Source organism: Rhamphochromis longiceps, linkage group LG16, assembly GCF_057381845.1.
Source record: "Rhamphochromis longiceps isolate RC_006_pf linkage group LG16, R_longiceps_female_GT1.1, whole genome shotgun sequence".
NCBI classification, from domain to species: domain Eukaryota; kingdom Metazoa; phylum Chordata; class Actinopteri; order Cichliformes; family Cichlidae; genus Rhamphochromis; species Rhamphochromis longiceps.
This window is the reverse complement of record NC_140572.1, coordinates 17583316-17727494: the sequence shown is the minus strand read 5'-3', so window position 1 is coordinate 17727494 and position 144179 is coordinate 17583316. Positions and strand designations below refer to the sequence as shown.

Here is a 144179-nt window from a genome sequence, read left to right as displayed (position 1 = left end):
ATGATGCACTGTTTCCCACTTAATTAAAGGAGCTACACTTATTGATAGCTTGGGTTTTGGTAAATGATCATCAGAGTATGTTTTATTTTCATTGCTGCTGTTTGTGCATGAGGGGAAGGTTATGGTGATTAATATTACCTCTGCATGTGCCTGAATGATGGACCTTGGGAAGCAGAAAGACAAGGACAAGACATGAATGCTCCACTGCACGTCAGGCTCAGTTAACACTGCAGCCACACAGGTTGTGGCAGAGAGTGAATATAAATGGGCTAATAGGTCCCTCCAGTGTATTGTTGTCAAGGTTTTACCCTTTTCTGTCAGATAATATATGTTGTATCCATACTAGCTACTAAAAGAATAATTCTTATAGTTCACATATTACTACTTTAGGATTCACTATATCGAGATACAATACTTTAAAGCAATGCTTTAAGGCAATGCTTTAAGACCTGCTCTCTGACGCAGAGTAAGCAATATTTTTGATGCGCTTTTCTACGCAGAAGACAAATTCACTTTCCTGCGAGAAAAAATACTTGTTCGTGAATAAGCTTTGGCTTGTATATTTTCCATTTTTAAAATGAGATTTCTCTACCAGCTTAATACTGCAGTTTGCAGGGATCTGACTAAATGCACCAGTCGAGATACTTTTCTCACTGAGTTTAAGCCCTTCCTGTGGCACAAGTCATTGGCCAAGAAATCAAATTAATCTTTTTCCTTTAATGAAAACTTATTTGTTATAATTAATTGATAACTGTAACTGCTGCTTGCTCTAAGCATTGATACAAAATTCTTCTATATAATAACCCAATTCCAAAAAAAGTTGGAATACTGTGGAAAGTGTCAACAAAAACAAAATGTAAGGATCTGCAAATTTGAGTGAGGGTTACAAAATAGAGACATCTGGATTAGGTTAATTGGCAACAGATCAGTAACATGAAAAAAAGAGCATCTTAGAGAGACAGAGTTGCTCACATCTCAGTAAAGATGGGCACAAGTTCACCACCCTATAAAAAAAACTATGAGAACCATTTCAGAATGATGTTGCTCGTTGTAAAATTGTGCAGACTTTGAAAAGCTTGTTATCTACAGCACATAACATCCTCAAAGGGGAATCTGGAGAAATCTCTGTGCACAAGGGACAAGGCTGAAAATCAGGATTGGATGTGACTTTCGGCCTTTAGGTGGCACTGCATTAAAACGCATTGAACTTTCCAGAAATCATAATCTGTGAACACACGATCCACAAATGCAGGTTAAAGCTCCATCATGCAAAGAAGATGGCCTGTCTCAACATGGTCCAGAACTACTGCTGTCGTCTGTGGGCCAAAGCACATTTAAAAATGTTACAAAAAGTTTGGACTTACAGCTCAAATACTTCTGAATACTTGAATACTTCTTTCTTGAAACAAGAAAACATTCTGTGATGTGTTGTTCATACTCTTCATGACTGTAAAAACGATAACTGAATACTTGTTTGAACTAATATCATTTCGTGAGAATGTTTTTTCATGTTTCCAAATAATGATAGGAATATGATGAACCGCATCTACTCCTCCAACCTCTAAACGCTCAATCTATACTATAAAAGCAAAGAGAATAAACAAGACAGTACAGTTGTGGACCAGTCAGTGAAGCAATGAGTTGAAATGCTCTACAAAGTTTGAAAAAGCACACGGGGGTTGTTGATTTGATTTGTTTTCAGTTCTTTATGCGCTATTTTGAACTATTGATGCCTGCAACATGGAAGTAGACAGCAACAGATGAGAGACTGAAGTTCAAGTTGAAGCATCCTTTGGCTGTGTACAGAGGTCTGCTTACATGTGTCAGATTATCTTCCCCTGCACATGTACGCCTGCGTCGGCTCGCTCTTACATATCTTTCTTTCTCCAAATCCCTTCTTCTTAACACAGCCTCTTCTCCATTCTACATTCCTCCCTGTGTGTCTCTCCATCTTTCGTGGTGCAGTCGTTTGTTTCTAGCTGTCTTTGATCATGAGCTGAGGAGGACAGTAATCTACTGGAAGCCAAGTGTTTATATCTAGGACGGCTAAGAACTGGGTCACACGTGACTCCTTCTGCCCTCGGCCCACATGGGCGCTACCTCGAAGTTTCCTCATGGTTGTCTCACTACTGTGCCCGAGTTTGCCGGCAGTAACTCGGCAGAATGGATTGAAGTGTTCATCCAAGTGTCAAGGTGATACCATGACAAAGGACAGACGTCCTGTACAACATGCAGTGCTTTCCTGCCATTTAAATCAATAATGTGGCATCAGGCCAAGTTCAAAGAAGATTACAGTGATTTAAAGCTACAGCCTAGTACTACTGTCAGCATCTGGTTTATGTTACATTTTTAAAAATGAAATACATTACAATAAATTCATCCCTAGTACTGCTTATGAACTTTGGCATTCAGTATAAGTAAATGCTGGCCTGCTAAACTAAATGCTTTAGCATTAAACATTATACTTGCTCAGTACCCGCATGTTTGCACTGATATCGTGAGCACGTTAGCAGACTGACTTTAGCTTTTAGATCAAAGCACCACTATAACACAGTTTGCCTTTGTAGGTCACCTTTAGATGGAACTGGGGAAGGCTGTGTCATCTGGGGCTGATTGGCTTAACGTATAAAGATCAGACCTGGTCAGTTTCTCTCTGTTTTTCCTTTCCATATGGCTGACACCTAGTCTCCAAGCATACATGCCAACAAGCACTACTACTACTACTATATGAATCAGATTTTCATATTATTTTGAGTAGATAATCTAGTTAAATCATGGACTTTTGTAGACTTGTATGTGTTGTATAGAGTTTTTAGCCTCAAAAGAGCTTGACTCCTTTTTTCTTTCCTGCATGTCTCACATGTCGGGCACCAACAGCAGGGGCAATCCTTAAACAGCAGGACGGCTGCTGGCTGTGCAGACTGGTAAAATGGACCCAGGGAGTCTCTTTTATTTGTGTTGGCGCACCAGTTGGTTAAGGTGTGCTATATCCTGGCTGTGCTCGCTGCTGCATATCAGCCATTGTGTTATGTATCCATCACAGCTGATCAAAGCTGGAGACATATATCTGTGACCACTGCAGAGGCATCAGATGCTGATTCGAAAGCTCCCCACTGAAGATAAAACTGACTTATCAGTGGAGGGTTTGTTTTTTTTCTGTGACTCTAGATTATATAACCTCTCTGTTAAGACTCTTTTCGAAAACACAAACATCGCAGCGTAAACCAAACGGAAAAATGTCTCAGACATTAAACAAGAACATGATGTGATAGCACGATTTCTAAGCTGTTTTCATGGGGTTTTATTCCAAGACGATGACTGACTGGAAGTAAGCAGAGTGTAATGCCATTACAGACATCCTCGGTGATTGCATTACGCTCTGTTTAGGATATCAGGGATAAAGTTGTCAGTGATGATGCAAGTGATGAAAAGCTTTATCTGAATTTATCTTTGCAGTGTTTTGTTTATCCGATCAGAGAGACTATAATGATCCAATAATACTGCAGATCTTTGAATACAAACTCTGTATTCACTGTGTTTATCCAGCACAGGCTCTTATAGGACTGAAAACTCTGTTCCTTTAAAACTGTACATAAAACTGATGGGATGTTGCAAAAGGTGGGGGAAGCAAAACAGGAATTTTGGAAAGGTATTAGGCAAATAGGACAAATATGCAGCTGGAAGAAAAAAATATTTTCTGTTTTTAACACTGAACCTTTTTTAACCTACAAAATGAAGACTAAGGGGTGTGGTTGTACACTTTGCCTGCTTAGAGCTGCAAATATGAGGCTATATAGTTGCCTTTCTCGCTGACAGTTCCCTTCTTCAAAGTCACCAGAAAATACTCCAAAACATAAAAAAAAAACTATTGCAGAGTCTCATCAAAGACAACGCAAAAACGCAGATGTGCAGCCATTGCCCTCTCTGAGGTTTTGTCAAATTCGTATATTAAAATAATGGTTTGAAATTTGCCAGCAGACACAACACAGCAGGATGTCTAGTTGACTTTTTTTGGAAAGGTAATGCCATTGCGGATCAGTAATGGAGTGGCTAGGAAGGAATGAAATTTGAGACTTTAAGTAAAGGAAATTTACACATATAATGCTGTTTTTCTGCTGCTTTCCTTGCTTTCATTAGGCCACTGACAGAAAGCAGCACTCGGGGCCAGGAAGACTGCACGGTGATGTCAGAGAGGACGGAGGCACGTGTGCTCCCACAGATGTTCCGGTAATTACGGGGGAATGAATAGTGATGTTTTAAGAGGAGATCTGGGGCAATTACAGTGATTTAAAGCAATGGAGCTGGGCCCCGAACGCACACCTTCTAATTATCAGGCAAAATCTCGCAGTGAGCACGACAGATTTGGCATGTTTGCATAATCAAACAAAGGCTGCTGTATGATGTTTATCTTTCAATATTTAAAGGTCTCGATTCTGCTGGTGCTCGATAGTGCACTTGCGCCGTGATGTGTTTGTTTCTGCTGCCGCTGTTGTCGCTGTTAATGACTTTGAAGGAGCTTGGTGATATATTTAGCTGCTAATCAGACGAAATTAATCTAAAGTAATTTGGAAATTTTGTTGCATTGCAATAGCTTGCGGGAATGCATTAGATAGGAGTGTGTGTGAGGGGGTTGCCCACAAGAGGCTAAAACAGGGATATAATTTCATTTGATTGCCACACTCATCAAGTCCAAATGAAGATTAATGAACACATGATGGAGGATTGAAAATAATAATATTCCCGTTGTCTTTAGGGCTCTAATTTGTTTGAGAACATGCTGTCACGCTACAGAGGGCTTATTGGCATTTGCTAATGGACTGCTCATTGCAATGGAGACAAGGAGGGGGGCATCTGTATACACTAGTGAGACCACGAGCAATGAAGAGTGAAAAGGGAATGGGCAGTGGATGTGTTTTTAAGCACTATCTGAGGAGACTGTTATTAAGAACAAATTTGCATAAAAGTGTGTGAGAAGGATAGAGTTAGTGCACTGGGGGGAGGCGGGGCAATTCCCTAAATAACTTGTTCATTGATCGCAGCGAGTAGATGCAGTATTGAGTGTTGTTCACCCAAAGGTCCCAGATCCACTAATAATTAATTGCAATAGAATGAGGAGGGAGAGCGTCTATACTGCATTGCAGTTCTACACAGTACACTGGAGATCCAGTGTGTAACAGTCTACGTTCAACCCTGTCTCCTTACTGATTTGCACAGCAGTTACTTTTTGAAGGAATAGTGATGCTGATTTATTTATGCATTTATGCTAATAATAGGAAAAAAAATTTAGTGGCCAGCTCCTTTGTTTTTCTGCAATATTTGCTGTTGCATCTGAAGAATAAAAGATTTTTTTATTATTATATTTAGGCAGTGCATTTCTTTAAAGGCAGAATAAATACACTGTTTGTTTGAAATTCAGAGAATACAAAGTGACTTGGATCAGACGACAGGATAAGTTGGATTGCGGACTTTTAGCCAAGACCATTGTTTAAACTGAAATTTAATTTAAACTAATTACACTCTGAATGAACTCATACCTTATATTTACATTTCCAGCCTGCCTTCTTTAAGATCTGTTTCAGCTGTTTCAGAACTTCATTCTTTGAAAAATAAGTATGCAGCAACTATAAGCACAGCCTGAGTATTTTTTTTCCAGCCTTCTAACATGAAGTCATTTGATGGGAAAGTAAACAACAGTTGTTTTATTTGCAATAGCAATAGTTTGAAGTCTAATGACGCGATGCACCATCCTTCACTATAAGAAAAAAAGTGTCATGCTTGAAGTCAGAGCTTTGACAAGTTGGAAAACTCTGCAAAATGCATTATTTCTTATAAGGGCACAACTTATTCATGCATTCCTCAAGCCAGTACATAGTGCACTGTACAGTACACAGTACACAGCAGCAAGTATCATCAAAAACGTTCACAGTGCCAGTATTGTAAGTTTGTAACTAGCTGATGGTTTGAGAGATTAATGAATTGATTTTTTTTTCCCAGATGTTCATAAACTCGGCAGCTTTGCATGTGAGATAAAATGCTTCAGGCTGTCATACCTCTCTTAACAAAATTACTGTTAATAGTTCAGTGTGTTTCACTGCATCAATGTTAGATTGAGCTAAGTGTGTCACAAAAATGATTTGTTTAGGCCTCAGTCACACTGGCCTAGAGAACATTCAATAACCCTGATGTTGCCACAGTTGCTCGTCTCTTGTCTGCACACCTGCAAATTACCCTACAAGCAGAAACTGTGAAAGTGTGCAAAATGGATGAATTGAAACCTTAAACCAAGCCATTCACCTCCCAAGTGAACATTGTGCCTTATTGCTGTAACCAACACATTTAAACAACTTTTACTTTGAAGGCTAATCGTCTCCGTTTCTGTTTTGCATCACGTTTTTTTCAGTTTCCACTGTTTGCAGACCAGTTGGTGTCTTCCATGCAAACTACAGGCAACCGTAGCAATCTGCTTGTGACCAAAGCAATCAAAAGGTTGTTAGTGCAGCACTCTCTTGCCAACTGGTTGAGGAATATACATTTTTCCCTTGACACTGACAGCTTCCAGGTGGTCACTCTCCCTGGCTCATGGTAACTAAGGTCTAAATAAATAATTTGTGTGACTCTTAACTCACATCAACACCAAAGAAATTGCAAGGTTTCCTGTGTATGCCTCTTTACTACTAATTTCACACAAGTGACTCCAGAAACCACTCACCAATTGGTGCTGGAATGTACACTTCTCCATAGTAACAGGTGGTTGCCAGGGGCACAGAGACTGGTTTCTTGGCCTGTTAGACTGGGGCTTTATTATTCAGCATCACAACAATCTCCATCAACCACTTGCAATCAGTGACTGTGACCCACATGACTAGTGGTTACCAGATGGTCACCAACCAGTCTCTAGGCCTGTGTGACTAAGTGGATCTATCACACATACTAGCTTATTTTGCAAATGTTGTCAGCTTTCTTTACATATTTTAAGTTGAAGTAGGTTAATGCAAACTTAGTGACTTATATCTGAATAGCTTATATTGTGTTAATTACGTCAGTGTGTGTGCATTCTGCAAATCTAAGGAGATGCATAGCCATCAGAAGTTGTACAGTACACCACTGGGAAAAGCAAATTTTGGGACATAAGATGTTGACTATAGCCTTGTTTACAAAGTCTGTCATTATAAAGAGTGAAAGGGGGATGAACAATTATTACTTCATATGACATACTTTGGTCTTTAGTGCTTGAATAAAGGTTGAATGAGTTTAACCAGCCCTGCATTGCACCTTGTCATTACAATGCATTGTCATGTCATGTTAAAAAAACATTACCAATATGATTTAATTAATTAAATAACCTAGTTGTTATTTTAATCATGTTAATGTTACATGGAAACAGTATACAGGCTTTAATATGCACTCTGTCGATGTGGCTGATTGTTGCCATGTAGTGTTAACCTTTATTCTTCATCATGCTAAAAAGTGATTTTTGTTCTTTGTATTTTGCCATTTCAGATTTGTTGTTATCGCATGCTTCAGTTTTACAAATGCAAATTTAAATGGCTGCAGTAACATTCAGTGCAGTGAATGTATAAACAATTTTTTACGGTTATTGATTCAGCTGTAGAAAATCAGTACACCAGCAACTTCGGTGACCTATGTTAAGTTATATTTTCATGTTTACAAAAAAAGGATCCAGTTTTGATTGACTCAGGCTGCCAAATGTACTACCCACACAAAGTGATATGCTATCTACACAAGAGACAGAGAGCACGTAGTCACTCCAGTATTACAACTATATTTACACACTTGAAATAAATAATAACAATAGTAATGTAATAATAATAAGGTCAGTGCTACTACAACCATTTTTAGTTTGTATCGACACTGACAGCTATCCAAAACCCTCCTTACGTAAAGTAACGCCACACTGAGAGGACTAACCTGAGACCCAACCAGGATGATTCAGAAATCATTCAAGATCATTCAGAAATAATGATCTGTATAATGGGCCAGAGCCGTTGTTCAGTTCAGTTCAGTTCAGTTCAGTTCAGTTCATTTTTATTTCAAACATTTCAAACATGTGCCTTCACAATCATTACAAAATATCATTCCATTATTTGTTTGAAAAGGAGTAGGCTGAAGTATTTACTTATTTGTCCCTACCCCCTCAAGTTTTACCTCTCATTCATTAAATTTTTTTTTGTCTTAAATTAAACAAACAACATATGAAACATATGAAGTAAAACAAAACATAACATACATAAATCAAAACAAGAAATTAGCAAGCCCCACCACAGTATAGTTTCTTTCATATGAAAAATACAGAATGTGTATATTTGCAGATACACAAGTTATGGAAAAACAACAAACCAAAACAAAACAAAAAAAACAAAAAAGAACCGCAACACCATTTCCAGCAACATTACCGTCCTGGATTAACCCCGTTTTCTTCATTCTTATACTTATTTAAAATTAGGTTTTTATATTTTACTTTAAACTGTTTTATGTTTTGACTGTCTTTTATTTCTTCTGTTAGACTGTTCCATAATTTAACTCCTGCAATTGAGATAGACATAGTTCTTAAAGTTGTTCTAGCACTTTGTATTTTTAAATTCCATTTCCCTCTTAAGTTATACCCACCTTCTCTTTCTATGAACAATTTACAGATTTCTTTGGGAAGCAGTTTATTTCTTACTTTATACATTATCTGCGCTGTTTTAAGCTTCACCAAGTCTTGGAATTTGATAGCTTGCATTTTGACAAAGAGTGCATTTGTATGGTCCCTGTACCCTACATTATTTATTAATCTAATGGCCCTTTTCTGTATTATAGTTATTGTTTGTGTGTTACTTTTGTATGTGTTTCCCCAGACCTCTACACAGTAGCTCATATATGGCAGTAGTAAAGCACAGTATAAAATGTGCAGTGCTTTCTGATCCAACATATGCTTTGCTTTCCCCAGGACGGCAATGCCCCGTGCCAATTTCCCCCGAACATAAGTAATGTGTGGCTTCCAACAGAGCTTGTGGTCAATGATCACCCCAAGAAATTTTATTTCATTTACTCTTTCTAAATATACATTGTCAACACATATTTCTACTTCGATGTTTTTCTTTTGGTTTCCAAACAACATAAATTTGGTTTTATCTAGATTCAATGATAATTTATTTATATCAAACCACTTCTTTAATATCGTTAATTCCTGTGTGATCATTTCCAAAACCTGTGGCAACTCCACACCTGAACACAGTATATTTGTGTCATCTGCAAATATTACAAACTTTAAAATCTCCGATACTCTGCAGATATCATTTAAGTACATAATAAACATTTTTGGACCCAGTACTGAACCTTGAGGTACTCCACAAGCTATATCTATCAAATTAGATTTATATTCATTTATTTGTACATATTGTTGCCTATTCCCTACATAGCTTTTTAACCATTCCAAAACCACTCCCCTAAACCCGTACTTTTCCAGTTTTTTTAATAGAATTTCATGATTAACAGTATCAAACGCCTTCTTTAGATCTAAGAAAACTCCGAGCGCATACCTCTTATTATCCATACATTCCGTTATCTTTTCCATTAAATCTATCAGTGCCAAAGCTGTTGATCTGTTGTTTCTGAACCCATACTGACTATCTGTCATTAATTCATATTTTTCCACAAAACTGTCAAATCTTTTTATGAAGAGTTTTTCCAGTATCTTAGAGAACTGGGAGAGTATTGACACTGGTCTATAGTTTGTAAAATGATGTCTTTCACCGGTTTTGTAAATGGGAATAACTTTAGCAACTTTCATTTTTTGTGGAAAAACTCCTTTTTGAAACGACAAGTTGAATATATATTTTAATGGTTTTACGATACCATCAATAACTGTCTTTACCGTTACCATATCAATATTATTCCAGTCTGTACTGGTTTTGTTCTTAAGTCCTCTAACTATGTCATAAATCTCTTTCTCTTCCACTGCTCTTAAAAACATTGAGCTACTATTCCTTTCAATATTTTCACCAGTGTCCCTTTCTATTCCATCCATCCATCCATTCACTTCCGCTTATCCTTTTCAGGGTCGCGGGGGGCGCTGGAGCCTATCCCAGCTGTCATAGGGCGAGAGGCGGGGTACACCCTGGACAGGTCGCCAGTCTGTCGCAAGGCTAACACACAGGGACAAACAACCATTCACACTCACATTCATTTGCACATTCACACCTAGTGACAATTTGGGTTATCCAATTAACCTATCCCCACAAGCTGCATGTCTTTGAACGGTGGGAGGAAGCCGGAGTACCCGGAGGGAACCCACGCAGACACGGGGAGAACATGCAAACTCCACACAGAAAGACCCCAGCCTGATGTTGGAATTGAACTCAGGACCTTCTTGCTGTGCGGCAAGAAGGTCAATTCTATTCCATCAACCTTTATTTCTTCTGCCAGTTTTGGCCCTATGTTTACGAAGAATTCATTAAAGCCATTTACTATCTCTTCCATGTTATTAATACTTCTTGTCCCTTCTATAAAGTACCCAGGGTAATCATGGGTTGTCTCCCATATCCTTATCTGTTTAAAGGTTATAGAGATCTTGAACATCAATATAACAGCTGTCTGTAAAGACAAGAGAATATAGTCCTCAGGAGAAATTCAAGTCACTCTTTCTTCACATGCTAAATTAAGCTTCTCCATTCTGCATTTTAGTGGCCAGTCCAGTCTCTCCCTTTATTCTTAGATTCTATAAGAGCAACATCATTCTGCATCACCATGCACCCAACAGGATCCCCATGAAACAGGAAAATTTGGAAAATAAATGTATTCATATACCTAATGTATGTTATGTGTGTCTACTTTGCTTTAATACATTCGACATGAATCTGGTGACCAAAAAAAGAAAAGCCAACAAAGGAAGCACCACTGAAAGCTGATGGGCTTACTGTAACATTTAATGGCCATTCAGTGTATTTTACAATGTTGCTGTGGGATAATGGTTGTGCTTGGATTTATTTTCCTTTCCGATTGTAAGTGAAACACAAAGAAGGGGAGGACGTGTGGCTGACATGCTAGTCTGCTGTGGTCTGAGATGCTGGTGCACTAGCGAAGCTTGAAGTCATGTAGAATATAGTATAGCAACTTTAAAGCAAGTGTTTGTTAGCTCCACGGCTCAATAACACAGTGCGTTTGCATGTGAGTTATTAATAACTGCGTGCTCACGCTCTCAGCTCTCATCGGCTGACACTGCAGCTACCTGACGTCTTATTCCAAGCACCGTTGTCTAAATTGAAAGTACGGAGATGCCTGAGGTTTATGAGTTCTGTCGCAGTCAGGGCTGGGGGATCACGTGCAACATGCAGCTCAAATGAAATCTGTGATTCGAAAGGAGAGAGATGACATCCCTATTTCCTGAGTCATCAAGTATCCACTCTAATGCCTTCTGTCTTTCATCTCGTCTCTCCTTTCACTTCCCGCTATGTGTTAGAAAAATGCAAGCCTAAGTCGGCTGCAACTTTATTAACTTTTCAGTCTAAAATAAGTTGGAGAAACAGGGGAAGGCTTATCTGTTGGGAATTGAGTACGGTATGCAGTACAGTATCTGTGCTGTATTTTCATCCCATCCCAGCCAAAGGTTCATATAGGTGGGCTTACACTTAAGCGCATTCACATTTATGCACAAACAGCAAGATTTCTCCTACTACCTCATGCAGAGGAATAATGTGTAGGTGTGCCCCTAGGCACTTTCTGATCCTTTGCAAAAACTGAGACAGAAGGAGGAGGTGGAGGGGGGAGTGGTGGGGGGGCAAAAGAGAAAAGAAAGCTTTGTAATGAATATCATAAAAATGTCAGATACTGACATCTCGCATGACCTTTGGAAATACAGCTCTCTTGTTAAGTAGATTCACTGCCTATAAAAAAAATAAATTATGATTGAACTTATTAGTAAAATCTTTTTAAGCTGATTAATACGGAGCCCCGCAGGGGACATGGGAGAAAAAAAATTAAGACGGACTTTTGCGAGATCTCGCAAAACAAACTCGGGATCTCGCAAAAGTTTCATACATCTCCGAAAACTTTTGCAAATATGTGATGTCTTGTAAACCGAGCAGATATCTGACGTTTACACAACTACATTCATGCCTCAAAATATCTTTAAAGTGTATTTTGTGACCCAGAAAGAGTAATATTACAACTAAATAGCTGCCGCCATTGTTGGAATTAAATTTTTGTGAGATCTCACAAAACTTTTGCGAGATTCCGAGTTAGTTTTGCGAGATCCCGAGTTAGTTTTGCGAGATCCCGAGTTAGTTTTGCGAGATCTTGCAAAACAAACTCGAGATCTCGCAAAAGTTTTGCGAGATCTCGCAGTTTTTTTTCTCCCATGTCCCCTGCGGGGCTCCGTAGATTAATCAGAATCAGAATCAGAATCAGAATCAGAATACTTTATTGATCCCTGGGGGAAATTATTTTTTGTTACAGTGCTCCATTTTAAACCAACAACCAACATTTAAACATTTAAACCAACATTTAAACCAACATTAACTAGTTGTATAAAAGAATGTTTTTGCATTTGTATTTGTTATTTGGGTTCAAATTCTAATCTCATAGTAAAGATGCCTCCATCACAGACACTTTTTTATTTGATGTCTAAAATAAACTGTTCTTAACAAGACAGCAAAGATTGCCGGGACTATGCTTTCTGTTGCACTGAATGTTCCTTCTTGGCTCACCTTTTTTCACTTGTTAATCTGTGGCTCCCTTCCCCAAAGAGTTTCAGAGTGCATTAATTTTTAAATTAATGCACTCTGAAAGTTAAGCCACTAGTATGTTTAGCCTTCTAGTTCCCAACCAATTGTGAAATGCAAGTTGTGCATCCTTTTTATTATTCACAAATGCAAGCATTTGGAATAACAGATGTAGTTAAAGTAGTCACAGAGGACTTTTTGGGAGCGGCAGCCAATCAAATCAAATTCAGGTATGTTTTTTTCTTATTATGAGCCAAGGTATAGTTTGGTGTAATCTCAACTTGCGATGAGTTGACTTGTGCTAAGGTGCTGCATAAGTAAAATGAAACTGAATGAAATTATTGTAGGTTATTATAAAGAAGATAATTAAACCTATTTGACATTTTGAGGGTAAAATCCTGAGGAAACTCTAGTCAGACCTTAAAGAGAAATCAGAAAGCCCCAGTTCTGTCCTCATTCATGCCACTATTATTCATCATCTGTCTAACAGATTGTCTCTCATTATCTGAGTTTTTAGGTCTTTTTGTAGGTTAAGAATATAAAGCAATATGAGCTAAAGTAGGTGATGGTGATAATGGATCTTTGAAGAAGGCAGAACAGTTTGGAAAATAAAGTACTGGTGCTCAGTTTGAGATTTTTTTGGCAATAGAGCACAAGCTGCTATCTAATGTGCCCAAAGTCTCTCATCTGTACACATGCTGTTTCATATTCATTTTCATTTTATTTGAAACTTCAGCTATTACCATGTTGGCAGCATCATTTTATCTGTAGTCAATCTTTCGTTGTGTGATCATTATCATAATACCAAAAACAAAGGAGGACACAGAAACAGATGGGGATACAGATTGCAAGTTTTACTGAAGGTTTATTAAAGCCAAGGATTCTCTCAGAATGCAACAGATAAGTGAGAGACTGGAAGGGAGCGTGAACTCTGTTGACGAGGAAACACAAGTTAGTGATCTATGGAAATTAAACAATCAATTTCTTTCGCGTGTCCAGTGATGGATTAGAGTTCTTACTTGGATTCTTAGTAAGTGTAAGTGTATCTCCTTTCTTTCACAGATGTGAACTCGGGTAAATGTTTGCATGCAAAGAGTATGCATTATTTTCCTTTGCACGTGATGAATGGCTTGATAAGTACGCAGCTGTGGGTGTGGGAAGTCGTTCCTGCAAAGCAAATGACTTTCAGGTTTCCAGAAGTATCCAGTCATCGGGGTAAGTTTCACTGACTGAAGAAGTTTTGTATCAAACAGACCTGATTACCACTGCAAGGGCAAAAACAGTCTGGCACAAAGAAGATGTTCAAGAAGGTCCTTAAATACTGTGGATGATGAATGGCAACCCACTGGTGGAGCAAACACAGAGCCAGTCCAACTATCCACCTAAAGCAGGATTTAAGGTTCAGCAGGGAGAGCGCGCAGAGAGCTCTGCTGTCAGAGGGAGGCAGTGTACAAAGCTACAACCGGTCTTCAATCCATACTTGCTTGTGCTGTTGTTGGTCCACTACCACAAAGAGCTAAAATAAGAAAAGAATGTTAAAAATGACGAAAAGTGTCCACCGGACCAAGTGTCAGTGCTTTTCATGCTGGATTTTTTTTTATCTTTGGAAGATTTTTCTTAAATTTCCTATTGTTGCTTCCTTGCTTATTCCAGCCTACTTGTCAACCAATCGCCATTCAGCAGATGCATAGGTCATTCGCATCTTGTGACAGGCCGTTACAATACTGGAGGACTGCATGAGAGCACATCTGTGATGGTTGAAAAAACCCTCTCTGTTTGCTTTCTGAACATAAGCGTGTAAGCTGACGGATGCATTTGCAGGACCATAAATTACATTTGAGAAAGCGAGAGAGAAAGAGCTGGAGAGGTGAGAGAAATAGAGAAAAAGGAAAACAAAGCCAAGATATCCCCAGCACATGACAATTTTACTCATCAAATTAGATTTACATTGTATTTTTCTTATGCAGCCCTCATTTGCCTTTTAACTGTCTTTCAAATCAAATCAAATCACTTTTTATTGTCACATCACATGTGCAGGCACACTGGCACAGCACATGCGAGTGAAATTCTTGTGTGCGAGCCCCACAAGCAACAGAGATGTGCAAACACAACAACACAAACGAGCAAAATACAAGAATGGCCAACCTGAAACTAATAAATATATGTACAATATATAATAGTGTATGCATTTCTGGATGTGTATACTAAATATTTTCCTACGTGTGTGTGTGTGTGTGTGTGTGTGTGTGTGTGTGTGTGTGTGTGTGTGTGTGTGTGTGTGTGTGTGTGTGTACACATTGTTACAAATTAAATAGTAAAAAAATAAAATAAAATAATAATAATAATAATAATAATAATAAAATATATAAAATATACAGAGTTGAATATGTGCAAAACAAGTGGCATTTATATACAGTGTGGAGTGCATAATGTTGAAATGTTTCTGCATGCATACAGTATGTGTACTGAATTTGAGTATCTTCAATATCTTCAACACAAGTTATTCTCCTCTAAGAAATCGATGCTTGCCTTCGTTGATAGTTGAAAGGCATTTTGTCCATGAGGAACAAAACCAAACATGAGTCATAGAAAGTCAATGATGAAAGTCTGTGATGTCCCACTCCCAATGAACAACCAACATTCACACCCATAAACTAATACTTCACACCTTCACAACCAAAGTGACATGCACACATAGGCTACGTTCAAACTGCAGGTCTTAATGCTCAATTCCGATTTTTTGATCAAATCCGATTTTTTTGTCTGCTTGTTCACACTACAAATAAAATGTGACAGCAAACGCGCTCTAGTGTGAACGCTCAAAGCGGCCCGCATGCGCAAAAGAAGACGTCACACACAACGCGCTCTGTTTAGACCCAGACCAAACAGTATTGTTTGACTGATGGTCCTTAATATAAAGACTTGTTTCTGACTTTACGTTTCCCAATTTTGCTTTAAGTTATAAAGTTATTTTGTTATTTACATATGGCATAATAATTATCCTTATTGCTGTTTTAGAGGAGCAGTGCTTCAAAGGATAGTTGCAGATTTCTGTCAGAATCTGCAGATTATACAGTGCAAATAAAATGTTCACGTTTCTCCAACGTTGTCTTCCAAACAGCATTATTGACATCTACATGGGATGGCCAGGAAGCGTTCGCGATGTCTTCGCGGGCGCTTCTCCGGCGTCTGTGTTGTGTCAGTGGCGTAAAAGACAGATTTAATGCGACATGACCATTCAAACAGCAGTCGCTTTCTAAAACATCAGATATGTATCGGATTCAGTACCACATACAAAAGTGACCCAGATTGGATTTGAAAATATCGGATTTGTGCCGTTCACACTGTCACACCATGATCGGATATGGGTCGCATAGGGTCAAAAAAGTCGGATTTGATGCGTTTTCGCCTGCAGTGTGAACGTAGCCATAATGACTGGTGATGTGTGATCAACCTGAGGAGCAACAACATACATCAAACCTGCTAGCTTTGTCAATAGCAAGATATTGATTTGGACCCCTGCCCAGGAGGATGATGATGTGTCTGCTTTGTTAAGCCAACTGACAGCAGTGATTTTTTTTTTAATTTCTCTCTCTAGCACCCACTCTTCAGTCCCATACATGCCAGACATCCCGTCTGTCGCCTCTCATCCATCTCAAAGTGCCTTTTCCGGTGTGAAGGGAGACCCGGGAGAGAGCGGCAGGGGCATCTGAGACATGGCACGAAGATAAGGGTTATAGTGCTTAACAGACAGTGTCTGTCTCCAAACCCCTCGGCCAGATGGCCACTGTCTGCCAGGGAGATGGCCAGTCCCCCAGATTCACACGTGCAAATTCACACACACATGAACACATATTAAAAAAATTAAATATGCTACTGTAAATTGACTTTACAAGTGTATTATTCCAAGAGGAACGCAATAAAAAAAATATATAAAGTGGTGTGCAGAATCTTTTTAACTGCTAATTGGAGCTGCCATATCAGCTGAGCCAAAATTGAAGTCAAAGGTAATGAAGCCCTACACAAGTAAAAGGCATCATGACGTTTAAGCCATATGTGTTTTCGGCAGCCATATGCGGTTTTGTTGTCCATCCCGTCGTTGGCAAGCAATGGCTGTGACATGGCTGCCGTGGAGCGCAAAGCGAGCCTGTGTTTGATGATATCTGCCCAAGACTCCCCACTCTTCCAGGGGGAGATGTAACAGTATGTGAGCCCCTTGGATCCACAGACAGATGGAGACACTCATCTTTTCTCCTCCCCCTCCTCTCTATTCTCCCAGGCGGAGCCGTTCATCCTGCCCCGGGGAACATATGTGCTGCTTCAAGGAGGAAGTGCACAATCGCATACAGAGGCCAGTTTTAGAGATCTGGCTAAGGGCCTTTTTATTGTTTAGTCAGACCTTCTTTTTCAGCGGACAGGGTTGGATTTATTGTCGATGTAGCACACAGCAGGCTGTGACTACCTCTTGATGGCCTGTGACCACCTTGAAGTTAAAGTATATGCAGGCATAAGTCCTGCACTCCAACGTGAAGGATTAGTACAACACAAAGAGGTTATTAACAGTTAAGGTACGGCCTGTCAGGGGATGAGGTAACATTTTTTCAACCCTTTCAGAACACAGTGCAGGTTGTTGGCTCTTTCAGGTAGCTGTTGAAAACCAATTACGCCATCCAATATTCCTTTCACTTTGACAATGGCAGAGGATAATTAAATGTGATTTTCATCCAGGTAGTAGGCTATTAAATGTCTCCACCTCTGCCACTCAGCATTCAACCCTTCATTTAATTTTTCTTAAAAATAAAAGGAAAGAACTGTAAATGCAAAATTATTGTGAGGTATGTGCAAAGAGAGTTAACCTAGGAGTCACTATTACAGTGCAGTTTATAATTACAATTTCTTTTTTCTTATTGAAAGTGTCTGATAATTATTGGTCTTGCACCTTTTTTTTGTCTTCACTCAAATAACATTCACCTTAGACTTAATTTGCAGTACGCACACTAACTGAGTAAGCGCTGATTATGTTATTAGAATGACATGTTCTCTTATTACATTACATTTTATTATGTTGGCAAGGGGCTCATAAAATAAATTTAATGCAAATTACTCTGTTGAGATTAAACTTTTCAGATTAAACTTAGTACTGAAGACTTTGATTATGACTTAAAATATGTACATTTCATTTTTTTCTTCATTTAATTCGGTTTTTGCTGTTTAATCATTTGGTTTTTTGTTTGTTTTTGGATTATGAGGTTGAATAAAAAGCCTCTAAACTCTACAGCAAGGTTTCCTTTGGGGGACATTTAAGTGGTTCCGGTCCACTTGCTTCCTTAAGGGGAAGGGTCAGTGCAAAGTTTTTCTGAGTGACCTTCACTATCATATCAGACTATGCCTCCATCCAAAGGGCATGAACGGTCAGTGAATTAATCATATCATAAAACCTCCACAGTCACATGACCTCAACCCACCTGTGGTAGATTTCAGACTGGCGTGTTACACAGAGCACTCTCGTCACTGCCGACGTCAAGACACCAAGCGGGGGGAACGTATCACAATTTGTGCAAAATGTTTATGTTGCAGGACGCCCTGGAAAAAAGTTCAGTGTTTTTAATGAGCTCCTTCAGGTTAATAACAGGTATGCATTTGCAGCTGTTCAGGAAAGTGAGTGAACATTGCTTTCAAAGGTCAGAGGTAAGACTTTGTTCAGGTAAGATTTCTCTGTTTCTCCAAATGCTTGAGTTCAAGTAAGTGCTCTCTAATTTCCTCAGGTTTGAACCTGGGTAAGAATTCTCCTGTGGGGCTAGAGTGGGACTGGCAGGTTTTTCTAGAAACTAGGCAGGAGGGTACATCAGGGCAGAGTCTGCGATGAAGGAGGACAAGTCAGGTAAGCATACAGCAAAGGTTAGCAGGCAAGTGACATCAGATGACTAAGAGGCTCAAGTAATACTACCACGCTATGTGGCTTAACGATCCAGTGAGGAGGTGAGAGGAGGACTGTGGTGTAGATGGGAAACAAGTGCCAGTGGTATCTGGGGTGGCCACATTCACTTCTGGAAGGAGGTAGGCTGAGTTAATTCACTCACACCCAGACACACATGAGAAAAGGATAGAGGTAGAGCAGACAGGGAAGACAGGTCAGCACCTGAGAGGACGGGGGGAACATTTCCTCTCAGGTGCATTTTGCAACTACGTTGTTCAACACAGCTCTGTGAAGTTGGAGGATGTAAAGTAAGTAAGCTGAAGTCCTCCTACTGGCATGTGCTGTTCCTACACACTTCATGTTGGTTTTTTCCATTAATTTGAAATGTTTTTGTGGCACCCGTGTGAGTTGTTAATAAGAAATTTCTGATATTTTTTTTTTAAAGTGAAAATGTTTTTTTTTTTAATAAAAGCATCAAATCAAATCAAATCACTTTTATTGTCACATCACATGTGCAGGCACACTGGCACAGCACATGCGAGTGAAATTCTTGTGTGCGAGCCCCACAAGCAACAGAGATGTGCAAACACAACAACACAAGCGAGCAAAATACAAGAATGGCCAACCTGAAACTAATAAATATATGTACAATATATAATAGTGTATGCATTTCTGGATGTGTATACTAAATATTTTCCTACGTGTGTGTGTGTGTGTGTGTGTGTGTGTGTGTGTGTGTGTGTGTGTGTGTGTGTGTGTATACACATTTTTACAAATTAAATAGTAAAAAAAAATAAAATAAATAATAATAATAATAATAATAATAATAATAAAATATATAAAATATACAGAGTTGAATATGTGCAAAACAAGTGGCATTTATATACAGTGTGGAGTGCATAATGTTGAAGTTCCAGTAGTGAAGCTGAGGTGTCTATGACGTGTTCAGCAGTCTGATGGCCTGATGGAAGAAGCTGTCTCTCAGTCTGCTGGTACGGGACCGGATGCTGCAGAACCTCCTTCCTGATGGAAGCAGTCTGAACAGTTTATGGCTGGGGTGACTGGAGTCCTTGATGATCCTCCCCACTTTCCTCAGGCACCGCTTCCTGTAGATGTCTTGGAGGGAGGGAAGCTCACCTCCAATTATCCGTTCAGAGCACCGCACTACTCGCTGGAGAGCTTTGCAGTTGTAGGCGGTGCTGTTGCCATACCAGGTGGTGATGCATCCAGTGAGGATGCTCTCAATGGCACAGTGATAGAAGGTCCTGAGGATGCGGGGGCTCATGCCGAATCTTTTCAGTCTCCTGAGAAAGAAGAGGCGCTGCTGCGCCTTCTTCACTGTTTTGTTTGTGTGTACTGACCACGTAAGATCCTCAGCCAGATGTACTCCAAGGAACCGGAAGCTGCTCACTCTCTCCACAGCAGCGCCGTTGATGGTGATGGGGGTGTGTACTTCTCTGCACCTCCGGAAGTCCACTATCAACTCCTTTGTCTTTGCGACGTTGAGGGTGAGATGGTTGTCTTGACACCAGTGGGTCAGGGCGCTGACCTCCTCCCTGTAAGCCGTCTCATCACCGTTGGTGATAAAACCCACCACTGTAGTGTCGTCCGCAAACTTCACAATGATGTTGGAGCTGTTAGTGGCTGTGCAGTCGTAGGTGTAGAGTGAGTACAGGAGAGGGCTCAGTACACACCCCTGTGGAGCACCAGTGTTCAGTGTGATGGGGGATGAGGTGATGCTGCCCAGTCTGACCACCTGGCGTCTGTCAGACAGGAAGCTAAGGATCCAGCTGCAGAGGGAGCTGCTCAGTCCTAGATCCTGCAGTTTCCTGTCCAGCTTCGAGGGAACGATGGTATTGAATGCTGAGCTGTAATCTACAAACAGCATCCTCACATACGTGTCTCTCACATACGCATTCCTAATCTGCTGAGAGTTATCCAGAATGTCTGCAAAATTGCAAAATGCCTTCTGTAAACAATAATCCGTTCCCTACAATACAATTAATCTAAATAAAGGCGCCCTGGGATATCTGAGATGTCTCTGAACAGCTCTAGCTAATCCTTTCCATTCTACATGTACTTCTCAATTATGGAATATTCCATGTGGTTCAGAAAAAGCATCCACTCGGCCAAATGTTAAATTTCAATTTTTGTTCTGTTTTATTGCTCATGATCAGTGTTGGTCAACTTACTTTAAAATAGTAATTAGATACTAATTACTGATTACTTCTTCAAGAAAGTAATCCCATTACTTTACTGATTATGCAGTTTCAAAAATAATTCGTTACTTATTACTTAGTTAATTTTTAAAAAACACGATACACAACCTGAATACGTTATAAAGCAATAGACCTTTCAGCCCAATTCTATTTTTTCTGCATAATCCACCATATAAAATTAAATCAAAGGAAAAAGTCTATTTTTAAAACTTGTGTTATTAGTTTTAATCTTTTAACTTTATGCATATTGCATCAAGTAAAAATTAAATTATATGCAAGATTCTCTGACCAGAAGATATTTGTTTAACATTTAACTATTTTCTGCATATTCCATTAATAAAATAAAATGCAGTTTCTGACTCGTGCTTCCAAGAAGCAGTTTGCATGCCATTTAAAAAACAAGACAGATGTTAATTATTCCATGTACAACAGACAACTACAATACAAAATGTCTCCAGTCCTGCTTATCGATTTCTCATTTTTGTTACTATTATATGTAAAACAACTATAAACTATAAACTACTCTTCGCATGCTGACCCAAGTGCATACACCAGTTTACAACAACAACCTACACTAGTATCAAATGACCTGATTACCTCCACGAGGGCAACAACAGTCGGGCTCACAGATGATGTTCAAGAAGGTTCTTAAATACTGTGGCTGATTATTAGCAACAGGTGTGACCGCTGGAGCCCAGCGACAACCGCAGAGTAGATTAACATAAGCAGGATGAATTTAATAGAGTGCAATATGTTAAATTACAAAGTTAAGTAATCAAGATAAAATATACTACGAGCTACAAATTAAAGATCATAAGGAAAACTTTTTCAATGTGGCTCAATACATTTAAGCAAAATATTGGCCCTAATACAAACTGAATCATTGATGCTGCAATCAGGACTCTGGTGGAGCCACGCCTTCTGTTAAAGAATGCCTCTTTGTTTAATCGCTGAAGCTAGTTTTCTGTCACTCTGTTGTGTTTCCGCTGAATAAATCTGAGACTGATCAGATGGTATTGTTGCTTGATGGTATTATGTGATACAAACACCTGAAGTGCTAACACTTCTGGACAGTACTGTCCATAATTATAAATGAAGTCAGTCAATTAGTGCTGCATGTTTATCTTTAGCATGCATTAAAATCAATGTATTTTTTGGTAATGAGGGGTTATTGCATAATTCAACAGTGACTTACAGAAAATAAGCATTACCATGATTCTATGTAAAGGAGTGGTTTGGAATATATGGCTGACATGCAAGCGAACACATACAGTAGCCCTTTGCTGTATTTATGATGTAGGGAAAGGATTGATCATTTGCCAGATTGGTAACAAGAAGAACACAGAGTCTCGACTGGGGGTGGGCCTGTGTTGAGCGCAGATCATACGAGCCATCATGGTTCATGACTGAGTGTGATGCTAAGAGAGGAGAACGGAAAATTACCACACACCAAATTAACTTGGCAGAGTGTGATTAAAAATATTTTTTGTGAAACTAATTTGCACTTACTGTACCATAAAATTAAGGGTGCGTTGGAACAGTTGGTTCAATTTTCGGAGGACCATCAGGACTTTTGAAAATTTAATGAGGATCCAAATTGCCTCTTTCTCTCCTATCCACATCATGTATTTGTGACATCCCAATGCCGTCTCTGTCTGTTAAAGACCAAAGAGCCATTGAGCAGAGATGCATTCAGCCCAAGTGGAGCTATTTGGCAGGATTCAGAAAATATTTAAGTTTAACTGTTGTTAGTGCATCTTTTGATTTATTTTAATTGGATTTTTTACTTTTTGGTTTGTTTGTTTTTTAACGTACAGAGAGATGCATTAGACAAAATTAGTACAAATATTCAGACTGAAAATCCAAGACTTTCCATCAGTCTTGAGATGACATAGCCATTACATGGATGACCTATTAACCCTTCAGCTACAACATAGAGTGCAGGGATCATTTGTAGCCCCACAGCAGCTTATTAAGCAACTTAAATGACTCCATATATGACTCCCATTTGCTTAATCTTCCTCAGGTTACGAAGGGAAACATACCAAAAGGAATATAATCTGAATAAATATGCACGTAATCAGCTATGATAAGAGAGCTATGCCATTAGAATTCCCGTCATTAAAATAAGTGTTTTGGGTTTTGTTGGTTGTTGTTGTTTTTTTACATATAAAACACTTCTAACCATGGTTTTAGGGATCCATAGCCGAGGTAAAGGCTTTGTGTATGTGCTGCATTGTTCCCTCTTGTGGTTGACACAAAGATCGGCCTACTTGAAGTGAAGGCAGTGGATCTCTATGAGCTTCTCATGATATGGCACGAAGACATTAGGGTGACGGGTGTTCTAACCTATTCTCCTCATGGTCATTGTGTGTTGAAGAGAAATGTTACAAGATGACAGCAGAGAGAGCAAGCAGAATATAATCATCCTTTACCTTTCCATGGCCTCAATCGAGTGTAGCGGTCCTTTGCGTGTCCACTGCAGACATCCGTGGTCTGTCTGAAATGACAGAATAAGAAGCCATGACTGACTTTGATTTGCTGGAAAAGACACAAGTTATGAGCCCTGGTGGTATTTTTATAGGCTAACCTTAACCCTTCTTACCAATGAACCGTTGCTCACATCACAAATTTTTCAGTCATTCTGTAAGAGGCCAGTATCTGTAGAAACAACCAGACCGGCCTCAGTATGGAATGAGCATTATCTTCCTAGAAAAGCTAGCTAGCTATCTAGCTACATTAATAATACATTTTTTTTAAGTGGATACAGAGAAATAGCAAGTTTTAAAATCTTAAACCATCATTTTTTTAAACCACAAAAAGGCTGTAAAAATGCAGTACTGGGTGATTGGTTAACTGTCTGACTAAAGTAGAAGTATGTCCTGGTAGTTTTTGTTACTGGCCAAACCAACACAATTCATTTTCAAGTACAAATCAATCACCAAATTGAAATATGATGTTAGAAATGAGTAAAACAAACTGCTACTGCAATAATGGTAGTATCGATCAACATTGATGAAAACACACAGTATGTCAATCCACGAAGATTAAAAGTCACAAGTGATGAAACGGCATTTTTCATTTAAATCAATGCAAAAATAAATGCAGATCTACTGTGATGGCATCAGCCACACATGGGTAAAACCTGTCCATTCATTCGTTTCATTGGTTTGGTTTGCAGTTATTTCAGTAATATAATTCATTATTATTCTTACTTAAACCTAACAATGATATTATGAAGTGCACGCATAGTAGCATTGTGTGATTTTTAAAGATGTTTTCTGTTATATTAATTATTTTTCTCCTTCTTTGAGTTACCTGGTCTGGGGAGGCCGTTTCCTGTCTGGACAAAAGGCGTGGCCAAGGCCTGACTTTGAAAACACAGGACCAACTAAGTGTTTGTCAGAAACGGGGGCTGTTTTAGGTTTAGTCATGTTATTTTTGCGCTTAGTTGGTATTGGTGTTTGTTTTTGTTTCCCCTATTGTGTGTAAATGGTTTGGTGAAACCACTATATAGGTTACCCTCCTGTGTCTTTGTGTTTAGGTCAGTTTGTGAGTTAAGTTGTGTCTATTTTGTTTGGTTAAGTTTCTGGAAGTTACTCTTTGAGTAGAGTTATATTTAGTTGACCTCTTTTGACTTCAGGAAGACCAGGAAACACTTGACCCCTGTTTCAATCCAGGGGGTCAGTGTTGACATTGTGGAGGACTATAAATACCTTGGAGTACACATTGACAATAAACTGGACTGGGCTAAAAACACCACAGCACTTTACAGGAAGGGCCAGAGTCGTCTCTATTTTTTGAGGCGACTGAGGTCCTTCAACATCTGCCAGAAAATGCTGAGGATTTTCTATGAGTCTGTGGTGGCCAGTGCGATCCTCTATGCTGTTGCATGCTGGGGGAGCAGGCTGAGGGTCGCAGATGCCAACAGACTTAATAAACTGATCCGTAAGGCCAGCAATGTTGTGGGGATGGAGCTGGACTCCCTCAAGGTGGTGTCGGAGAGGCGGATGCTGTCCAAGATAAAGACAATGTTGGATAACACCTCCCACCCACTCCATGACATGTTGGTCAGTCACAGGAGCACGTTCAGTGAGAGACTGAGATTACCGAAAAGCACCACTGAACGACACAGGAAATCATTCCTGCCTGTGGCCATCTCCCTGTACAACGCATCCACTTAACACACTGTTTGCTGCTACAGCTACACATGTTTCTTTTCCAACTATTTATTTATAAGTGACTTATGTATGTATGTATGTATATATATGTATATATTGTACTATTCTTAGTTAGCGTATTGTCTGTCTTGTCTTAATGTTGGTTTAAATTGGAGCACTGTAACAAAAAATAATTTCCCCCAGGGATCAATAAAGTATTCTGATTCTGATTCTGATTTAATGGGCTCAGTAATTATATTTTGAACTTTGTCTTTTTGGGGTTAAAATTTTAAAAAGCCCATTTTGAAGACATTTTTCCTGTTTCCTCTATGCCGTTGCTGCTTGGTCCCTCACACCTACACATTACACAATAGTCCAGGGGAACAGGTGAAAAAATTGTTCTGGTGACAAACATTAACAAACATCATCAGTTCTTTCTCTCTTGTACCAAGACGTCTTGCAGCAGGATCAGAAACACCTGATCTCAGATGCATGGTTGTAGGTAACCTTGTACCTACAGCGAATAAGCCACAGGAAGGGATGTTTCTGCCTCAGGCTGGACACATTTAGTTGAAAGGACTGTCTTAAAGTGACGGATCTGAAAGGCCTAAGCTTCTATGAGGATGTGTAAGAGCAAGTGTATCAAATGCAGTAGACTGCAAGGGGGGAAGGGGTCTTCTCCAGTGCATTTGTAGAATTTGGATTGTTCTGCTGATACCAGATTTGTTTTAGTCTAAGATGGTTCAGATCTAAAACTTCATTGTTCTCAGTAATTTCTCTGAAACGTTATTGCTTTGACAAAACTTTTGACAAAAAAGAACTTTGTAAACTCTTGTACTTTTGCACAGAATATAAAAAGTAACCTTGGTCCTTTTAATGTTAAGATGAGCATTAAAATGACTGCTGCCAGAATTTCTTCTTGTAAGTTGGTAAACTATGATACGTCATGAAATTGATGAAGGTAAAGCTGAATTTGTTTGATTTTCCTATATTTCAGGAGGCTCACATTTGATTCAAGCAGCAGAATCCAGTCTAGCTCATAGCTCCCTGCCACTATGAAGTAAACAAAAAATGGGGAGTGTTGAGTAAAAAAAAAAAAATACAGAAGTTAGCAGACATGCAAACAACACTAACATAACAGAGTGAGAAGTGTGAAAGTTGGCAGGGTGCATCACTATGTCATGCGAAGAGTGAGTCATGTTAGCATATGACACAGTGCAGTTGACTGCCTAAAGTACTCTGCATTACATAACATTATTATTTTTCCATGGTGATTTTAAGGTATTTTTTCATTTAAAATTGTGTCAAATGTCTTTCTTTATGAGAGGTTTGTGTATAATTTAGTAAAATGTCACTATGAATGGTGTTCCCCAGGGTTCAATTTATGGATCCTTTCTGTATCCATCATTAAATAGAGCCAGGTAATGAGCCATCATCCAGTTTAAATACACATTTGCAGTTGTGTATGCTGCCAAAGTGGGTTTATGGGTCTTGAGTGGGTTGGGCTGTTGCTCAGAAGCAGTGTTGCTAAGATTTTAGTTACACAGGCACAAGAGACTTGTTGGAAACTATCTAGCAACAACCAGTCTTGAGTAAAAATGTGTCTTCCCATCCAGTTGGTGAATGGTTGCTAGAAGTTGCTGGTGATTCCTTTGTTCAATAGCAAGTTGTCATGGTTGCCAGTGGTTAGCATGTCATGTCTGAAAATACAGAGTCACATTACAGTATTTGTATTGTATATATGTATTTGTACTGACATTAGATTACACACAGGTGCACTCCATTTAGTCATTAGCACTCATCAGGCAATGTCTATGGGCAACTGACTGCACTCAGACCAAAGGGGGCTGAATAATTACGCACTCCCCACTTTTCAGTTATTTATTTGTAAAAAAAAAATGTTTGGAATCATGTATGATTTTCTCACGTGTATACCACTTTGTATTGGTCTTTCGCGTTGAATTCCAATAAAATTGATTCATGTTTGTGGCTGTAATGTGACAAAATGTGGGAAAGTTCAAGGGGGCCGAATACTTTTGCAAGCCACTGTACTTGCGAACAAGCAGTTTTGAAACTGTAAAAAGTATAACACAAATGTTGTCTGTTTCTAGTTTGCATTGCACTTTTTCAAGTTTATCTTCAGCAGAGAAAACAAATGGCAAGTGTTTGTTCAGATTCTATTTCACCTGACTATAACCAGGACCCTCCAACAACCAGTGAAAGAATTCACATTTTTCCCTTGTGACTATGGTTGTCAGATGGTCACTGACCGGTCTCTGGATCTGTGTGACTGAGGTCTGGAGCATTAAATGTTCAATAACACTGAGTCTTGAAAAATGCAAAATAGAATTACCAATAAGCTTTCATCAAAATGCAAAGTCCAAACAACCAATTATAGAGCAGCTCACATACACACTACTTGGTTGCAAACTGTGAGCTACTCTCACACATTCACCCTAAAATGAACCAAAAACATTTGGAACAATTATTCTAACAAATGCTGGGTTGCATAAGTAACAAATTTCCATTTCTTGATTATTTTACAACATAAAGAATTGATTTTGCTTGTCTTGAAGTAAGTTTCTACACTTGGTAATTAAAAAGAGAGAGCAAACATGTACCCCATATTAACTATCTGTGTCTGCCAATTTGTGTGCAAAATGAATCAAAAATCACATGTTAAACAAATCAGTTCATTTGGTTTCAACCTTGACTCGTTGTCATTTAAGAAGTAAAACTGGCACTGCTAACCAAGTCTTCGTACATGCAAAACTGTTTCTGTTTAGTGTGTGTGTGTGTGTGTGTGTGTGTGTGTGTGTGTGTGTGTGTGCGTGTGTGTGTGTGTGTGTGTGTGTGTGAAATATGTCTTTTAAGATAAATTTTATTTTCAGTGGTTAGAGTCTCCAGAAATTCAATGTGACCCAGTATAAGCTGATGGTAATGCATGTAGAAGTTGTTTGTCGACCACCATTATACAACAAATATACAAGAAGAATGCCTTACAAGCTGCCAGACCTCAGACAATAAGGCATGGGAAGATTAACCATTACCACATGAACAGAAGATGCCAAGGTACAAGGGAATTCAGCAAGCCCTGAAACAAACAATCCAATAGTAAATATGTGACAATACATCATTTACATTCAAAATATCTTTGAAGTACAAACAGAAAATGCTCCTGAATCTCTAAAGGGGCCTCTGTAATAATTTATTGAGAAGCTGAATTGTAGTCATTGTAGGGATAAACCCAAACAGCATATATATATATACATATTGTATATTTTATTCAAAGTGCCCTACATTTTGACTCTCATGCACCAATTTGCACACTAATAGTGCAGCAAGCTTCAGTGCCATTCAAGTCATTAGCATAAACATCTGTAGGTTCTCAAGGACACTTTGACAAGACAGAAGAAGAATACTGCAATTAGCTGCTGACCTCTACCTGCTGGCTCACAAAAAGAAACACATAACAGTATTCCTATTCCCTGAACTCTAGTGGTAATATTTATCAGTCAGGTTTGGATAGCCACCACCTTTTCTTCTCTGCAAGGACAGCGCAAGGGCTTTTAATGAACAGTATAGTCATTCGATTTTTAACTAAGTCAAACACATGAACAAAAACATAACAACAAATTACTCCCAATGCATGACTGAAAAGTAAAATGTGCATTTTTATTTTTTTTTTTTGGAAAAAAGGGGAAGTCTTCATTAATTCAAAACTCTCAAGAAAAAGAAGAAAATTGCCAAATGATTGACTCCCTATCTTCTACATATTTTAAAAGTCCCCAAACCTTTGCAAATAACTTTTGTTTTTCTTTCTGGATATATGTTTGGAGTTTTTTAGTGGAAGATTTGATATTATTTGTCATATCCAGCATGTAATATTTGACCAGTGAGTTTGAATCTAGTGGAATACCATTATGCAATACTTTTTAATAGGGTTAATAATGAGTAATAAGTAATACAATACTTTTTTAAAGTAATCACACCAGCATTGTTGATGGCCTGGATTTTCAGTTGGTACTTTGCGGTACTTTACTACCCTCACTCACCACCACAAAATCCAAGACACAAACTACAACTTGTAATTAGTTTACTGTTAACATGAACCCTCATTTACACCCACAAATACAAAACAAGTGGAAACCACTTGTAGAATAAAAGAACAAGGCAACTATTATGCCTTAACACCATTAAAGTTTAGCTGCTCCGCTGATATCAGTCATTTATCTTCACTAATCATAGTAGGCTAAATTTACAGGTCCCTCTCTCCTCACAGAAGCAGTGGTGTGTCTGAAGACTCAAGCAGTGAGCGTTAACCCACAGCTGCTCTGACTTTGACGCACAGCGCGTGGTACTGCAGGTGGACAGCGCTCCACTAACACCCCCTGCAACTCTCGATCAAACAGCTTTTCTAGTGGAAATTCAGCATTTCTGCAATTGATTAATTTTCAAAATCACGTCTCATTGATTTTTCCACTTAATTCAATAATCTAATTTAGAATATTTGACATGAATAGTTGATAGCCCTACTCTCTATATCCATGTGTCTCATCTGGACAGACTAATCAAAACATGAAAACAAATGAATCAAAAGATGCACATGAATTTTTGAATAAATTATCTCTCGTGTACATATATTACATGCTCTGTGTTGTAATTTATGCACTCTGTGGCCACTGATAGACTCCCTAGTGTGAATGCCATTGGACCATGGAAGGAAGCAGGAGGACCTTGAGAAAAAGCAAAGTGCCATGCAAATCTTGCCCAGAGACACAGCACAACATGTCAGCTAAAATCTAAATCTTTATTGATTTCCAATCAATAAAATCAATAAAATCAAAATTACTTTATATATTTCTTTTGTTTTCAGATGAGGGAAATATTGTGAGATGGCAATAAGGGGTAGCACTGTATATGTGCCTTCTTTCCTTACACTAGCCCCATCTCTGTGGTCTCTAATAACACACTGTCAATACACTACAGTTATGAAGTGCCCCTTAGGGAATCACATCATCCGTCCTTCAAAATAGGTTGTTTGTTTATTGTGCCCATTGACATAAAAATGAAAATAAAGTCATAAAATTCCAGACAGACAGATGGACAGAGAAATATAAAGTTTGGATAGGCTCAAATCTGGGACTTCAAAGAGCTTTTTTCATCACCGGCTTTAATGAAGCCTTCTCAGAAGGGAGTGAGCAGTGAGACTTGCTTTATTAAAGCACAGTCACTAAGGGCCCCCTATGGACCCACATAACAAAGTGTGTCATTAAAAATTAACTTTGGGTGGAAGAGACTTAGTCACAGAGGAGAGAAGTAGCACCTAATCAGTCAGGTCTAAAGCTAAGAGGCCTGGAGAGTGACCGTGGCATGGCAGAGGTAAAGCTCTAGGTTTAGGCTACGTGAAAATCCCAGATATCACTGTACAGTGCAGAGATTAAAACAGATGAAAGGCTACTAGATTTCTGGAGAACAAAAGATATCTGGAGTAAGAAATAAAGAAGAAACTGGAAGGGCATCTGATAGTATGAAATCTGGAAAGGGGGCAAGATCAGATCATTTTCCTGTTGATTTGCATGAAAGTGTTAAAATAAAATAGTTAGTACTACTGTTATCACCATGGCAGCATTAGCTTTCTATGAACGGTGCTCTAAGTATATTACTTTCAAAGCATGGGAAACTTTCTATCAAACATGAGAAAATACAAGTTCTGATCTTAAAGGGATATGAAGAATTTTACCAAGAACAAGTCTAAATGTGTCAACCAGTAATAAAAATAATAAACACCAGAAGTGATTTTTTTTTCTTTCTTTCTGTTTTCACTATAAGGCAGGGTTTTCATAATGCTAGAAGAGTAAATATTATAAATAAAAGTCAGATAAAGCACAGATACAGATGGCTCTGTTTGTTCAATGTGCTGGAAAATTTCTGTTTGGAAAAAATTCAGAAAGTGTGTTCAGCTGATTCCAAGCACAGACACTTTTTTGGGACAAACAGGAATAATTCACACCCAATTTCTTTTTAAAGAGTCTCCACCATGGTTGCCATCTGTCTGCACTGCTGTTTACAACTTCACTAACAAATCTATGGAACAACGGTGGGACCGACTAAGCATAAGCTATCATTATATGCTGATGATGCCAGTTTTGTTTTGCCTTATTACAATGTATAAAATGAAGTCAGAAATTTACTTTCTAGTACAAATAAAAGAAGGAACCCACTTGCTTTACTGTTTAATGTCATATAACAATTCCTATACAAATTGTGCCAAACACAGAACAGGTTGTTTGTGGTAATTATGGACCTGTTTTCACTGACTGGCACGTGTTGTGAAAGTTTCAAAACTACCTTCACATGCGTATTTATATAAAACACTGCAAAAGCTGGCTGGTAAGTATATTATTAAAAATTTTGTGTGAAGAGTATTCAAAATAATCTGTCTCTTTGTTAATATAAAGTCCCTTTTGGGGTAACCAGATTTTAGCCCAAGATGAGCAGATGCTACATTTAATTTTGGGTCCTTTGGGATTTAAAAGAAAAAATTTAGAATTAAGGTACAAATACTGTATACTGTTAAGTCGAATTGTTGAATGTTGTCATTGTGTTTCTTAAATTTGTAAAGTCTTAGTTCAAGCAGTAGGATCAAAGACATTCCTTTGTCTCTGACCACCTCCCCTAGCCACTCTGTGCTGGGGAAGGTTTTATTGCAGATACATCCTATCTGACAGATCTGTTTCTTGTGACCCTTTTGGTCAGCAGGAGGTCACACAAACACACACACACACACACACACACACACACACACACACACACACACACACACACACACACACACACACACACACACACACTAAACAGAAACTACAGAAACAGTTTTGCATGTACGAAGTGCCAGTTTTACTTCTTAAATGACAACAAGTCAAGGTTGAAACCAAATGAACTGATTTGTTTAACATGTGATTTTTGATTCATTTTGCACACAAATTGGCAGACACAGATAGTTAATATGGGGTACATGTTTGCTCTCTCTTTTTAATTACCAAGTGTAGAAACTTACTTCAAGACAAGAAAAATCAATTCTTTATGTTGTAAAATAATCAAGAAATGGAAATTTGTTACTTATGCAACCCAGCATTTGTTAGAATAATTGTTCCAATTGTTTTTGGTTCATTTTAGGGTGAATGTGTGAGAGTAGCTCACAGTTTGCAACCAAGTAGTGTGTATGTAAGCTGCTCTATAATTGGTTGTTTGGACTTTGCATTTTGATGAAAGCTTATTGGTAATTCTATTTTGCATTTTTCAAGACTCAGTGTTATTGAACATTTAATGCTCCAGACCTCAGTCACACAGATCCAGAGACCGGTCAGTGACCATCTGACAACCATAGTCACGGGTTTTACGGTGGGAGGTGCTTTTGCTGTGATGTGTATTGAACTGTTTTTCCCAATAAAAGGCAGCGAGCGGAGGCCGGATTTGGGGTCATTTTGTGGTAGGATTCGAAGTGCGTTCCTGAGATACCGACGAGGCCTCCCTTGCGCAAGTAAATCGATGGATTGCTGACTGTCTTGTTTTCTTCATGATGAATAAGTCTCTAAACTAGCGGGGCTTGTGGAAACACAGACCCAACAATACTCTAAATTGTTTTTTTGTTTTTTTTTAATTTCCAAAACTGTCATGGCCCCGAGTGCCCTTCTCACCTTCTTCCTCTGCTCTGTGTTTTCTTGCTCCTCTGTCCTAATCTGTATGGGCAATACTTACCTGCCTATAACATCGCCCCGAGGTGAGTCCTACCTGTCCTACTCTGGCTGACACACCTGCCTTTCATCTTCTTCTTTGCCTTTGTGATATTTTTCCCTTTACTTACTGTGGTCTCTCATCTTCCTGCTTCAGGTTCCCGATCTGTCAGCCTGTCATCTGCCTCAAACGTCACTCCTCATCCTCAAGAGTTGTGTGTGTTAGATACCTGATGAAGATCAGGGATTTTGAGTTCTTCATTATCTTCACATTAGCATGTTGTTTGTGCAGATGCTATAGTGGACTTGTTTCATTCCAGAAGTGGGGGCACCAGCTACCATGCCTCCACTTCCATTTCAGCTACGCCTGAAACATGATTACCCCAACACCACTGGATCAAAGCACAGAGAAGACGAGTGGGGATATTATTTAGTGGAGGACAACACATATGTATAGATATATATCAATGAGTCAATAATTATGATCTAAGAATATCATGTGTATGATTCTGAAAATGGCCTTTTACATAATGAGCACATTGACTCTACATATTTTAAGTATATTTTGATGATAAAACTAAACTTTAAAATTTTTCTCACCTTCAGAAAACTATTATAAAACTCAAAGTTATGTTTAAAGTTAGTGCAGCACCATTTTCACATAATAAATATGCAATGGGACACAGAACCTGAACATTGTGCCTAATATTTTCTACTCCGGTTTTCTATGCTGGCTCTTATTTCAGATATTTTTTTTCAATCCTGGAAACACCTGAGTTCAAGTTGTTCAAGTACACAGAAAAAAATGTCTTTTTTTTTCTATCCATCTATCGGATAACTGAACCTCTCTAATGCAAGTATCAATGTACAGGGTGGGCCATTTATATGGATACACCGTAATAAAATGGGAATGGTTGGTGATATTGTGGGGATAGGTTAATTGGATAATCCAAATTGCCACTAGGTATGAATGAGTGCGATTCGAAAGTGAATGCGAATGGTTGTCTGTCCCTGTGTGTTAGCCCTGCGACAGACTGGTGACCTGTCCAGGGTGTACCCCGCCTCTTGCCCTAGAGCTGGGATAGGCTCCAGCGCCCCCCGCGACCCTGAAAAAGGATAAGCGGAAGTGAATGGATGGATGGATGGTTATATTAAAGTCCTGTTTGTGGCACATTAGTATATGTGAGGGGGCAAACTCCTCAAGATGGGTGGTGACCATGGTGGCCATTTAGAAGTCGGCCATCTTGGGTACAACTTTTGTTTTTTCAACTGGAAGAGGGCCATGTGACACATCAAACTTATTGGTAATGTCACAAGAAAAACAATGTTGTGCTTGGTTTCAACGTAACTTTATTCTTTCATAAGTTATTTACAAGTTTCTGACCGCTTATAAAATGTGTTCAATGTGCTGCCCATTGTGTTGGATTATCAATGCAACCCTCTTCTCCCACTCTTCACACACTGATAGCAACACCACAGGAGAAATGCCAGCACAGGCATCCAGTATCCATAGTTTCAGGTGCTGCACATCTCGTATCTTTACACCATAGACAATTGCCTTCAGATGACCCCAAAGCTAAAAGTCTAAGGGGGTCAGATCGGGAGACCTTGGGGGCCATTCAACTGGCCCACGACGACCAATCCACTTTCCAGGAAGCTGTTCATCTAGGAATGCTCGGACCTGGCACCCATAATGTGGTGGTGCACCATCTTGTTGGAAAAACTCAGGGAACGTGCCAGCTTCAGTGCATAAAGAGGGAAACACATCATCATGTAGCAATTTCAAATATCCAGTGGGCTTGAGGTTTCCATTGATGAAGAATGGACCCACTATCATTGTACCCCATATACCACACCAAACCATCACTTTTGTTGTTCCAACAGTCTTGGAGGGATCCATCCAATGTGGGTTAGTGTCAGACCAATAGCGGTGGTTTTGTTTGTTAACTTCACCATTCACATAAAAGTTTGCCTCATCACTGAACAAAATCTTCTGCGTGAACCGAGGGTCCTGTTCCAATTTTTGTTTTGCCCATTCTGCAAATTCTGTGCGCCGATCTGGGTCATCCTCGTTGAGATGCTGCAGTAGCTGGAGTTTGTAAGGGTGTCATTTGTGAGTAGCTAATATCTGCCGAAGGGATGTTCGACTAATGCCACTCTACAGTGAAATGCGGCGAGTGCTACGCTGTGGGCTCTTGCTGAATGAAGCTAGGACAGCAACTGATGTTTCTTCATTAGTGACAGTTTTTTTGCATCCACATTTTGGCAAATCCAACACTAAACCAGTTTCACGAAACATAGCAAGCAGTTTGCTAACTGTAGCATGGGAGATGGGTGGTCTCGTAGGGTGTCTTGCATTGAAATCTGCCGCAATGACCCGGTTACTGCATTCACCAGATATCAACACAATTTCGATCCGCTCCTCACGTGTTAACCTCTTCGACATGTCAATGGCTGTGAACAAAGAGAAACTTGTAAATAACTCATGAAAGAATAAAGTTACGTTGAAACCAAGCACACCATTGTTTTTCTTGTGACATTACCAATAAGTTTGATGTGTCGCATGGCCCTCTTCAACAAAAGTTGTATCCAAGATGGCCGACTTCTAAACGGCCACCATGGTCACCACCCATCTTGAGGAGTTTGCCCCCTCACATATACTAATGTGCCACAAACAGGACTTTAATATCACCAACCATTCCCATTTTATTACGGTATATCCATATAAATGGCCCACTCTGTACAATTATATTCTTCCTATTGTTATACAGGGAACAACGACTGAAGTTAGTAGAGTACTGTGTTACATTACAGAAAAATGTAACACTTACATTTTAATGTGTTACATTGTAACCCATTAACCATCAGTGCGATCACCAGTGTGGCTGTTTTTATAGTGCTGTCATAAAATCCTTGTTCCTTTTTTTTGGTACAATAGTTGGTTCATATTCCCTGTAGATTATAAAAACTTCATTTTAAGCTGGTTAGCTTACAATATTAGACACAGACTGCAATACTGGTTCTTAATGATGTAGAGAGAACTTTGAAATAAAGTGTAGCTGCTAGTAATTGCTCTCTATTGCTGTGTAGACTTGTACTTCTGTTCCTTGCCAAAATGAACACCTGGCTCTTGGCTTGATGCTGTAATAATGAAGGAGGAAAAAAAAAGACTGCAGCTGTGCTATAGTTGTATTTAGCACCTAAATTAATAAATATCTTCTACAGGTTATGCGGAAATTGATAAGACAGTTTATTGGATGTGTCTACTTTCTTTTCTCCCATTATGAAACATTGTCTTTTTCCTATTCCCTCATTTCTCCATTGAGAAATATAGGGAGTGTCATTACTTAGAGGCCACGCAACAGTGTCGTCTAAGTGACCACGGTACCTGGGAGCTAGCTAGAAAGATGGCAAAGACAGCACACTGGGGCAAAGTTAGCATATCTGCCTTCATTATAACAACCCCACTGACATAATATCAACTCTAATGCATGACAAACACAGGAATTATAATATTCAAGGAATCAAGGTCAAGAGGTCATTATAAGCAGCATTTTCATAGCTATGCTATTTTTTCCTATGGTTTAGCTACATGTTGAAGAGTATAGGAAGAAAAACAGATTGAAATCAGAAATAATATTAGCACAAGTTTCATTTGTTTTGGGTATTTTTTTTAATATATTTTTTTTTACTTTTGTGCCCACAGGAAGTGAAAATATCCACTAAAGCCACTGCTCTTCAGAGGGAATATCAAATATGGAACAGTCAGCAGAGGGAATGACAAATCTTCCTTTAAATATTTACACTGCACTATCATCTGCACTATAGCCTCATGTACTTTTTTGGTGCTGGACACAGACCTCTGATAGCAATTTCCTGTACACCTTGAGCCTCAGTTGAACAAGCAAGGCTAACTTTGGTCACTTAATTATAATTTTCAGGTAGCAGGTTTTCTGAATAAATTATTAATTCTGTTATTAATCTTATAGAAAATGTTGAACTCTTGCAAAAACATTTTAAACATCCTTTAAATGAAGCTTAAGAATTTGAATTCTTAATTCTACATCTTTTACAATCTTTTATCATAGCATATGATATCAGCTGGTAATTATTTTACCAGTGTCGATTTAAATAATGCTAACAATTATGCGCCTCATGCAGGTTGTGCGCTGCAGAGGCAACATTCTGTCTCCATTTGCTTCATGTGATTTTGCACTCCCTCCTCACAGGAGGAGAAGAGCTGATTACAGTGTTCTCCCTGTCTTTTTCAATAAGCTGTCGCCTCCGCTCACAGTCAAACACATGTGTGGAGTGACTGTCAACTCGCCAAGGCCCATTTACTCCAGCACACACCACATCCAAACTCCCAGTGCTCTCTCTACATCACATCTCCTCCCCAGCTCACTCTCAGCTCATAGTCATGTTCTGTAGCTTTGAACTTTTGAATTTAGCTCACCGCCAGCCTTTACCCCACAGCCCCTTTCCACTTCCTCTATTTCTACTCTCCTCCCAATCTTATAACCCCCCCCCCCCCACCCCCCACCCCCCCTCGAGCTGCACTCAGGGCTACATAATAACACACTTTGGAGTGAGCTGCTTTCCCCCAGAGCAGCCCAAACTGTGAGCATATTCACTCCATCATAACAGCACTGTAGCAAAACTGCTGTCACGCCAAGTTTGCCATGCTAATGTGGCTGTAGGCGACACTCGCCTGCCCTTAAAATGCAGTGATGGAGGTGTGGGGCGTGTTTTGTGGGTGTTGGAGGGGAGGTGCGGGGTGTTTGGGGAGCTACATGGCACAAATCAGGGTTTCTGAGGCAATGGAAAGAAATATAATACAGAGAATAAGATGTAGAACAACTCTAATGCACCCATCCAAGGAGTATTTTCTCTCCTAAACAAAAGATGTCTAGTTCACTACTAGATGCATGGCATAATGTGAAAACACTAATAGTAGTTCCGCGCATTCTTTTCCATCTACCCTTTGAGAGCGGTGATAGAAGAGGCTTCAAAGGGCTCGATTGAAACCTGGCAAAGCTTTGAACTATGTCCTTGGACTGTCATGTGGAAAGACAGACACTCCCTTCAGTCATCCACTTACAAACAGAATAGTATACAGACAAATGTACTCAGATCGTACCAACATGTCAACACTGCTTTACCCTTATACCTAAACGCACACTTGTTCAGCTGTGGCTGGAGCCAGGAACTGATTAGCGCAACAAGGATCTTACTATTCTCCAAATGAGCAATTACTTCCTACTGGTAACATGTTGCTGTTGTCTGCAAAATCACTGAGACTCCAATGAACCAATTACCATCACTGCAGTTTTCTGGGTTAAAGGTTCCAGTCTTTTATAAGGCACACGTGGGAAGCATGAAAGTGAGTCCTCCTTTGATGTTTGATAATACTTCTTGAGTTAATGCTTCTCTGAAATGGCTGGTAGCCTTTTTTTATATATGTGTAGAGTTAAGTGATGCAAATAATATTTGGACATTTTGAGAAAGAGACTTATTTGCTTTCTTGAGTGTTTGATAAGAAGATTAGTACCAATCTCATGTCTCCTGCAAATTTAAAGCCAGCAAACATCAGAATGACTTTTATAAGTCATTTTTCGAACGTCCACGTAAGGAAGCTGTTTTGTAACGTCAGGCAACGTCTTCTTTTCCAAGTCTACTGAATTCTATTGTTGACGTCTGTAGGACCTCTGAGCACGGGCTATCTTCAAGATGGCGCAGCTCTTGAGCTAAGTCAAAAGTGAGCAGCCGCTCGGTGGATTTGGAGCAGAAATGTCCGGAGCTTCTCACAGACAGTTTTCAAAATGTGCGTATTGACAAAGACTGTCGAACAGATAGTTCAGGTTATACATACACACTTACACACTCTTCTCAGTCCTTCTACCAATCACAATCACATATACTTCCTCGTACAAAGCTCTTCACAATAAAACAAGATACCAACCTCACTAAAATAAAAACAAACCAATTATAACTCAAACGGTCTTTTAAACATATTAAACGCATTGTACTCCTTTCTAAATACTTCAACCATTTTTATTTTACACTGTAACATGGATTTCAACATTTTTAATATTTCAGCACTTTTTCATAAATGACCGTTTTAACCTTATTATGAACATTTTCTTTTATTTATTGAAGTAGTTAAGGAAACACAGGAAAAGGTAAAATAACAAAAACCAACCCACATGTACTGAGTAAATCAATAAGACAACACATAATAAATTGTGTTTGTTTATAAATAATCCTTATCGTATCATTTTAATAACAACAATGCTGATGTTTATAAATAAAATATATTACATTTATTAATCAAATTTCCTGCACCTGTCATAGACATCCACATGACATCCCAAATAATTACCAAGTTCAAATGTTGAACTTCATATTCATGTCCAGGTTGGGTCACGATTGGACATCCAAATTTTGGACCAAACTCAGATGTGGTATAGATGTGCAGAATTGGCCATGGACCAACGGACCCAATATAGACATGATCTGCACGTCTATCCAACATCAATATTTAGTGGGTTAGCACAAAGACTAACACAAAAACCAAAACACAAAAACAGCTAGCTCGGTTGTGTCCAAAGCTGATAAAATATGACTGCCGGCACTTTTTAAAGGTGGCTAATAAAAAGAACTAACAGACTTAAAAACTCCTTTGTCCCACACGCCATCAGACTGTTTAACTCCTCCCTGGAGGGGAGAGGGAGGGGAAACAGGAGGACAAAGGAGGGGGGAACAACTAAGCTGTAGTGCCTCTTCACCTCACTGTGCAATACCTTTTGTGCAATACTTTTGTAAATAGTCAATGGTGCAATAGACTCAATACTTGAAATGTGCAATTCACTTGTATTTTTATTTTTTATTCCTATTTATTCTATTTATCCCCTTCGTATATTTTATTTATATTGTCTCTGTATTTATATATATATGTGTGTGTGTGTGTGTATATATATATATATATATATATATATATATATATATATATATATATATATATATATATATATATATATATATATATATATATATATATATATATATATATATATATATATATATATATATATATATATATATATATATATATATAATATTCTGTAACTCTGTAACTTCTGTCGGTGCTGTGCTTTTTTGGAAATCGAATTTCCCAGAGGAACCCACCCGAGGGATTAATAAAGTTCTATCTAATCTAATCTAATCTAATCTAATTAACATGTCATTTCTCATTTTATGATTTAACAGGTGATAGACTTGGCTTATTCCTGGTTATTTTTGGTAGGGAATTACAGAACTTCCTCTGATACACATAGCTATACCAACTATTTCAGTGTGAGACTCATCTTTCACCCTTCAAACCTAACTTGACTGGAGAAAAAAAGACTCTTTAGCTATTGTTCGAGGAGGCTTTTTGAATAACTTTAAATTACCAATCTAAACTACAGCCACCTTTTGCAGAACTTCTTACACAGGCACACCTCTTCTGTTTATTGCTCCTATCTCCCGCTGTGTGTATTTTCCATTCACTTTTCTTTCTAGGGCTACTTCTGATGTTTCCCCCCGCAGCTGTAATTTGCTCCATTTTCTTTGTTATTGTTAGTCTTGAAGTATTTAACCCTTTAAGACCTACCATAGAACCAAGTTCGCCAGAGCTTATATTATATTTTTACATGCTGTGGAGCCATTTTTGGGAGCATTTCAAGTTGCTATACATCAATACAACCATTATAGCCCAAACTTTAATAATATGTCTGCATTAGGTGCATAGTAATTACATAAATTGCAAAAAAGTGCAATAAACTACAAAAAAATTGAAAATCGTTTTTGTTTTTTTAACATATATTTCTAGTTAGAGAAATTTAAGAGGCTTATCCCTCAAAACTGTAAATACAAAAAAGTTACACAAACTAGTTTCCCACCACAGGAAATTTATTTTGAGTGTCTTCATAGTTTTATTTTTGAAATACACCAATTTTTATATACTGCAGGAAAAACGAAAATAAATATTATAGTGCAAATTTGCAAAATAACAGCATATGCATCAAAATAAACTATTTCCAGCAGTGCAATATGAGTCTTAAGCATCCCAGAAACGACACAGAAAGTCATAAAGTCAAACATAACTTTTTAAAACACATAACAAGTAAAACACAAGCTCATAAGGCCCCGATCGGAAAAAAACTACATTTCCGCAAAATGACGTCACTTCCGGTTTCGGGCAGGTCATGCGGTCATGTGATAGTTCGCGCTGATGGACGTAGGAAGTGTTACAAACAGCTGATGGATCGGCGAAGCGTGTTTCTGGAATATCATGTTTTTGTTGCTGCAAGTGATTTTTATGCAGTTTTTGCAAAGCTATATGTGGAAGGAAACTGTGACCTAGGACAAGCTGATGGCATAAGATGTAAGTACAACTCCTCCAGTTTCATATGCAAAAAAAATGATTGCGCTAGCTTACTTGGTTGCAGAGCTACCGGGATTTAAAAATAGTTACGCAAAACAGAGCGTGCCCGCTCCGATCGGCTGTAAAGGGTTAACCAGATGATTTCCTTCACTTATTGAAGGAATGCCCCAACCAATAACCAGTGTTGGGGAGTAACGGAATACATGTACCGCCGTTATGTATTTAAAATACAAAATATGAGTAACTACAACAACAACAACAAAAAAGGTGGTATTTAGAATACAGTTACTTTGTTGAAATAAATGGATTACATGGCAGTATTTTCCTGTTTCATATTGTGGCGGGTCAGGACTGTTTGGGTTTTGTTTGACAGCTACGGCAGCGTTATGGTTGCCATGGTTAGAGGGCGACACGCTCTCTCTGCGACTGTGTGTTTCCTGGGTGAGAGAGGCCTTTTTGTTGTTGTTGTTGTTGTTGTTGTTGTTGTGCTAAGCTATGCTGAGCAGTTTGGTTAGCAGCGGTGTGTTTCTGTTGGAAAATAAACGGCTGTGCTCCCTGGCAACTCAGGGTAGCAAGACCAAACGACACCTCTGTCTCCTCCTTGTCTGAGCTTGCCACAATGTGTTTGGCTTGTTTCCTCCGAAACAATAAGTTCCGTTGGAGCAGCCTTTCAACGCCTCTCTCACATCAAAGTTGACCCAGACAAGTAAAGCTATTTTTCGGCTACGAACCGGACTTATTAGCCAGAGGTCCCTTTACTACGGTTCGGAGCCGCAGACCTTCAGTAATAGTAATAAATCACACAGCAATAGTACATTCATGTAGTTGTAAAAAGCATGATAATATATTGAGTAATCCAAAGTATTCAGAATAATTGAGTAACGTAACGGAATACGTTACAAAATACATTTTGGGGCATGTATTCTGTAATCTGTAGTGGAATACATTTTAAAAGTAATCTTCCCAACACTGCCAATAACACAATTTGTGTGAATATAATGTACCCAAAAAAACTAATGAAATAAGGATTAAAAGCCTGATTCTGATCTGTTCTTAAAAAGAAGACAGGAGCATATATGAACACTGAACCAGGTCTTCTTGCTGTTCTTTCATTCTATATATACAGCCATTTTAAAACCCCTTCCTTTCAATGTAAGTGATGTGAGAGACATTGTGCTCAAACATGTGGTCAAATATAGAGCAAGAAAAACCTCTTTTTATGTCATTATGGGCAACCAATACAAGCAAGAAGCCACAATGTGAGCCTGTCCATTAAAAGAAAATCGAAGTGTTCACAACAGCATTCAGAATTCTTCACAATACAAAAAAAGCATTAGTGAAGTTTATGAATCATCATCTTTTGGCCTCCAACAGTGGACTCAGCTCTCTGCTGGTCCTGCTAGACCGCAGTGCAGCATTCAATGATAGTCACCACGACACATGCGTCCCTTAAGCAATATAATCAAGTAAGGGCTAACATTCATTGCTATACAGATGATACCCAGCTCTCTCTATCATGAAGCCAGATAACAAACACCAGTTAATTAAACTACAGGAATGTCTGAAAGGTATAAAGAACTGGATGACCTCTAATTGTCTAACCAGAAACTTACTCTGCATGGCATAATCTTGACCTCCAGTAACACTTTGAGGAATCTTGGAGTCATTTTTGACCAGGACATGTCCTTCAATGCGCATATTAAACATGCATTTATTACTTGTAGGGTCTACTGTTGTACTTCATTGTTACTGGGCTTTCCTAAAAACTCCTTGAAAAGTTTTCAGTGGATCCAAAATGCCACAGCAAGTACTGACAGGGACTAGAAAACCAGAGAATATTCACCCATATTGCTTCTTTTCATTGGCTCCCTGTTAAATCCAGAATCAATTTAAATCCTTCTCCGCTCATACAAGGTCTTGAATAATTAGGCCTCATCTTATCTTAAAGACCTCATAGTACCCTCTCACCCCAATAAAGCACTTTGCACTTGGTCTACACACTTACTTGTAGTTCTTAGAGTATTTAGAGTGAGAGGCAGAGCCTTCAGCTTTCATGCCCTTCTTCTGTTGAACCCAGTTTGGATTTGGGGGGCAAACACTTGCTATACTTTTAAGATTAGGCTTAAAACTTTGCTTTTTGATAAAGCTAATGCTGGATCAGGTGACCCTAAACTCTCACTTAGTTACACAGCAATAGAATTTGGCTCCTAGGGGCTTTCCGTACTGAGAATTTCTTTTGCACTCATCTCTTTTCACTTTCTGTGTGTTTCTGTGCATTACCGCTCCTCCACAGTGTGTCTTTTGTCCTGTCTCATTCCCCTCACCCCTTGTGGCAGATGGCTGCCCCTCCTTGAGCATGGTTCTGCCGGAGATTTCTTCCTGTAAAAAGGGAGTTTTTTGTTTCCACTGTCGCCAAGTGTGGTCATCTGATTGTTCGGGTTTTCTCTGTGATATTCTACGGTCTTAACCTTATAAAAATAAAGCACCCTGGGATTAATTACTGTTGTGATTTTGTGCAATATGAATATAGTTGAATTAAAAATCGAATGGAAACCATCATTTAATATTAGAAACCATTATTAATCATGCATGCCATAAGGAGTATGAATTCTAGACACTGGTGGTGCTAGGGTAAAAAACACTGAGTGTAGTTTGGAATGAACCTACTGGAAGGACCCTTTGGCATGCTGTTCCTGATTAAAACTGAAGGTGAATGAAAAGGAAGATAACTGGCTCACAGGGCTTATGGAAATATCTGACGTAAAGACTGAAGTAAAGATCTGAAGACTATAATGCCTTAAGTCAGCTAATTTATTTGGAAGCAAGAAGGAAAAAGAGAAAAAAATGTGAAGCACCAATATGAAAAACTTGGAACTTTTCCTTTGTGTATATATGAAACCTAAAGGATTTGTTCTTCTCTGTCACTGACAAGCATCAGCTTTTGAGCCAAGGTTGGCGTTTTTACCCATAAATGCATTTTATTCTCCCTTTTCTTCCCCCTTGCTGATTTGTATGAATAGCTAAACAAAGATTACGGTTTTGCTGCAGTATGGACTGTCATCTTGTCATTGTGCTGCCTGTTGAGATATCCTTTCACTCCACTCTGCTGACATGTTGAAGTTTACACAGTGCCGCCTGTATGTTTGTGTGATGCACAAGTGAAACCAGAAGCAGGTCAGGAGTGAAATCAAACCATCAGGTTGTTGGTGTGATGGAAAATGAATGATTGTTAATTCATGTCTGTGATGAATAAGTTATCAGCGCTACAGTTCGGGGCTAGACTTAAAGGCATGGGGCATATGGGAAATGAGGAGGGGCACAGATGCTCCTCGGGGCCAGAGGGCTGATGGGCAAACTGAAAAAGGGACACAGAGAAGGGTGAGGAGGCATTGTGGCAAATTAAAAACATAAAATATCATGCAAAAACAGCAAGAAACGACATGCTTACTCTGCCTCAAAGGCCAACTGTGTTCTCACTGTGCAAAACTAGCTCACTAACTCAGCCCCAAACCCAATATCTGAAGTTCCAGTTCACTGGAGGGGCCTGCAGAGAGGCTGCTTGAAAAGGTCTATCTTTAAAGTCCTGCGCAACTTTGACCTCCCACATCAGTAAACGGCTCAAAGAGAAAAGCCTCTCCACCTGTGTCAATAACAACACTGCCCTCATGGGAGCGAGACGCAAAAGCACATAGAAAACACAGGTGTCCGTATTAAAATGCTCCCAAATATACCAGCAATAATGGCAAACATACAGCTGATATTCCCACAGACACATATGTGGACACATACTGCGGAAGCATCGAGAGGATCACATACTGCGGAAGCATCGAGAGGATCTCAGCACCATCTGCTGGCGGCTTTATGAACAATCTGCTCCACAGAGGCAAAGGCAAATCAGTCCCCTAAAATCATTTTCTCCAGCATTTTTGCCAAGCTTCCCGCTTTCCATTTACACCTCTGTCAAGCTGAGAAACTAATCTGATCTGATTAGTTACAGTTTGACATGGCAGCAGCACACTGCATTTTTATCACTCATCAAGACCTTTTATTGTGAAGAATATGCAAGAAGGCAAGGGGGGGTTTCCCACAATTTGATGGGTACCTCATTTCTCATATTACAGCAATACAGTTTGTTTCATTAGAGGCTCTGAGCATGCGCGCCAACTGTGTTTAAGCTGTAAAATAATTAATCAAACAAGAAAAAGGTGGTATTTGACTTCATTGCATAGTTTGCTTATGCACTGATGCTAATTTAAAAGTTCACTAACAGAAATATATAACATTAACGTGAACCTCAAACAAGGCCAAGAAATGACCTACTATACTTATATTAGGGGTTTCTCTCTTTCAAACGATTCTAGGCACATGTAACAAAATAATGTTGTCCCCTTGAATAAAGGGAATGCTTGAAGGTGGTATTATTTTTGGCTACCTAAACTATGTAGATGTAGAGCTGTTTTGAGATGGATTCTGCTGGCAGTGTGCTTTTCATATTCATCTTATCGCCTACAGAAGAACAGCAGAATAATAAACTCTTTTGTGTAAAAATTCTCCTCCCAGCAAGAAGAGCTTGTGGGGCATTTAGTTACAGTGGAAACACACAGCTTAGCATTTCAATGTCGGGGTCTCGGACAAAATGCGCAGGCTATCTACACTTTCTCGACTATGTATCCGCCCATAGCAGTTATGGGTCTGTATATGTGTAAGTGTAAAAGTGCTCCTATCTTCCTACAATTACAGACTTATACATCAGTTTGTTATCAATGGAAACAGCTGTTCAGGAGCTGATTGTGAAATGGTAATACGCTTGCAGAGAACAGTGACAAGACAAATCTTTCTCGAAGGAACATCTTTTTTAGAAACCACAGCGTGATCCCTCACAGGAGCTATCTCCGGCTAGATCAGAAAATGAGTTGCTGCTATATGTATAAAGGACTCCCTCGTTCTACTCGCAGTCCTTCAGGACATAGTGTGAAGCAACACACAGGTCCTTCTTTATTCTATGTAACCACAGTGAACTAACGCAGGGAAATGTAATAAGCTTGTTCTTGGTGTTGTTTGCTTTCTCTGGTAAGTTACTGTAATCTGTTTACGTATAAGAATCAAGAGAACATGATGTACTGCTGGAGCAGAGATTTCCTTGATGATGTCGCACCCTGGCATCACAAAAATACACGCTCACACACTCACACATGCGCACACATTTACAGAGGGTGGTAATGAGGGACTAATAGCTTCTCGGAGAAGGAGATCCAACCTAATTTGCGCCATACGAATCCCCCCCGTGGTGACTACACCTAAAAGACGAACATATTATTGCTCAGTGTGTGTCTGCGATGCTGTGGGGAAAATAATACTATACATGTTGCTCTGAGGAACGGAAAGAGACTGCAGTATGTGTATAACGTAAGAGAGAGAGATAAAAACAAAACAAGGAGAAGAGGAGCGAGATGCTATTCAGCGGTGCTAATCTCTTTGATACCCACACTATGGTGTTCTGTACCACGATGAGAAACACCCAAATTATTCTTTTCGTCTTTTATTCATGACCTGCGGGGCATCCTCCCTTGCCCTCTTACTGCTGTGCTCATAGGCTACGTTCACACTGCAGGTCTTAGGCTACGTTCACACTGCAGGTCTTAATGCTCAATTCCGATTTTTTGATCAAATCCGATTTTTTTGTCTGCTCGTTCACACTACAAATAAAATGCGACAGCAAACGCGCTCTAGTGTGAACGCTCAAAGCGGCCCGCATGCGCAAAAGAAGATGTCACACACAACGCGCTCTGTTTAGACCCAGAGCAACAGTATTGTTTGACTGATGGCCCTTAATATAAAGACTTCGGTCTTCACGTTTCCCAATTTTTGCTTTAAGTTATTTTGTTATTTACATAATAATGTAAATAACCTAATAATGATCCTTATTGCCGTTTAAGAGAGGAGCGGTGCTTCAAAGGATAGCTGTAGATTTCTGTCAGAATCTGCAGATTATACAGTACAAATAAAATGTTTACGTTGTCTTCCCAACAGTTTCACTGACATCTACACTGGATGGCCAGGAAGCGTTCGCGATGTCTTCTCGGGCGCTTCTCTGGCGCTGATAATTGGCTTCAGTCTTGTGTCGGTGACGTAAAAGGCGGATTTAATGCGACTTGACCGTTCAAACAGCAGTCGCTTTCTAAAACATCGGATATGTATCGGATTCAGTACCACATACGAAAGTGACCCAGATCGGATTTGAAAATATCGGATTTGCGCCGTTCACACTGTCATAGCATGATCGGATATGGGTCGCATAGGGTCAAAAAATCGGATTTGATGCGCTTTCGCCTGCAGTGTGAACGTAGCCATAGTCTCACTCCTTTCTCGCTATCGCTCACGCACACTCTCGCGTTCTCCTCATTCTTTCATTTGCCATCTTATCAACCCCGTGTGATATCTCGCCAAGCTTATGCATTTATGAGCAATTACTTATTTACATAAAATATATAGTGCAGCATTAGGAGTTTGGGTAAAGCGTGAGCCGAGCATTAGCGAGTATGTTTTTCATGATTAAAATCAGCTCTAATTATGCATTAAAGGTAGTAACATCCATTTGAGAAATTTATGGCAGGTTCATTTAAGACTAGTAAAAGGGGCGATGTTATTATATTATATAAGATGAATTAATGCCCAGATTGATATATTAAAGGTATTATACAGTGTTAAAATTACTGATGAGGGACAGAAAACTTTTTGTGCACAAGAAAATTAGTCAGATTGTGATGTTTTAAATAAAAATCAAGTGGATTTAAAAATAATAATGATTAAAAAATCAGTAACTAAGCATTTTAAGCAGTTCTCTGTTCTGTAATCCCTGTTTGTTTGTATTGGACAGACACCTTGCTGTTTCCTGTTTTTGTTTGTTGCTGCTGTTGTTCGTTTAATATTTTATTTTGTTGTGGCTTATTAAATGGACAAATAGACGACTGTTCCTTTTAATTCAACTGAATTCAGCTCATTTGTACTTCCCAGTCACACACGCAGAGGTTCAATGAGCTTCTAAGGCATAAAAACATAAAAAATAAAAAAAAAGAACTTTACTGTAGAAGATGCTTGCTTGATTTGTTCCCCTGTCAGATGCATTGATAATGGAAGTTTAATGTTTCATTTCAAATCTCAGGTCTGTGTGGAGTTTACAGTTTGCATGTTCTCACTGTGCCTGCATGAGTTTCCTCTGTTTACTCCAGCTTGCTGACATGAATGTCAGGTAACTGTTCATAGCTGGGAATGTGAGAATGAATCATTGTGTATTAGTACACTGGGTGTACCACACTCTTAACAGGCATCGGCTCCAGTGTTTGCATGATGCTAGCAGGGCTGTTAACTTATTTGTTTAGGCTTTGATATTTTTGTAGATTACACCAGTTTAGGCTTTCTTTTTCCCCCTTTTTAATGTGACCTTTTATAAGTTAAACCTTGTTGGTGATGTTGGGAACATAAAAATACCACAAAAGCTAAAGTATCTTTTGCAGTAACATAATTTTAGGTACCAATCTTTTTTCCTTTAATATCCCATTAAATGTTATTAAAAAGTTATTCAAGCCCTTACTTTGGTTAAACGTCTTAACAGTTAAAAATGATATATTATTCCATATAACATTACTACAGTAGCTTCTTAATACTGATGCATCAGTGCTTGAGTAATATTTTGCTGCTGCTGCTTGAGATGAAGCATTAACTTCTTTACATACACTGTACAGTAGTTAGCTTTTGCACTCCAGTGGTTCAAATCTTGGTTTTGTGCCTCTTCCAAGGGATCAAGGCAGAATGTAGAGCCTCAGAAGGTGATTAATAGGAGAGAAAAGAAGAAGTAGAGGAGAAGAAACTTCTCCTGCATGCATTTGCATTCATGTTTCAACTTGATGACTTTGGACGCTGTGTAGACAAACTCTGCAGTAAGACTTTATTATGGCCACTTACACAGTACAAAAGAGAATCCATGTTTTATGATATTTATTATTGTCTTAAACCTTATAGTTCCCATCCTATATGTAGTGGAATAAAAAGGCAGCTAGGCACTATAAATGAAAATACCGTATAGAAAAACTGTACAGATACTAAACTAAATGTTTTTCTAGCAGTGCCCTGTTCTCACTGTATTTTAGATTGTCTAGATGCTTGTTTTTCTTAGCACCCATGTTAGCTGAAAGCTAAAGGTTTATTGTTGACCTTGGATAGCAGTTTTTAGTAGTTGTAAAAAGATTTATCAGACGGTGCTCAGTATGGAAATAAATAGTATAATAAACATTAAGTAACTAGTATTTAAACAAAGTAAATATTTAGGAGGGAACGTGATCACTCATTGATTACTCACTTTTTGGGTTTTTTTTTTAATGTGGAAGTGAAATGGGCTGGCACAGTCTGTCCCGTTTATCGTGCTACAAATCGTGGTTGAACAGACAAAATAAATTCAAAGTTCTGTAACAATGGAATGAATCAGAGTAGTGAAAATGTCAGCTCTCCATTGTTAAATAACAATCAATGGCGGCAGACATTTGGAGCATTTGGTCTTTTCAAGGCCTAAGTTTAATTCAATAACATTCACACTGAGTTCGTGAGCAATTGCTATTGATGACCACTGAGAGCCTGACAAGTTGTACAGACTGTTCTGCAGATTTGTTGCTTCTGATGTGCATCGAGCAACACGATTTTTATTTATGGTTGGGTTCACTTTGGGGTCTGTTTTTTTCAATAACATTAGCTACAACATTTGATCAGGTTCCATTAGTACACATTTTGCTCACTTCTCCACAGTTTTGCGATAGAGAAACTACACAAAGTGTTACACTTTACAAGGTAATGCTGAACTTCTATTGAAAGCAAATTAATTCAAAGCATTATTAAGACTGCACTCAGAAACGTCCAAATACTGATACAGAACAATGGACATGAAAGTCTAAATTGTGATAAATAAAACACCATCTGTGCACCTTTTTATTCAGCACTTCACACAGCAGTCTGCATCCTATAAGCCTCGTCGCACTTAGCTAAGAACACAAGTGTTTGTTTCTTCTAAATGCCCTGGCCTTCTTCTCCTCGGTCACATAACACCACACATGTTGCAAGGACCTATTTGACAGGTGCATTACGTAGCAGTCCCTTTTCACCTTCTTTTCTTCCTCCGTGTCCTTTTGGTGACGTACGTGTCGAGGCCAAAATATGCACGTGTCCCTAATCTCCCAGCTGTGTGGCTGGCTCTCAGCCCTTTAATGCCATCACTTCTGCAGCTAACAACAATCACTCTTGTCACTTATCCTAATTAGAGAGGGGACACGATGTCCTGTCATTCTTCCCACACAGTTGGTTCTGCTGTCTGCACCATCCCCGAGCACTCAGAGGTGTCACACATGAGAACTGATGTTTTGCTGCATCTGTTGGAGAAAAAAAAAAACCCTGGCATGAATGAGAAGACAAATCCAGCAGAACAAAGACTCATTTGATAACAATTGCAACAGACAGCTGAAAGTTTTGACAGCACATTTGTTTTATTCATTTACTTTCATCATCTGGAAATGCATTAACAGACCAAATTCAAAATAAGTATGACATAACACTCATTTCAACTCGCATAATACTTGACAATGTAGTGTAACAACTACAGCCTATGCTTATTCCGAGGGCTGTACTGATCATTGTGATACAAATCTAATTTGAAGATATAGATATATAAAGCTAAATATAGAGACATCTCTCGGCTGAAACTATTCATCTAACAGTGCAGAGAAAAAAACTGAAATAACATTTTAAACAGGCAGGGGACATTTGCAGAAATATAACAGTTGCGTGTTTAATGCTATTAGCAGCTATCACGCCTCAAGCTGAGTTTAGGAGTAGGCTTAAACTGGTTCTGTGAGCTCACTTCTTTCTAATTCTACACCCACATTTTTCCCAACTTTTGGTTTTCACCCCAACCAAGGTTTACTTAAGTGAGATCACTTGGAACCGTATGAATTTTAAATAGCTTGCTCTGGAACCGCAAATGACTTTATGACATTTTCAACATATTACAGGCACCAAACACCTTATTAGTTACAGCTTGCTACTACTGGGTTGGCTTCCATTGTTCCTTGCAAGCCATCTGGTGACTGTGGATGCCATTTGAGTACAATGATTTCATTGGCACATTTAAGAAATCATTTTGAGCTGGACTGGGTTAACATGTTGGAACAGCATAAAATGGGTAAACTGTAGTCAACAACAATACTCAGATGAGCTGTGATATTTAAATAATGCTCATTTGGTACTAAGAGGTCCAAAGTTGATCCATTCTGTTGTGTTGTTTATGCCAAATTCTGACCCTACAATACAAATATCATGCCAGAGACAAAGATGTTCATCAGATCGGGCAATGATTTTCCCTTTTTTAGTCTTCTGTTGTGCAATTTTGGTGAGCTTGTGTGAACTTTAGCTTAAATTCCCTGTTCTTAGATGAGAGGAGTCACACCTAGTGTTCTGCTGCTGTAGCCCATCTGCTTCGAGGTTCTCCATGTTGTGCAGTCAGAGATGCCCTTCTGCATACCTTGGTTGTAAAAAGTGGTTCAGTTACTGTTGCCTTTCAGTCAGCACAAAGCAGTCTGGCCATTCTGCTCTGACCTCTGGCTTCAGCAAGGCATTTTTTACCCAAAGAACTAACGCAGGATATTTTCCCTTTTTAGAATCATTTTCTCAACTCTAGTTATGGATGTGTGAGAAAATTACTCAAGATCAGCAGCTTATGAAACACCAAGACGACACAAAAAAAGCATCACATGTTCAAATCACTTAAATCACATTTTAATTCCAAATCTGATGGTTGATTTGAACTTGGGCAGATTTTCCCAACCCTGTCTACATGCATAAATGCATCAGGTTGCTGCCATGTAATTGGTGATTATATTCTTTTACATTAACAAGCAGATGAACGAGTACAACTAAATAAGTGGCCAATGAGTGTATTTGTAGTAGAACTACTCTAGACTTGTAAATGAATACTGATGTACAATCAGTGACATGGCCCTTAAATCTCTTTTAAAAGAGAAAAAAGTTTAAGTTTGAACTCATTATAACTTGACATGCAGGGCCTGGTGGCAGACAAACATGACTTTCTAAAATCCTACAGCCCTGTTTTGAAATGCCAGCAAATAAAAAAGTTGGATGTCATGTAATGCTGTAACTTCTAGTCCGTTGTCTTCCAGTACACTTTGCAGAGCATGCGGTCGGACATTTGGTGAGGTTGACAGTAACTGGGACCTTTTGGATAATGTCATCTGCACTGAGATACCTACTGTCTTACCTTTAACCCCCTGACACATCTACAGGAGGGCATTTGCTTGCTAATCCTATCCGTGGTCGCAGAGAGACATGTATAATGTGACCAAACACTTACAAACCCTGTCACATACCATCATTCTCTTGCATAGTATTCCACTAAAACTCTGCTTTGAAAATAAGATTTTTGACATTTTCAGATGTCTCTAACTGATATGTATCATTAATGCTTTTCAGATTTTACTGCTGCCTCAAACACACATAAAGTACAAAAAGGAAAATCAAAGCAAACAAACAAATAAAACAGATTAAAACGTACCAGTTGCTTAAAATGCAGCTCATCTCCATGCAGGTCAGGCTCAGCCAGATGCTCATGAATACAGTTGTAAGTCGCAGACCAGCACGGGTTGCGTGTTGTGAAGTTTTCGAAAGCTCAAGGTCACTTGCGGCTCTTCTGGTCACAAACTTGCTGTCAAGGCACTGACTGTTTTTTTGCCCCCCCTCTTCAAACTGTGGCATAACGACATGACAGTTACTGTATTTAATTTCATATTCGTTTAATTCATCCCCTTTTTTTCCCCTCACTTTGACAGCACTGTTGTACTTTTATAAATATACGATTCTCCTCAGATCTCCTGGCCACTGTTTGCACAAGGTTACTGCACAATTAAGCAACAAAGTTATTCAGTGAATGTCATCTCATCGTTCAACTGTTAGAACATCAAACTGAACTGCATATTCCTCAGTGGGCAAAACAAGGAAAGGGAAATCTAGAATGAGCACAAGTCTTAGGTAAAGAAGAGTGTGTTTATCACTGAAATCACGTGGCATGATGGCTTTTGTATAGTAATTAGCTGTTAACTTTTGAAAGACATAATTAGTCTGTGTCAATTCTTGTTTTGTCCTACCTCTCCTCTGCTGTGTTCAGAAGGGGGGGGGAAAAGAGAGGCAGCCAAAGAAAATACAACCAAAACCACATCCTCTTGTGATCATTAAAATGAAAAAAAAGGAGGAACAGCTGCTCAGAACAAAATAAACACATTAACACCAATGTTCCACAGTGTGCAATCACACAGGCCCGAAGAGACAGCTGCCCGCTTTTAATTACACTAGCCTGATGTTTGTCTTCTCTTCTGTTGTTTTTTTATTCTGACAACTTTTCAAACTTTTATTGTCTTTATTTTTGATCTTGTTGCATCCCAGTTCTTCCCTATGCTACAACGAAATTGTTCAAACACAGATTCTTTCCTCCAACAAGAGCTTGATCAGGTCTTGTTAGGAGGTCGTATGGCTGCTCCCTTGGCCAGAGAGAGAGATTTACGTAAGAGATTTTGAAATCTACAGGATGTCAGAGGTTATGTGGTTCAGGTGGTAGAGCAGGCCATCTACCAATTGAAAGGTTGGATTGACTCCCGGCTCCTCATCCTTGAGTAAGATACTATTCCCTAAGTGGCCAAGATGCAACCATCGGAGTGTGAATGTTGGATAAAAAGGCCTTAGGTATAGATAAAAGCACTGCATGAATGAAAGCGCTTTGAGCTTTGAGTGGTGAGACAGAGTAGAAAGGCATAAAGGTTAAAAAACTTCTAAGTTCAGAAAAATTAACTTTATGTGGACTTTTTATAAGTTTCCTTATTTCCTGCCATGTCTGTATATCTAAATACAGTATATTGAAGAATCAATGTTTTTGCAAGTAATGTCTATGAACCAAAACCAGCCAGGCTTCAGACTGACTTTATTCTATACAGTTTTTCTATTCTTGGCTCCATGTGCTGTCAAACAGGATTCATATCCTTAATATGTAGATCTCAGGGGTAACCAGACTTAAAGAGGAGCTAAATTGACTTGATTTACACCTCAGTCTTACATGGCTAGAGACCACTCCCCACAGCTACCTCTGGTTGCTAGGGGAAAATGTGTATTTTTTTTAACCACTTGCCAAGTGGTTACTGCCTGTCACTACGATCATAAAGAGGATGCTGCAGCAAATTGCAGATTGCTAGCAAATTGGCCATAGTTTGCATGGAGGACACCTACTTGTCTGCACGCACTATAATGTAAAAGTTTTGCCTGCACACTGAAACTAATACATTCTGAACGGTGCTGCTTTTATTTTGAAGGCAAATTATTTCTGTATGTGTTTTGCATCACACTTTTAACAGTTTCACTACGACTTAGCGAACAGTTGCAGACTTTTAGACAAGTTGGTATCTCGTATACAAGTTACAGGCGATCGCTGCTATAAACTCGCCACTAAAATCATTGCAAGATTTTCAGTGCAGCACCTTATAGCTCTTTAAAATAAATTTCACCTAGCAACTGCCAGCAATCTCCAGAAAACCACTCCCCAACCAGGCGGGGAAATACAAATGTTTCCTAGTGACCAGCCTCTTGGTGTGTTTGTCTAATTATTGACCAATTATGCTCATTTTAGATCCATTTTAAGGGAGATATTGGCTGTAGCTATTTTGCTTTTACCCAGAGATCTGCCGCTCACACATGGTTTTTTTTTTTTTTTAATTCTCAGTAAATCCCAAGTTATCTGTAGCTTCTGAGATACTAGGCCCATCTGGAAATATATAAATTTACTATAAATAAATAAGATAATGCTTTAAGTCCATAAGTTCAAATATAAAATTTCTGAAATCTGAGATACAAAAAAAGGCCTTAGCCGTGTTTTTCTGCCATTGCTCTTTTTCTCCTTCAAGTTTAAAGTGGAAATGTCCCTTTAATGTGTACCTGGAGATTAAGGGTGATATCAAACAGCACAACATTTTGCTTCTAAAGTTTAAAACAAAGTCTAGCTAAATTTGGATAAAATATACCTATCTATATTTTATTAAAAACATTTCAACTGTGTTTATTCAAACAACGTCCTCAGAGTCATTTCGAATGCATGAGCGCTCATGCATTCGAAATGACTCGTGCAAAAAAAAAAGAAAAAAGAAAGCTCCACTTTTAAGTTCTTCACCGTCGTGAATTTTCCCTTTTAAAATGCATCTCATCTCAGACAAGTTGGCTGATTAACACAGGATTTTTTTTAAAGTTATACAGGTTCCCCAATGGCCTAGAAAAGATTGGATTGTGTGTGTATGGGTTTTTTTTTTTTTACAGCATTGTTTCCCTTGAAAACGCAGCCAAACAGTGAACAGAAAGAATGACAAATGAGGACGAGCCCTGTGTTTTACAGGAATGATTCTTAATTACATACATAGCTGCCATTTAGAGCCTATTGTCCTGCCTGAAAGTTGGCAGACATTAGCACAATGTGTTCACTGCATCCTTCCTTTCTCTGTCTTTATTTGTTTTTCTCCCCCCATTTGAGGGTTACACAGCACAGCCATTCTAAACCCTCCATAATTTCCACAGTAATCAGTCTGTTCTTTTTTTTGCAGTAAAGCTTTAATCAAACATCTCATACCCTATACCAGGCAGAAATGTGTTATTCTGACAGAAAAACAAAAAAGCATGCAATTACTCCCAGAGGAGCCGTCCCTCCTCTCCACTACAGCTGCAGGAACGAGGGCACTATTCCAAGCGCATCCTCCTCCTTTTTCCTTTCACTTCTTCTCTGTGCTGAAACTCCTCCTCCTCCAAACAATAATGACAGAGGATGTAAAGACGTGTTTTGTAATGTACACAAAGTAAAAGAACAGTAAGATGGCGCTCTCGTCCTCAAGAGAAATGTCACTGTGTGATTAATAATGAGGGTTTATCCTGTAATTGCATTCGTCATTTGTAAAATTTATTTCGCAAACCTATTTGTCATCTTTATTGTTCTCCCATCCAACAAAACACCCGTCATCTCGAAATAGTAAAGTACTACCTACTGAAAGGATAACAGCCCTAAAAAGAAAAGCTGTTTTTGATGACTGAAGAGCAAAGGACAAATGTATGCCGAGTGAGGCACGAGTGTTTGCCCTCAGTGGAAGAAAGGATTTTGGAGCTTTTGTTAAGTGCTTAAGCAAATCTTTACTATTAATTGCATGATAAACAGATTATCATTATCACCCAGATAAGAAAGTCAGCATGTGGGAAATAAAAAATTATTTTTTTTTTGTTTTCACAGGAAAAGAGGAAGATCACAGAGAAGATGTCCGGATGCAGCAAAGGAGGACGAAGAGAGTGTTGGTTTGACAGAGGAGGATGCTCAAGGGGCAGATGACCCATTGCCCACACAGAAAAAACCATAAATCACCTAAATGATGGGTGTTGTGCATTGTTTTTAAGGCGCCTGCCAGGTAGGTTGCTCAAAGCATCTTGAAGAACTTCCCACTGTCCTGTGGCAAGGCTGTCTCAGCTGCTCATCGACACTATCTGTTGCTATAACCCCTTCTTGTAGCTGATAAGATGCTTTATGTTTTTGCATTGCTGCAAATTTAGAGTTGTTTTTATTTGTGCTGAAGAATAAATTTGAGGCCAGTCACATGTCTCCCTCATGATACTGTGTGATGTATCTAAAGTGCCAAAAAATGTTGCAGTGTTTAATCAGAAAATACTGCACTGATTTCTTCTTGCAGCTGTTTCTCAGATTTATAGTGTACATATAACTTATTAATGCAATTTGCACTACTTGCTTGCACAGTCTTACTTTTTACTCCTCCTTAACTTGATCTCATTTTTATTTCATATTTATATCTATCTTTTTTTGGCCAGTTATTATAGTATTACAGTGAATTATAGTAATTTTATTATTAAATCTCACTTGTTCATTAAAAAAGCAATAGCAACTTGCTTAATGCATTGACTGTCACTGCATCGGGTGGCTCCCAGACACATTTTTATGCGCTCTCTGATAGTTAGGGATCCTGAGGCCGAGGCCCCTTCACTGTCCATGTGTACACAAGTAGAGACCAGTTTTGTTTTGTTTTGTTTCCCTGGTTGTCGTATGTTACCCACCTTTATTTAAGAGTCCCAGATATTATTTAACAATGAGCCACTTAGTAATCTTGTGATGAGACAAAAACATTTAGCATAATTTGAAATACTGTAACATTTCAATGGGCGTTCCACCAAGTAAAAATAAATGTGCAAACAACTGTAACTTCGAAAAATGTATAATTATTGAATCTGTATGTGTAATCAATACACATGTATGCCTACAGTATAAAGTGTGTCAGCTAGTATTTTTGTTAGTATTGTATCAGTTTGTTACATTTAAAAATCCTACTGACTGTGAACGCAACCCTAGCTTGCTCTCTTAGCGGTATATTTGGATTGGACGGAGTATTAGCTAAAGAAAATGGGTGACGACTTGGGTGACGAGTGGTGGCAACACGAGTACAAATCAGGTATTTGGGTTAACCATGTACATTTGACTTCTCTTGTTGTATTGGAGGTCCTGGTGTAGTCTAAGGAAACACAACGGTAGCTTGGAGCTGTTGCAGAAATTGTCGGCTATAGTAAGCTAACGCTAGCTAGCAACAATCGCAGCAGTCTGAGTTACTGTTAACCCCTGGGTACATTCGTGCAATATTAACCTAAAGTACACATAGCGGCAAGTGAAAAGACAAAGCAGTGCTAACTGTGACTTACGTCTGGTTAGTTATTATCCGCATTGGTCGCAGTAGTTATTATGAGCAGGGGGTGTATTAACACGTGTTTTTTTTTCACCTGTTTTTTATGTGCGGGTCACTGCAGAAAACGAGGTTATAGGACAGGTAAAGTTGCTATAATGTCCTCTATCGTGCCCTTCGCTTTCTTTCAACTTAAAAATGAACTGTCTTACACGCATAGGTTTAAGCATCCAGTGGGCTGTACCCACGTTTCTTGCCACATATCAACACAGGAAGTTCCCTGCGGCTACTTCTGGAACAGCTTCATGCACTCTGCATACCAAAAGAGGGCAGTCGTGCTGTTTTAGGACGAATGACCTGATTGTGTAGCGATCATATTGGAATGTGAGCATGATGCTGTATTTTCGAGAGTCATTAGCAATTTTTAAGCTAAATATGTTCATTCACGTTTTCTGCATTTGTTGTCTCCGCACATGCACGCAGAAACGAAACATAATATGCCAGGTGTTAGTGCACATGTCAGTAAAATATATTGAATTGAGCCATACCAGCCTCAGTTCAATTTCTGATCCTTATTACGTTAGTTATATAATGCAATATACCGCTCTTTAATATTATACAGGTGTTAACGTTGCTTTACAATAATAAACATCTGTGTGTTTACAGATCAGCGCAGACTTTAATTGATTAGTTGATCTATTACTTATATAATACATATATTTTACTTATATATTAATTTATTAGAGTTTGCCTATTTGTTTACTACAGTTTCCTCTTGGGGCTGATTGACCACTTCTGTAAAATCTGCATTCTTTCATAAAAGTTGGGATTTGTTCATGATGAAAGTCATGACCAGGCAGTGAGAAGGGTTCTACAAGTTGCCTGTTCTCCATGTGTCCTGGGCAATGAGCTGTGATCACTTTGAAATGCTTCAGCAGAATGTATTATCTGCACAGGTGATACTCTCCAACCTTTCATGCTATTACTTATGTAAACCCATGTGTGTTTTTATGTCCAGAGATCTGTGCAGCGCTTTCTTTTTGTAGGTTTGCCCCTGGCATAACCGTCCTTCCGTGCGTTCATATCACAGAGCTGCTTGACAGAAATGGCTGCAAGGCTGACAGAAAATTGACAGGGCTGTAAAGCAGAATTGAAGTCTGTTAGACGGAGGATGGGATTGACTTTGAAGTCTTAAGAATAAGGCAGCAATTTGCAAGAAGCAGTGCAACTTTTTCCTGCTTTTTTCCTATATTTTTTTTTCTTCCTTTTTTGCGATGATGTGTCTCGTGGCCAAATTCTCAAACCAATAATAAAGGGTCTCACAAGAGCCCCTGTCAAGTTGCACATTAATATTTCTCTGCAACTGTTGTTAGATACACACTATTTGTAGGCTTGCTGCCAGCGTCTCTCCCCCCAGGACATGTAATGGTATCCCCCAGTGTTGTCAGCTAGTTTCCTATTTGGATGGCACAGCTCATCATGACTTGGTGACTAGATTTCATTTGCTGAAGTGTCTTAGGCTATTTATTTCTGCCACACTGTGTAACTGTTCATTTTGTCATGTTGCACTTAAAAATATCTAATAAGGGTTGTGTTCACTTAAAACAGCAAAGGCTGCTGTTATGGTTTCAGGGTTGATGCGAGCTTATTTAAAGGAATCGGCTGACCTAATTAAAAAGAATAAATTGATTGCTGTTGTTTAACTTGTGTGTTTTTCCAGCCTTATTGAGCTTTTGCAGAAGTTATCACTGTGCTTAATGTGTGAGGATTATCTGTGCTATTTCGGAAACTAAGGCAGTAAACTGTATTTTCTCCAAGATAAACAATAATTCCTTATTCCTGTGCATATTTTTCTTTCATAACAGATTTAATTTTCCATTACTTTTTTCAACAGTACACTTGTTTTTTTTCTTTTTAGTATTCTTCATCTGAATCTTAAATAGGTGTCTTGAAAGCAACAGAATTATTGTTTAGCTGAACTTTGAGAACCAAAACTACTTTTGTCTACATCATACATGCTGTAGAATCATAAAGTAAGCACATCAGTATGGTGACACAATGCCTCATTAATCTATAAATTGGGATATTTGTGTGGCAGGAGAAGGCACATGCTGAATACTTTGGGGGGTCTTGCTTGTTTTCACAGCACAGGAAAGCAGTGGAAATGTATCTATTAAACCTTTTTAAATGATTTAATTGGATCACTTGTCACTTTGAAATTAGTTAAATGCTAATAATAACAATTACAGTTCATAATATTTACTAAAAAGTAAATTAGTGGCCAATTCACAATTAAACCTGGACACCTCCTCCATCACCAAGTGTTCCAAGTTTCCTTGCATTAGGGGGGAAAAAAGGTTTTTGAGTCGAACCCAGCTCAGCAAACATATAAAGCTTTTTTTTCTTCCAGTAATTCATCAAACATCAAAGCACTGTTTTGCACTCACTTTTTCCCAAATCCAGCTGTTTTGCATTTAAACTGGCAAGCGACCCAGTTCCTCTGAGAAGTATTCAGTATGAATACATAGAAAACAAGATAACTTTTAATGAACAAGGGAAAAAAAGGAATGTTATTGAAACACTGACATCTCATTTATGTCTTAGACAGGCACTTGACATTCAATGAAGGGTTGTTAAAGTCAATAAATCTTGAGACAGTAATCAAATAAAGTAAGCTTTACAAAGGCTCTCATTAAACAAACATGACGAAACATTCAAATACATCAAAATACTTTTGCATTTGCAGAATTATTTTGGTTGTGTAGAGTTTAAAATGATGACTGAGGACATATTTTTTGCAAAATACATATTATATATTTGTATTTCACCTAAATACAAAGACTGCTTATTGTAACATTTAAGGATTATGATCCTGGCGAGCTAGCAGGGGATATAGTGATGCTACTTGTAATCTTTCCAACACCTTTTACATGACAGCCGTTAGTGAGTACTTGAGTTCTTTGTTCATGTCGAACATAGTATGGCCCAACGGGCTGTGGGAAATTGTGGGTCATACCATGTCGGGGCTGGAAATATGGGCTCCCCAGATGGATGTGGATCTTACTGTCCTCTGTTGTGATGATACTGGGACTTGAGTCAGGGGTACTGGACCTCGAATGGTACCAGCCGTTCTGCTGTTCAGGTGTCTTGCAGAAAATAGTCTGATCTGTAACCTCTGCTGGCTCCGGAGAGCAACTCCTGACAGTTACGATCTGAATAGGAGAGCTGTTGTGGTCGGGTGTGACAGAGCGTGAGCAATTTGGGCTCAACATTCGAGACATGTTCGCACCGTCAAGGGGGGAGATGGCACGGTCAGGGTTGGAAGTGGGGGTCTTAGGGTTCTGGATGATGGTAATTCTCTGCTTAGGTGAAGCTCCACTCGTCGGGATTAGGGCTGTGCTGGTGTATGATGACGCTGTCTCTCCAGTTGGGCTACTGATCTCGAGCATTGCTGTGTTGAGGACATGATGCGGTGTTACTTTGATGTGCAGTGGCTGACCTGGTGTGTGTGTTAACATCATAACTTCTCCATTAATTGTTGGGTGCATTTCTGTCCCTGAGTGGCTGCTGTCCTGGCTTAGGTTGTTATTTGTACTGTTTAAGCTGTTAAGGCTGTTGACAGGAGAGCTCCTTTTGTTGACGATCTCTACATTATGGTTTGGGTCTGTGTCACCATTTTGTTCATCTAGTTTCTTGCTGTGCCTCCGATAGTCAGGAAGCAGGCTCTGTGCAGGCTCAGTTTGTACCTCTCTGGTGGTCTGATCATGGACTGCAGTGTGTTTGCTGGCACTGGGTTTCACACTATTGATTTGTCTGTATCTGTCTAGCTCACTAGTAAGTTCCTTCATCTCTCTGGCCAGCTCTTTGTTCTTGGCTTCTTGCTGGTTCAGTTTTCTTTGCAGTGCGGATTGATCCACTTGCATCCTGCAGATGGATTCTTCTGTTCCCATCAGCTTCTGGAGTTTCTCTTTCAGGCTGTCTACTTCTCTGGTTAAGAGTCTAGATTTAACCTGCTCCTTCTGAAGGCGGCAAAGGAGAAGGTGCTCCTGGTTGACCTCCTGCTTCTCTGCCTGCTCGTACCTTGAAAGCTCTCTCTTTGTCACTTCCAGCTCCTCTGTTAGAGCTTGGGTCCTCGTCTTTTCCTCATGGAGCCTCTTTTCAAGACACTCAAAGTCCTCTTCCAGTTTCATCAGTTCTCCCTCCAGCACTTCCTTATCCTGGAGTCTCTTTTGCAGCATTTCTAACTCACGGGTCAGTTCTTTAACTTTGTTGTCCTCAGTTTGGCAGTAATAGGCAGTGTTATTTGGAATAGAGGTGTATGAGTATTTGTCCTCTTTTTCTTTCCTGTTCTCCAAGACCTGTAACTTCTTCTTCATTATAGTTACCTTATTCTGTAGTTCTCTGTTTCTTTCCTCCTCTTTGTTCAGACTGTCCAGGAGATCATCTTTTTCCTTTGCTATGCTCTTTATTGTTTCTTCCAAGTCCACTTGAGACCTCAGTGCCTGCAGCCTGTCCTCTCTCAGCTTTTCTGTCATTGTGGCCAAATTGCCATGCTCGTTTCTTTTGCCCTCCTTCCTATGTAGTTTTTCCTCAGCCTGTCGGAGTCTCTCAGCCATAGTTTTTCTGTCCTCCACCAAAGCTACAGTAAGTGACCTGAGCTTGCCAAGATCTTGTCTGACGACCATTTCACTCTTCTCCAGTTGGCTCTCAACGGCCTCTAGATCTCTTACCTTTAGCCTTAAAGTGTCAAGTTCATCAGAAAGCATTTTGCTGCCCTGTCTCTCTTGCTCCAAGCTGTTTTTTAGGATGCTGCAGTCCTGTTTGCTCTTGCCTAAAGCCTCCTCCATCCTGTCCAGTTCACTAATTCTGCTGTTGAGTTTATCCACTTCAGCTTTCAGGCTACGGCAGTTGCTGGTCTCCTTCGCTAGTCTGCTGTCCAGGTCTCGACATTGTTCCGCCATGCGTATCAGCTCTTCGTCTTTTCCCTCCATTTGCACCACCCTTCTCCTCAGTACCTCGACCTCTGACAGGAGGCTTAGGGCTGTCATGTTGTTCTGGCTTTTGTGGAAGAGGGAAACTTGATTGTGGCGCTCAACCTCGATATGCAGAGATTTTAGTTCCTCCCCCACCTTTGCTCTTCGTCTAGGAGCACTAAGCCTCTGCTTGATATGGTCAGTGATAGCCGTCAGTTCTTTGGTACAGCGTTTCGGCTCCTCCAGCAGCTTGCTCAGTCTCTCTTGCTCCTTTACAACTAGCAGTGCAAAAGCCTTCAGCTCGGTCAGCTCCTTTTTTAGAATGGATGCTTCTCTTTCATGTTTCTTCTCTTTAATTTCCTGGTACTCTCTTTCCTTTTTAAGCAACAGCTTGAGTCTGCAGAGGAAAAGAATTGAAATGTATTGTCAAACAGAATAATGCAGCCAAGTTTTATTGTGTAACTGACTCATTTCAGCCCCCAAAGGGCACTTTTTATGTTTACAGCTAACCTCTTGAACTCACAAAATGTCCTAAGTTGTGTATTTCCAGCATAAACATTTATTTTGTTTTTCAGAAGAATCTGAATAACAGTTTGTTGCCCACTCAGTTTCCCCCAGAAGCAAAGGAGGCTTTTTTTTTTTTTTGCACATCTGTGTATTCCTGTGAAATGTACAACATGAGGACATGTGTGTATATTTCTTTATGTTTGTGTGTTTCTTTCAAAGCAACAGCCATTCTGTGGGATGTTTTGACTCACATGGCAGATGGTCCCTTGGCAGGGAGTATTGGTTAATTAAGAGGTTTCTTTACCCTTGAGTACCCTCAATGCTGCATCCAATCACCCTCCTTCTGTGCACCTCAAATGTAAACCCCACTTTAAGCTAAGAGAGTCAGGAATTCCCCTCTGTTCTTAAAGTAATTACAGACTGGCTACTTTTACCAAGTGCTGTCACTCCTCACATTCCCCCAGATGCGCACGAGTTCTGTACAAGCATTAATTCATACTGTGTATTTTGTCATCTTAGTGCATGAGACATATGCTCCAATGTGATCGGTCACCGGTGTATTTTTACTATTCGGAATGGGAGAGTTTGGACTTTTTGTGTCATGCTATTTTGCACTCTAGAGGTATATCCACAGTTCACATAGCAGAATCTTTTAAAACAAGCACACATTAAAAACAGTGACAGTGTAGTCCAGACATTTAGCTCTACTTGTGTATAATTCCAGATCCTCTATATTGACTTGAAACTAATGAGTTTTTTTGTTTAATTTTTTAAAATATAAGGCTACTAATGTTAAATCTCAAATACGAGACTGAACATTGTGTTTGTGAAAAGAATAAAGCGCGCTGTTAATTAAGATGTTTCTCTTACAACTTTAATCTTGGAGTGTGTTTTGAGTGAGTTTAATTAGTGCAGTTTAAATAGTTGTAAGTGGAACAAATGGGTGGTTATGAACTCGCTGTTAAGTATTTCTGTTTTTAATAAGATCATTCACTGATGAGTTGTTATATTGTTTCTCTTGACTTTGAGTAATGTGTTGATTCCTTTTAAATGCAGAAAATTGCAAAAAGCAAAATCTTCAAAATAATTTTCTACATCTAAATCAACACCTTGGATACCTTTTGAACAGCTCTGTTGCAAAGCAATCTCTTTGTTTAATCTGTGTAGAATTAGCCAACAGTTACGTTATCCTTATCAGCTTATCTTGCAGTTGTAAATCGGGTTTTAAATTGGGAAACGTTTCTAAATGCATGTCTGCATCTTTTTGCTGTAGAACAAAAAATTTTTCGTTCCTACCTGTGCAGTTCAGCTGGCCCGTGTCCTTTTTTTTCTTTTTGGAAAAAAAATCCTCAAAAAATAAATTGCCTCCACTCTTTTACCTCTCCCTTTCCCAGAGATCCCAGTGATGTGGACGTTCCATCCGGAAAACCAAACATTATGAGAAGTGCTCCGCACAGAGACTCTCTCGCACTCAGTGGCGCCCATTACATCATCAGCAAGTCCTTATATGGGACTGTACAGGCTCTACTTCTGTGTGTGTGTGTGTGTGTGTGAACATGTGTGTTTGTGTGTGTGTCTTTTTTTTCTGGAGTTCAGCCCACTGCAGATGAGGTCATTGTGTAGCAATGCCAAAGAGGCTAATGGGAAGGAGTGTGTGTGTGCGCACGCAAAGAAAAGTCTTCAATCACCATTCAATCTGCAAGGATAACACCCTCAGTTTGCAGGATTAGTTTAACCGAACATTTAACCATAACCATGCTACATAAATTCTTAACCTGCCTTGGCGTGTCCCAGAAGCATGCAGACCAGTTTATATGTTGTGTGCTTGGAGTTTGAATATACTTCAAGAAGAAAAAACATGTTTTGTGAGTTGTAGCAGCTTTGCCTGGGGCCCGATAACCTGACTGGGAGATGACATCATCAGTTCATCGGCCCTCAATTGCATCCATATGTCCCTCTTTTTTTCCTCTCTTTCTCTCTCCTCAACACATTCTCTCTTTTGTGAGTTATTTTCTCTTTCTACATTTTTGCTTCTAGTTATGAAAATGCCAATCTTTTTTTCCCTCTCATGCCATCATCAACTTTCACTTTATCTATATCTTCTTTTTGATTACTCAAGTCGTGAACTGCGTGCTCAGTATAGCGTGATTATACTCCTTTATTCTCGCAGTTAGTCTCATCTGTCACAGGAATGAAAAAGATAATAAATAGGTGTTAATGTTTAAGCTTTTTAAATGATTGTGCTATACAAAATCAAAAAAATATAGATTTTGTTCCATTTATTTGCAATGTTTTTCACTGCTAAATAAACCTGTGGTGGTACTTTCTTTCGAGCAAACTCATGTAGGCCTCAAATAAAAGAGGCCTTTTCCCTCATGAGGCATGTCGCAGTCTCACAAGAATTTAGAAAACAGGCAAAAAGGTGCACTTAAACTTCGCTTTTTAGATATTTATGTTCACAAGCTTTTTTTTTTTTTATATGAAGCATGCCAAATTAAACCCCACTGAAACTACTTAGACACAGGTCAGGTATAGAAACAAGAAATCGCACATGCAATGTGTGTGCAATGCACAAGAATATTTAAGCTGTTTCTGTCAGCAGAGAATCCATCTCGAATCATTTGTGTCATAGTTTAACATGTGAACGTCTTCCATTTAGAGACACAACCTCCTCTTCATAACAGACTCTACAAGTTGCATAACTTGGTGATGTAAGGCTGTATTCTGTGCCTGGTTGGTATTTGCTTTAATCCCTTAATTGCTTCATGGCAACTGTGGCTGCCTGTTCTAAAGGCATAGATAGCTGTGGTTGATAACATTTCATTTCTAATTGTTTTTGGTTTGTAATGGTGATTACTTATTGTTGAAGAAGATTATCATGTTTTATTAAAACACAGAGTGGCATTTCTAATATTTAGTTTGCCCTTAATTGCATAAATTGTAACTTTTTTCTTCTTTTTTTACTGCAGGATTAATAGACCTCTTGTCTTAGGCTCTGTTTTAATGAAATGTAGCTGATAAAATGGCAGCAGTTAAGCACGAGTCATCAGACGTTTTTGGTCTGCAGTGGTCATTATAAAATGTACTGTGCCACTGGGTAATTAACGTGACACAAGCAGAATTTTAATTTAAAAAAATTCCATGAAGCAGCCACCTAAGACACACACAGCCTTGTTGTTTTTTGCTTTATTTCTGGGTCTGAGATTTACAGTTATTTTCCTTTAACCCAAATGAAATGAAAATAATCTGATAACCAAAATGCAGAAAGTTAAAGTTGAAAGTCAATTTTCCAAGTTTTAAAACTTCACACCTTACTTGAAGCCCCTTAGTGGGAAACAGATCTTGCCCAACTGGGAGGATACCCAAAGTGGAGTCACAGGATTTGGTTGATTACAAGTCTAGGCACGTATGATGATTTATTATTGGCTAATTAAGGTACCTTTGCCATCTTAGAATATGTTCACTATCAAAAGTGGCCTTTTATGCTTTGATATGCTTTGGAAATTACAACACTTAAAAGAACCTTTAACTTTTGATCAAAGTAATATTGAAATGATCAAAAGCCAGGCCAAGTTGCATTGCTTGTGTTTTGCATTTTTATCAGTAAAACCATTTCAACTACTTCTACCTCCATGGAAGACAGTGACACTATCTTAATTATATACTTATACTGTATTATATACTAAATACTATAAGATTCAAACTTTCTTTTTGCCATGACCTTTATAATTATTTTGCCAGGAAAGAGAGATTTGAGATATTTCTCTTGTGTGAGAAAGATCCTCCTCATTCCTTTGAATATCTATGCACATACCAACTCCCATATCAGAGTTCATGAGGTCCTCTTTTACATAGAGGAGGAGTTGGCATTTCATCCAGTTCTTGAAAACTCATATTTGGGGGTTAAAAGAGCGCACACACACACACACACACACACACACACACACACACACAAGAAATGCCGATATGTAATATGTCTCTTATCCGAGTGTAGCACTCTCCTCTGTTTTCTTAGCTCCTATTTTCATGCAGAGGTATAATTTTCTTTTTCTTCTTTTTTAAGGCTGTCACATTTGACAAATCCTTCTTTTTTCTAAGAGCGCTCATATAAATGGCACATTGAAAGTACAGAAAGAAAAGCAGCTGCTTAGTCAGTCGGTGTTGGCTTTCTTCCCTTCATTTATCTAAATGTTTAATAAAATTGAAAGTATGAATAACTGACCTCATCTGCTCACTATAGCTAATAAATGGGCCCAACAGCTTGTGATCGGGGCAGTGCTTCTTCTCTGAGTTGATTCACTGCCAGATCCTGATAATTTATGAACATCTTCTGACACTTCATTGGCTGAGCAGGCAGATGGCGAATGCGTTTGAGTGAGGGACGAACAGAACATCTGCGGGTTTCTGCTTTGGCACAGCCGTGTTTATTGTGTTGCTTTTCTCTTGGTTCTCTAGTAATTCAGGTAATACAGGAATAACATTTTCAGTTCTTCGTACAACTATAAAACGTTATACAAGGATTGCCGCGGGTCTCATTTGCAACAGCACATCTGTTGCATGTATGTGATATGAAGTTCTGAAAATTTTTTGTTTATTAACCATGTAATACAATACCTCATTAGTTAAAGAGTTTTCATTATGACCTGAAAAACTTGGCTTGAAAGCAAATGTGAAGTACAAATATTCCTCTTCTCCTCTTTGTGAAAACTTCAAGTCTTTTTGTTGAGTTGGCAGCCAGTGCAATTACATTTTAGCCAGTGTGAAATTAATAAAATTAAAAACAGAAGAGGCTATTCAGTTTCTTTCCAGTTGTGTATAATAGTAATTTATCAAACAACTCCTTTTGTCTACAGACATTTTACACATGAGGCTGATGCTGGATTAACCAGTTAAGATGCATTGTTTTGACTGGGCATCAAGGCTCTGCTCTGATGCTAGCGCTAATGGGATCACAGTTTCACCGTCTGGAGTCAAGCTGTTTAAGAAAAGGGACTGGACAGTGTGTGCCAATTACATGGATATCACCCTTCCCGCCTGCCTTTTATTTTCTCTGCCAGAGTCCTGAAAAAGGGGTTGAGACTGATAGTTGAGCCTCAGTTTTAGGCTGAATGCTGGTTTCATCTAGGCTGTAGTGCAGCAGACCAATGTTTTACCCTCCTGCGGTTTTTGTTGCACTGAGGAGCCTTGAGTTTACTAAATAAGTCTACATGTGGTATGTAGACTAACAATGCAGATTCCCCAAGGGTTTCTGCAGGGCTTTCCACAGAGAAAACCAGGGTTTGCCTCTCCTTGCTATACATTGCCTCAACCCTTGAACTGAAAGACGTGTTTACTTTCTTGGCAATAATTTGGACCTGTTTATTGTGTGTGTTGAACTTTGGCCTAGGCTTGATCTTGCCTCTATTACTTTTTGTATATTTTGTAGCCAGATTTGAAGGCATAGAAGCTGCGAGGAAGGAAGGCATCGAGCAGGTGATAAAGCGCCACCATCCCAGGAGGACTCCCAGTACTCACTTAAACAGTTTGCAGCTGAGTGTGCTGCAGCTGCAAAACACATCAGCGTCTTTAAACCCGAGGCCACAGTTTTCACTTGGTAACGGATGTTATTATGATGCTAAAATGGACTAAATGATTAGAAAAACAAAGAATGAAGGAAGAAAACCAAAATTGTACCAGATACTCAGGTTGACGTAATTCCTGTTGATATGCTAATTTGATAGAGTTACGCTGTTCAGCTCTCCCGTCTGGTTAGTCTCCTCCTCCTTTGGCATTTCAACACAGGAAAAGAAATAGCGGAGGGGGGGGGGGGGGGGGGGCTGTAGTGCTAATTGGCAAACAATATAAGCTAACACCCTAATCTAAGGTGATAAACATGGAACAGTTATATGTATGCATTGTCCCTTTGAGCATATGACATGAACATGTTAGGATGAAAGTATTTTAGCTAACTTGAGAATTTAACCCAAAGGACTAAAGTGTACAGCCTCATAGGGCTGTTTTAAATAATCCTTTTTAGATCATGTGCATTCCTTTCCTGCATCTGTAGTGCTCACTGATGATGTATTGATGAGAAAGCCACATCAGTTGTAAAGTGAAAACATGATAGCTCTAAGAGTGGTTTTGGGTAAAGTCTATGAAGAGTTTGTGATTCTGAACTGAAATGGACAGATGAGAGCATTGATGTCCCTTGTATGTTGAACATGTGTGTGCGGTTAATGCTGAGATGCTGTCATCCCAGTAATAAACCATAGAAAATACGCACAGTCTTAAAGCATGTTCTGATAGCTGAGGTTGGAACAGCCAGATTGCTGCAATGGCATAGTGACGTGAAGATGTAATCGTCCTTTGACACATACTGTTGCGCAAAGTGGTGATACGATGTGTGTTGAATCTTCTGTATTAAATTATGGCTAAAACAAGTCATCTGTTGAGCATATGGCACCTGGTGGAGCTACTTTTCCAGGGAAACGAGGGGGGAAAAAAAGTGAGGGGTGCCGATTTTTAGCCAGGCCGTGTGGTTTTCTTGGCCTGGAGCATATACTTTGAGAAGAAACAGAGTGAGATTGAAAGATAGTTGAAGAGGATTTGAAGTAAGAGTGGAAATTCTCGTTTAAATATTTAGGCATCTGCAAAGCAAGAAGCAAAGAAAAAAAAGACTGGACTGGGAAAGAGATGAAAGGGACAAGCGTATCACCATGTGTCTTATGTTGTTTACCCAGGGGATAAATGCAAGATTTAACTCAGCTCAAACCTATTTAAGCCAAACTCAAAGAAGCTGAAGTGCAGTCAGGAATGCAAAGAAGGGCAATAGAAACCTGTGCATTTTAGACAAACTATATCTTTGGAATACATAATTCAGCAGTTGGACAGATACCCAGCACGTTAAACATCCCTAGTTTGAGACCAGCCAGAGACAGAAAACCCATCCTCAGGGAGTCTGAAACTGGTGTTCTCCTAGTGCCTGGATAAATGGCAGGGTTGCGTCAAGAACCAGCATAAAATCTGTGTTAAATCAAATATCTGGCTCTATCCGATGTGATTCACCACTGGGATTTAAGAGTAGAGCAAATTTTGATGCTGTAAAATGCTACAAAATCAGAAGATTTTACAAGGTAGATTTTAGCATTTAGCCTAAAAGCAGACGGAAACACCTAACCGATTATCAAAATGGTTAAGTATTCTTTTAACTGACAAATAGAGCCTAAAAGCAAGGGTAGGAAGTAGAGCTGGGCGATATGAGATTTTTTCATATCACGATATGTTTTTTTCATTTCAGGCGATAACGATATCTATCACGATATAAGCCAAATAACTATATTTGTAAGATTTAAATGTGCCGTTGCTCACAAGTAAAATGTGAAATAATCAGCAGCTTGTTTTTATTTAAATATTTATTTCTCATAATAAGTTCAACAGGGTAGATGTACTTAAGGAACATGAGACTTTTTCAGATAAATAAAGGCAAATATTGCAAACTACACAAAAGGCAGCCGCTAAAGCGTTTAAGTTTCAAAATAGAACAAACAAAACAGACTAAATTGTCAATTCCACTTAGAAACAAAATATTAATTCTAAAAATAAATCTTAGTTTGTTTTACAGAAGAACAGACAAAACTGACTAACTTTTGTCAATATCAAATAAACTGAGAACTAAAAGGAAATTCTCAATCTCTCCTTGTTGTATAGCTGAGCTTTTCAAACAGTTTTAACAGTTACTTTAGTCTGACAAAAGCCGAATGACGAATTAGCGCTTCCAGTCAGAGACTGAGGCTACGTCCACACGTACACGGGTATTTTTGAAAACGGAGATTTTCCGTTTTCGTTTTAAAAAAATAATCCCGTCCACACATAAAGGCAGAAATGAAGGAAAACGCTGCTATGAACATGCCAAAGCAGCAGGTGGCGCTAGATTCCTAACCGTGCAGAAATGTTGGCCAATCAGAAGTCTAGAAGCCTCGGTGGGAAAAAGTAAACAAAGCTGGGGCATAGAAGCAGAACCGAGTCGTATGTGTGGAGGGACAGTAACTGTGTGTATATTTAAGCATTTAAACACTGCAGAGAGTAGAATTAACAGTAACAGTATTGTAGAAATTCATTTCACCGAAACAATAACGTGGCGCACAGTGTCACGCATGCACCAGTTTATTGTATTTCCAGACTTGCTTTCGGCACAATTTACAGTGCACGCTACTCTGTTTTTTGTCAGACTTGAAATAGCCGAAATACCTTCACACTACGGAACTTCTATGGCTCTTCCGTTTGACAATCTCTCCGGCATTGGAACCATCATCTGTTTTCTCTTCGGTCACGCTCGGTTGATTTTTCTAGTCGGCACACTCATTTCCTCCATTACCCGCTGGCTGCTTCCCAAACAAACACACGTGCGGCTTGGCACTTGTGCTGTACGTAACAAGTCACGCGACGTGACGCTGCGGCTGTGATTGGTTCGGCTCTGCGCTACTTAATTTGGATTGGCTGACCTTTTTTTTTTTTTTTTTTTTTTGAGGACAAGAGCGGCGAGGTCTATCGCGATAGCTTAATTTCTCTATCGAGTAAAAGTTATATCGCGATACATATCGTTATCGTTCTATCGCCCAGCTCTAGTAGGAAGTGAACCAGACAATAACCAGTGTTTCCCACACAGACTTTAGTTGGACAGTGTATCCAGGTATTTTAATTCCTGGCCAAGAACATTTGGTGATTCAGACTCATAATTTCCATCACGTCATTCCCTGCCAACTGGCTTGCTGACCCGTCTCACTGTTGTCGTGGCCCTCCACCATCATTCGCCTACTTCTCCAGAGTCTGATCCTGCAGATGAATGAGCTCAAGCTCCACCGTCTCACAGAGGCTGCAGATCAGAACAAGGACTACAAGCACTAGCTGCTCCCCATGACAGTGGAATTTGGAGACTTGACCAGGGCGCGAGGGACTCACTGGAGAGGCAGCTAGCTATTTTGCTCCTTTTTATGGTCTCCTTCTTTTAAGATCATTCTTTTAAGACAGCGTAGGTGTGTGTTCAGTTGGATTATGCTTTAGATTATTTAATAAAGAATGATGTTTTAGATATTTAGAAAGGAGAGCGGGCAAAGAGATGAAAGAACCTGTATGTTATGAACACTCAGGAATAAATGCGTCACACGGGGCTACAGACACACCACAGACATGCCATGTACTCATGTATTAATCATCATTAGGCCAAGATGAACCACATACTCTTTAAGTGAATATGTTTTTAGCTTTCCACATTGTGTTTGAAGAGAGAGAATTCTAGTGAACTTAATCGCTCTACTGGTATGACTATTTTTGGTCTTTAATTGCATATATGCCTGTGGTGGATCAGTAAAAGCCTTTTTTCAGTTTGGCATGCAGAAGCAGACAACTAGTCTCCTTCCAAGGCTGCAAGCCCAGTGCGGGTCCAGTCTCTACATAGCTAGATTACAGAGTGGACGCTGGAGGTACATGAACCAAGACAACCGGGAACTTCGACAAAACGACCTTTAAATTGCATGGGAGAACCAGTCACCACCTTTATGTTAGACCTAGCTTCACCCGTAGGCCACATCTAAATACGGTCTCTATTTGGTAAGGGAACATTTCTACCCACCAACAAACCCTCAGCACATTTCCTTACTTTAGAAGAAACCTTTAGCCTATACTGTGTTGTGCTGTTGAATGGGACATGAGAGCGCCAATTTAGCCTCTACATGTAATTGCAAGTGAGTGCATGTTTATGTGTTTACAAGGGGGAGTGAGCTGAGCCAGGTTGGCCACAAAGTCTAACCAAGTCCAGAACGTAATGGACTGTGTCTGAGTGGAGTAACTCCTAAGTACTGTCTTAAGGTCATATGTGTGTATATATAAATGCTGAGATGGAGCAGCCACTCACTCTGCCATGAAGAGCTTTACAGACCAACATAGACTAAAAGAATTTAAGCCTTCACAAGTGTACATCAGAGCTCAGGTCCGTCCCATCAGGTCTTATTCCAATGTACTGAAATACTTTAATCCCTTAGCCTTTCCTAGCTTGCTGTAACATTCCCTTCCTGAAAGGAATTGGTGGATATTTTTATAAGCCTAGCCTCAATATAGGCCAGCATGGGAGTATAAATATAAAATATCAGTGTTGTCTTTGCTTGGGCATACATTTACATGTGTTGGGTTTGCTGCACAAACCTCTCTCTGTCCTGCCTCAGCAGAGTGGTAAGGCTGTTGCTCTTGTGGATCAAAGCCCTGTGGCTTTTCTCTTGTTCCTCCAGCCTGTGCAGAGCCTCAGAGTGAGAGAGGGTAACCTCCTGAAGCTGCTTCATCATCTGTTTTGAGGAATGCTCGTGGGCTTCCACCAAGTGTTTGAGCTAAGAGGGGGGGAAGGGAAAACAAAATGGGCATGAAGAGTAAAACTTTAGTTTACCTTGACTTGCTGAGAGTTAACCACAGGGAGAAAGCTCTCTCCTGTTGCCGTTCTGAAACCAAGACCGAATCCACAAGACAATCATCCGTGCTTACAAAATGCAACATAGTATGTAAATCTGATGAGTAAAGCTGTTATTATGTAAAAGCAACAAGAATTATTCTGCCCACATTATAATAGTAGGCATTTTTGATGAGCTTCTTCCAAGATTTTTGCTGCCACCCAGTCCACTTTGCTGTGGTAGAAATTAATTGAAAAAGTGCTCACTTACAGATTTTGTAACCATGGCAGAAGGATGGATTCAAAACATGCAACACCTGTACTGCAATTTAACAAATGTGTGCAATGATGCAGCAGTAATAGACACTCTTTTGTCAGACTGTAATGCATCCATCTCATTAAATTTGATTATCTCCTCCAGATGGTGTCTACATTCTTTCTGTTGGCAGTTAGTACCTCAGCATTAGGTCTTTCATACACATCCTGTAAGTGGTCCTGCTGGGCCCAGAGGGAGTCTCTCCGCAGGGCATGAAGCACCATCTTCTGTCTGCTGAAACCATAGTGGGTCCTCAGTAGACCTGAATCTGTCTGCTCTGATTTCAAAACAGGAATTACCTCATCCCTCGCCTGGTTCAACAAACACAGCAGAAAAACAGTGGCTTTAATTTCAGTTTCTTCTCATGAGTTCACAAGAGCTAGAGTGAACTACAAAATAAATGCAAATCCAATATGAAGTAAATCATCCTACCTGTAGTTCCCCCTCCAAAATGCTGAGCAGAAACAGCAAGTCATCACAGGACAGGCCTTCTCTTGTGTGTCTTCCCTTCCACCTCTCTCTCTTCTTTGGCATATTGTCCTTTTCAATTATGATTATCAGAGCCTGGTTAGGTTAAAAGACAGCCGTTTAGGTATTTCTTTATACAACCTCGAAGATGGGAAGAAATGTTGCTGCTTTTACCAATGGGGTATGTGAAGTCTGTCGTGGAGCTGGAAAAGCTGAGAAATAGGAAATGATTGGAGGTGACAGCTGAACATTGGTGAAAAAGAAAAATACATGCTTGGCATGAAAGAAGTTAAACAAGGTCATGAGTTGTTTTTACAGTACAAGTGGTTATTGTGTTGCTTTTGTAAGTGATGCAGATCATATAAGCTTTGATGAGCTAATCCAAAGTCAAAGGGGTCTCTTGTCATAACAGTTAGTGTTACTGAAATAGATAGGCCTGCGCCTGGCATTACTTTGCGTGCAGCTTATGTCATCTCATAGTCTTACTCTTAGCACATTTACAGCAACTGCTGTTAGTTTGGCTGATAAAATGGACTAAATGTTTCCATAAAGTAGGACAGTGATTACTGACCATATATCTGGATACTGTGTGTGTGCGCGTCCGTGTGTGCGCGTGTGTTATTAAAGCTAATCACATAAGTTAAACATTGTTTGCCGGCCAACTTTCTGTATGTTCTCACCCGAGACACAGAAAGCAATCAGGTTCATATTAGTGAAAGATGATGTCATCTCGCTACTCTTCAGCTCTGCTTTTCAGGCCCAAGTTCTGCCTGTGGGCAAGAACAGTCCTTATTCTATAGTATTTGGTCCTTTCCTTTTTAGATTAGTAACTGAAGGGCCTTGTGTTTTGAGGAAAAAGTATTTAAAATTTTAAAGTGCCCACAGATTTTTTTATTTTTTATTTTGGGGGGGTGGGGTTCAGTATGTCTGTTTGAAGACAGCTATACCTTCTCATATATTTCGTTGGTGCATGTTAGAAAGTCTGATACTGAACAGAAAAGCAGTGAGAGTCTTTATTTTTCTCAGTAGCTCTTGCTCTTACACAAGCACACAGACAGGCAGCATCTGCTTGTTTTCATCAAGGCCCAAGAGCAACTTTGAGGCTCTAAACAAGGTGAGCACTGGTACATAAGAGACAAACATTGTGCAAGAAGAAACAAACCAAACAGAAAAAAAGACAACCTTTAACTAGTTCAGACTTTAGCCAATAACATTTTCAGATACTAAATCACTGTGAGAGTGCTGGCTCACTTAAAGGAAGGTGTCCACATTGAAGTATTTTTCTCTTGCCCTTGGTCTGGAAACAGAGTGAGTGACAATCTCAAACTCTCCCCCCTCCTCTTGATGCCTTCTCTGTATCAATTAGGAAGACAGATGAAGCTGTCTGGGCTGTCGATGCATTTCTTTTGTACTTCCCTTGACATTTAGCTACAGAAAAGGACAATAAAACCTCAGCACAGCTGTTTGGGAGTGTAGATAAAAATTGGAAAGCTGAGTGCTGCAATAAACACGACTACAAAGTAGAGCTGGGCGATATATCGAGTTTTTAAAAAATATCGATATATTTTTATACGAGATATAAGATGTGACAATATCCTTTATATCGATATAGTCTGTTACGTTATAATTATACTTGTGGAGCCACAAGTTTGCCTCTCTTTCGTCCACTTTCGTCTTTACGCAACGTTACTCGGCCTCGCCTCTCCTTCACTGAACACAACTCCCCCTCCTCCCCCATCGCTTCACCTGCAGGAAGCGACAAGATGGACACGGCAAATCTCCGTTAACGAGTTACTGCGCATCGCCCCGTGCGTGGGGCTGGACGGCGTCAACGTGTTAGCTAGCTAACCATGCTAACGAGCTAACCACGCTAACGCCATGCAGCCCAGAGGTGCTGCACGGACTAAAATCCTTTCATTTTCTCAAAAGTTGACAGCGCGCCTTATGTATGAATTCTGGTTGTGCTTGATGGCCGCGAACCGATTTTATGTGGAACACGGCGCTCAGCAATCTGTCAAAAAATGTTTTAGTACGACTTTGGTAAGCTACGGAGCTGCACCGCTTGATGGATTGTCGGAGCATTACGGCTGAGCCTCGCGGAGTGATACGTACTGTGCTTCAACGTAATATTACCCTACTGTGTATAAGGACCATAAATGGCACCTGTTAAGAGACGTGGTTGCGAAGCGGATTTCAAACTCCAGGCTGTCAGTCACGCAGTACAAGTTGGGAACAGAGCATCTGTGAAATCTGTCTTTGTTATTGTGCTCAGCATCTTTTAGTTTACATTTTGACTGCACAATTGTGAGCTTTTTGTTATGCACAAAAACAACATTGTTTTCTTTTATTTATGGAGCATTATTATTTAATAAATGCTCATAATTTATTTTTGAGTAAATTTTATGTACATCTGCTCTATGTTAATAAAAGTGCCTGTGTGACATCTGGGACACAGCTTTGACTAAGAACTCTTTTTGTTCTTTCTTTATGGCTTTAAAAAAATATATCGAGATATATATCTTATATCGCCATCCAGCTAAAAAATATCGAGATATGAATTTTGGGTCATATCGCCCAGCCCTACTACAAAGTTATCATATCCTATTATAATTTGATATTATTTGTCCTGAGGCCCAGATTTGAATGATGGAAGGAATTGAGTTTGTGCACTAAAGGGAAAGTTTATAACTCATCTTGAATAGGTTCAGATAAATGCAGAGGGTCTGATGTGAGTTAGTGAGCTTTGGCACATATTTTCTATGATGGCCTGGGGTCTGTGTTCCTTGGACATGAGCATTAACATATTTCTTGTTCCTTTTGCCGTCCCGTCCTACGGTGCTTTTAATGTGTGCAAGTCGAGTCATGACACGTGCTGCTGTTTCCTTGCCCTTGGCACTCAATTGATTAATAGCGATGGGGCCGGAACGCCTCACTTGCTCTCTCTTGCTCTCACTCTCTTGCTTTCTCACACACACACACACACACTTACACACACACACACACGGACACGAGCCAGGCTGTGCTTTCTTTAGTGCCCACACAGTGTCTAGACCAGCACATGCTTACTGATGTCTAAGCACACTCGCACACAATGCCAGGCATGTGAAAATACCTCGGTACTTCAGTTGTGGCTCAGAGCCAAAGTCAGCCTTAATAATGGTTGCCAGGTCTGCCCTGTTGAGGACAGTCCGCTGGCAGGCAAGTTGGCAGCCTCACATGTGGCTGTGCCTCTGTTTGTTTATCCGAACACCACCGGGGGCAACATGCCTGCACCCCTCCTGCCCGCTCCTTTCTACCCAAGAGGGCACTGGCTGCCCTCACAATAGACCAGTACCATTTCCTAAAATTAATCTTATTCACAACACCTTGTCCTGGCCACAAGTGGTCACAGGCAGATACAGGCAGTATCTTTGCAGCTAATTTGTCCACAGACCAAAAACAATGACCGTTCACCTGTTCCTTGGTATTATCCAACCAGCTGTGTAATTGGCCTCCAAACTAGAGCTGCATTCACACATGCGGCACAGCCCTGGACTGTTCTAGACATTACTAGAGGCGAGAAGGAAAATGAGCGAAAGCATGTTCCATTCATGTGTTAAAAATTCCTTAAGGGTGAGGTTTGTCACATATATGCCACTTTTAATGAAGCTTTGAGTGGACTGCTTTAACTTTATTTCAGACACACAGTTTAGTTATTTTTTTTAGCACATCTTTTGAGATTCTGGACATTCATCTTCTTTCCATTTATCTGGAGGCAATTTGTCATGTCTGTCTCATGCCTGTACCCTGATCATTTTTCAGTAAAAGTCACAGGTATTTGTTTGTTGGATTAAAAATATGGTTTTCGGTGTTAAGATTCATTACTGCCCCATTTCTGTATATGGAGAGGGGTTTGTTACCCAGACCGAGGATGAGTGCTGCATGAGAAGCAACAAATTGTCTGTTCTCTAACCTTTTCTCTGGCTGGTGACTCTTAACTTAAGTTGCTTTAGTGGTCACAGTTAAAAACATCCATTTTTACCCTGCACAGTCATATTGAGCAGCTAGTTTTACAGACAGCTCTTTTATAATGGAACCCTACATGGCTACAGTTTTTGGCAATACAACCTGGTCCGTGGCCCCCGGGTAATTTAATTTTGACGCCCTTGCTTCAGCTGCTCACTCTCACCAGTTAGCTCACATCCATTTTATATCCACCTGTCATGGGAGGCTGGATCAGTCTGAGTGCTGGAGTCCTCTTTGGCCTTCAGTTTTCAGGGTCAAGCTGGCACAGCACTCTATAATTCATATTCGGTATGGTTGGTGTGTGTTTTGGCTAGAGCACAGTACTTCAAGAGTGGTATAACTGAGAAATTATACATTTTGCAAGCCAGCTAGATGGAGGGGTGCGGAGTGCTGAAGAGTCTGTAAATCAGTTTCGTCACAAGTAATGCAACTGTTGTGCTTTATGATTATGAGTGTGGTTAGGCTACATATGCTAAATGTTTTAAGCATGAAGGGCGTTTAATGTTTTGTTTTGTGACTGATTTGAATTACTGTTAATTTAAAATGCTTTTGGACATAAGCCTTATCATAGTTCTTCACTTTTATATACATTTTGTGCCATTTGATATCACATACCTATCTGACTGCATTTAAGTCAGTTTAATTATTGTGATGCTGGTCAACTAAAGTGAGAGAGTGTAGTAGACCCTTCTAGGGCCATGAGGTAATGCAGCACTGTGCTGTGAGTTCACATTTTACACTTACTATCCTAAATAATGTTAATGGTGTTAGTCTTCTTTCCAAATCGTTGTTTTGAGTTGTGTTGCTTTATGGTTTAGCTTTTGTGGGTGGTCTTCTTACATAACAGTAAACGATCAATAAATCAAATGGTAACCATAATTGCGGAGAGCAAAACAACAGCCATTTAGTAGCCAGTGGTTTCATAAAATACAGTGTATATTATTTAGTTGTGACGTAAACCGTGTCCTTCTGGAGTCATTTTTGTTCAACGAGACTCTGTGGTAGTGCAGGATTGTTCAGACAGACAGACAGCCCCCTACCCTCATTCTGAGATCAGATGCTAGATTCCTCGTGCACCGAATCAGTATTTTATTAATATATATGGTGATTATTAATATCGAATAAATGTAAAGATCGCCCTTGTGATACCGGCCCCTGAGGTATCTAGAAGCAATAAATGATTTTTAACTAAGTACAGTACCAGTATAGGTTGCAGTATGTGGTCCTGGTTCAAAAGAGGTTTTCTCATTTGGTTCTCGTAAAAGCTTAAAAGCTTTGCCTTATTTACATACCCTTCCTATCTCTGATTAGCAATATCCTCTGGAGCTACAATCACTCTCTGCCAGCCAGGACTGGCTTCACTGAAACACGTGCACGTTGGTCTTTCAGAATAACTTTGAACATTAAACTACACAGATCAGTCAGTCAATTGCTAGCACTGAAAATGAAGCCTCGCTGACATGAGGTAATTAAACATTTTTCATGACTGACCACTCTTCTAGGACAAGAGACAGTAGAGGTCAGAGTAAAGACTCTTTAATGAATTAGACACTTGATTTTTTTTTTTCTGTAATTGAGTCAGATAAGACATGACAGTGATCGTTCCTACACACACAAACACACATATCCCACATACTGGTGACCGAGTTCTCTTAACATTAAGGCTGGTTTTATGTAAAGGTCAAGTCGAGCTGCCTTGAATGCTGGTGAACATCTGTTCCCTCTGAAGGCAATAAATACCAGATTGTGTGTGGGTGTAGCTGTTCTTTCATTTACTGATCCAGATTTCGTGAGCTAGTGTGGGTGTGTGTGTGTGTGTGTGTGGGGGGGGGGGGGGGGGGGGGTTGTGAAGCATGTCTTGCTTTGTAGACCTAAACAACTGTAAAAATTTCTGGAGAATTTATCTTTGTCAACCTCACTGTGCACCCATTACTGCTCCTCCTGGCGATATTTAATTCCTGCCACTGACAAAAGGTTAAATGTACTAACAAACCCCTTCGAGACATATGTCCACATGTTTTAGTTAGTTCTACAATCCAATCTTTTACTTGCAAACAAAATGTCAGCGTGTACCCAAACGTTCGAGTGTTGGGATAATGCACTGATTGAACAGGCCAGAAGTGTTTGAGGCAGAACACCAGTCCCTGTTCGGTATTTGCTGTCTTTGACCAGTCCACTTCATTTTTAGCCTTCTGTCTAAAGTCCCCATTGATTTAATGGTAACATATATTTAAATTGTGGCTTTAAAGAGGAAGTTGTTGGCTTTCAAAACCAATAACTGCTGTGCCCGCTCACCCACCGAACCACACAACTCCCAACACCTAACAAGCAGCCTTGAAATAACTTATTGATCACTTCAACATGTCCCGAATTGATTTCATGGAAAGTGTCTTATTGTTTTTATAGAAACATGAACATTACAAGAAAATTGCCCCAAAGTGTCTTTGGTGGTGGGGATGGAAGTTCTACTGTGTAATGGAAGTATTGGGTTTGGAGTATGGTGAAAAGAGTAAATACTTTGGATTATGAAGAGGGATCAGACAAAGTGCTGTTTTTATTCAAACATATAAAAACTGAGCATTTTAAACTGAGCATTTCTGGGTTCATGGCCAACTCGGTTTTATGCAGTTCTGTTGGCGGGGTGCTTTACTTGAGTAACAGTAATTCTGGGTGCCATTTGTCTGGAATTGAAACAATCAACTGTTTCCTGGAGCTAGTCAATTGATCCTCAGCCAGCGCCATTGACCACCCTTTAAGACCAGTCATCCATATTGATCGGGCATTAAAGATTACCAGGCAGCCCCATTTCCCCTGCATGTGATTCTGCTCCACAGGCATTAGCTTTCACTGATCTCTGGTTATGTGAGCTGTAACCTTACTGTGCTCCATTCATCTGAAAGCATGCGTTTTAATCGTTACTCCGCCATATTGTTTGACTGTGGCAAGAAGGCAATTGAGAGTTGGGGGTTCCTCAAGATAATTACCTCTTTCAGATGATGATTGAGACTGAGAGGGTTTTTTTCTCCTCACTCATTTTATAGGAAGTTTTATATTCAATAATCATTTTTGTACTGATCTGGTGTAGATGGAAGTGGCCTCACAGTCTCCCTTCACTTGAGGTATATATTCCTTTCCAGGATCTTTTCTTGAACTGAGTTTAAGAATTTCATGTGACCATGAAATTAATTTATGTAGACCACTAAATTTTATGTCCGACATCTTTTTCTAAGTTGTTTCATTTGGAAACAATCTATGAATTCAATATTACTCCTAACTTTTTCCTAACATTTGACGAACTCATCTGCACCGTAAATGACAAGTTTTGACACCTCAATGTATATCAATAAAGACCTTGTTTGACAACTATTGGAACAGGTTCCAGGTTTTTCCAAGGGTATCCCTAATAACTAACAGACTTAAAAACTCCTTTGTCCCACACGCCATCAAACTGTTTAACTCCTCTCTGGAGGGGAGAGGGAGGGGAAACAGGAGGACAAAGGAGGGGGGAACAACTAAGCTGTAGTGCCTCTTCACCTCACTGTACAATACCTTGTGCAATACTCTTTGTAAATAGTCAACAGTGCAATAGACTCAATACTTGAAATGTGCAATTCACTTGTATTTTTATTTTTTCTGTAACTGTAACTTCGGTCGTTGCTGTGCTTTTTTTGGAAATCGAATTTCCCAGAGGAACCCACCCGAGGGATTAATAAAGTTCTATCTTATCTTATCTTATCTTATCTTAATAAACTGTATAGTCAGAGATCACCCTCACTAAATTTTGATACACACCCAGTCATTTTGTTCTGAAAGCAGGCCTGAAATATGACAGAAACAGCTCAGTTTAAAAAAGAGAAATAAGGGTTACCTATAGTAAGCATTCAAAGGGGGAAAGAGTTAAGGTACTGAATTAAGTTTTTTTTTAGTGTAGTTTGTGAAAACCAGTGCACTATAAAGATGGGAAATATTACCTAAACACTTTGAGTGCTCTGAAGAAGCTAGCTAATTTTCAACTTTCTGATAACAACCTCAACATGTCCTTGTGTTAGCTGTCATACTTCATCTTGCATTTCATTAAGGATGAATTGAAATGTAGAAATGTCATCATGCGAAAGAAAAAAATGTTAAAGCGATAAATACGAGATAGAGAGAGAAAATGTTAAAAGTACAGGATGAGCCAGAACAGAAATTACTGCATGGTTGGCTTTTTGTAAATACTAATGTTTGTTGGATTAGGAAATTGTTTTTTCTTTTTAGTTTTTTGTATAGGTTTTTTTTTTTTTCATGAATATGTCAGAACTATTTTGCTCATTTATGGGTTTGGTTAACTTCTAGCATCGATAATAAGTAGCTACATTTTTTAAGTAAATTTAAGCACATAAATCCTGTTTGTGGACGGCGCAAATATTCGGAAATAATAGCAATTGAAAAGCAATATAATTACAAGATTTGTTTTCACAAGATGAACAAAATTTGAAAAGTTTGAAAATGTTCATCATCAGTTCCTGAAGCAGAAACAAATATGCACGCATAATTTTCTGAATGACTTTGACCAGCGACAAAATTATTGAAAACATGGTCAGGGCATCTCCACAAGTGCTACCAAAATTAATACAAGAAAAGATGACTGCTGAACTGATGACAGAGGCTCAAGGTTTCAAAATATGTGTAGGAAGAGAAGGCTGGCTGTGATATAAAGGTCACACAGAGCATCATAGTTTTCACCCACAGAATGCACAGAGTACTCTTGTTGGCTGTCACCAACCACCTCAGTTGCTTTAAGTGGACATGCAAGTGTCAGATTTGAACAATATAATGATCTACGTGATGTTTTGCTGAAGACCTTGGGTCATGTTACTTTGACATACATCTCCCACATGAAAATTGTAGGCCATGAACTAGTCTTCATGGTGACGGTATATCCTGTTTGTTTTGACATAACAAAGAATTCAAGAAGTTGACTCAGCTTCCACATCCCTCAGATCTCAGTTCGATCACACCATCTTGAGGCTCTGTCCTAGTACTTACAAGGATCTTCTGCTAAAGTCCTGGCAGCTGATACTTGAGGACATTATCAGAGGTCTTATGGAATCCATGCCTCGGTGGATCGGGGGTATTTCAGTGGCACAAGGGGGACCTACTTAAGCTGCAGCTGGTTTCAATGGTGTGTTTTGTAGCTCAGTTTAGCTGCCGTGCTTTAGGGCTCAGTAGTTATTACATTCACCTTAGACATGAAGCCAGGAAGAGATACAAACCAGTCTCAGGTGACCACAAGCTAGTGTACTTCTAGTCCCCCTCCTAACTAACCCAGTGCCAGATTCAGATTGCTGTTAGCTGTACCAAAAGGAAGTAAAGCACTTACTTGTTATGGGACAGGTAGAGCGTCCCCTTTTCATATATAGGCCTGGATTTTGCTGTAATTATGGTCCATTTACATCCAGCATCTTGTCATAAAGGCTTCCTTGCCTCTGTAATTAACCTTGCCTTTAATTGTCTTTCCCCTCATCCTCCGGCATTGTCCTTACAACCGTCCAGTGCAAGTGTGAGAACAGGGTGAGAGCCAAGAAGAGTAGGATGGGGAATGATTGGCTTGGTCCATTAATAGTGGGAGTGGTCTTTCAGATGGAGGAGTGCATTGCTGGACAGATGAATGCACAAAACAAGGATGAATGAAGGTCTTGTGAGGGATAACATGTAAATGGGTGTGGTGTTTGAATGATTGAGAGAGACCCTTGAGAGAAAGGGAGAGCAAGATGGATCAATGATGCCGTGTAGAGTTTCCTTTTTAAAGGATCCTTGAAAATATTTAGTTGTATTTAAAACACACACACAGTAGTGAGGAAGGAGTTAATGGTAACCACTGCAAAATTGATTGTAAAATGGGAAATCAGAGAACAAGGCAGAAAATTTGGTCAACTGTTCGCGTGCGGTGTGCCTTTTGTCAGTTCTCGTGGCCCGGAGCAGAAACCCGCTGTGGCAGATCAGAGACATGCTCAAGTGTCTCAGCCGTATTATATGAGTATATCCACACGCCCCTTCTTTCATTTCAGCTTCAAAGAGCATTGTAGCTCCGAATTGGTAAAAGTTGTAATGCTTAAAAATCTGTAACCTTGGCAACAAATTCAATGTGTTTTCTGTAAATGCCTCATTATAAAAGCCTCCCAGCAGCAATGAAGAGAATGAACAGCCAACATAAATGTATATATCAAGTAAAGAAAATATACATTGGATAGCAAGCTCTGTTATTTCCTTTGAATCCTTTACATATGTGAAGCACCTTGAACCCAGTAGAAGATGACAAGATGCAAGTACATATACTGGTTAGTGCTGGAAAATGCTGACCATAGTTCCACAAACTGTCCAATGAAAAATCACTTTGAGGTCAGCTTACATACACACCAGAGTTCTCGTTTTCACGTTAATGGTAAAAGGAGTTTTGATGGTAATGATCAGGATTTGGCAGAGGTAGCATGTGCCTTATTTATTATCCACACAGTCCGAGCGATGTGAAGTTTTCAGTAATGAAACACTGCCATGTAAAAGCTTTGGCTCAAAAAAAGTCTTCGATATTACAGAGCCACAGGAAGAAGTGCAATGGCACCAGTGTGATAAAACAGCACATTTAGGATAGACACTGCAGGAAAATGCTCTGATTTACTACTGATTTCACTCCAACAGCTGTTTTAAAGGCTTTTCACCAAGAAACCAGAAATGCCAAAAGATCTAAGCGTGACCCGTAGCATGAGATGTGAGGAATGCACAGAGAAGTGGTAGCAACAGGGAGGCTAAATATAACCAGATGCGTTGTTTGAGATCTGCTGCATTGTTGTTACCTCAGGTAGCATTTAGATGTGTAGTTCTGACTGAAACGTGCACTCGCAGCCACATCTGATGAATAACCCAAAGACTTGAACACACTTTGCAGATCACTGGCCCAAGGATCAAACTAAACAAGCGTGGTGTTGGCCCTTCTTAGCAATTTTCTTCTTGTCATAGTGTGCACAGTTACAAATTAACCCATAAAACCAAAACTTGTAAAGAGCAATTTGCAAATCCTTCGCATTAAATGTGCCCATTTTACTCTGCTGACAGTGTCTCTCCTGTTCCTCACCTGAACTAAATATAGTTTGAGGTGTGGACGCATTTGCTCTTTTGCCAGTTTAATGAGGAAATTCTCCCTCTGTTTCCCAGATGCATCTGAGGTGGAGGAGGAGGAGACGGAACAAAAGAAAAAGCCAGCAGAAAAAACAAAGACTAAACCAGAGAAGAGGAAGATTGTAACAGAGAAGCCTGCTAAAGCCAAGAAGAAGAAAAATAATGAGCAGGTTGTTATGTCCTTTCTCTACAAAGGCTGCCTATTTGATGTTTTTACAGTATAGAGTGTGTAAGAAAATGTATCATATTAATAGGGCAAAAGACTGAGCCTGTCCTTGTCATTTTGTAGTCAACCAGTTCACAGGCACAAATGGTCATTTCAACAGTCGTTGGCAAGGAAGAAGAAAGAAGTCAGGATAGATGAATGGAACACCTTCAAAATAAATGTCCACCACATACTTATACATACACCCTCATTCTTTGAGACAGTGAATAAACCAGAGTGTTAAAAACAATTATCATAGTAACTGATGACGGAAATTGAAATCCTTTGATTTTTTTCCTAGCATTTGGACATTTTGATGTACTTTTACTGTAATATAATATAATTTGACACATTTAAATTTTATTATAAAATGTGCTCTTTACATCGGAGGATTATTAGGTTTTATTTTAATTTGTATTTAGAATTTCAAATGTTCATTAACATAAATTGCCTGAATTGTGTTTTCTGCATGTACTGTTGTCACAGAACGAGCAGATGATCCCTCCAAGGAAGGAGACTCAGGATGAAAAGTCTGCTAAACCCCCCAAAAAGAGGAAGGTGGGAGTGGCGACACCTGGTGTTGCAAATATCAACTACAACAGTGTGCACTGGCTAAAGTGGCGCTATCATTTGGCTGCTTCTGGGGTTCTTACTTGTGTGTTTGTTTGTTTTGTTTTTGTTTTAGAAAAAGAAAACAATAACAGATGTCTTGGCCACCTCTGAGCCAAAACCAGGCTGTCCAGCTGACCTGCAGGATCTGGTTACGCAGTACTTTAAAGACAAGCGGTCTGTAATCGAGCAGGAGGAGCTCAAAGTGCAGGGTGAGTCAAGGCAAATCACCCTAAGCTTGCACATTCAGTCGATATCTGCTGAAATGTTGACTCACAGAGATCAGCGTGTCCTCTCCCATCCTCCAGACTCCTTTTTCCTGTCCAGTAATGACTTGACACACACCCTCTCTTCTTATCTAAAACAGAGTGAGTGCCGTTGCAAACTTTGACCAAGTCTTCCATTAGATTCCACTTATAAACACCCATCACTTTAATTGCTCTGTTTTCCTCTTAGTTGCTCCCAAGTGGGCAAAGATTCAAAAGCAGCACACGGAAAAAAGTTCTGTGGTTCTGCTTGTCGTCTGCAGCTCTGCTCTCCGAACCATCGAGCTCATTAAGTAAGTGACAGACCACTGATGTTTGTCGTGTTTCTCCAGTTACCACTTTCAAATTAACGTGACGGGAATGTTTGTGTCATCCACAGGCAGCTGACTAGTTTCAAGGGTGAAGCCAAAGCTGTGAAGCTTTTTGCGAAACATATCAAGGTAGTGGAGATGACTGTTAATCACAGGCGGTGTGTAGATTGTGAACTGTGAATGATTTCATAGAATGATTGTCTGTGTCATTTTTTTTTTGCATAGATAGAAGAGCAGGTGAAGCTGCTGCAGAAAGGCATCTACCACATAGGAGTGGGGACACCAGGGAGGATCAGCGCTCTCGTTGAGAGAGGTGTGTGTTTGTGATCGGCCTCTTTCGTTTAACTTCAAAGCTTTTGAAGTCTTCTCACTCTGATTTGGTTCCCCAGAGGGTTTGAGCTTGCAGGCATTGAGATACCTGGTTCTGGACTGGAACTGGAGGGACCAGAAGCTCAGAAGGATGGTGGACATTCCTGAGGTGAGCTACTGCCCCCTGCTGGGCTAGAAAAATGTGTTTTTATTGCTGTTACTCCACTTTGACTTGGAGCTTCTTTTTCTTTTGTTTATAATAATTAACATGCAGATTTTCCCTGATCATTGTTTCTCTGATCTCACCGTAAAGCTGCGCTTAAGATTGGAAACGTATTTCTTTAGTTAATTAACAAAGAAAAAGAAAAGAGATCACCTGAAAAAATTTGTCTTTTTTTTTTAAGTTAAAAAAAAAAGAAATGCTAAGATTGAAAAAATATTGATGTCAAAAAGTGACATTTTTATGTATCAGCAAGTTACTCAAATTTGAAATCAAATGTTGTAATAATTTGAATAACTGGATTCCTGATTTTTATGATCTGTAAGTAATAATCATCAACATTAAAACAGAAAAACCTTTAAATATTTCACTCCTGTGTAAAAGTTAACTTTTAAAATACATTATGAAGAAAATTAGTTTAATTATTTGTGATGCACTTTTTTTATTTTAGATTTGGCTTGTTGTCTACAAGAAAGGAGGAAGAAATTAGTGGAGATCTTTTAATTGAACATATACTTTATGAACGTGGGATGTTTTAAACCATTATGACTTTTTTCCAGCGGTTAACCCTTTAAAAACTGGACATATTTGTTTAGTCGTAGATTCTGAAGCCTGGCTAATTTGACTTTAGTTTTGTTTTCCTAGAATTCCCGTCTCTGGCAAAAACAGTGTTAAAATGTGAATCGTTTCAAATATTTCCATTATTTTAAATATCCTAAACATTTATCCTGAATTAATATTTTGACCTTCCATTATTTTGTGTGTGCAATGCACTGGGTGTATGCTGTAAGCTGATGACACTGTGGAGGTGGCACAGAGTGTGGGTTAAGGAGCAAGAAAATGGCTGTGGGGGGACTTCCATAGCTGTGTTGTCTGCTCTTCTCACCTGATCCATTTGATACTTTTGGTTAACTAATAGAAGTCACAGATGCTCCTGGTTATAAGTGATGTTTATGCAAAGTTTCATTCAGATTGATGCACCTGTTAAAGAGGTGAGGTGGTACAAGTTGACATATAGATATGCATATGCTACAATTATTATAGTAAGAAAAGACTTTACATTGAAATTCAGTTCATTTTGATTTCATTTACATGGCACCAAATCCAGCAACTGTCGCCTCAAGGAGAACCTACAATATTAGATAGAAGGAGCTAAAAGTTATTCAATAATGAACCCTATTTGCATTGCAGAGTAATCTTTTTGGAGAGGATCTTTTAGTTTTTCGTTCCCTTTTAATTTCACTTCATATTTGCCTCTTTTTTTTCAGATCAAACAGGATCTTATGAAGCTGTTGGAGAGTGGCGTCTTGGCTCGCTGTAAGGAAGACAAAGTCAAAATTGGACTATTTTAACTGACTGCTTGACATTTAAAGGGACTTTGTCTTCACTATTCCTTGTGCTGATCCTGTCACGAGCTTTTAATATTTCCAGAGCCTGTGTGAAATGTACGGCATTGTTTGTTCACTTTTGTGACCAACACAATGTCAGGGAGTGTGATGAATGAATAAACAGACTTCAAATTAAAGCCACATCCTTTTTTTGTTTACTCTGACCTTGGAAAGTCCCCCCGACTGACAATGTGAGGTCATGAGTTTACTTAAACCACCGGGGAGCCCCATTCAGCATCCTACAGATAGAAAGGGGCCCAGAACCACCCCGATATCTCCCGCAGCCAGTGACGATATAAAATCCTGTTCTGTACAAGTCTGTGTGTTGTAGGACGGAAGTACACAATCTTGTGGTAAATTGGAAGTAACAGAAAGAGGTAGTTGAGTAAAGAATTGCGGTTAATAAGTAACAGGACACAACGGTCGCCCCCACGATGCAAAGCCTGCTGGGAAAATCCCTTGGCAAGCAGAGGGGTGTGTGAGTGTGTGTGCAGAGAGATATCGCTGAAATAAAAAACAGGAAGACAAGAGGAGGGCTGGTTTACACGCAATTTTTGAGTCTCCAGCTGTCAATCAAGTTCTTCTTCTGAAGCCAAAGCTCTCGCTCTCATGGGGAAGGTGAAAGGCAAGCCCGGGCCCTTGGCTCGGAGACCCGACAACTCTGCTTTCAAACAGCAGCGGTTACCTGCCTGGTCTCCAATGCTAACTGCTAACACCGTGCTGCCTTTTTTCTACTTTATGGCTTTGATGTGTCTGCTGTTGGGAGTATGGCTGCTTCTCACTGTGCAGAACACCCAGGAAATGAAGGTGAGTGAAAACCACATTTGCTTCTAAACACTCACTTTCAGTTCTAGAAATTTGATGGCGTAAGAGCGCTATGCATTTGTCTTTGTTCATGTCAGAGAGGCCCCAATGCCTCTGTGTGCAATAAAAACAGGGTGTGACAACATCAGGAAAGGTCGAAGGTTATGTTTGAAAAAGTTTAAGATCAAGTTCACTATCGGCACTTTCCCCTCTCTCTCTCTCTCTCGTTGTCTTTTCAGCTGGACTACACAGAGGCTGAAACCTGCAACGAGTGTTTTGAAATGCGTAAAAATGTGAGCAACGCAAACATGCCCTGCACCTGCACAGTCAATTTTAGGATTGACAAACCATTTAAGGTAAGAACCTCTCGGCACAGAGTGACAACATAATCCTAACTTGAGGGCCACTTATAATCTTACTCCAGAGGCCTCAGTAGCACACGCTAAGTATGGCACAAAGCTCTGAAACAGCTTGGAAGCGGGTCTCGTGTGAAGATTATTACTCTCACACTCTGTATCTAACAGGCCCCACTGTCAGTGCTTGCGTTTGTTGTCTGTGCTTTGAAGCTTAAAGCTTAAATTCATCTTAGGATTTGTGGTTCTACACTCATCCACTTGACGATGTGAATGTGTGTGTGTGTCCCAGGGAGATGTCTTTTTCTATTACGGACTCCGTAACTTTCATCAGAACCTTCGCAGATACATGGACTCCAGAGATGATGGGCAGACGGTTGGAAGGAAGAAAAATTTAAAGGTATCATCGTCATGTCATCAGAAATGCTGACAATGCCAAGAAATAAGTATTTGCCCTCTTCCTCATATCTTATTTTTCTCCATATTTGTCACGCATGCATGTTTCAGATCAAATATCATCTGTGAAAAAGTAATTGCCCCCTAAACCTAATCAATGGTGACGCCACCGTTGGCAGCAGGAACTGTAGTCAAGTTTTTGTATCTGGCGTTGAGTGTTTCACATCACTGGATGAATTTTGAACCACTTGTTTTTTGCAGAATTGTTTTGATTCAGCCTCACTCGAGGGTTTTCTAGCATGAATGGCCCGTTTAAGGTCATGCCTTAAGTGTGGATTTTGATTAGGCCACTCCAAAACATTCATTTAAATGTATCTGGAGTCATTCAGAGGTGACTTTCGGAAGTTTCGGATCATTGTCCTGCTGCATAACCAAGTATGCTGGAGCTTTAGTGATCGCAGAACATTCTCCTTCGGGGTTTTCTGGTAGAGAGCAGAATTCATGTTTTCATCAACTACAGCATTTCACCATTGTCCTGAAGCAGCAAAGCAGCTGCAGACCAGCAGGCAACCACCACCATGTTTGACTGTTGGTGTGATCTTTTATGAAACGTGTTAGTTTTACACCAGATGTAACGGGACTCAAACCTTCCAAAAAGTTCAACTTTTGTCTCGTCAGTCCACAGAGTATTTTCCCAAAAGTTCTGGGGATCTTCAAGACGATTTTTGGCAAATGTGTTCTTTTTAGTCATCGGTGGTTTTCTTCTTGGACTCTAAGAGTATTAATTCCATACTTGTTTATGTGGGGGAAAAGCACATCATTTCTCCTTTTATTTTATTTTTTTAAATCAGCTGCATCTTGATGGGCGCAGTTGAAAGAAGTTGAAGTTATTTTGGGTGTGAAGAGTACTGCCTGTATATAAAACTGACAGCGTGCACTGGGCAGTACCTGCTGTTTTATTTCAGTGGTCAACTTCATTTGACTCTGAGACAAAATAAGATGTTAAGTTACATGAAGTTTCTCCCCAGTGTGATGCATAAAGCTGCTGGGTCACCTTATGCATGGAGTGACAGTTCTGAATAAAGAGATGGATCCGTCTAACTCCAGAGGTTAAAGAAGAGGCTGGGCAGCATTAGGAGATGCTCATCTCCTCCCACAACACGGCTTCTCTGAGATGTTCAGCCCCAAAGAGCCGTTATAGAAACAGGACCACACTAATCATGCAGAAACTTTGACTTGTATGGTCACTAAAGCTAAGTCATGTCATCTGTTGTACTTGGTTTGTGAAGATAAAAAAACAGAAGTACGGATGAGCCACACCCCTGATATTGCTGGGTGATTAGTGGAAGCAGCGCTTTCATGTTGTTGGCGGAGTTAAAATTAACCTTCGGTAGTTGAATCTATGACAACAGACCTTATTTTAGTGTGTTTCATGTGTTTCGGGACCACATGCATGAATCTTCAGCTACCAGACATGCGTTGTAGTGTTTAAAGCTGAAGAAGCTTGAATTTTACTTGAATGCTCGACTTGATTAAATATCACATCTTCCCTAGGACCCAAGTTCATATTGTGAGCCATTTTTGAAAGATCCCAGCGGACGCCCGATTGCTCCCTGTGGCGCTGTGGCCAACAGCATCTTCAACGGTAAACACAACTCAAAACACACTGCATCAGTTAGCTGCTCTACCCTTCCTGTCACTCTTAACTTGCATGTGTTTTCCCAGACTCCTTCGTCCTGTGGTATCATCATCCCAACGGCAGAGGTGAGGTTCCTTTGATGCGGGAAGGCCTCACGTGGTACACGGACAAATACATCAAGTTCCGCAACCCAACGACTGACAACTTGACTCTAGCCGAAGTGTTTGAAGGTAAAGGAGGAATTTTTTTTTCTTTCCTCAGAAATCATTTTGTGTCACATTTTAAATGTTTTCCCCACAGGAACGGCGCCACCTCCATACTGGCAGAAGCCCGTGTACAAGCTCGATCCCTCCAATCCCATGAACAACGGTTTTATCAATGACGATTTCATTGTATGGATGAGGGAGGCAGCTTTCCCCAACTTCAAGAAACTTTATGGAATCTTATTCCGAAACGACAACCCCTTCACGAAGGGGCTTCCAGCAGGCAATTACAGCATCGATATAACCTACAGTATCCTTTCACTGTGTTAGAGGCATCTTAACTCCCAAATGCACTTTCCCTCCATCTTTTGTTATTCAATTTAAACAGATACTTTTGGCCTTGACCTCCTGCTCTTTCAGACTTTCCCGTGCAGTATTTTCGAGGCAGAAAGGAAGTGGTGCTGACAACGGTGACCTGGTTTGGAGGTCAGAACCATTTCCTGCCTATTGCTTACCTCATAACCAGCAGCCTGATCCTCCTGACAGCTGTCGTCCTCACGGTGGTCTGGTGGAAGTTTGGAAAAGATGGGAAGAACATGAAGGAGTGAAGAAGAAGAGGTGCTTCAGGAAACTAATGAGAGGAATGCTGGGAAAAACTTACAAGCAGATTAAAAGAGATTATTGCTGGGTTGATTTGAAGTTTTGTTTTGTTTTTTTAAGAAACAAAAAGCTAAGTGCTAAACATTTGTGAGTAAATGATGGATGGGGAAAATGGTTTAAATAGGAATGTTGTTTTCGATTTTGCGGCAGCACGTGAAGGAAAACTGCTTTCTTTTTCAGATCCACGCGTGTGACGGGTTTATCGTGGTGCTGCTGTGTTTACACATCTGAGCTGTGTTTACTTGATTTTTACTTGCTGAAGTTATAATACACACCATTTCTCATGTACTGTTAATGTATAAATATTTATTAGAATTCTTACATTAACAAAAGCACAGATCCAACTTTTATTTTCCTAATGCAAAGTGTATTCTTGCATCCTTGTGTGCAAAAACTGTCAAAGTGCCACATCTTAAAATTGAATAAAGGATTGTAATTAAAACGACCTGTTGAATCAAGTGTTGTTTCTGTCTTGGCTATAGCTACTTCACACCACACCATCATTTGACAGTACTAAGAATCTGCAGCCTAGCTAAATGCAAACATTTACAGGTTCAGTTGTTAGCATATTGCTGTACCAAGTTACCTTCAGACTTACAAATTGAGACTACAAGCATGGGCAGGTTGAAAAAAAGTGGGTGTAATTTTGCAGTTTTTGTCAAATAAACGTACTGAAGGTACTTTGGCCCCTCTCTTATTTCCCAACGGGTCACCGCAGCAGATTGAGCCACATTTGATTGTAGATTCGATTTTACACAATCCCGTTTATCCAGGCTTGGGGCCGGGAGTACTCTAGCTTCTTAGACTGGGATTTTGTCTCCTGCCAGTCTTCCGTGTGTTAACTGCTACACTGGCAGTCCAACACACTGGACAAGCAAATCCTGAGGAAGTAGTTTGATACCCATGTTACTCTTTCTGGGGTGGGGAGAAAACATGAACATAACACGTGGCAGTATTTAGCAAGTTAATAGCTCACAGTTCAGACTAAAGGGGGAGGCATCTTTTATGGTGTGGGGTTGTCACGTTAAAAAGCTTTCACAAAAAAAAGAACAAAAACAAAGGAAAAACATCCATCCATTCTCTTCGTTATCCAGCTCGGGGTCATAGATGGGATGGAGGCAATCCAAGCTGTCATAGGGCAAGAGGGAGAGTACACCCAGGACAGGCCACTAACCTGTTGGAGGGTTAACACAAAGACTGTTAACCCTCCAACACTCGCATTAACACCTATTGTCAATTCAGAGTCACCAATTAACCTAAACCCATGTATGTCTTTGCACTGTGGGAGGAAGTTAGAATACCTGCAGAAGAACCCAGAGAACCCACACAGACAACGAGAACATCCAACTCCACACAGAAAGGCCGCCGGGCTGGATTCAACCCAGAACCTCTTTCACCAAACATTAAACAGAAACAGACAAATAATTAGTAAATCTTCTTGAAAAATGCCAAGAACTACAACATTTTCTTTTAAAAACTCTTTATTTCTATATACAATCAGTGAGAGCCACAAACTCAACCCTTCTGTGACCAGGGAGCACCTGGAGCTCTGGAAAACTGGTTACTGAGCACGATCAAAGCGTGACAGTGGTACAGCTGTTGGAACAACACCTTTAGGATCAGGTTGTTGTTCTTGTAAAAGATATGAAGCAGCTTGTTCTGCATTTCTCCTCCACCTGCACATGAGTAGCACAGGCGAAGGAGAGGAACGCAGGTCTATCGGTGCTACAGACGACGTCCTACTATAAGCCACACTGTAAATTGTCCAAAAACCCCACAAGGCCAAAATATGACGACAGCTTTACGCACGTACAGACACTGATGCACAGAGATACGAATAATGGAACAAGTCACAACACCCAATTTCATCACCAGACAATCACCACGATCCACAAAACACGATCTAAGAAACACACAAACTATAAAGTTATCACAGCTGTAACATGTTTGCTCATCTACCGCTTTTTACTTGTACCTTTTCTTTCATCCAACAATGTAGAAAACAGAAAAAAATAAATCATTAAGACTGCGCAAATGTTTATTTGGCTAAACTTGGGATGTTGGCACGATTGTGAAAGTCGGCTCTGTTGTGAATCAACATTGCATAAACACAGAAAAGGCAACGTTTGGTCTCCCAATACTACAAAGAGTATTTTCAAAGGATTTTTGGACGTTCACTGGATTGATTCTCCTGACCTTTTCTTTTATACATCTATAAAACAAAATTTATTGTCAGTCAGGTATCGATAACAGCGCGTTACTGAGTGGCGGGATGCTTACTATTAAAGAGTCTCTCCTTATCAGCAGGATGTGAAATAAAAAATAAATATTCATAAATCATTTGAGTTTTTAAACAGGATTGCAGTAATGGAATTACTAGAACTATACACAATTTCAAGTCATGCTTTTAAAATAAAATAAGACAACGACGTACCGTGGAAAGCAAGAGTCTCGCTGCAAACGAGAAACTCCTCAACATGCAATTAATTCAGTACGAAAACCCTCAGATTCGATGGATGTAAATCATCGGGTACATTTCAGTTGGATCTAGTTTAGTGTGTAACAGACAGCGGCAGAATGGAAATCACAGTTTCACAGGATGCAAGACCTTTAAAAAGAGAAAAATAAAAATCACAAAACAGGGACAAAGTCTTTATCAAATAGTAGTCAGCTTTCTTCTTTTCACCCTCCACTCTTTCCGTTCATCCATTTCCGACTCACGCCTGGCACGAGCACATTCATCTTTGTGATTTCAGTGATAGGACTCTAATGGCACTACACAAGCTGTTTGTGGCCATGCAGAAACAATTAGGAAACAGACATCTCCGGATGAATCTAAAGCGAAGGTAGTGTTCATTCAAGACTCAAGCACAAAGCTCAACGGCTCTCAACTCAACCCCATCTTTATCCTCTGGGTCGCGTTGGTAGTGAGGGGCAGATTAAGGCCATGTGCATTCAAGCTTTTCAGCCCTGTCCTGTTGGCTTTTGAGTGCTTTTTTGAGGTACCTGATAAGTCAGATCCTCAGTGGGTGTGGCAAGTTCAGTGGAGGTTTTGGGTCTATCGTATGCAGTGCTCCCTGACTGGCCACTGTCTGTCCACGGATGCAGTGAGCCGGGCCTGGTGCCCATGAAATTACACAAAGTCGAGGGCTGCTTCAAACCCATGTCAACCACAATGGGCGTAGCGTATTCAGATCCTGAAGATGGCAGGGGTTCGGCGTAGGCGTGGCATAAACCTGAAGAGATGGGGGCGTCATACAGGTCTGGATCAGAGTATCTTGGGGAAGGCCCATCATCTGGTTTAAAGGTTGACCTTGCTCCTAATGTTGTTACGCCACTTACGAGTGGTTGGGCATATTCTGAAAGGAAAGTGTACAGTAAAGAAATATTAAAAATCAAGGGCATCATACAGATACCAGGTTACTTCTTGAAATTGCTCCCAAATTCTCTAGAATGCTAAGCAACTAAGGAAACCGATTAATAATTGAATTTCTATGTTACAAAAGCCTTTAACTTTCTAATTTTATAGAAGCAATCTGCAGCTGCACAGAGGTTTGTAGCAGCAATCCAGGATGTGGGAAATCAAACCGCTAACCCTGCAATTAGTGGAACTAATTGAATATCTAATCTCTTCAAAACTTAACTCTGCCCTGAAGTGGGAAAAACTGGTATATATAAAAGTATGTTATTCAATCCTTTTTTTTTTTGTTTTAGCCAAATACTCTACAGAAAGAACAAAACCAACATTTAACTGATAAAAATAGTTTAGACATGTTAAGAAGTGTGATTTATTTAGAGGACATCAGATAAATACCACTCAGATATTGAATGTGTGCTACAGACAGGAAGTGAAAGTCTTTGATTCTGGATTTGTGTGAAAAAGAAAACACTAGATAGAAACACATTTTACAGTGTTGTGAATAAATATTTGCCCCCTTCCCAATTTGTTATTTTTTTGCATATTTGTCACACTTAATTGGTTCAGATCAAACCAATTTTAACACAAGTAAGCACAAAATTTTGAGTTTTTAAATTATATCATTTATTAAGGGGGCTAAAATACTATTTCCCCCACTTAACTGTGATTAATGACATTTTTTGGAAACCTGTGGAAAATGTCACTCTCCACAACCAGACCTGATTAAGACCTGTTGAATCAAGAAATCACTCAAACAGAACCTGTTGTACCTTTCGAACCTGAAGCAGGCTAAGAGATCTCAAAAAGCAACACATCATGCTACAAGCTAAAGAAACAGCTGTGAAACAAAGTCACTGACAACTATCAGTCTGGAGCTAAAGTAGAAAAGGGCTAGAAAAGCATTTCTAAGGTTCCAGTGAACCACACAATCCACAATAGGAGAAATTTCAACAAAACTTTGCACATCGACAACTCATCCAGGTCACAAAAGACCCCAGAACAACATCAAACCAAGAGTCAAACATGGTGGTGGTAGTGTCATGGACTAGGGCTGCTTCAGGATAACTTAACTGCAGTCATTGGTGGAATCCTGAATTCTGTTTTTTTCCGGAAGTCCTTGAAGCTCACGCACACCTGGGTTACGCAGCAGGACAATGAGAAGACCTTAAACAAGCTGTTCATGCTGGGAAAAGCTTCCAATGTGTCTAAATTAAAACAATTCTGCAAAGAAGAGCCGTCCTAAATTCCTCTGCAGTGATGTCAAAGATTAGTCGTTATGTTACTGCAAACATTTGGTTATAGTTTTTGCTGCCAAGGGTGGCACAACCTGTTATTAGGTTTAGGGGGCAATTACATTTTCGCGCAGGGCCAGGTAGGTCTGAATCACTTTTTCCCCCTCAATAAACGAAATCATCATTTAAAATCCGCACTGTGTGTTTAGTCTGGTTTTCTTTGTCTAAGATTAAAATTAGTTTCATGATCTGAAATGTATAAGTGTAACAAATATGCATAAAAACAATATTTTAAAAAAGAAATCAGGGTGGCTGCAGATGCATTTTTCCAACACTGCATGTCAATAAATACAAACCTAATTCGACAAAATTAGCACTGTACTAAGAACGCCTGGTTACTTCAGCAGCTACTGCAGGCGACAGCATTTACCTGCAGGTTCAGCATGTAGCCCTGGTACGACACCCCTCCCCGTTAGCCGGCTGACTTCACTGCTGCTGTATCGCACCGAATCCTCCGTCTCCACCATCTTGGAGGGCAGTAGCTGCTTCATGCTTTTCCACCAGTCTGCTACAGATGCACAGAGGTGCAACAGTAAGTCCACAAAACACATCCAGGCAAACTGAGCTGTCCTGCACGGCGATGACGTACCTGTGCTATCCAAGTGAGGAAGATCATACGTTCCCTCAGAAGTCTTTTTCCTGCCAGAGACGAGTAAAGTCAAAAGGGCAAAAAAAACAAAAAAAACAAAAAAAACCAACCCCCCCCCCCAAAAACAAACACACAAAAACACGAAGAAAGAAGATGAATACCTGTTCTTCCAGTGGCAAGCACAGCACACAATCAGTATGAGAGTCACGACCATGACCAACACGGGAACCAGGACTGCTGCCAGAGTCACATCTAAAAGGGGGGGGGGGGGGGGGGGGGGATGCACAAAGTTATTATAATATAAAATACTTTTTTTAAGTGTTGTTGTCAAAAACTGCACGCACCTTTACCAGTGTGGGGAGGCATGGTGGTGTTTCTTATGTTTGGGGTAGGTGTTGTTTGGCCAAGGTGAGGTGGATGTTTTGTGCCGCCAGGAGTACGACGGGGAGGGGACATCCTTGGCCTCAAATCTGTCGTGCGCCTTTCTGCAAGTAAATGAATACAAATGTACTTCCAGTACGGTGCTAATGTCTCAAGCCACCCTGCAGTTCTTTATTTGTTGCTGGGAAAATGGAAACATTTTTTTCTAGCAAGTTAATGAAATGTGGAAATATTCAATGGAAATCCACAGTTGGTACAATTCTAACGGGCTTGAAAGTCAACATTTGGTATGACCACCTTTATTCTTCAACACAGCCTGAACTCTACTAGGCAGCATTTGTATAATCTATTTAAGCAGCCTTCAGGAATAGCTGTCCATCTTAAAAGACATTCAAACCTCTTCTTTGGATGTTGGCTGCCTTTTGTTCTGTTCCATCAAGATGATTCAACACTCCTTCAGTAATGAGATCCAAGCCCTGGGAGGTCAATTCATGACTTAGGGGTGTTCCATTGTGTTTTTTTTCCCCCATTCAGATATGTTTTTACTGCACCAACTTTGACAACACCTCTAGCTGAAATACAGCCCCAAACCATGAAAGCAGCTCCACCATGTTTTACATGTAAAATGGTCACTGCTGTTTGACCTCCCCTTCCACTGATTTTTTAGTTTTCTTATTCTGTAATTTGGCATCTCTTTTCTCCATGTTTCCTTTCCTTAAGACTTCAGGTTTCGGGCCAACCACTCTTCCTCTGAAACCATCTAGTAACTAGTAACAAAGATTTTAAATTTAAATCTAAATTGAAAATTGGCTCTTTGGTTAGTTTGAGACAATTATAGTTCATCCGAGTTTGGTGTCGTTTTTTTTTTTTGCTTAAATTATTCATATGACAGTATTAAGTAGTTGAATAATAATCAGGTACAAGAAAAACTTTGGAGAGAAAGCCTAGCAAAATATAAAGAAATGAGTGGTGTCTCGAAACGTTTGCACAATACATACATCTGTGTTGATCAGCTCACTTTGCTGATCTGCCAGTAAACACCCCATTTACCTGAAGGAACTTGGCAGCCAAGCAGCTCCAACTTGAGTGCAATTCTCTTGTACCACGAGATGGGATTGATCCTCACAAACCGGGCCACGATTGGTGGAATGAAGTTATTCCTCACCTCGTCTCCGTAGTTGTTGTTGCCTTGAAAAATCTAACACAAAATAATAGCAAGCTCTCTTATTTGTGTCAGAGGTTTGAACCCAAGTGTAGTAACAGCTGCAGGAACAATTCAGTTTGAGGACAAATGCACTATAAGCTGATTACTTTCCAACTTGGCAAGCTAATAATTACTTTCCTCCACACAATATGAGACTGAGAATCCCAGTAGAAAGGAACTGATAGACAGCAGTTTCAGCCCAAGAACTCTGCCACTAAATCCATATCCATCCATTATTAATGCCTGAGTGTCCAGACTTGTCTACCACAGCACTTAACTCAAACCACTGACTGCTCCAATTTCCTGCCATAAACATCTCTTAGTCAATAGTAGCTGCTCTGGTAACAATCCATATTAGTGTCTCTGCAGACTTCTAAAGTGATATTTTGGTCCATCTGCACCAATTGGAAGAAGGGGGTTACGTCATTTTGCTTTGCACTCTTTTTGTTTTTGTAACTGTTGAGCGAGCAGGGTTTATTGATTACCTTGTTTTGTACAGAATTTGATTCTTTGTAGCCGGACCACTGCTTGCCGTCGTTACTGTACAGGACCCGGTATGCTGAAACGTAGCACTTTTCCTCGCTGAGGGTAGAACCAGTGGTGATGATTCCTGGACGCATGCACAGAGAGAGGAAACAGGAAGATGTCGTACAGCTGACTCGACTGAAAGCTCAGGACTGCGGCTGTGTCCAGAATCACTCCCCATTTACTACATCCTGTATTTACCGCCTGCCGTTTTTATCAGAGATGAGAAGAGATACTGAGTTCTATGGAAACCACAGTCTTGCATCAGGCATTCTCAAGCGCCACATGCAGTAAATGGTTTACATGGAATGCATTTGTTGTGAAGCTTGAGCTCTGGTATCTCTTAAATCTGTTTTGATGCAATCATCATCTCAGCTTTGATCAAGTCTTTGCCTCTGTTGTAAATGAGATGGCGTACCTCCCCTCACTATATAGAAATTATATTATAACATAAGTAGTAAAAAGTCATGATATTGTAAAATTGTTTATTTCATTAATGTGCAAAAGGTTTATTTTATTTTACGTATATAGTGCCAAATCACCACAACACTTCCTCAAGGCACTTTATATTGTAAGGTGAAAACCGTACAATAATAAAGAGAAAGCCCAACAACCAGACGATCCCCTTTGCGTTAGCGCTTTGCAACAGTGGGGAGGAAAAACTCCCTTTTTACAGGAAGAACCCAGCGGCAGATTTAGGCTCAGGGAAGGGCAGCCGTTTGCTACGACCAGTTTGAATTCTATTTTTGATATATATTTTTTTTTAAATATTTTTTTGTGGCCTGCCAGTGGTGCAACTGCCCCGCCCCTTTTATAGAGGCTCTGAAGTAAGCAACTGCCTTCTGAATTGAAAACAACAATAATGACTCATAACACAAATGTCTGGAAGGGGCTATAATTGTGCCCATGGCATGCACACTACATATACACAGAAATGTTCAAACATTTTCCTAAAATACTGATGAGGAAGCTCTGAGTGGTATCTGAATGTCCATATAGGCATTCAAAGCTGTATATGTACATATGCATGTGAGTGTATGTACATATGTGTTAGGGCTGTTCGATATATATCGGATGACAATATAAAAACGTCTATCGTATCATTTGCTATCGTTTGTTTCGTGGTGTCGCAAAATAAAGTTTCGGGCAATATTTTTTTCATGGTTTTGATGGTCACTGTAGTGGCTATATTAATTTCTTAAAGTTCTCTCTTTCTTTTATATTTAATATAACCACACTACAGACGGACAAGCGCCTGTTTTTATGCGTTGTGGTTAGCAACAACAACGGTAAAACCATCGCATGTCCGCTGGTTTATTTTCCACATAAACCTTTCACAATAAAGCTCAAGATCCTGTTGACACTTTTCAAAATAAACTGAATCACGTGAAAGAATCTGCAGAGTATTTACGGATGAGAAGCAAAAAAAAGAGCCGCCAGGTGGTAAAAAATAAACCTTAGACTCAAACGTTAGAACAGGCTTTTCCCCGCATCACGCCGTGTAATAAATACTCACAAAGAAAACGGCGGCCGTTACAACATATCTAAAAATGTATAGTTTCATGCATCGGTTAAAACATTAGACTCCAGGTACACGACGCCCAGCTGGAAACACTTCATGCAAGTCGAGCTGCCCGAGATTTACAGAATTTATAGAAAATGTTACATTTTTGTGATTTATATCGTTATCGGGACGATAGAAGTCTTATATCGGGATATGAGATTTTGGTCATATCACACAGCCCTAATATGTGTACATGAATACATTAATACGTTCACTCTTTACATGTATATATCAATGGATAGGTATAAATGACCTGGTATGGGTATGTGATTTGAAAGTAAGATATTATTGTGATCATTCACTAGACAGGAGGGGGAAGGATTGTATATGTTAATACTTCTTTCTACTCAAACATTAAATCTAAGTTACTTATATACATTTGATTAAAATAGTTGGTGTTTTATTTTGTTGAATGTCTGTATATGTCAACTGTAGTTTAGTCTGTTAAATGTTTGAAATAAACTGATCTAACTGATTTGTGATAATATTACAAAGCAACAATGCATATAAGAAAAGAGAAATTTACAGATATGTAACTCAAAAGCTGCCAAACTTTCTTAAACACTGAAGCCACTGCTCATAAAGGTTTGCAAACTTTATCAGCTCGCCTGAAGGTGACCTTGTTTTGTAAAGGTACAGATTAAGTATGTGGTCACAGTTTATCCTGAGGATGAGGTCAACGTTTGTGTAAAGGAAGGTGTCACAAGACAACGTCAGAGAATCACCAGCCAATCACTGAAGCCTGGTGAGATTTTACAGCTAAGCCTATAACCTAAATTAGAGACAGTGGCTATAATGTATGTGTATGTGTTGTGTTTATTGAATGAACATAACTTTGTTATTAGAATTTTGTTTACCTGTGATCCGCTTCTCCTTCTTGAGATCTACCTGCAGCCACTGCTGCTGGTCACTCTGAGAAGAGGCCCATGGCAGTCCCTCCTTTTTGAGCCGTGCCCCTGACGGTGCCCACACACGAGTGCTCCAGTCCAACACAGACGAAGCACTGAGCTGAGTATAAGCAACGCCCCCAGATGCCAAACCCAGCGTTCCATAGCAGCCTGAAAGCACAAACAGACCCTTAGCTTCAGTAATAAGAACAGAAAATCTTTAAGAAATGAAATAAAGTTTGGGTTGCATTACATTAAAAGGTAACCTTCAAGCAACAGAAATTCCAGGGGAACGTCCCCCAAAATATTTGGATGTCCAGTCTCTGACATAAGATTTGGAGCCCTGTAGAATTTTCCAGCTCGGACATTGATATTTTCTTTACAGACAATCACATTTTAAAAAGCCCCCTGACAAAATAATGCCATACAAGCACCTAAAAATACCCCTACCAAAATAATGACAGTAAGGAAGTGAAATTCATCATAATTCTTTAAACAAGTGTCTCTTTCCCTTGTTTTTCCCCCGTTTGATAAACTGAGGATGTTTCTTAAGCAACCTATAAATCATTTAAGCAACTTACTTACAAATCAATTTTAAAATTGTATCTTGTATTTCTCACAAAAACATGTCATCGACAGCAAGTGAACAGAATCTGAAAATCATGTCCTTAATAGGAAAAACAATACAGCAAAGACCCTGGATGACTCACCGTTGGTCGTGAAGGTGAACAGGCTATCTGACCGAGTTCCTCTAAGGAGTAAGAAAGAAGATCCAGCAAATATTATGATTACCAAACTGTCAGAATCATTTATATTTGCATATATATTTAACCTTCTCTAGGACAGAGACCAAGTACATTTCGTTTAATAAGAGGAGCAAACAGAGAAGAAGAGCATGTGTGTACTGTGGTGAATCTCTTACACAGTGGAAGTGACATTGTTAGCCAGTGTGCCCTCATAGTGAGAGATGCCTTTGCTGTTGACCACACTGATATTCCCTCCTGCTGCATTGGACACCACACCTGCATGGATTGCTGCCACACACAGAGAGGAGGACTGTGGAACGAAAGGAACAAAGGATTAAACTGATATATTCTTATCATTATGTCCTTTTGTTGTTACAAACCAGATCAGATTAACTAAAGAGTAAGTGAGTCAGATCTGACTCACCAAAATAAAAGCTACAACTAACATCTGAAATGTACTTTTCACGAGATTAAAAAAAAATTCTTGCTATTTGTAAATCACTCGAGGACATTTAAAGAGGTTGAAATTTGAATGAAAGTTAAACAGTGTCATCTCAGAGAGACTTTGTTTTCTACTATAACCACTTTAAATCACCTAAAAAGTCCACTTCTTTCACCTTATCAGACCTCGCAGGTCACAAGAGAAACATCCAGTCTTGAGGTTTCTGTTTTCTACCAGTCGTTCCTGTCTGCATGAATGCTGACCGCATGTTGTAGTCTTGTGACTTGTAGTCTGTTGGGCCATTGTCATTGATGTTGTTAATGTACGACTGGTCATATTAGTTTGCAAAGATTTTCAGCATAAAGTCTGAAAATCTTTGCTGTTCAGATGCACCCCGCCTCTTCCCCTGTGATAGCTGGGACAGGCTCCAGCCTCCCAGGATAGGCAGAGGATGGATTCCCCCCCCAAACAGAGGACCCACAAGTTGTTTCATCAATAGAAAAATGCTTGATTGAAAACCATATCTTTACTACCTCCCAAACACAGACTTTGAAGAGTTAAACTTTTTGGAATCATGAAGTTTTGGGAAAGGAAAGACAATCTGAGTAGTAGTGGCGTTCCTATGTGGCACACATGTGGTGCCATTACAAATTTGCTCCATTTTCAAGCTGCTGAGTGGAAACAGGCAGTACCGCTTTGCAGCATAATCGCTTAACCTTCAAACCGAGGGAGATAAAGGCTGATGAGTCAGGATGATGTCACTTCTGTGCACAGAGGATAATAAGTGGCAATGAAGGTAATGATTCCCTCCCAGCTGCATTCCTGTCAAAACCTGGTGCCACATCACTGAGAAACTGACAAAACCTGATCCCGCTCTGGCCACAAGCTCCTTCCGATGAGCAGCTGGTGGTGCGAGGGGGAAAATCGTCTTACGGGAAAGACCCACGCTGGCATTGTGGGGGAGGGGGAGGGGGGGAATAGTGACAAGCCCACGCATGTATTCACAAACACACGTAGCAGTTAGAGGCTGCCACAAGCAATCAACACTTTCCGTGTGACTCTTAAACTTCCCCAAAAACACATACCGCATCCTTAAGAGAGCCAGCCAAAACCCCTAACACAAACACAAAGTAATGCTCCAAACCACAGTGCCCTGCCTCCAGCAGAGGAAACCACGCTAACACGTGTTATAAGTGGGAGATGGGAATTTTAATAAATAAATAAATACCAGAACATGGATCACCGAATAAATCTGTGAAGTAAAATTATTAAAAAAAACTAAAGTCAGCTGCAGGATTATGATCTGGGTGTAGAAACTGATCCTTGTGAGAGACGCACACACACTCACCATCATATTCCACACTCCCAAAGACACAATCATGAATGAATCACATGCACACAAGCAAAAGCGGCTCAGGCATGCACATACACAAAGGGTTTCTCCAACCTCTAATCACACTGATTCACTCTTCAGGCTTTTTGCCACACACACACACACACACACACACACACACACACACACACACACACACACACACACACACACACACACACACACACACACACACACACACACACACCTCCCCTGCAGCTGGACTGGATTACAAGGTTATTATTTTCAGCCAAACTATTATCTCACCTCCCTTTCACCCGCTGACCCTGCCCCTCCTCTGTTCCTGTGGGGCGCCTCGTTCCCTGAAGCACAACCCCACGCTCCTCCCTATCCTCCCGTCAGCCAGCAGCACCACTCCCTCTCTCGCTCCCTTCCTCCCTTCGCTCCTTATGAGACATCCTCAAGCTCTAAACATGAGGTCATCAACCAGAGACTTAGTGCCCGTGACCTCACACGCAGCGGGAGTGCTGTGAGGTCATCAATCCAAGACACGTTTGAGCCACCGCTCCTTTCGCCTCCTTCACAAAGATAACTTGTAGCTAAGAAAACATAAATAAAAGCGATGCACGTGTATGTCTGTGCATAGACGGGGCGTGTACCCACCTCTCTGTAACCATTGGGTATAGTTCCAGAAATCTCCTCTGTAGATGTCAAGCAGCCTGCCGGACAGTACTTCCTAAAAAGAGAGCGGCACGTTCACAGTTCATATCCACCAGTATAATCAGTGCGCCGACATGCACAAAAAGCAAACTCTGTTTACCTGTACTCTGCCTCGGTGAAGTTCATTCCCTTGTCCACGCAGGTGATTAGATCTGCAAAGGCAAATAAACAGCATCAGAACTGGTCTCTGCATGTTCTTGATAAAGTATCACCCACTTTTATTTTCTTCTTAAATCCACCCTTTCAGTTTCTTTACCTTTTGAACCGTTTACCATATCCAGCTAATCATCATCGTAATTGCTGATTAATGTTAAACATACATTTCGACAAATCCAACGTTCTGACTAAATTTGGCCTCACGGTGACAGTGAGCGAATCATAAGCCCCACTGGGATTCCTCGGAGTGTCACGAGGGTGGGTACATTAAACATTAAACAGCTGTGAAGCAAAGTGGTGAGATGGACCATTCAACAGAGTGCACCGCTGCTAGAATGGCTAAAAGCAACCATCCAGAGCACTCAGGTTGAAATGTTTTTTTATTTATTTTGTGTTGTTCAAGCGAGCAGATGTTCAGTTCACTCTCACTGGATCACAGCAGACAAATAAACACAGCAAAGTAATTGCATTAAGTAGCTGGAATCAGTTCATTTTGGAGCAATTTTGGTTGTTTTTCACATCCAGGTCGAACACGTTAAAGTCATCCAGTGAAGGATGTGTGTTATTGGAGAGGTATGTCAGTTGGGTGTGGACGTGAAGTCCAACAGGATGATGTGGGCTACTAAGAAGTGTAAATAAACCTCGTGGAGATGGTCAGTGTGTGGGAGTCTTCACCACATTACAAAGAGAAAAATAAAACCCTTTATCTGGCAGACCAACCAATGAGTCAAAAAAATGACAAACACCCCCAATCACCATGGTTACTCAGTTACTTAGCTGTGCAAACTGTCCACCCACGCTCATCTGCATGCATCAGTTACAAGACGACATCACGCACATCAGCGCCTTTGTGGAAAAAGTGGCTGGGCGCACTGATGGCCTTGTTTGCCTTGCAGTGATTCAGTCGAGCTGAGATAACCGCCAAGACAAAAATATTACTGCATCGCACACACGTCACTGCTGCGGCTTTCTTCTTGTGGCTCCAATTATCCATTTATCTCCAAAGCATCCACATGACGAGGCACGTCTTCAGAAACAAGGGAGATGCTTACTAAGGAAATAAATCTCTAATTTTAAATCCTTGGTAATTAAGCTAACGTACAGCTTTGTCCCCATTGTCCCTGTGCAGAACTCTAACATGAGTGCCTTGGATCGAGCTGCCACCGGCTGTTTCTCGTGTCCGTTACAATTCATCTAATCCTGCAACCTCACTACTGTGTAATATATCACAGTTGAGCTCAATTAGGACTTTCTCACAGGATGCAAGTCTTACAATAAAACCACAAACCATGAATATTTTTTCAATTACTCTCACTTCCTTTTACCCCTCAGTGCCATTGTGGCTTCACTGTGGCTTTGCCCCTTTTCCACTTCCCAAAAAGTCTGGATTTTCCTTCACCCCCTCCCTGCTACTTTCATTAACTACACTCAGCTTTAACCATCACAGCCCAGTGGGAACACATCCAGTAAGAAAACAGTAGATTTACTTTTTTCCCCCCAGTCATGGCATGCTGCTAATTTTCAATCTGACTAAACCCAAAATTGTGCACATTCAGTGGTTAGCATCTGCTCATGCCACCCCTCGCTGTTCTCGCATTTATGTAAGAAAAACAGCCATCTGAAACGATGCCCACTAGCATGATCACCCTGCACATACTGCAGCTGGAATTCCAGACAGTCACAGCAGAGCAGCTCCTTATCTTTGCTGCATGTTTAAATTCGTATTCAGCGGTGAGCAAACACCACATCGTAAAAAGCCTCTCATGCGGCCTCGAGCGCCGTCGCCACAGAAGTGAACACACAGTTCTCTATTCAACTCCCACCTTTCTTTTTTTGTGTGGTCTTTTTATCACCATGGATATCGTTTGCATATAGGATAATGAGGCATGCATGTCATCTACATTGGTCCTGATCATAAAAACATTCAACATACATATAACACTGTCAGTATGAGAACATATTAGCCGGTGTGTGAGAAGGGGCATTTTGCACAAACACACAAATATTTAGAACCATTTTCTTTTTAAACTGGGGGGAAAAAAGCCAAAGGATCTAAATCGAGCAATCACATGAAAGGATGTTCTGCAGCCTCTAATTGACTAACTTGTTGCAACTAATATATGATATTAAATATCCAGGCAATACAAAAGCACTAGTTTTCAAATATGACTTAGAGTGACACTGTTTTTAAGCACAGTGGACATTGAAGAAGGGTTATTTCCCAGAAACTAGCACCAAGAATGTGCACAATGGCCAAATATCTATTTATTAGCATGCGCGTGCTTTCAACTCCATTACATCAGTTTGTTATTTACCAAATGGAATTCTTTAAGAGGCAGATGATTAAATTAGCAAAATAAAATGACGAGTCACCCTCCCTGCCCAGCCCCATTAAAGATTCTCTTGGTTCCAAGTGTTTGGACACATCTGAATTGGCCCAGTGGAAAAACTGCATGCACAATCCTCAAAAAGATGTTTAAGGCAGCCATAGAAAGTCAGACCTGTTCCAACTTTACCCATTAGAAACAGAAAACTTAGACAGTCCCATCTAGAGGTTGCAGTGTTGGCCAATTAGGTGTTAGGTGTATCACTTTTGCCCGGACTGATCGACTGACGTTTTCATCCACTAACACCGGCAGGATTTTTGACAAACATAGAGAAAACTGGATGATCCAACAGGAGGGAGATCTGCAGTTCTTACACACCAACAGTAACAGGTTGCCAGCTTTTAGACAAACCCATGTGTTACTGATCTGCGTGCAAGACTTTTCCAGAACACCCAGATTACTTCAGAGCTGTTAAAATAATGTGAAGGTGCAGAACGAAATAGCTGTGATTAACCCAAACTCACAATCGCTGAATCAAGTCTTATTCCCCCACCCCCGGGGCCGAAGCAGACGTGCACACAAGCTCAAACTTGAGATTTCTGAACCACACGACTGTTACTGCAGGCTGGGATGATAAGAAGACAATGAGAGACTTCGGCGTGGGTGAGCTGAGAGTCTGCCGTTACCTGCGTGTTCAGTGGTGGAGTAGGACAGGTAGAAACCGCGTCCAGTATGGTGGGTCCCACTCATGAACTGCACAGTGGCCTGGTTGCCAGTGGAATTGAACAGATGTTCAACCTTCAGACCCAACCCGCAGAGCTTCACTGTTAAGCAGAACAGGGAAACAAAGAGGCTGGTCAGTTACACAAATTAATGCCCCAAAAAAACAAAACCACAAAAACAAGATTTCATCAGTTTCATTAAGTAAGATGGACTTGAGGAGTGTCTCGGATATATTCTGGGAAAATTCAATCTAATTTTCTTTCTCCAGGATTCACCAAGTTAAATGCAGGTCTTTATAAGACCCTTCTGATAAAGAGCAACCTAACACCTCCTTCATGGTCATAATGGCCTAAATTATAATATAAATATATAATAATAATAACAACAACATATATGATGCAGACTCGTCAGCCACAGACTGATATATTTGTTGAGATATTCATGTGCACCATCATGTATTATAATACACTTTCCAATGCTTTACATCCATACATAGCAATATTTTAGATTGATATAAGGCAACAGTGTTTCCAAAAACCTTGGGACAATGTCAATCTGGTTATTGAAAATTTTCACAATCAGGCAGCAGCTCATCCGGCTCAATTCACAGGTTATTGCACGTAAAATGACAAATGTGACCTTGACCGTGAGCGCAACATGTGCACATTTCACTAGAATTTGACCAATATTCTAGGAGGCATAAACTTGTTGCTGAGGCTGTGTGAGATGAAAGCAGAGTGCAGTATTTTGTAAATCATTTAAAGCCAACATTTGATTGGAAATAGCACAAAGACATAAGAAATGTTACAACTGATTATTTTAAGCATTTGTTACTTTAAATCTGATATAGCAACACAAACGTAACAACGCATTCAGACGGGGGGGACGAAAGATGGCTGGCTTTGGCAATGAAAACGAGTTTTGCTCAGTTTATACTAAATATAACACTTGTGATAATAGGCCAAAGTTTTCTTATTGCTCTGATAGCTTCTGATCTACCAAGGTTAGACGTCTGATGGTAAAAATATGAGAAACTCAATAATAAAAAGGCTCAGAGACGCTGCTGTGCATCTCTATTAGTAGTATGTATTAGCACCTCGTATTAGCAAAGACCAATGTTGGAAACAAACGCATGACCTTAGCAGGCTTTATATTCCCTAAGCATCATGCAATGACTCTGACTTTAGCGTATTAAACTGCCCAAAAACACCCATAGCTTAAAATAATCCACCCTTGGCTGCGATCAGGGCGAAATCTGCCTAATAACTTACAATGGCGAGGTTATAACAGTGAAAGACAATAGGTCCTCCAATTTCCTGACATTTAACTCCTTTAATGTAATAACCACATTTCTCCTGTGCCTATAAACAGATAATGTTCATTATCTGCTCATAAGACGCGTTTTCCAAGCTCATCTGAAAGAAGAGGCGTTTGCAGGCATTTCAAACGTCCGCACACAACATTGAAGTGAAAAGCCAGACATCATCAAGAAAAGGAAGACGCAACAGAATTAAGATAATGGGTTAATAACAATGACACAGTCTCTTCAGTAGTATGGCAGTTCATTATTTGTAAGAAGAGTGACAGAAGAAAGGAAAGCTAGAGAAAAATGATTAAACTGTGGGTACAGTCTCTCTCATCTTTGGACACCGGCCAATCATGACAGAGTGGGTGTGAATGTTGAACTGTCGATTTCAGAAAATTGTTAGACTCTGACACCCAATAGGCAGTGTTAGAATGACGCACAGAGAAGGGCTTTCCAAAGATCAGTCCAAAACCTGACAAAAACCTATCACAGACTGATCTGCTGCTTTATATAGAAACAAGCAGGATTCCCTTACTCTGTATTGTTTACTGCATGTTTATTTTTAACAACAACTTGGATTTGCCCTCTACAAAACATTAAGTCTAGTTTAACATCCGCCTGTCACCCTCACCAATCTCGCTCCTGTTTGGACCGATGCCGTTGTACAGGCGGAGGTAGTTGACCTGGCAGTCGCTGTCTTCTAAGTCCAATAAAGCAAAGAGAAAATGGATCCTCTTGTCATGCGGCACACTGATCTCCCACTCGCACACAGTGTTGTTCGGATACGTCCTTGGGTATCCCAGAGAGGACAGAGTCCCACTCTCGGGGCCAAGTACACTGGGGCCACAGCCATCACCTGTGGAACAACAAAAAAAAAAACCAGTTTGGGTTTCAAGAAACGCAAGAAAAAAAAAAGTGGGTGTGATTTACACCATCTAAAGTATAAAAGTAACACCACATCTCTTGGTTACTGGGCAAAAACTAGCTTTTGTTGAGTTTGTGTTCATGGTCACTGAGATCTTGTTGCAATAGAGGATATATTTACTCAGTTTCACTTAAAACAAGCAAAGATATGTAAGGTTTAATGTTTCCTTAAGCAATTAAATTGCAAAAACGTGACAACTGAGGTTTATTTTAAGTCAGTTCAACTTGCACTGTCCTGCTGAGTTACCCCGCAGTTCAAAATGATCCCCAATACAAGTATAAACAGGCAACGAGCTAGCAGCTTATTGCTTCACATCTGGCTGGGGCTTTACCTTTAGTCTGCTCAAACTGAATTAGCATTTTGAAAAAGTAAACAAAATAGTTGTTATACATAAAATGTTTATATCCATAGACCGTATATAAAAGATGGCTCTAACCACAATGACATCATAAACTGGTCAGAAAAGTTCTGATGCGATTCTCTGAATTTTATGGAGAGAATTTCTAGGAGCAGCCAAGTAGGGGAGTGGCTCGACTTTGCTGGTCTCAGGATTGCTCTCTTGACTTCGTCAGGTGATGCTCTCGACGTCACACTTGGGCGTTTTGCAGCGTGAAGCGGAAGAACTAAAGTAGTGTAGTAATGTAGATGTGACAGTAAAACTGTTGATTAGCTTGTCTGTCTACATTCCTACCTTGTGCTATGGACACAAGCAGTGGGTAGTGACTGAAACAATGACGTTGCATACAAGCAATGCAAATGAGCTTCCTCCAGAGGGTGTCTTTGAGAAAAAGGTGAAGAACTCGAGGCAAGCATCGCCTTTAAAAGGGGCTAACAATGACAATGCATGTGAACCCTGGAAAATGTCGAAAGCTGTCCTGTTCATCATATCGATAACACCATTATCTCATCAGGCAATCACATGACTGCAGCTCAATGCATTTAGACAGAGAAATTGTAAAGTTGACCAAGCTAAGAATCATAATGAGGAATTAACGTGATTTTAGGGACTTTAAACGTTCTTTTTGTTGCCCGATGGACTAGACTGAATTGAATATTTCAGAAACTTCTGATGTACTCTGATTTTCCTGAGATCCATTTCTTGGGAATATAGAGAATGACCCATAAAAGAGAAAATTATCCAGTGGGTGGCAGTTGTGTGGGCAAAAAATGCCCAGATGATGTCAGAGGCTTGACTTGACAGGAAGGCAAAAGTAATTCAAATAACCATTCATTACAACCAACGTGCACAGAAGAGCATCTCTGAATGCCTGATACATGAAACCTTGAAGTAGCGGGGCTACAGAAGCAGAAGACCACACTGGGTGCCACAGCTGTCAGCTAGGGGCAGGAAACTGAGGCTACAACTCACAGACCCACAAAATAATGCCTGGTCTGTTGAGTCTAGGAGGTAGGATCAGAATTTGGCTTAAACAATCAGGAAATAAATGATCCATCCTGCCTTGTATCAACAGTTCAGGCTGTTGGTGGTGGTGTAATGGTGTGGGGGATAGGTTTTTTTTTGTACACTGCCACCTCAGCACCAACCGAGCATCATGTACCTGAGTACTACCTTTGACATCAGTGACAGTGTAGCCATCTCCTGCAAGATAAACCACCATGTCGCAAAGCTCAAATCATCTCATACTGGACTCTATAACATGAGTTGACTGTGCTCAAACAGGCTGAACAGTTGATAGATCTCAATCATGTCAATATGGACCAAGATCCCTCAGGAATGCTTCCTTGGTTTAGCTATGCCATAAAGAATTAAGGCAGGGGTCCAATCGAGTACTTAGCAAGGTGTAGCTAAATGTTGTGGCTGGTGAGTGTATGTTGACCAATATGAACTAGTATCTTTCTTTCTTTTCTTTTTTTTTTTAAGCAGAGCATAATACAGAAAAAGATGTTTGGGCTAATTTAGTGAGGGTGTCCTCACATAACCCAGCTTGCTTTCCAGAGCGACTGATTCCTGTTGTTTATAATGACCTTTGCGGCACATGCAGAAGTGTCCAGTGCTGCTGAGTCCAGCAGGGATTTCACTGTAAGTCGCCCACTAGCTTGTGAAACACTTATAGAATGACCAGTTTCTCACTTTAACATATCTGCCATACTTTATGCAAAATCTATACACAAGAAATTCAGATGTAATGACACTTGAACTTCTTACTTTTTGAAAACTTATAGCATTTGGTCAACAACAAAAACAAAGATTTTAATGCTGCCATACTTTTAATAACAGTGCCTGTTAAATTATGTAATCCAATGCAGTAATGGTGTTCAGTGAAGGGCTAAGTATTACTTCTTGTTTAGTTTTTATAGACAAAAAAAAAAAAAAAATGTTGGCTGTTCTCCAGAGAACAACACATGAACCTGAAAGTTAACGATTACATGTAAGATGATTTAGAGACTTTTTCAAAAATTAAAAGCTGTGTTTCAACAGAGCGTGTGTGTGAGAGAGAAAGCAAAGCCTCAGAGTCTGTGGATGTTGTGTGTGGCTCTGAGATAACACTAAGCAGTCACGCTTCATGGTGCTAACTCGATGTTCTGTGGACCTGCAGTTACGTAAGAGCCTCTCAGTGGACATTATCCAGATGAACAGGACAAAAACAAAGCAGCTTCCCTCACCCTGACTCACAAAAGTTACCGAGCAACTGTATGGTGCTTAACAGGAGTGCAGATTACTTTCATAAAAGGAGAGCTCTCAGGCTCAAGAAACAATACTAAAAGCAAATGTCTATCATCACACCCATCTATTAATGTGAATGTACAGTTAACGTGAACTGCAAGTTATGACACACTATGTCCACGTGTTTACAGCATTACCCCCACTGCTACCCCACCCCCAATCTGAGGCCACCTGAGGACTGTTGACTTTAAAATAAAAATTTTTTATATATATATATATATATATATATATATATATATATATATATATATATATATATATATATATATATATATATATATATATATATTTTTTTTTTTTTTTTTTTTTTGCATTTAGCTATAATATAGCGCAGGTTAGCATCCTCCAACCAAAATATATTGTTACCCGGGGTTGTTATGCTAGCTTTAAAGTAAAAATTGGGCTACCTGAAAAAGGCAACAAGGCCACAAGCACCCAAACGTGCGGTCCTCTCGTAGAGACCTCAAAAACCAGACTCCATTAAAAAAGTCTGTCAATTTAAAGAGAACAGGGGCACCAGGAAAAGCACATAAGCAGCATACTGTTGCTTTCAACGTTAGCCAAAACATTTCATGCAGCACGTTAATTCGGTAAGCACCCGTTTTATAAGGCGGCAGTTATTTCCCAACAGTATCAGTTTTTGTAGGAACCGGTTTGCCTGGTTTTACTACAACCGTCTCACACCAAAAAAGAAAAACATCACGACGGGCGGTGGCGAGCTGTGCTCAATTCCACGTACACGCGCACACACACAGGGCCATGTAAGGTAGGTTTAAGTTTTGTTGACCATGACAACACACTTTAAACATCCCACGAAACATCGACACGTCTGTGTTTACACTTTAAATCGGCATGGCCGCGGGTTTCCGCGGTCACACACAGCTCGTCCAGTTGTCACTGCACTGCCGAGTGGTACAAACCTTTCTGCCCTCCACAGCTCTCCGTGGTGAGAATGATGAGTATCGACAAGACGAGAACCCCGGCCCCTGTCGGTCCCCTGCCCACCATTACCGCTCTGCCCATAGCAGCCTGCAGTCTGAATGCATAATGCTTGCTTCCTGGCCGGCTGATTCAACCTGTACCGTGGAAATAAAAAGAAAGGCAACCCTTCATCTCTTCGAGATACAGTCCGCGGGTGGTGTCTTCCTGAGGATTTTTTCTTTGCTTCTCTTTTCTTATCGCTCAATAGTCCAGTGGTTTGCGACAAACACACTATGGAGGTAAACGCTCCACACGCACACACACTTATCCAATCTGTGGAGCTACTTCCTCCACTCCACCGAGGCTCCTCCTCCTGGACTGGGATACCCGAGTCCCCCAAGTGGTCTAAATGGTCTTGTACTGCCTGCAAGCACCCCCCACCCCAACCTTCAGCACCTGCTGCACTCATATAATAAAAACGTCCACCCCCCAAAAATCCACCTGGTCACCAAAAGGAAACACTTAGACAACACCCTGCAGACCCTACAATCCGTGCTTCTGTTTGCTTCTTAAACCACACTCTCCCAGTCTTAGTAAATGCGAAATGAAATCCTTTATCCAGGTAAAAGTCCTGCAGAGAGTAGTCTACTCATGTTTCAAAAACAAAAGCTCTCTTTGTGAGAATCTCTTTTTCGCACACGTTTGGACATGGCAGAGCAGGAACAGCACAGGTGTCAATAATAACTGATCACATCCTGCAAGGGCAAGTCAGAGGATCTGCTGTATAAAGCCATATTGTTCTATTCCATTATTAAAACACTGAATAGGATTTAAAAGTTGAAACAGGACCAAATCATGCTGGGTTTTACGGATTAAAGTGCTCAACACAAAGGAGGTGCTATTTAAAAAAAGATAGACAATGAAACGATAGAATTTACTGCTTTTAACATTTTATTAATTTTTTGCACACTTTTTATTTCACATCTCACTGTGATTTTATTTTTCAGTCTTCATCTTAGTCTTCTTCTTTTTACAGAGTAAATAATAGTAATGTTTAGGATACTGTGATTGTAACTGCAATAAAGCAATACATATGACAATACTAATAATCTAAATGAAAACAAAGTAATAATTCTTGGAAATGGAGCTTTAGCTGTCGGAGTTCGTGGTGGACTCAGTGACAGCAAGGCATCCAGGTCCTGTCAGTGCAAAACAACCCCCACTCATCATCCCTCCACCGCCATGCTTGACAGTTCGTATCAGGTGTTTGTGTTAATATGTCATGTTTGGTTTTCTCCAATCACGACACTGTGTGTTATTGACTTTGTTACAGCAGTCTTGTGGTTTGTTCAAAGGCAAGTTTGCATTTGAACAAAAATCACCTGTCCTGCCATGTTGTTTTTAAAGAAAACGGGCTTTCTCCTGGCAGCCTTTCTAAATAAAACACTACACATATTCAGCTTTTTTCTAATTTTACTGTTGTGAACATTAGTATTTAACATGTTAGCTGAGGCCCGTAAAGTCAGAGATATGGGTTTTGGTTATTTGCAGTTTCTCTGAGCGTTGCTCAGTTTGACCTTGCTGGGATGTCAACTCCCACAAAGATGCAGTATTGTGTTAACACACACCTCAAAGCTCGAGACCACCAAACTGTGAGAACTTCTGCTTTCAGTGGATGGCAACATTCAGTGACAATGAATTAGTAAAATGCATTTCATTAGCACAATTTGCTAGCAAAATGGTGATGCACAGGTGACTGTACACCTGTACATACATTAATTTAATATCAATTCTATATCACTGAATCTATTGTCCAATTAATTTAAAAAAAATCACCTTCTATACTTATGGTGGTGGTGAAAGAAATAATAAAAATAAATGAATAGAAATGGGGGAATTCAGCAAAGAAGGGGTCCACCTTCTAGGAAGCATACATCATCTATATGCAATTAAACAAAATAGTAGAATTAGCAGAGGGAAATTCAAAATGACATAATGGTAAATTTTATGTAATTTTGCTATGAAACTAATACAAGGTGCCTCACACTTCCTGTTTTTTTCCTTTTCCATAAACTAAACACTACAATTGATATAAGTACAAGGAGGTTAAACTGCATTTTTATGCACAATGTAAACAAAGAAAATACTAAAGCACTCGACTGAATATGCATTGCTGGTGAATCAGCAGTAATCTAACCTTTGATGCAATTTCTGGGACTTAAGGGGTCCTGTGTTTTCCTGGATCTGTGTGAGCAAATGACCTTAGTGTCTTTTTACCCATTTACCCATTATTTATTACACCATTAGTGTATCGTCTGAAAACACACATCCCACACAAGAGAATTTACATAATGGGAAATCCGATTATCAAGGAGATTTTATAGAAAGACACTGATTAAGGTTGATTAATGGGTGGGTAGCACATACTGTATCATACGCCCAGGCTTTGGCTGGACACTGCAGAGAATTAAGAAATATCCACTTATCATTGTTCTCCAATACACCCTCACTTGGCAGAGAGCTCAAATGTGAAGGAATTGTCAGAGTAACCAATAGTTACATGTAGCAACAAACACAGTTTTTAGCCTGTAGTATGTGAGTAATATGTTGGATGATTCAGAATTATTTCTCCCCCCTCTGGCTGGATAGGCCCATGTGTGTGCTGTAGACCATAGGCAGATATCATTGAGGGCGTATAAAAGTATACAATAGCTAGATAGACCCTTATGCTGAAATTATTCTTTTCTGTGGGTAAATGAAGTGGATTTCTATCCACTTCTTCTACACATGGCCCACCCGCTCTCTCCTTTGCATTCCTTATCTGTTTTTCTGTGAGACATTTGTGCACAAGGGGGAATTCCAGTATATTCTCAGTGGCAGACTTATCGAGCTGTCCCTTAGAGGGACATGCTTACAAATTTCCCTAGAAGCTCAATATAGATTACATGCTATATGAAGTTTGAGGCTGGAAGGTGAATAATTCAACCCAGTGGAATACAACAAACAGCATATTTATAGAAAATAGATTTTAACCCATGATTCATACTTGGGCTTCATAAACTCAGTGCACTTCTGATTTTTAATTCACCCCATTCAGTTAAACTGTAATGTCAGCTAGCTGCATACTCATTTTTGTTGGCAGAAGAAAATAATTTCTACATAAAATTGCTCAAATGTTTTGTGTTGTTTTACACTTTGAGCGTCACAGTGAGATAGCAATTTAGTCCAGTTTAGTCTAAAAAAATTGGGTCACCAACATCAGTACAGTCTAAATGGGTTCATTGGCCAGAGGGCGAAAAATAAACATGTATAATTGACTGTGAGGTGCAGTATCCCTTTAAAACCATTACAGAGGGTTTGCTGGATATGATACTGAAATGTGTTTCTACAGTTATTCTAATAATCGGCAGTCCAGTTCTACACCACTACTAAATAACCAACAGTGAGCCTAAAAGCAACACCTCTCACATCACATAACAACACTGAACTTTATTTTTTCTCTGTAGGTTGGATATTTGAGTTCTTGTATTGGGTTGTGGTTTGTGAGTTTACAGGCGTATCTTCTAAAAATCTCACTAAGTGTGAATTACTTTTGTTGCTTTAAAAATGTCTTTCACAGAAAAAAACAACGGTTTATACATCAAAGAGAAACAAACTCCATTTTTAGCATCTGACATGCAAATTTAAAAGTCCAACAACAAATCTACAAATAGATTATTGGCACAGCAATCTAATTAAAATGTGACTTTAACAGCACCCTGTGCAATGCATCTTTTGTTTCCTCTCCCTGCATTGTGTTATCTTCTCAAAATCCTGTTTATTTGCATAAGTTTAGCAGAAGTCAGGAAGTATCCAGAATAAATCAACATAACAGGGGTAAGAAGTGTGACACGTGTTGACTTAACTATGCAGTCTGGTGATCTCTGAGTTTATGGTGGTATTTATTGTACACATTACCGTTCATAACATTTTATATATCAATAAAATTAATGATAATTTGTTTCCACACTTGATGTAAATATGTCGTTCTGTATGGACAAAATGTGATCTTTCTGTTGACCAGAGATTGCTAAGTATATGATTTACTCGACTGGAAGTAAACATTCACAGTACTTTCTCTTCCTTGGAGCTGCACTAGTGTTTCCTGGATTTCTGCACTGCTGAGCTTGTTTAAAGAACTATCAAACATTAGTTATGTTAACCGGCTGGTATTATAAAAACACTGATAAACTGCTACAGAGAGGACCCCTGCTGGAAAACTGCATATTTTGAGAGAAGGCTCATCCAGTCTAACTACTAAAATGATTGCGCCACTTTGTGGTCACATAGTATTATAACAAGTTGGCAACAGCTTCCTTTTGTTGTTTGGATTTTTCCCTGTGGAAAAGTTATATTTTCTGTGATATTTCTCTGGCTAATTCTTTTACTGCCCTATATCATATTGGTATAGGATGATATCCTGTCATCACATCACATCACATGACATGACATGTACTCATCGCTGAATAGTACATGTCAGAGCAACCAAGTAGGTGGTTGTTAAGAATTAAAATATATAAATCCAGAATTTAAACTGATACATTTATAAATACAGCATTGACAGTGCACAGTAGCAAAAACACAAAAAACAAAACTTTTCTCCGTAACAATTTTGTAGTATGCCACATTTGTTCGTAATGTTCCCTCTGTACACGACCACAGTACATTTAAAATCACAACAATCGGAACAATCAGGATATATTTGAAGTATCCAAATACTTATACAGCCAGCTGTATGCCATACAGGATGTTTTGTGTACAAACAGATCAGACTGCGCATAAAACATGACATCACCCCACATTTTTGATAAGTCCATAATATCCGATGTGGTCTTCTGCTGCTGTTGCACATCTGCTCTTGGTTGTAATAAATGGTGATTTGAGTTACTTTGCCTTCCTTTCAGCTCAAAGGAGTCTGGACAATGCATTTTCACTCAGAGAACTGCCGCTCACTGGGTATTTTCTGTTTTTTAGATCATTCTCTGGAAACTCTAAGATGTGCAGGAAAATCCCAGTAGGTCAGCAGTTTCTGAAATACTCAGACCGTATGACACCTACAACCAATGCCACATTAAGTCACCTTTCTTCACCATTCTGATTGTTTAAACTTTAGCTGGTCATCTTGACTAATGTCTAGAGGCCCAAATCCACAGAGCTGCTTCCATTCAGTTATCTGATTAGATATTTGGACAACAAGCAGATGATTGTGTTTACCTAGCCTGGAAATAGCCTGTGAATCTAATCTTCTTTCTTTTCTTCTCTTTTCCTTTCTTTTCTTTTCTTTTCTTTTCTTTTCTTTTCTTTTTTTCTCTTCTCTTCTCTTTTCTTTTCTTTTCCATGTCAGACAATGTAATGAGGCCTTGGCAACCCATTATTGAGGGGGGGAAACCAGTTTACAAGGAAGTGAGTCATCACATGTAAGGCTCCTGTCTGTACAGGTTGTCTGTTTGAACAGCAAGCATACGATCAGAATTGCCAACACTAAGATTAAATTTTTTTATTATCAAAACTGAGCAAATACCGTAATTATATAAATGTTAGAATCAGAAGCTGAGAACTATCATAATTCACACATTCAGTTAATATAATATTTCTACATTTTCAGTACTTAAAGATGATTTATAAGGTTATTCTGCATAGTAAGTCATTTTACTTATATTGTAAAACTAATATGTTTGCCCTTGTATTCAAGTCAATTCATATCTGCATGTCTCTATGTGATATTGATCTATTTGTTGAGGGAAGTTCATGGAATTTCCTCCAGATATTTGAAGTCTCAGCATGTTGCCATTCTCGCCCGCTGAGCTGAAAAATGTCAGCAGATGCAGTAGAAAGCTGATGGTATTCTAACACACTCAGCTGTAAAAGGAGGCTTTGAACTTGAAAGAATTCAACCAGGAAGCTATACTGACCACAGGGTCACAAGTTTCCAGTGACCCTACCCTCAGGGCACTGTGTCATGATAAACCACCAGTAAAAATCACATTGGTGTATGAAATCCATAATAAAAAATTCATTTTATTTAGTCCTTTGTGTTGACAAACCGTGCTGTTTAAAGTTATCTGTTTTAGTCCCAGACATGAAATCCATGCACTTCATAACATCTCCACTGGGAGTCAGCATAGGGCATGAGACGTGTTTTAACATGCTACAAACATGTTAAAACATGTGCTGGAAATATAAAGATATTTATTAATAGCATACTTATGTTGTTATGTTCCAAAGTGACAATTTATCAGCAATGCTTCATAATTTCTGACTACAAGGAATACAAATTAGGCTTAGAGTTGTTAAATGTTGTATGAATGCAGTTATGTGAAGAAAAAAGATACAAACGTTTTCTCACTGTTTTAATTACAATATATTATAAGGTTACACATCACGTGTAACATATAAAATAAAAGTATAAGATAAAATGGGACATTTGTATTCAAACAGTGTTATAGCTTGTGAAGTTAAAATCCATTCTGACAAAAGCAGTAAAATTAAGTATAAGTATGACCTGAAGGTTGATATCCTATGGAGTGATATGGGTTAAAATACAATAAGCAGAGAGTTCAGATGGTTTGACTTTTACTAATTTTCATTCTCATTTCTCTGTTTGTCCTGACAAATAAAGCCGTCTTTTACTTTATCTTCTCCTCCTCCTTCTCCTCCTGCCTGGCACTTCCATATTTAACGACCTTTGACCCATATATACACTATCCCTCCTCTGCATATGTCCAAACCATGTTAGCCTTACCTCTCTAAATTTGTCTCCAAACTGCACAACCTTAGTTGTCACTCTTATATACCCATTTCTAGTGTTGTTCATTCTGGTCATTTCCAACATCCAACAGCTTAACATCTTCAACTGTGCAGGTCTCACTACTATTCCCTTTCACTGCAATCCGTTGCTGCTATACTTCTGCCACAATTCACCCCTGAAATTCTTGATTTCCAAAGTCGTCCGATAGACTATCGTCCAGTGCTGCTTAGCTTCATTCTCCCCTGCTGTCTTCCAGTCTCCCATCTCCTTCAGGTTGCATAAGATGTAGTCTACATGTGTACCTTCCTCCACTCTTGTACGTCATCCTAAGTTTCTGTTTCTCCTTCTCTTTGAAATATTTGTTCACCACAGCCATTTTCATCATTTTCTCAAAATCCACTAACGTGCGTCCTTCTGCATTCCTCTCCCTAACATAATATCTACCCAACAATTCCTGGCATCACCCGTGTTCCCTTAACCCAAATCCAATCCACTCTACAACTTCATCCAACTCCAGAATTATTTTTCCTCTTTTACGAACATCCAACCTGTGAGACATACGCAATGACACCATATTATTTTATATATGCAGATATATGTTCTGAAGATATATAAAACATGTTTAGCAAATAATACTTGTATTACTATTGTTTGGGAAATGAAAACTATATTATATTAAGACTGTTTAGTATTTTTAACATAACTTAAACCCTTTTATAAATCTATAAAGGTAAATTATAGTGATAATTTTGAGTCTCACACATTTCTTACTAATGTGTGGATCTGGTGTTTGTGTGACATGACGTTTTAGGGATTTTTGTCCATAGATGATTAGAGAAGATTATTTCAAATGTCATTAAGAGCCATATTAGTCTGATCACTAGAATAGAATAGAATAGAATAGAATAGAAAAGCCCTTTAGTGTCATTGTAGATGTACAAAATAATTGTACGGTGAAGTGCTAAAAGCCTTATTAAGAGACTTAAAAGGCTAGTAGGTGATTTACTATGACCACACAGTACAGGGAGTGCAGAATTATTAGGCAAATGAGTATTTTGTCCACATCATCCTCTTCATGCATGTTGTCTTACTCCAAGCTGTATAGGCTCGAAAGCCTACCACCAATTAAGCATATTAGGTGATGTGCATCTCTGTAATGAGAAGGGGTGTGGTCTAATGACATCAACACCCTATATCAGGTGTGCATAATTATTAGGCAACGTCCTTTCCTTTGGCAAAATGGGTCAAAAGAAGGACTTGACAGGCTCAGAAAAGTCAAAAATAGTGAGATATCTTGCAGAGGGATGCAGCAGTCTCAAAATTGCAAAGCTTCTGAAGCGTGATCATCGAACAATCAAGCGTTTCATTCAAAATAGTCAACAGGGTCGCAAGAAGCGTGTGGAAAAACCAAGGTGCAAAATAACTGCCCATGAACTGAGAAAAGTCAAGCATGCAGCTGCCAAGATGCCACTTGCCACCAGTTTGGCCATATTTCAGAGCTGCAACATCACTGGAGTGCCCAAAAGCACAAGGTGTGCAATACTCAGAGACATGGCCAAGGTAAGAAAGGCTGAAAGACGACCACCAAGACACACAAGCTGAAACGTCAAGACTGGGCCAAAAAATATCTCAAGACTGGTTTTTCTAAGGTTTTATGGACTGATGAAATGCGAGTGAGTCTTGATGGGCCAGATGGATGGGCCCGTGGCTGGATTGGTAAAGGGCAGAGAGCTCCAGATATCCACCTATCTATCTCAGATGCCAGCAAGGTGGAGGTGGAGTACTGGTTTGGGCTGGTATCATCAAAGATGAGCTTGTGGGGCCTTTTCGGGTTGAGGATGGAGTCAAGCTCAACTCCCAGTCCTACTGCCAGTTTCTGGAAGACACCTTCTTCAAGCAGTGGTACAGGAAGAAGTCTGCATCCTTCAAGAAAAACATGATTTTCATGCAGGACAATGCTCCATCACACGTGTCCAAGTACTCCACAGCGTGGCTGGCAAGAAAGGGTATAAAAGAAGAAAAACTAATGACATGGCCACCTTGTTCACCTGATCTGAACCCCATTGAGAACCTGTGGTCCATCATCAAATGTGAGATTTACAAGGAGGGAAAACAGTACACCTCTCTGAACAGTGTCTGGGAGGCTGTGGTTGCTGCTGCACGCAATGTTGATGGTGAACAGATCAAAACACTGACAGAATCCATGGATGGCAGGCTTTTGAGTGTCCTTGCAAAGAAAGGTGGCTATATTGGTCGCTGTTTTGTTTTTGTTTTGTTTTTGAATGTCAGAAATGTATATTTGTGAATGTGGAGATGTTATATTGGTTTCACTGGTAAAAATAAATAATTGAAATGGGTATATATTTGTTTTTTGTTAAGTTGCCTAATAATTATGCACAGTAATAGTCACCTGCACACACAGATATCCCCCTAAAATAGCTAAAACTAAAAACAAACTAAAAACTACTTCCAAAAACATTCAGCTTTGATATTAATGAGTTTTTTGGGTTCATTGAGAACATGGTTGTTGTTCAATAATAAAATTATTCCTCAAAAATACAACTTGCCTAATAATTCTGCACTCCCTGTACATGCTTCAGTTTCAATATTCAAATAAATTTTGTTCCCTTCAGATTTATGTTCACCAAAATAAATGTAGCTTTGAAAGACATCTGACGTTTAATTGATCTAATGTTTTCAGTGTGTTTGCACTTGTGTTTGTGTGTTCATCTGCATGATATGTCTTTCTTCATCCATCATTACAGATGTTGGGCAGAAGAACAGGACAGCTTAAGTATCCAAGGGTCTGTGGTTTTGTGGAAGGAAACGTGGTTTCTACTAATAATCTTTCTTCCATTAAACAAACGTACATGACCTGATGAGTCAGTATCCTGTCTATGGTTGTATGGGCGTCATGGCTGGTGGTCCACCTATGTATGACCGGTGTCTGTTCACACCACAGCACCCTCCAGGGACACTCAACACAAATACATACATCACATGCTGAGCTTCCTACATGCCTCCTCATTCAAACAGACAGTTTATGGCAGACAAACCAACAGTGGTAATCAGACCCAGTGCACAGATGGCTGTCTTTAGCTTGACGAATTCGCTGTAGTTTTCATGGGAACCTTGGAAACAAATTCTTTGATTAAATAATTCCAGGACTTCCAAACCAAACCAGAGATGAGTGTAACTGAGGGGGTGTCCTTTGCCTCCACATTCGTCACATATTTACGGGAATAATAACGCATTAAACACCTGGGGCAGGGATAGCTCAGTAGGTAAAGTGGTCGCCCCATGATCGGAAGGTCGGCGGTTCGAATCCACTTAACGGCTACCCTGAGGTACCCCTGAGCAAGGTACCGTCCCTACACACTGCTCCCCGGGCGCCTGCTTAGTGGGCTGCCCACTGCTTCACTGAGTGAATGGGTCAAATGCAGAGAAAAACAAGTAATTTCCCCATGGGGATCAATAAAGTATCCATTATTATTATTGAACAAGGAGCTCACTCATTCATGCACAGAAATAATAAAATATCCTATAACGATGTATCAGGTACATGCAGGAGATATGATTAATCACTTTATTACTTATTACTTGTATTTAATCATTGGCTACTTCCTATTAAGTACTGTCCACATTCTAATTCACATAATTAAACTTGGTTCATTCTCTCTTAATCATTATGTATCTGTCTAACTTGTCCTTGTATACAAAGCGGCATTCAGTCTCTGATCCTTTTGATATTATATATCACTTGATTCTCACACTCAATATCGTGGCGTGCAATAAGGAGTACATCAAGGTTCTGTTCTTGCCCTATTTAACTTCTTAGTAAAAGTAATACAAAAATGCTATACATTTCCATTACTCCTCTGATAATACTCTTATTTCTTTAACCTAATTCTCAAGTTAATAAAATATAGGCTCTCCTGATTAGTCACATAGATACCAGGAACTCTGAATATTTGTTAAGGTTGCTATGAACAATGGTATGGCATTTGAAAGCACGGTGTTTTAACCTCCTAAGACCCGCACTCCTCTACAACATTCATTTTTAATTTCTCTTTGATATTTGGTCACATTGGGGCCCAATGAATGTAAAAACAAAGAATTACCAGATTTTTTTTAACCTTATTTTTGTTTTTAAGAAAAATAAGAGCCACATATGAGGATATTTGTTTAAAATTTTGATAGAACAGTAGCAGTATAATGTCCTCATAAGTGGATATCAGGCCCTTGTAGAGCAAAATTGAGTATTTTGGTCTAAATAACCCAAAGTGTGATGTGGACGCCAGGTCCTAGGAAGTTAAAGATGACCTTCTTTCCATTTTTATTATATAGATCACACACATGTTTTTCTGCTAATACGGAGCTCATCGTGGCTTTGTTTTGTATTATATGATAGTAATTGCCAAATGGTTTAGAATGATCCAGCTAGAATAATGACTGAAACTAAGATGTCCTATAATACATATCTGTCTATCTTGAACGTTGTTTTCTGTATCATTTTACTTTTTTTTTTTTCTTTTTTTTTGTGGACGCTTCATCTCTTTGCTCTTAAATGCTTTGCTTCTTTTATTGATTTTTATTGATTTTTATGCTGATTTTTTCCCTTTTTTCCGCATGAGCTTACCTGCGATAGCTTCTGGACACTTATAGATCATTAGGACTAAAGTGTTCTTAACAGAAACAGCAACATTTTTATAGTTACCTTATCCTCAGCGCTCCGTGTGTCTGTGGCCTAGACACAGCTGAAGCCTGATTACAGCGTCTGGGCACCGAGCAGCCTCAATACCCTGGAAAGGTGCTAACCGCTAGGCTAACTAGCAACAAGATGCCTTCCCTCTCCACAGATGACTACCTCCTGCAGAAGATTGCAGTACTGGAGACAAAAATTCATCGCTTAGAAGTAAACGTGGAGGTAAATGGACTGTGTGGAAATGAAACAACCTTGCCTTTGATTCAAAACAATGGCGATGAGCAAGCTAGTACACAGCTAAGGAGCACAGATAACATGACCAAGAAAGTAGACTTTGTGCACTATTATAAATCCTCAAGCTATAATCCCCCCTTGGACTGTCTTGGTGCAAAACCAAGACATAAATCATGTCTCCTAGAAGGGGGAGGACATATCACAGGCAGGGCACAGCGAGCTGAAATCGAGACAGAGAAGCTCTTCTACCCCTGTATACGAGAGGAAACAGGACTGGACAACTGTGAATAGGAAGGTTAACAACAAACGTTCAAAACAACTGAATGTGAAACTGCAGAACAGATTTGCTCCACTATCAAAGGACCCTGGATCTATATCGGACAACCATCCATCTAAAAGCAGAGAAGTAAGGTCCGAAAATCTTTTCAAAAGTAAAAGGCCACTGGGAAAGCTAAAGGCTAGGCCTGAAACTCTGATTGTGGGTGACTCTGCCGTAAAGGATGTACTAAGGATGTGCGGTAAGAACACTAAAGTCCTCTGCTTTCCTAACGATATGGTCAACAACCTGAAGGAGAGAATTCTTCAAATTGCAGAGGAATATCCAACTGTGACAAACATTGTTCTGCATACAGGGTCAAACGATGTGTCCAAACAACAGTCGGAGGTTCTGAAACGGGACTTTACTGGATTATTAAATACTGCAAACTCGCTGAATGCAGCTGTATTCATCAGTGGACCTGTACCGCCGGTCAGAGGAGGAGACGAGAGATTCAGCAGGCTGTTTACACTGAATAAATGGCTTATATCAACATGTGCTGACCACTCAGTGCATTTTATCAACAACTTTAATATTTTTTGGGAACGCAGGCATCTGTTTAAAGCAAATGGATTTAATTTTAACAAGTCAGGGGTGAAACTGTTCACCTCCAACTTGTTTTATTCCATACGTCATCCATCTGTGCTTGGTGCCAAGGCTGAGATAAACGAGGAGTTATCTCATAAAGAGGAACAAACAGTACTCCAAGAACAGACAAAGCCCAGCAGAAACCTTGAGGAGGAGCTCCATCTGCCCCCACCCAGGAAGAGCCTCAGAAAGGAGAGACATCTGAGGCAAGAAGAGGCAAGAAGAGGGGTCCCTATTTGCCTCCAACTCTCTCAACAACACCAACGACCAGGACCAGGACCAGGACCAGGGACCACGATCTTCCCCAGTCCCCCAAACCCCTGACAGGCCATCACCCCCATCACCCTCCTCCCCCTCCCTTTCTCCCTCCTCCCCACACCTGAAATTCACTGAGGAGATGATGGAGCGGGTCAATGCTGGGCTCAGATCTACCCCCCAGCCCAATCCCTTTTTGTCCCCCATAAACCCCCCACCAGAGCGGCCAAAGGTTCGCCATCGAGCCCCACCCTCAACAGAGCAATCGAAGTCACATTGCTCAGCCTCGCCCCCCTTAGTTCCTCCTTACCACCTTCATGCCCTGTCTCCGAAGTCTGATGTGTGATGTGTGGAGGGTCCGGGCTGCGAGGATTATGGCAGTGGTGACTTTTCCCAGGAGAAGCTGGGACCCTGTTTACTAGAAGGTTTTAAAATCTCTGTACTTTTAGGTGACAGAAGGAGACATCTGGCCTGGTCAAAACACAGAGAGCTGCACTCTAAAAGATCTTTAAACATAGTAAACATACCTTGTGTGCCACAGACTGCTCCCAAACACGAGGGGACAAGTAATACCTCTAAAACACTTAAGTTGGCTTTATTAAACGTTAGATCTTTAGCTGGGAAAACATTTTTAATTAATGATTTAATCACTGAGCACAGCCTTGATTTTAAGTTTTTAACTGAAACTTGGTTGGACCAAAGTAACAGTGGAGCTGTTCTCATCGAGACGACCCCTCCTAACTACAGTTTCATCAGTGAGGCCAGGGTGAGCAGGAGAGGAGGAGGGGTTGCTGTCCTATTTAATGAATCATTTCAATGTAAGCAGCTATCCCCTGGAAGTTTTCAGTCTTTTGAATATGTGGCTTTACAGCTGAAGGCCCCATCCAAAGTTGTGTTTCTTAATGTTTACAGGCCTCCCAAATACTGCACAGACTTTTTTAATGACCTCAGTGAACTGCTGTCTGTGATCTGTGTTGATTTCGACTGTGTAATTATTGTTGGGGATTTTAACATCCATGTGGACAACCCTCAGGACAAAGGGACTAAAGATCTGAGCAACACTTTGGGCAACTTTGGGCTGACTCAGTATGTAACAGAGGCCACACATAATAGAGGACACACTCTTGACCTACTGATATCCAAGGGCCTGAGCATTTCAAACATTACTGTGTCTGATGTGGGCCTGTCTGATCATTACTGTGTTTTCTTTGAAAGTAAAATCTCAGCCCACACAAATATATCAACAGCAGTGATCACAAAACGGTGTATAACTGAAGACAGTAGTGAGATCTTTAACCAGGTCTTCCCATTAACACCTGACCTGTCCAGAGGGAGCTCAATGAGCTCGTCAATAGCTTCAATTTAAAAATGTTAAAAGTAATGGATACAATTGCTCCCATTAAGGTGAAGGTTATCTCTGGAAGGAAAAAGTCTCCGTGGAGAAACTCCACACTAGTGAAAAATGAAAAAAGAGAGTGTAGGAAAGCTGAGCGCAGATGGAGAAAAACAAACCTCCAGGTTCATTATGACATTTATAAAGAGAAACTTCACAATTATAATTTACAACTGAGGAGTGCAAGGAGGTCCTACTTCTCTGACATCATCACTAAAAACAGTCATAATGCTCGGGTCTTATTTTCCACAGTTGACAGGCTAACAAACCCTCCTGTGCCAGTGCCAGCTGAACTTCATTCAACCATGGCCTGCAATGACTTTGCCAAATTCTTCACAGAAAAAATCCAAAAGATTAGACAAGCAATTGGTACATCAACAGCAGATCCAGAATATGTACTGTGTCCACCGAAAAACAGTTTAAACACCATAAAACAGTTTCACCCTATTAACAGCAAAGACCTGGATGACATCTTAGGTCAACTGAACTCCTCCTCTTGCTGTTTAGATGTCCTGCCAACAAGTTTTTTCAAAAAGGTCTCAAAGACTTTGGAGTCAGACCTGTTACGGATTGTCACCTATTCTTTAATGTCAGGTGTGTTTCCAGAACCACTAAAAACTGCTGTAATAAAACCTATACTGAAAAAGGACAATCTTGACAAGACACAAATGAACAACTGAAAAAAGTATCTGCTTCTTTCAAGATGGCGGCGCACGTAGTTGCAGCAGCTCAGTGTTCTACCGATCGATGCTATGTTTGGATAATTTTGTACGCCTTATGTTTGTTTTTGTGTTCTACCAGCCAAGCGAATAACATCTATAGCCGACATGATCTCCTCAAGATTGGAGTAAGCTACCGCGAGAGCGTGACTAGCAAATTTGTCCGCTTACACAAGATACCGGTGGAAATAGCGAGGAGTCCGGGCTCCCCATGGATTGTTATCCCTTCGGGGTGGAGGCGCAGGCGGCGTCGAGAGAGAAGGAGACGGCGAGGCTGCAGGGCCGGCGCGCTAGCCAGGCTACGGAGGCAGCCACTCAAACCACTGCTCCCCAGCCTATTCATCACAAATGCCAGATCCCTCGCGAACAAGTTGGACGAATTGAGATTGCAAATAGCAGCGAATAACTTCATCAAAGACTCATGCATCCTTCTTATCACTGAATCCTGGCTACATCAATCCATTCCAGACTCTGCTATTGAGCTAGCAGGCTATACCACACAGCGACATGACCGAACAGTGGACTCCGGTAAGCGCAAAGGAGGGGGGCTCTGTATGTATGTGAACAACAGCTGGTGTACCAACACAGTGATAATAGACCGTCACTGTTCACCGGACATTGAATATCTGACTGTTAAATGCAGGCCCATCTACCTACCTAGGGAGTTCACCGTTGTCATAATAACAGCTGTTTACATACCACCAGATGCTAATGCTAACTCTGCGATCGCACTCCTGCATACAAACATCAATAATAAACAGAGCACTTACCCTGACGCTGTACATATCGTAGCAGGGTACTTCAATCACGCAGACTTAAAAAAAAGCAATCCCCAAATTCCACCAGCACGTCAAGTGTGCCACTAGGGGTGACAAGATTCTGGACAAAGTTTATTCCAACATCAAAATGGGCTACAGGGCCAGACCTTTGCCACATCTGGGTCAGTCTGACCACTTGTCACTGTTTCTAATCCCTGCATATGCCCCCCTCAAGAAAACTGCTCTTACCATCACAAAGAATATTACCATATGGCCAGAGGGTGCCTCTCAGCAGCTGCAGGACTGTTTTGACAGGACTAACTGGGATATCTTTGAACATCAGGACTTGGAAATGTTCACAGACGGTGTCCTCTGCTATATAAAACACTGCATAGACACTGTTACAGCAGTCAAACGGATCTGGGCTTATCCCAACCAAAAGCCCTGGATGACCCGGGAGGTCAGGCAGCTGCTGAAGGAGAGGAACATTGCGTTCAGGTCTGGCAACAGGGATTACTACACCACAGCCCGATCCAACCTGAAGAGAGGCATCAGAGAGGCAAAGGGGGACTATAGGAGGAGGATCGAGGACCATTTGAAGAGTAATACCAGCCGGCAGGTGTGGCAAGGCATCCAGCACCTAACCAACTATAAGATCAATCTCGGAGCTGCGGACGGTGACCTGGAGCTGGCAGAGGAGCTGAATATCTTCTTTGCCCGCTTTGAGACCAGGGTACCGGAGGTATTGGAGCCACAGCAGCAACACGCCACCCATAGCAGCACCACCCTCACCCTGGAAGAGCACGAGGTGAGGCGCATGCTGCAGGCTGTTAACCCGAGGAAGGCGGCGGGTCCTGATGGTGTGCCAGGTCGAATATTGAGGGATTGTGCAGGACAGCTGGCTGGGATCTTCACCAGGATTTTCAACAAATCCCTCGCACAGGCGACTGTCCCACTCTGCCTGAAGTCCTCCACCATAGTCCCCTTGCCTAAGAAGCCCCACATCACCGGCCTGAATGACTACAGACCGGTGGCACTCACCCCAGTGGTAATGAAATGCTTTGAGAAGCTGGTCCGCAGACACATCACAGCAGCCCTGCCCCGCAGCCTGGATCCACACCAGTTTGCCTACAGAGCAAACCGATCCACGGAAGACGCTGTAGCCACAGCACTCCATGCTGCATTAACTCACCTGGAAGAGCATGGTAGCTATGTGCGGATGCTCTTCGTGGATTACTGCTCAGCTTTTAACACCATCCTTCCACACAAACTGGTGGCCAAGCTACAAGACCTGGGGCTTCCATACAGCACCTGCATGTGGATCAATAGCTTCCTCTCGGGCCGTAGACAGAGAGTCAGAGTTGGCCATCACACATCCTCAGCCCTGAGTCTCAGCACTGGCTCACCCCAGGGCTGTGTGCTCAGTCCACTGCTCTACTCTCTCTACACACACGACTGCACTCCTCGCCACCACAGCAACATCTTTGTGAAATTTGCAGATGACACCACAGTGGTGGGGCTCATTTCCAAGGGAGACGAGTCTACGTACAGAGACGAGGTGGAGCAGCTGACGTCATGGTGTAAGGCCAATAACCTCCTCCTCAACACTTCAAAAACCAAAGAACTCATAATAGACTTCAGAAGGAAAAAGGCAGAGATCCAACCACTATTCATAAATGGGGACTGTGTAGAAAGGGTGGCAAGCTTCCGCTTCCTGGGAGTCAATATAGAGGAGAACCTTTCCTGGAGTGTGAACACCTCCGAGCTGCTGAAAAAGGCCCAACAGAGACTGTACTTCCTGAGAATTCTCAGGAGGAATAACATCACACAGAGACTGCTGGTGTCCTTCTACAGAGCCACCATTGAGAGTGTTCTAACTTACTGCATATGCATCTGGTACACTAGCTGCACAGGGGCTCAGAGGAAAGCACTCCAAGGGATCATTAACACCGCCCAAAAGATCACTGGCTGCCCTCTCCCCACACTGGAAGTTCTACACAACGCCCACTGTTTTAAAAAGGCCCAAAACATCATAAAAGACACCTCACATCCTGGCCACTCCCTGTTCGAACTGTTGCCCTCAGGCAGACGGTACAGGGCAATCAGAGCAAGGACTAATAGACTCAAACACAGCTGTTATCCAACTGCAATAACACATCTGAATACTACAAAAAAATGTCCATCACGCCACTCTTGTGTTAATCTATGCACGGTCTGAAGCATGTGTGTGGGAATGTATGTGAATGTTTTACTGTTATATCTTATTAGTATTTTAAGTATTCTATCTATTTTATTTATTGAATTTTATTGTTTTATTTATATTTTGATATTGCTAGGGATGATGCAATGATCGGGGACCATTCTTAATTTCGTTGTTCTCATGACAATGACAATAAAGTTTCTGATTCTGATTCTGATTCTGAACTACAGGCCGATCTCAAATCTCCCATTTTTAAGTAAGATCATTGAAAAAGCAGTTTCTCAACAGCTCAGTTACTTCTTAAAACAGAATAACTGCTATGATGCCTTCCAGTCAGGTTTTAGACAGAACCACAGCACTGAAACCGCTCTGACCAAAGTGTTCAATGACATATGTCTGAATACAGACAGTGGAAAAATGTCAGTCTTAGTTTTACTGGATCTCAGTGCAGCATTTGATACAGTTGACCACAACATATTACTCAAACGACTGGAAAACTGGGCAGGTCTTTCAGGAACTGTACTAAACTGGTTCAAAACATACTTAGAAAACAGGAAATACTTTGTATCAATAGGTAACTTCACATCTGAGCAGACAAGTATCACATGTGGAGTTCCTCAAGGTTCCATCTTGGGACCCCCTCTGTTTAACATTTACATGCTCCCACTGGCACAGATTATAAACAACAACAAAATAAACTATCACAGCTATGCAGATGACACACAAATATATATCACAATGTCACCAGGAGACCAAGGTCCTGTACAGGCTCTTGGTAAATGCATTGAGGAAATTAATGACTGGTTGTGCCAAAATTTTCTCCAGCTAAACAAAAACTGAGGTAATAGTCTTTGGCGCCAAAGAAAAACGATTACAGGTCACCAGAGAACTTATATCTATACACCTAAAAACCACAGACCAGGCGAGAAATTTGGGTGTAGTGATGGATGCAGACCTAAACTTAGAGAAACACATTAAGACAATAACAAAATCAGCTTACTATCACCTCAAAAATATTTCGAGGATAAAAGATCTGATGTCTCAACAGGACCTGGAAAAACTAGTCCACGCATTCATCTTTAGTAGGCTTGATTACTGTAACAGCATCTTTACAGGTCTACCTAAAAAATCAGTCAGACAACTACAGCTCATTCAGAACTCTGCTGCTCGAGTCCTCACTAAGACCAAAAAAGTGGACCACATCAGTCCAGCTCTGAGGTCCTTACACTGGCTGCCTGTCCGTCAGAGGATAGACTTTAAAGTTCTGATGCTGGTCTATAAAGCTCTGAATGGTTTAGGACCAAAATACATCAGTGACCTCCTGACCCAGTATGAACCTTCCAGATCCCTCAGGTCATCTGGATCCGGTCTTTTATCAGTTCCCAGAGTCAGAACCAGACACGGAGAAGCTGCATTCAGCTTTTATGCTCCTTATATCTGGAACAAACTCCCAGAAAGCCTCAGATCAGCTGAAACACTCAGTTTATTTAAATCCAGGTTGAAGACTCACCTGTTCTCAGCTGCACCAAATCCACACTTTTAAGCTTAAACTTCAAAACTTACATTTTAACTACTGATTTTATCTATTGTTCTGATTTTATCTGTTTTGATTTTTTTTATATTTCTTTTTTACATACTGTTTTGTTTGTTTGTTATTTAGTTTGTTTGTTTGTTTGCTTGTTTTAATCAATTTTAAATCATGCTTTTTATTTGTTTTTGTTTCTAATCTCTCTGTAAAGCACTTTGAACCACCTTGTTGTTGAATTGTGCTATACAAATAAACTTGCCTTGCCTTGCCTTATTATCAGTTTTTATTATTTTCATTTTTGTCCTTTTCCCTCTCTTTCTCCCCTTCTTTAGTTTCTTTCCTGACCTCTGGTTGTCCCCTACTATTTATTGCCGGCATAGATGAATTGCGTTTGTTCATCAGGGTTATATACACTGCTGCCTTTTCAACCAAGAAAGAGTCACTGCAGAATCCAAATACACAAATCAACTGCTCAGTCCACAACATAGCAGTGAAAAATGTCGCCCCAGGCAAAGTCTTTTTTGTCAATCATAAAACTGAAACCTGTTCCTTCCATTATTCTACAAGTGTTTTTTATTTTCTTTTGGAGTTTTTAAAGCAGATGAAAATGCAAATATAAGAAACAGTTTGTATAATTAGTAAAATGATTTGTGACTCATGCACGGGGTGTATAATCCCTGCATGACCTCTGAGGCCTCTTTTCATTTGTTTGCTCTGACTGAAACAAGGGGAATATTCATGTGTTGTGTTGTGTTTGTTTCATTTAATATCAATACCACATGTAATCTGGTTCTCATATGTGGTGATTTATGTCATTTATTTCAGCCTTCAACTGCTTCCTGATGCCAATTATTAATATTTAACTGTCCCAGTAAATCATTGTACAGAGTGTAAATGAGAGGGATCAGGGCTCCAATCACCTTGCTATATATGTTATAGTCAAACTCTGTATAGTACTAACATAAAAACAGTGCTCAAAATAATAGAAACACCTTTTCCTAAAAATGAATGGTTAAATACAGCCATGGTAAAAAGGAAGTACACCCTCTGCCATGCATAATTGTATATATAATAAGACATAATAATAATAATAATAATAATAATAATAATAATAATAATACGGATATAGATAATAATCCGTACCAAGTGTTAAAATTACACACAACATCTTACACTGTGTCCTTTTTATTTAACAAAAATGAAGTCAAATGAGGTTGATATGTTGTGTTGTGTCACTGTGCGTTATAGACAAGAATCTCTACTTTGGCCTCATCTATACAAAGAACAGTGCTCCAGAAGTCTTGGGTTCATTCAGATGCATATTTGTAAAACTAAGTCAAGCCGACATGTTCTTTTTAGAGAGAAGAGACTTTTTCCTTTCAACCCTTCCAAACAAAACATATTTGTTCAGTATTTTTCAAATTATAATGTCATGAACTTTAATATTTAAACTACTAACTCAGGCCTGTAGAGATGCAGCTCTTCGCTTTTCTCCAGTTTCTCTAAGGATTGCATAGGTCTAAACTTTGGGTGAATTTGCTGTGACGTCCACTCCCGGGAGGACTGTTGACTGTCTTGAATGTTTTCCATCTGTGAATCTTTCTCACTGTAGATTAAAGGACTTAAGATTGTTTGGAAATGACCTCATAACAATTCCCAGATTAATAGAGAGAAAAAACTGATTTCTTGTGTTAACTGCCTAAACCTTTATGGAGGTGCTCACACTTGCTGATGATCATTTAATCAAGTTCATTTGATTAGCAACACCTAGCTGCTGCTCGACCTCTTATATTTCCTTGGGAGTCGTACAGGTGTACTGAATTCTTTACAAACTGTTTCTGCATTTTGATGTCATTTTGTTTACATAAATAATGATACTATGCAACATGTCATGTTCATGCTCATCCGAAACTGTAATTGTCTAATTTTAAGGCGTGCTATTTTTTATTATCTCCTGATATAGCAAATCGTAGAAATGAAAGTAGGTATGCTTTCTTTTTACAGTGACTGCGTATGATTTTAGTTTGTTATTAACGGTGTCCTGGAGCAGTGATGCTTCAGTTTTGTGGTCCTCATTGAGGCTTGTGATGTTCTAATGCACACTTCAGTTTTTCTGGCCTCTCGGCACACTGCAAAGATTTTAAGCGCGCAATCGAGGTACTGTAATTTTTTTTTACAAGCTGTGGTCCTGGTTTGGATTCAAGACAGGAGTTGATTTTGCAGCTTCTGGAACGGAAACAAATCAAAGTGTTCAGTAATATGTTGTCTTGGTTGAAGGCCTGGAGCTCTTCTTGTGGCTGAAATGTAGCTGGAGCTGAACTGGGCTAGATTGTTCACTACCCAGAATGCTTTGTTGGATGTCAGAACACATTCCTTGTCCATGTGCTGTGTATTTTCTTTTTATTCCTCATGAGCCTTCCATGTAAACCATCCCTGGCCAAATTCATTCATTATTCAAGCATGGAATAAAAGAAGTTTAATCTCTTTGCCAATGAGCCCTTAAATGTATCTTGTTAAGATATTCCCGTAGAGATATCCCTTCTAGTCGTTTACCCTGTTTTAGAAGAAACAAGAAAATAAATATTATATGTTTTTCCCTGGCGTTACCAGGGTACCATTTTTAGTGACTATAGGATGTTTTGGCACTAGTTTTAAATTGTGGAAAAAATAAATATTTTATAGATATTTTATCTTCCAAGACAAGATAAATAAACTGCAGTAGATACCGTATTCTGGGCTTCAAAGATCAACTTGTAGGAGGTCCCTATAACCACAGGCAACTTCCTTGTACAGTATATGGAGCATATTTGTGGGTATGTGTGTGGTCTGCATTTACATTTCATATAGGGTCCAGGCCACCCTGTTTACATTACAGGTATTATTTTAAAGTAGCAACCATGCAGCACAAGAAGACATTGGTAATCATCTTCCTGCTGAGTGACAATGCAGGAATGAATCAGACAGTAGCCTCCTGCTCCTGGTGATGATACATTCCTGATCCACATTTGTCAACATGTATGATTGGAGATACAAAGTGAATGCATTTGGTCATGGATAGATTATAAGAAAATGGGCCATGTATGTTAAGATCTCCCAATTTAAGCCAGTGAGAGGCAAGACAGAAACAACCATAAAGCAGGTCTCCATATGCTGTGGCATTTTTTATTATTTTTTTGTCTATACACTGTATATCTTCCAGGCGTTTTGCATGATTGTACATCTAATTGTGATCATCATTGCCTCTCTTTGATCTTTTCTTCTTATTTGCTCCAATCTGTGTCTGTAATTTTTGTATGTCTTCACAGTTGTCTTGTATCACATACTTGTCATTTTAGCATCGCTTTGTGGGCGGGTGCATTTCGTTCTGGTCATTCTGGATTTCATTTTGACCAATCTGTGTAGCTTTTTGTTGTATGTTTGTATCTCTTCGTGTGTCTTTTTCATCTCATCTTGCCTGCTAAGCATCTCTTTGTTCGATGCCTCTTTGAGATATTATGTTCATTACTCTTCCCTTCATTTTATGTCTCTTATATCTCTTTTGGTTGTTTTGAGTTTCTTTCTGGGAGATCAAGGATAATCTGTCAGTGGTTTCAGAAGAAATGTCTGTCTTGACAGTGCAAATGCTCTGAGAACATATGTGGTAAGTTTGGTAGAAAGAAGCCTTCAGTTTATATCTAGATGTTTTGGCTGATGTCATTCATTTAATTATTATTTCTCAATGTTTTTACATAACTGTTGTATTTTTCAGTTTTTTATCTGCTGTTCTCCTCTGCCTGCATTTCATGCCAAAAGCATCACCTGACCTGCACTTCCTCTCCTTTCCGTTGCTCACCTCATTCATTCATTTATTAACTCCTTCAGTATAGCTACTAATCCATCACAGGCTTTCAACAGTCTGTTATGGCTAATGATAAAACTGGGCCCAGCAAACAGCTTTTCTTCTTCATTATCAATTAACATTAATATATTTCAGTTTATTTGCTGGTTATGACTTGTTTTAGGTCTAGCTCAATAAACCCTGAAGAGCTGCTATCATCTTTAATCTTACACACAGACCCATGTCAGAAAGTGTATTTCATGTAAAGTTTTTCCTGTGACGTTTCTATGCATTAAAGTACAGAAGCATTATCACAACAAAAATATTCCAAATTTTTTGTTTCACATATTAATTTTGATAATAATTTTGGAAAAGAAAAGAAAAGACGATCTTGCTTTATCTAAGCTTATTCCTTCTCTATTATACCAACCCTTTCCGGAAACCCCCCCGACAAAAACAAACAAAGAGAGAAATGTTGTTGATATTTTACACATATCTGACCTGCCATGTCAGAAATGTAATATTCAATAATGGCTGTGTTTGGAGGAATAACACAGAGTATTGCAGCTGGCTACCTAACATATAGGCCCTTTGGGACTATGTGGACTCCACATTAGCTATATAGGCTACCTGATCAGTGCCAACACTCACATTATTATAGAGATTATTCCAGTGTGCTGTCACTCACATGGGTAGATATTAAATAGTTCTTTTGTGTGTGCTGAGCCCTGATTGACTTTAATTGTAGAGCATAAAATGCTTGAAATAAAGTGAAGCAGACTGCAAACTCACTAGTTACGTGTTGTCTGCATGTGGCACTGCTCCTGACTCATTAGCAGAGAAGAGTGGAATATAAAAACTGATTTATGATATCTTCTTGTTTTTTATTATGCACTAAAGCTGAATGTTGCTTCAGGGGCACAATTTAATTACATAAATATTTTGCACATATTTTCTCCTTCAGTTGAAATTTCCTCTTGTTTTGAGTGCAACAATAAAAACTTTTTTGTTCACTGTGCAGTAAGCATGCTCTCTTTAACTATGATTCAGGCTTCACTTTTTGGCTTTAGTTACCTCATGGGAGGCTGAGCCAACTGTCTACCCACATGCTGTATCTCAGATTGCTCTGTGTTTGTCCCAAGTCAACACTGAGTCCTATGAGCATTCCACACATAGTAACACCTCACTGCAGAATACCCTATAATGCATTTCAGAATGCATGTGTGTTTATGGCACAATACCAAACCAATTAACCTGGAGGTGAATGTAGTGCTATTTTTGCACACAGATAAATACAGGAATAAAATAAAGGTCGAAAGCAAGTGCAGGCAGCAAGATTAAGGGTGTATGTGAGTGTGTGCAAGATGAAACTAAATTATGTGTCAGTGTTTGGCTGAATCTGAGCAGATCCAGAATTCATCCTGCTGATTCTGTTAGCAGTGACATCATCTGTAAACACTAGTAGCCCAGTTCCACTGGCTGCCATACATCCCCCCCACAACGTGCCATAGTCATCAGGGTCGCTTTGTGTTTTTCCATGAGTTACGTGATTTCTTGTGTTTTAGTTTGGCTCTTTATGTATATTTGTTTGGTTGATAGTTTCCTTGAGCATTTGTTATGTCCTCTGTAGTCCCGGTTTATGTTCTAGTTCATCCTCCTGGTTTTGCAATATTCAGTTATCCCATTCCCCAGTCATGTCCCCATGCCTGTCTTGTCTCTCTTTGTCCTGTCCCCATGGTTGTCTGGTTCCCCTTTTGTATTTCCATTCTTTTCCTTCCTGTATGACTCTGTGTTTTATTTTCACACATCAGTCAAACATAAACATAACTTTATAAAAATCTACATTTTATCTACTGGTTTTCCTAAATCCTGATCTTGTGCACCCAATTCTTGTTTTTATTTATTCAAAGTCAGTTGAAGATGCATGCTGTGCAGTCATTCAGGTGTGGAAAAGGAAGCGTTCAAAGAAATCATTAAAAGCCCAAACTTACCATGAGCCTCTGACCATAACTGCATATATCTCACACTATAGTGCTCTCCTTCATGTTGTAACTTTCACAAATTGAAGATTAAAAAAAAAAGCAAAATCCCACGTTTGTAGAATCAGTTTTACCCCTGCACTACCACCTTAATCATCCTGATGCTCACTGATGCATCATGAAGTTGCAGTCCACTATAATTACATCAAAATCAGTCACCAGAGCAATCATCCTGTTTCTGATCACACTTGAATTAGCTTTGTTGCTAATTTCATTTCCAAGGGAGACGAGTCTACGTACAGAGACGAGGTGGAGCAGCTGACGTCATGGTGTAAGGCCAATAACCTCCTCCTCAACACTTCAAAAACCAAAGAACTCATAATAGACTTCAGAAGGAAAAAGGCAGAGATCCAACCACTATTCATAAATGGGGACTGTGTAGAAAGGGTGGCAAGCTTCCGCTTCCTGGGAGTCAATATAGAGGAGAACCTTTCCTGGAGTGTGAACACCTCCGAGCTGCTGAAAAAGGCCCAACAGAGACTGTACTTCCTGAGAATTCTCAGGAGGAATAACATCACACAGAGACTGCTGGTGTCCTTCTACAGAGCCACCATTGAGAGTGTTCTAACTTACTGCATATGCATCTGGTACACTAGCTGCACAGGGGCTCAGAGGAAAGCACTCCAAGGGATCATTAACACCGCCCAAAAGATCACTGGCTGCCCTCTCCCCACACTGGAAGTTCTACACAACGCCCACTGTTTTAAAAAGGCCCAAAACATCATAAAAGACACCTCACATCCTGGCCACTCCCTGTTCGAACTGTTGCCCTCAGGCAGACGGTACAGGGCAATCAGAGCAAGGACTAATAGACTCAAACACAGCTGTTATCCAACTGCAATAACACATCTGAATACTACAAAAAAATGTCCATCACGCCACTCTTGTGTTAATCTATGCACGGTCTGAAGCATGTGTGTGGGAATGTATGTGAATGTTTTACTGTTATATCTTATTAGTATTTTAAGTATTCTATCTATTTTATTTATTGAATTTTATTGTTTTATTTATATTTTGATATTGCTAGGGATGATGCAATGATCGGGGACCATTCTTAATTTCGTTGTTCTCATGACAATGACAATAAAGTTTCTGATTCTGATTCTGAGATGCCTTCCTCTACAACACTGTGGAAAGCCCCCAACTCCTGACTGCAATGAGCTGTTTATTATGAATTATCAGTCTGTAAAAGTAAGCCACAAAGTCACGTATGCCTTTTTTGGGGGGGGGGGGGATACACATGAACAATACCTGTTTACAGAGTAGACTGAGAATATTGTCGTAAAAAAGGTAGTTTGCCTGCCTGTCAACTGAGAAAAAAAAGGTCTCCTCATAGATAATAGATGTCATTTAAAGGCAGCCTTTTGGTTTTAAATTCTTCTTCAGCAGGAGACGCACACTCACTCAAGCAGTTAATAAATCAGATTGTGGGTTAGAGGTAAAAGCAGTGTGTAAGAATTCGCACAAAGCTATGAAACGCATTAATCACATGAGGCCAAAGTTTTTAAAAAAAATGCAGTTGTGACGTCCATTTGATTACATGTGTATGCTCATGTCTGACTGGCTCCATGCTATAAATCTCTTTATTATCCAAAATTAATGAAGAAAATGAAAGTAAATAACCCAGTGTCAAGTCAAAGGTCATGCAAATGAGTAAAACTCATCAAATATCTAAAGCGTGTGGGAAACCTGTGGGAAAAGAAAAGGCTGGAATGATATTAAAGGAAAAGAAGGCAGACAAGAATTTAAGAACATGTACTTGAAGAGTGAAATATTCTGACCCTGTAATATTCTCATATTTTTCAGACCTGTATTATAATCCTATATTCAGCTGCAAATATTTTTATTTATCACTCACTTGTTTTTCCCACCCACTGCAGAAATCTGCAGACTGCCTGTCTCTGTCTGGCATGTCATACAACGTAACGCTCATGAGACGCCGTCTGTTTGTCAAGTTGTGGATGCTGAATAGGAACGCGGCAGTGAAACCACAGGACAGAAAAATCAGAAACTGGGACAAAACCTAATATGAGCAAAAAATAAATTAATGCTAAAAGATTTTTCTTAAATGGGGAACATTTTTCGATTCTCAGCATTATATCATTTAGTTTGTATTTTCACGCGCCTTGTAAATATTTTCAGTTATGGACTTATATGTCCTACATTTTCTTAATTTGCTAATTTTTCAGATATATAAAAAGTAGTGAGTCCTGGTCCTGGATATTTGACCCAGTGTTTTTAAGTCTGGTCTGTTTGATTCTTAGTTTGCTTACATAGACTGTATATAAGAGATGGTCATAGCCCCTGTGATAGCCAATTTTGAAATCTCAACCCTCTGTACACACAGCAACAAATAGGGAATAAAAAAAATCATATCTGACAAATTTCTGAAAAATGATGCTCACTTCTGCCAGACCTCAGGGATACTGAGATGAGTTTTTGAGGATTGCCCAAAGTTTTCAGTCAGTAAGCACTGTTGTTTTGGTAAGCGCTGCTATTCAGTAACACCACTATTAGCCTACAATAAACCTGATTTAGCAATGTATTTTACTTTAAAAGGGACCATATTTAAAACAAACAAAAAACAAATACATTATGTACACCTGAAACTATCAACTGAGGCCATGAACTCAGTTTATCAAGATTTTTTTTTTTTTTAATAAGGTCATAAATCATGTCAGCACTCAGCAATCAGAGGTGCCACCCTCTGTTGGCCATTTGAAAGAAGTGCCAATTTAAGACACTTCCTCTTTGGCTTAACTGTTCAGGCCCAATAGGTGCAGTTTTACATTTTTGCTGTACTAACCTCTCTGCTTGAGGTGTTGATTCCACACAGATTGATTCCACACAGACTGTTGACTCCCCACAAAAATACCTCATGCATTGTAAACATATCTCTTTTTGCACAGTGATAATTGGATAGTCGTTGGTGAGAGTTACAATGTTACAGTCTGCTGACTGACGCAAAGGTTTGTGGGCCAGGTGCTGTATGTGTGTGTTTTTTACCCTTAGACATCATGTATGAGGCTTTGCTGCGACACTGCTGTGTGAAGACGGCGAATGCCAGCTGTGAGTGGGGGAGCATGTGGGCCTCCTGTACATTCACAGCAAACTCCCAAAGCTAAATATTAGAGGCACAGGTACAGGTATAGCTGGACTGTTACCAAATGGTTTGTATTGCTTGTACCATTAGCCTGGTCAGGCTACCAGACTTAGTGGAGACTCTGTTGTTTGAGGTGATGATGAATGGCTATGGTGATCAGGCCTGTGATACATTACACATTTAGTTCCACAGTGAAAAAACATGCTTTCCTGTGTGTACATGTGTACACTGTACACATGATAGATGCCTGATGCTACCAGCTCAAGTAACAAAGCAAGGTTAGAGAGTTTTGACCTTGTTAGAATGGCTCTCTCTTTATCATCAGTGATGAGATTGAGCTCTCTGTGCAAGGGATGTGGAAGTACAAGCCCTGGCAGCCTAAAATTTGTGAGAGACAAGCTTGTTTT

At 39.8% G+C, this 144179-nt stretch overlaps 4 protein-coding genes across 10 annotated transcripts; 2 read left to right on the top strand and 2 right to left on the bottom strand.

Annotated features, from left to right (window-relative positions):
* The first annotated feature begins 57650 nt into the window (after window positions 1–57650).
* Window positions 57651–89267, top strand: cmss1 (cms1 ribosomal small subunit homolog). Its single transcript, XM_085385701.1, has 10 exons — window positions 57651–57762; window positions 85859–85992; window positions 86514–86585; window positions 86713–86848; window positions 86945–87004; window positions 87093–87195; window positions 87282–87342; window positions 87439–87526; window positions 87603–87691; window positions 89011–89267. Exons 1-10 carry the CDS (start codon window positions 57714–57716, stop codon window positions 89092–89094), a joined length of 876 nt encoding a protein of 291 aa, XP_085241827.1. The 5' UTR covers window positions 57651–57713; the 3' UTR covers window positions 89095–89267.
* On the bottom strand, window positions 59483–84186 carry LOC146650890 (filamin A-interacting protein 1-like). 2 transcript variants are annotated; one of them, XM_085384753.1, is made up of 6 exons: window positions 84030–84186; window positions 74837–74874; window positions 74627–74758; window positions 74335–74505; window positions 73644–73822; window positions 59483–63357 (listed from the first exon to the last, which is right to left on the bottom strand). In XM_085384753.1, the coding sequence occupies exons 1-6, from the start codon at window positions 84061–84063 to the stop codon at window positions 60852–60854; spliced, it is 3060 nt and encodes a 1019-aa protein (XP_085240879.1). In that variant the 5' UTR covers window positions 84064–84186; the 3' UTR covers window positions 59483–60851. The 2 variants fall into 2 exon arrangements, 1 of the variants encoding a protein (XP_085240879.1); XR_014907914.1 differs by lacking the exons at window positions 73644–73822; window positions 74335–74505; window positions 74627–74758; window positions 74837–74874; window positions 84030–84186 and adding an exon at window positions 64764–66527 and having other exon boundaries at window positions 63222–63357.
* Window positions 89268–89415: 148 nt separating the features above from the next.
* On the top strand, window positions 89416–93879 carry cdc50c (Cdc50 family member C). Of its 2 annotated transcripts, XM_085385700.1 has the most exons (8): window positions 89416–89937; window positions 90174–90290; window positions 90580–90687; window positions 92238–92328; window positions 92409–92552; window positions 92623–92835; window positions 92946–93143; window positions 93366–93879. In XM_085385700.1, exons 1-7 carry the CDS (start codon window positions 89740–89742, stop codon window positions 93131–93133), a joined length of 1059 nt encoding a protein of 352 aa, XP_085241826.1. In that variant the 5' UTR covers window positions 89416–89739; the 3' UTR covers window positions 93134–93143; window positions 93366–93879. The 2 variants fall into 2 exon arrangements, with proteins under 2 accessions (XP_085241826.1, XP_085241824.1); XM_085385698.1 differs by having other exon boundaries at window positions 92946–93650.
* A 769-nt stretch (window positions 93880–94648) lies between these two features.
* dcbld2 (discoidin, CUB and LCCL domain containing 2) lies at window positions 94649–115694 on the bottom strand. 5 transcript variants are annotated; one of them, XM_085385696.1, is made up of 15 exons: window positions 115330–115694; window positions 111430–111654; window positions 109456–109593; window positions 106387–106438; window positions 106230–106302; window positions 103968–104101; window positions 103756–103796; window positions 103016–103216; window positions 100555–100679; window positions 99916–100063; window positions 98835–98969; window positions 98646–98736; window positions 98485–98534; window positions 98266–98403; window positions 94649–96544 (listed from the first exon to the last, which is right to left on the bottom strand). In XM_085385696.1, the coding sequence occupies exons 1-15, from the start codon at window positions 115430–115432 to the stop codon at window positions 96150–96152; spliced, it is 2049 nt and encodes a 682-aa protein (XP_085241822.1). In that variant the 5' UTR covers window positions 115433–115694; the 3' UTR covers window positions 94649–96149. The 5 variants fall into 5 exon arrangements, with proteins under 5 accessions (XP_085241822.1, XP_085241823.1, XP_085241820.1 ...); XM_085385697.1 differs by having other exon boundaries at window positions 98266–98400; XM_085385694.1 differs by having other exon boundaries at window positions 98829–98969; window positions 115330–115693.
* Window positions 115695–144179: the final 28485 nt, after the last annotated feature.

What these genes read in the sequence shown, in the direction of transcription:
- LOC146650890 (XM_085384753.1), bottom strand. Translation starts at nt 84,063, where the DNA reads ATGAAAAGGGGACGCTCTACCTGTCCCATAACAA. An exon ending in CTCTACCTGTCCCATAACAA is followed by an intron (nt 74,875 to 84,029) that starts GTAAGTGCTTTA and finishes CCTATTTCTCAG; the next exon opens with CTTTTCCAGCTCCACGACAG. An exon ending in ATGAAAGACCTAATGCTGAG is followed by an intron (nt 73,823 to 74,334) that starts GTACTAACTGCC and finishes CCCCCCTCTTAG; the next exon opens with CTCAAACACTTGGTGGAAGC.
- dcbld2 (XM_085385693.1), bottom strand. Translation starts at nt 115,432, where the DNA reads ATGGGCAGAGCGGTAATGGTGGGCAGGGGACCGACAGGGGCCGGGGTT. An exon ending in GAGCTGTGGAGGGCAGAAAG is followed by an intron (nt 111,655 to 115,329) that starts GTTTGTACCACT and finishes GTTGTTCCACAG; the next exon opens with GTGATGGCTGTGGCCCCAGT. An exon ending in GAAGGAGAAGCGGATCACAG is followed by an intron (nt 100,680 to 103,015) that starts GTAAACAAAATT and finishes GCATGCGTCCAG; the next exon opens with GAATCATCACCACTGGTTCT.
- cmss1 (XM_085385701.1), top strand. Translation starts at nt 57,714, where the DNA reads ATGGGTGACGACTTGGGTGACGAGTGGTGGCAACACGAGTACAAATCA. An exon ending in GGAGGAGCTCAAAGTGCAGG is followed by an intron (nt 86,849 to 86,944) that starts GTGAGTCAAGGC and finishes CCCATCCTCCAG; the next exon opens with ACTCCTTTTTCCTGTCCAGT. An exon ending in CGAACCATCGAGCTCATTAA is followed by an intron (nt 87,196 to 87,281) that starts GTAAGTGACAGA and finishes TGTCATCCACAG; the next exon opens with GCAGCTGACTAGTTTCAAGG.
- cdc50c (XM_085385700.1), top strand. Translation starts at nt 89,740, where the DNA reads ATGGGGAAGGTGAAAGGCAAGCCCGGGCCCTTGGCTCGGAGACCCGAC. An exon ending in GAAGGAAGAAAAATTTAAAG is followed by an intron (nt 90,688 to 92,237) that starts GTATCATCGTCA and finishes CATCTTCCCTAG; the next exon opens with GACCCAAGTTCATATTGTGA. An exon ending in GGCCAACAGCATCTTCAACG is followed by an intron (nt 92,329 to 92,408) that starts GTAAACACAACT and finishes GTGTTTTCCCAG; the next exon opens with ACTCCTTCGTCCTGTGGTAT.